Raw genomic sequence first — 144,179 nt, forward strand, 5'->3', positions numbered from 1 at the left:
GGAAAATGTGCACTGTTTGAGGGATGGATGTTGGATCATTGTTATGACTGAAACTCAAACATGAAAGCTTTGTAACTATCTCGCGGTGATTCAAAAATAAATATAAGGGGCTGGAGAGATAGTACAGCAGGTAGGGCGTTTGCCTTGCACGCAGCCGACCCGGGTTCGATTCCCAGCATCCCATATGGTCCCCCAAGCACCGCCAGGAGTAACCCCTGTGCATCGCCAGGTGTGACCCAAAAAGCAAAATAAATATAAAAGAAAAAAAAAACTTCTGCATTGGCAGGAAAAGACATGTTTAGTACCCTGATGTATTAGTCCTGCTGAGGAGCATTCCAATATTTGGGGAAGTCAGAGTACAGATACAAAACAAAATGGTGGCCATAATACTAAAGATAGATCCTAGGGATGGATAGTAAATATAGAGGTCTTGAAGTGACTGAATCTTGTTCAATCCCTGGCACCACATATGGTCTTCCAAACCTGGCTAGAAATAACCCCTGGATAGAGCCAGGTATAATTTTTAAGTACTCCGAGGTATAGCTCCCAAGCCCACACAATAAATAACCCTAAGAGCCAGAGAGAGTACAGAGGTTAAGGTGCAAACCTTGCATGCAGCCAGTTCTAGCTTGATCCTGAGTACCACATGGTTCCCTATGCTTAAGTTTCAGCACAGTAACCTTGAGGGCCTGGAGGCTTTGATCATAAAGGTGACTCAGTAACACCCAGTATTGTGGTTCCAAACAACACTACATTCTCTTGCATTGAGCCACAGGCCTGATTGGCTGAGCAGCACTGGGAAGGACACCCAGCCTCCTGAGCAGCAATTGAGAGGTTACCCAAGGACAGTAGAAACAAGGACCAGGAGGACTGGTCCAGGGTTGAAAGCCTACCTTAATTGCTGAGGGAGAAGGCAGTTGGGATATAAAAGGGACCGCCGTGACACAGAAAATTGGAAAAGATCATTCTGGATAAGTACAACATGCTGAAAGTAGGTACAGTAACAAAATCACACCCCCCCCCCCCCCCAGTGCCTGTACTGCAAACCATAAATCCCCAAAAGGGGGAGAGAGAGACAGAGACAGAAACAGAGACAGACACAGAAAGAAGGAAAGTGCCTGCCATGAAGACATGCTGCAGGGAGGGTGGCGGAAGGGAAACTGGGGATATTGGGGGTGGGAAATGCACACTGGTGGAGGAATTGGTGTTGGAACACTGTATGATCAAAACTCAACCATGATCAGCTTTGTAAATCTGTATCTCACAATGGTTAAAAAAAATAATTAAGGGGCTGGAGCGATAGCACAGCGGATAGGGCATTTGCCTTGCAAGCAGCCAACATGGCCGAAACAGGTTCGATTCCCAGCATCCCATATGGTCCCCCGAGCACCGCCAGAAGCAATTCCTGAGTGCATGAGCCAGGAGTAACCCCTGAGCATCGCCAGGTGTGACCCAAAAAGCAAAATAAAATAAAATAATTAAAATATAATCGTAATGGGAAGGACAAACCTGTAGTGCTATTATTTACTAATGTTCATTTTTATTTTCATCATCATTTTTGAATCAAAACAATTAGATTCTTGTAGTTTATTTTTGGGGGGGAGGGGTGGAAGGTGGGAGGGATTTGAGTCACACCCAGTGATGCTCAGGGATCACTCCTGGCAGTGCTCTGAGGACAATATGTAGTGCTGGGGATCAAACCCAGGTCAGCTACATGCATGATAAGTGCTTTTCCTATTGTACACTACATGCATGGTGAGGTTTTTTATTTTGTTTTGTTTTGTTTTTGTGGCAGGGAGGTGGAGGGGAGTTGGAGGGGAGGTGGGAGATAGCTCATGGATTACTCTTGGCTCTATGCTCAGGGATCACTCTTGGCAGGGTTCAGATGACCATATGAGGTGCCAGGGTTCAAACCCAGATTGTGAAGGGCAGGGGTAGGTAATCAGCTTACGTGCTGTATTATTTTTTTCCCATTTTTTATAATTTTATTTATTGAATCACCGTGAGAGCAGTTACAAAGCTTTCTGGTTTAAGTCTTGGTCATACAATGAAACATCCATACCTTCATTGCCCATTCTCCACCCCCCAAAGCCCCAGTATACCCCCATCCCACACCCTCCCCCTACCTTTGGGCAGATGATTTCCACATTGCTCTCTCTCTACTTTGATCACATTCGATATTTCGACACCAGACCCACCATTATTATTTGAGATTTTACCCCAACACTCAGATCTGCTGAAAAGGCAACAGTAGACAATTTGTTTTCTATTACTGGTTATGAATAACATATGATGTCACGTGGCTGCAGTAGGGCCACGTGATTTTGAAATTCCGAAATTTTAACACAAATCTGGAGGGATTTCTGCCCAAACCTGCTGGGTTCCGAGATTTGTTTCCGAGTCTCTGGGATCATGGCCGTTAAGCAGTTTGATCAGGAGCCAGAAAGGCAGTTCATGGGTGGCGACTCGGGGTCTCGTTGGGACGGGGAGGAAAGGGCCGCCTCCACCCACATCCCATGAAGCCCCACATGTCTCGTCACTGAGGGCCCAGACCTGACTGCCCAATGGCCCCTGGAGGATGGCGGTCTCCAAGCCACCTAGGGGGGGAAGGCGGAGGGACAACACCCTTTTCCTCTGGGGCGGCCTAGTGACAGTAACTTACTGTGGGGTCCGGACACATTTCTGCCAAAAGCCACTGGGTTCCGAGATTTATTTCTGAGTCTCTGGGTTCATGGCTGTTAAGCAGCTTGATTAGGAGCTAGAGAGGCTGTGGGTGGCTACTTGGGGTCTCGTTGAGGTGGGGAGGAAAGGGCCAGCTCCACACCCATCCTGTGAGGCCCTGCATGTCTCATCACTGCGGGACCAAACCTGACTGTCGAGTGGCCTCTGGAGGATGGTAGCCACTGGGCCGCCAGGGGGAACATGCCAAGGCACGAAACCTATTCCCACCTGGGGTGGCCCGGTGCCAGTAACCTACTGAAGGGAACAGACACATTTGTGCCAAAAGCCACTGGGTTTCAAGATTTGTTTCTGAGTCTCTGGGATCACGGCCATTAAGCAGGTCAAACAGAAACCAGAGAGGCCATGCCTCCAATTATATAGCTAAGTCAGAGGTGGTTTGTGGGTGTGTCTCCCACATACCTAACTTTTGGCCGTTTCCTTTTTGGTAAACTTTGCCCCAAGTTTTGGGGGTCTTGGCCAAAGGCACAGCAGAAATTTTGGGGTATCTGGAAGTGTGAAGGTGAAAAAAAAAGTTATGTGACTTCAAGTTGGCTAGTAAAGGATTACCTTTTTTTCTTGGATCTCTAGTACTGAGTCACAGTTTATAAAACCAATCCAAACAGATCTCTCTTTTTTTTTTTTGGAGTTGATTTATTTTTAAAATTTTAATAAATTTGTTCACAATATTATATTATATTTAATATTCAAACACTAATCCACCACCATTACACCTTCCAACCACCATATTTCCATCTCGAACCACAAACTCTGCCCCCAAAACAGAACTGAAATAATTTATTTTGCATTACTTGTAATGAATAATCTGCTAAAAATACAGATACCTTTAGACAGCAAATGAACTTCTGTATGATGTAGCTAGTGATTGAATTCACTTTAATACAAAGTTGTCTAGTTTGTCATTAAACGAATTGCTTCTGATTTTGCCAACTGCTTTACACACACACACACATACACACACAAAACTTATGTAGTGGCTGGAGCAATAGCACAGCAGGTAGGGCATTTGCCTTGCATACAACCAACCTGGGTTCAATTCCCAGCATTCCATATGACCCCCAAGCACTGCCAGGAATAATTCCTGAGTAATTACTCAGAACCAGGAGTAACCGCTGAGCATCACTGGGTGTGACCCAAAAAGAAAAAAAAAACTTATGTAGGCAATCATTCAAAATTCTGGCAACTAAGTGATGACAGAGTACAGCAAATACATCTAGAACCACATTTTAAAATATGCAATAAAACCTCTGTATCTTATGGTACTCATTGGCGTCACCTAAGTACCAACCAAAAAGACATTATTCAGAGAGCTTTCATTTATGTTTGTTTGTTTTGCTTTAGGCGATGCACAGGGGTTACTCCTGGCTCTACTCCTGGTTGTGCTCAGGGGACCATACAGGATGCTGGGAATCCAACCTGGGTCGGCCTTGTGCAAGGCAAACACCCTACCCGCTGTGCTATCGCTCCAGACCCCGAGCTTTCATTTTTCTTAACAAAAGTCTTCCAAATGCACGAAATATCAATTCTCCTTTAGTACCAGCTTGCATATTTTTAGCAAATAATAAATTCTGGCAAAAAAATCTTCTTCTATATATTACATATATGCTAATAGTAAATGCTTCATTCATTTCCTGGAAAAGCTGATTCACTGAGTTGTAGAGAACTGGGATGCTTTTAAAGGATTGCATAACGAGTCTTCAACATTTGAGTCCCTTTTTCTTTCTTTTTTGCATTTGGGTCACATCCAGCGATGCTCAGGGGTTATTCTTGGCTCTGCACTCAAGAATTACCCTGGAAGTGCTCAGGGAACCATATGGAAAGCCTGGTATCAAACCCTGGTCAGCTGTGTGCAAGGCAAACATCTTACCCATTATACAATCTTTCTGGCCCCACCATATCTTCAATTCTTTGCACAGTATTATTGCCAAAGAAATTTCCTGGTAATATCAGGTGACAATTTGCAAAGCATAGTGTGTATACTCACTTATACAGGTACAATTAATTCTTTATCAACATTATGTGGTTTTCCCAAAAGAGCAATTAGTAATAACATTTTGTAAGGAGCTAGAGAGATAGTACAGAGGGTAAGGTGGTTGTTTTGCAAGCAGCCAACCCGGTTCAGTCCCCAGCAACCCATACAATTCCCTGGGCACAACCAGAAGTAATGCCTGAGTGCAGAATCAGGAGTAACCCCTGAGCATCTCCAGGTGTGTTCAAAAAACATAAATATAAAAAATTTTGTAAGAAGATGTAACCCACTGTCATCTTGTTTGTGCACTGTTGGAAAAAGTTTTTGTCAATGTCTGCTTTATCAAATCCATTTCCTTTAGTTCCTTTAAGACAAATCCTCACCCCCAAGAGCATTAACTTCTGTGAAATATAGTCTTGAATGAATCATAGATTCATTTGATAAAACTTTTTGGCAAATCAGACACACTCCTAATGTACTATTTGTAGGAAACTAAATAAAACCATAGTTCAAACATTCAATACTATTTTGTCCTCATTTTTCTAGGTTTGATCATATTATATTAAAAAAATAAAGTGTGTCTACGACAATTGAGATATAAAATTATCTATGACTCATATAACTGAAAATGTTCATTTCTCATACTAGAACCAAAATTTTTTGCAATAATGATACTGGAATAGTCATGAAAGCAGGTATGAATAGTCCTGCATGAGTTTTGTGCAAAGCAAACTACACTACTAACAAAACTGGGATGTGTTCTTTACTCAGCATTTGATATGTATATTTGATGTTAAATTTTTAAATACAAATTTTCCAATATTTTAAAAATATGAGCCATATATGCAATTAAAAATTAGTAATTGTTATTTTTCTGGAATATACCCAGCTGGGCTCAAGGCTTACTGATGACTGTGAACTCAGGGATCATTCCTGGTCATGTTCAGGGCACCATGTGGAGCCAGGGATCAAACTTGGGTCTGCCAAGTATAAGGCAACACCTTACTCCCTGTGCTATATCTCTAACCCCTCTCGTTCTCTAATTTTAGTTTGCCTTCATTTAAATTATTCTTAATTAACATTGGCCTTATTTACCAATTAATAGAGATAATTCAACAGATATGAATGTTAAAGGTTTATTAACAAGTTGGCTAGTAAAGGATTACCAGGTTTTCTCAGAACTCTAGTACTAAGAATATTAATGGTTTATTTCATTCACATTTTTATTAAAACTAGTTAAAAATGAGAAATACAGTGAAAATATGACTGTCAACTTCTAACTCTTATATAATGAAGAAGTCCAATGCGCTATCCATTGCGCCACAGAGCCACCAGAGCGATAGCACAGCAGGTAGGGCGTTCGCCTTACAAGCGGCCAACATGGCCGACCCGAGTTCGATTCCTCTGCCCCTCTCGGAGAGCCCGGCAAGCTACTGAGAGTATTCGATATGCCAGACACAGTAACAACAAAGTCTCCAATGGAGACGTTACTGGGCCCGCTCGAGCAAATCGACGATCAACGGCAGGGCCTTTACCTTTTACCTTTTATAATGAAGAAAAAGTTTATCTTGATTTATACTTCTACTGCCCCCTAATTTTTATTCAATACTACCAATTGCTCAGGAAGCTACTATTATGCTTCTGGGTAGTTCCAGTGTTCCTCAGTGGGATGGTATTACCCACTTTAGGAGCCATAAATTCTAAGATTGCCACTGCAGTACTGTCAGCTGCTAATTTCTGTTTCCCCAACTCTTTCAATTCCCACTCCCGTCCTTGCCTTCTCCACCAGAATTTAAGCTAGAGTTTTGATCATACCACAATCACTGATTTCATCTGATTCACTGAGTTTGCTTCTATGTCAAGACCTTTGTAGTTTGAAATTCCTGCTTCCTAGCTCTTTTCTCCTGGCATTCACTACCTCCCTTGAAGTGGTTATTCTCTTTAAAAAATATTGCCCTGTCCATATGTATGATGGAAAGTGAAGTCACTTGGCATGTCTGTTTTCCAAAACTAAAATTTATTTTTTATAAGGACTTTTTTAGTTATTTCAAACAGTCAGCATAACACCTGCTACGAGAGTATTTACTGAATGAATAGAAGAAATAATTCATTATTTCATTCCCCACACCAAGTTAAAGTTCATTTTGTGTAATATGAACCTCTTAATGCTTTTATTTTTTATTGAATCACGGTGAGATAGTTACAAAGCTTTCATGTTCGAGATTCAGCTGCACAATGACCGAACACCCATCCCTCCACCAGTGCACACTTTCCACCGCCAGTGTCCCCAATACATCCCCCCTACCCCCTTACCCTGCCTCCGTGGCAGGCAATTTTCCCAATACTCTCTACTTTTGGGCATTATATTTTGCTCGAATTTTCCCACCACCACTCAAGCCTGCCTGCCAGGGGCAGATGCTAGATCATTTATTGTCCATTGCTCATTTTAAATATTATGTGTGCTGTAGCCACACGCTTCTGGAATTCTAGATTGTAAATGGTTGGGTTCCAGAGACATTTTTGTAGGGCACTAATTCATTTTGGGATTCAATTGGGCATCTCTGAACTAGGGCTATTGGTACAATAAGATGGTCCCCGGAGGCACACTGTGGCTTCGATAGCAAGGCCAAGGAGAGGGTGTCAGTCAGGTAGGGACAGCCCAGCACTTCTGCTACCATGCGGCATGAAGATTTAGTCCTGAAACCCGCATACCTGGGCCTTGCTTGTTGAAGTTCTTGGTCACTGGGATTCCATCTGGAGTAGGTAGGGAGAGTGTACCTACTCCATCTGGTGTCCGCCGATGAAATTGGCTTGGTATGGGGCCTGGAGAAATCTCCAGCTCTGTGGTGTCTTCTAGGACTTGCTGCTATTATCTATGGCTTTTGATCTCTTTCAAGATTTATTTATGGGTCTCTGAAGCAAGGCCAGTAGTGTTGGGCTAGGAACATAGCTTAGTGGAGAGTGCATCCTTCCTATGGAGGAGGCAATAAATTAAATCATGTTTAAATTTTAAAATTTAAAGTGTGGCGCTGGAGTTGTTTTGTGGGGGTGACTGCCAGTGCTTCCATGTGATGTGTATTGGGAAGTGGGGCGGGGTGGTAACCTACCCCAACTCTGTGAAAGCCTAGAGATTTCAGTCACAAAACCCGCATATCCAAACTTTCAGATTATATCTTGGTGAGGTCCGTCCTGAGACGTAGAATAAGACCGGGGGTATGGCAGCGATTTTGGATTCTGGAAGCAAGTGGCTGCTGGGGGCTCTGCCTGGGCATGCACAGGCCAACCTGCCCCCCTCTGATTTACCCTAGTCTGTTCAGCCATGCACGGATCTGAGATTAACTGTGGCTTTTGGCCTCTTCCGAGATTTATCTATGGGTCTCTGAAATAAGGCCAATAAATGAGCTTGTATAGCTGAGCCAGAGGTGGTTTGTGGGTATGGCTCCCATATACCTAATTTTTGGCCTTTTAATTTCTTGGTAAACTTAGACCCAAGTTGTTTGGTTCCAACCAAAGGCACAGTGGCAATTTTGGGGTGTCAAGAAGCCTGAAGTCACCATCAGGCTGCTGATACATTCACCCCACAGGTACAGGTTGACCTGTTGGCGGCACCATAGCCCTCTCTTAATGCTTTTAAAGTGACTCTGAGAATCCATATCCAACTTACATGTTTTATGGCAGTTAGTGATTTGGGTACATTCCACAATGCTCAATGGACTCTCCAGGTGGAAGTGAGTCAAGCAGTGCTGGGATGGAACCAGGGCCTAGGGCATTCAAGGCAGTGCCTTAACCCTGAGCTGTCTTTCTAGCCCACCAGGGTGATATTAATAGTGTCTGTGTTTGTTTTGTTTGGTTGGTTTTGTGTCATATCTTGCAGTGCTTAGCGCTCACTCCTGAGCTCTGAGCTCAGGGATCTTCCAGTGTCAGGGAACCTCTGTAGTGCTGGGGATCAAAACTGTCTGGCCTCATGCAAGGCAAGCATCCTACTCACTGTACTGTGCCTCTCTGCTGGACCCACCCATGTGTCTTCAATCCAGGAATATTTTATGATTTTTGGTCTCCTTGTCCCTTCCAACCTTGAACACCGACGAAAGCAAGCTTCCAATCAGGGATCCTTTAAGTTGATCAGGTTCAAAAGTTTTGTTGGGTTAGGAACATAGCTTAGTGGAGAGTGCATCCTTCCTATGGAGGAGGCAATAAATCACCAGAATTTAAATTTTAAAAAAAGGTTTAAGTGTGAAGTTCTTTTAGATCTAAGATTGAATTTTTTTCCCTGTGGGCTCAAATATTTTACCCACAGCAATTAATGAGTTCAATTGCTATACATAATAAAGAGTTCATGTATCCAGATTTTGAAGTTAGAACTTTTCATCAGGTGCCCTCCCTGTATGACACCGTCTCTCCGTTTTAAGTGAGACCACATTTAAAAGCTAGTCACTACATAGGCATATTCTGCTTCCAGTCTTGCAAGTCCCAGGATGCACTAAAGAGCTAAAACACAGCTTTTACCTTATGGGTTAAACGGTTATCGAGAACAGGCGATAGAACCGTCTTAACCAATAAAACAATTCTGCTAATAACAGGTATTGAAATAAACGCTGCCCACTGCATGACTCTTATGAACCTCGCAATGTTTGGTGACGACGTAAATGCAAAGTGAATTTCTCTTTCCCTTATTCAAGGCATAATACTTCCGCAAAGAGAACAGGGAACGGTAAAGGAAAAACCTAAAAAAAAAAAAAATCAAATAATGCTCTGGGATGTATTAGGAACGTAGTTTCCAGTAACTTTGTTAAATATATCTGAGTAATTGTTTCCCGAGATTATAAACATTGGGAAAGCACTGAACTTCCGTGAAGCGGAAAGTATGTGTTTCAATGACCAGCTACCAGAAACCTAGCGGTGAAATGCTTTGGCGGGAAATAGAAAATCGTCAACACACTTTTGTCAGAACTTAAAACAGTCTGAAGACCTATGAAACACAAATCTCTACGAAAAAAAAAACACTTCTTGAGGCGATGCTTAACTTGTTACAGCCTCCGTAACAGGTTTTAGTTGAGTTTCGGGTCACCTTTGAAGGGTTCAAAGCCACCCCCGTCTTCACCAAAGAAAAAGTTTAACCTTTCTAAACTTTAGCGGACAGGATTGAAAGCACAGTTCCTTCTGGGTTAAAATCGTCCAAAGATAACTACCTTCACAGTTTGGTTTGCTTTTTCCTCAGAGGTGTATCCACAAGCGCTGGGAGCAAGTCAAAAACAGTTTTTTTATTTTAGTTCTGCAGTCTACGTTCGCCGCCGCTAGCTCAGAGATCAACCTCGCGGCACCAGACGGCGACCGGGACTTGACGATCACGCTCCCAACTCCGGCGAAATCCCGCGCCAGCAGGCGGGGCCGGGAAGAGGAAGTAACACGTAGGCCCGCCCCCTTCAGTCTCGTAGCCCGCCTCGCGAGATCGCAGAGGACTGCCGACCCGGGAAGTGCGAGCTGAAGCGGAGGCGCAGCGCTTAAAAAGACTCGTCGGCCGCCGTAGCCCCTGCTAGGACAGCCCGTGTGAGCCTGCTGGAGGAGGAAGAGAAAGGCAGAGAGAATCGGGTTACAAGATGGCGGATCTGTAGTAGTTACCGTGGCGGCGAAGGCCGGAGAGCGAGCGAGCTCTGGGGAGGGGTAAAGGGAGGGCAGGGAGGGTGTGCGCGGGGGCGAAATAAGAAAGGAGCCAGGACTCCGGGCGGAGAGGTCTCGGTGGTTCGTGTCGCCCCCTTCCCGCCGCTGAACCTCGGGAGCCATGGTGAACTCGGGCCTCTCCGGAGCCGCCGCCGCCGCCGCCGCCGCTGCCGCCTCCGCCTCCGCCGCCGCCGCCGCCGCCGCCGCTGCAGCCGCTGCTACTCTCTCTCAAGAGTGACGGGTGCGGACGAGGTGAACGAGGAGCGGCGGCTGGAGTGGCGGGACGGCAGCCACCATGTCGGATACGCGGCGGCGAGTGAAAGTCTATACCCTGAATGAAGACCGGCAATGGGACGACCGAGGCACCGGGCACGTCTCTTCCACCTATGTGGAAGAGCTCAAGGGGATGTCGCTGCTGGTTCGGGCAGAGTCGGACGGTAAGGTTATTGAGACGGTAGAATCAGGGCCAGCGTCTCCGGTGTTGGGCAGAGCCCCGGAGTTTTAGGCCCCGAACCGGGTCCTCCGCCACCGCCTCTCGGGACAGCGCAGTGGGTTTGTTGTCTCCGCTTCTGTACGGTAAAAAAGAAAGAAAGAAAAAAAAAACGACTTTGTCTGGACTTCCCCTTAGTCAGACCGTGATTCAGCGCCCCCGCCTCCCGGCCCTTCGTCCCCAGCTCTTTGAAGAGGGAGGACTGTGAGAGACGAAGGAGGGAGGTAAACGAAGAGACGAGAGGGTGAGCCGCCTCGTCTAGGAAGCTGGCCCTTCTCTTAATTTTTGATTTTTCTCCTCCCCCCCTCCGGCCCCCCCCCCCTGGTCGGGTCGTCCAACAAGGTTCGGGGTTCGGTGAGCCAGCTCTCTGCTACCCACCCTACAGCCTTTTTTTCATCACGCTTGAAAAAGTTGCAGTCGCAGAACACGGAAAGGGGGGGGGGGGCGTTTTCCAAAGCTGAGAAACTGCCTCTTTTTCTTTCACGTAAACAAACAAAAAAGCCGACTTGACCATTGACCACCACCCCCCCCCCCCCAATCGACAGGTGCTAAGGAAACCCCAAAGGAAAGGCACCTCGTCCTGGGCTATCGCAGACTGTTCCCCGGGTGTTTAGGAGACCAAGCGCACCAAGCTGGGGAGCCCTAATTTAGGCTGCCTTTGTGGAGAGTGCGGTGAAAACGTGGAGAGTTTTACAGCCCAAACAAGTTAGGGCACCGAAGCAGATCGCAAGCTTGTATTCGTTGACTTCCTGTACGAGTCATATGTGAAGTATTTTTGAATGATAAAATGTAGACCTGTCTGTAATAAAACACCTTTCTCGATGTAACCTAAACGCCTTGATTGGAGCACCTGGTACGTGCAGGCAAAAGAAAAACAACGATCTTAAAATTTATTCTTGATATTGCACTTTCCCTTTTATTTTAAATAGTCAATGGGCTTTTGTTTCTAAGTGAGAAATCCCTCCACTGATTTCTTAAATATATGTCTTTGATTCCCTGTCGTGGTGTTTTGTCATTTGTTTGTTTAACTGGAAATGCAATAAAACAACTTGTTTTAAAAAGAGTTTGGCTTCATTTAGACCTTAAAATTTCATTTCAATAAAACTTTGATAGTCGTCTAGTCTCCTTATGTCCTTGGTTTGAGTATTGATCTTAGATGGATTTTTTTTTTTCCTTTAAGGGTGTATGAATTAGGACGATATGTTCAAATTTAAAGACGAAGTCCAGCTCTGGAAAGAAAAAAATGTGAATTGAATGTATGTAATTATTTCAGATGCGTGGGTGAAAAGGACATTAAGAAGTTGTGGAGATTTTTAATGTGCATTCTTTTATTCAGAATTTTATAAATTGAATTTTTTTTTTTTCAGGATCACTACTCCTGGAATCAAAGATAAATCCAAACACTGCGTATCAGAAACAACAGGCAAGTAGTTGTTTATCTTTAATTTGAAAGACTTCATCTGTGATCGAGGAAGTATTAATCTGACAAAGATGGGAAACTTTCCTGACAAGAAAAAACATGTTTTGATAAATGAAGATACAAACCATATGTGTTTTCCCTTGCAGGTTAAAAGTTTCAGACTAAAAAATGAAAGTCTTTGTACTGGCAGTGATTTATTATCTCTGAATTGAGCCTCTGATAGTTATTATTAGAATACAATGTATTCATCAGTCTTATTTACAACAGTTAGCCAGGTCTCTACTCTGTACACTAAGCCTTTTATTCTCATATAATGGAAATGGCATAAAAGAAAATGCAAAGGGGTACTCTTTAAAAGAAGCAAAGCCTTTTTGTGGTGTGAAATTAGATACTCCGATTCAAGCAATGATAGTTTTTGAAGTGTTTAAATCTTGTTTAATTGTATTTTTATATAATAATACAAAATTGTAAGTTGCTAATTTTCTAATGTTTCCTGTTAACATTTATTGTCTTTGGGGAAAAGAAAACCTGTGTTGTGTTTTAGTGTGCCTAGTATTTTATCTGAAATTGACAGCAGTGATTCAGTTTTTTTCTTTATTCTGTGAATGTTGTGGTTTTTATTACAAAGTATTTCAAAATTGAAAAGTACAGAAAATAAGAGTGTCTGTAATACCACCAAATTTGACAATGTTAACATTATGCTATATTTGTTTTGAATCTTTTTGTAATGTTGAACATTGTGGATCAGAGCTAAAGCCCCCTTGTAAACATCTCATTCTATCCTTCATCCTCCTATAGGTAACCACTATTCTGAAGTTGATGTGTATTATTTCTGTACATGCTTTTATACTTTTCTCTGCCTATGTATGTATTCATAATAATATGTAGTCTTTTGTGTGTTTTTAAACTTTACATAATTGATCTCATATACTTACATGTATTCTGCAACTTTCATTTTTCATTCAAAGTTATTTTGAAATTCATGTTAACAATGTAGATCTAGTTGGTTTCATTTTTTTAAACACTGTATTCTGTTATACGATGCACCTATTGTTAGAAATCTGCATTTTTCCAGGTGTTTTTATTTAGTTTATTTAACTGAAAATGGTAGAGATTTTTGAAAGAAAAGATAAATTAGAATTATGTTCACATTAAGATCAATAACATTTGGATTCCCAAAACAACTATCACAGTTGGAGGAATAAAGTGTTTATTGCACAGCTCATTATTTATAAAAGTCTCACTGTTAAATAACTGTTTTGAGTTAGCAATGCATTTGTAGTTTGGAAATTTTTTAAAATTTTCAGTATTCAATTAATAGTTTTTTCCTCTTTAAAAAAATGCTGTGTCTTTTGATGGCAAATCAAATGTGACTTCTGTAGCTTAGATATTTTAAGGTAGGCATTTAATTTTTATTTCTAAGTAAATCGGGCAGGTAGTCTTTGCGTTGCATTTTATCAAAGCCACTTTTTTGTTAATTTTTTGTCCATGGGGAAAGATACTTTGTCATCCTGACTCTTTGTTTTGGTTTTGGGGACACACCCAGCAGTTCTCAGGGCTTACTCCTAGTTCCGCCCTCACAGATCACTCCTGCAATGCTAGAGAAACTATACAAGTGCCTGGGATTGAACCTGGTTGATTCATGTGCAAAGAAAGCACCTTACCTGCTGTACTATCTTTCTGCCCTCTGTCACCCATGACTCTACCAACTGATTACAAAAATTTTTCTCAGGTTATGTCTCAGACCCTTCAGCTGTTTTTACTATTGGGAAAATCAGATCCTTCAGTTGTTGTTACTATTGGGAAGATTACATTATGATGGATTTTTATACACAGTCTCCTAACATTGAAAAAATGAGCAACAATTCTATGAATACAATACTTAAAGAACTTTGAGATATAATTTTATCTGTAATGTTACCATTCGTTTTATATATTGGAGGGGAAAGCATTTTTTTGATTCTGATATTTTTGAGAAGATAATTTTGTAAATGGTTACATTTGAATAACACTATTGGTTTTGGTTTTTGTTTTTTTACAGTATTCCCTTCCCATCCTTTGCCTTGGGATTAAACCCAAGGCTTCACACATACGAGGTATGCACTTTAGCATTGAGTCACATCCCTGACCCTGAAGAAGGTATTTTTACTATAAAATGATCATATATAAGAGATCTTAGTTAGAATAACAGGGGAAAACTTGTTTTTTTGTTTTTTGCTTTTTGGGTCACACCTGGCGATCCACAGGGGTTACTCCTGGCTCATGCACTCAGGAATTACTCTTGGCGGTGCTCGGGGACCATATGGGATGCTGGGAATCAAACCCGGGTTGGCCATGTACAAGGCAAATGCCCTAGCCACTGTGCTGTCACCCCAGCCCCCAACAGGGGAAAAACTTGTATATAAGAAAGCTAGTTCTATGTTAATGGTTTGTTTTTGTTTGGTTTTGAAGCCACATCCAATGGTATAGGGTGCCACCACCTAAGTGCTCCAGGGTTACTCTTGGAGGTACTATGAATCCAGGCCTCCTGCATGCAAGCTGTGCTCTCAACCCTTTGAGCTATCTCTTTATTTCCAGAAAAGTACACTTTGAAATAAAATTGGGACAAGAGAAATAGCTCAAAGAACTTTAGTAGGTACTTTATGTGCAGTAGACTTAAGATTCTATCTGCACCTGTAGGAGCAACCACAGAGCTCTAATCCTGGAGTGGCCACACATACCATCTAGCATGGTGGCCCCCTTGCCTCACCCCAAAAATTTACTTTTCAGATCATTCTTTAAGATTTACTCCTGGCTCTGAGCTCAGGGATTACTCCTAGTGGGGCCTGGAAACTAAGTTGGGTGCCAGGGATTGAACCAGGTTGGTTGTAAGACAAACAAACACTAAACATTGTGCTATCTCACCTTCCCACTCCCCAGATGTTTCAAGTGCCCTTTACTGGAGTCAGACTTGGCAACTGTTTTGCAGTGTGGCCTCTCCTTAAGTGCCCTTTTCTGTAGAACTCAGAGGCCATTTAGGTGCTGTGCTTAACTTGTTTTCTTTGTAATAGATGCTTTTTATTGGTCAGAATCCTCAGTTTTCACTTTTTACCAAATGAAAAATCAGAATGTATAGATTATTTTTTATATTCATTGGAAGTACGCGTTAGTAACTATTTGTTATTCACTAAAGTAGCATAAGAAATTATTTCCAAAATTAATGTGCATAATACTGATCAATAATGGGCTTACTTTTTAAAGATGAGTAAATAAGACATTTGTAATTTCCTGTTAAAATAACTGTGAATTCAGAGAGGGTTAATTAACATTAAAATGAGCTAAGTAATGGATTTTTACTTTCATCTTTGTTTTTGGGCCACACACAGCAGTATTGAGGGTTTACTCCTGGTGGTGATCAGTGGACCATATGTGGTACCTGCTTTAACATGCAATACTATTTCTGATCTGGCAAAAAAAAATTTTCCCCCAAAAGCAAAGTACTGAATTTGGGGCCAAAATAGGTCAGAATAGGTTGAGTTGAATCTCAGAGAACTAAATATCACCAAACTAGCATTTATTTACATCATTTTATTGCTTACTGTGGACAGTATTGAGTAACTTAATGGAAAGTAGCTTAGTGGAAGATATTTTTCTCTAAAAAGAGACAATGAATTTGGTAAGTGTTTAAAGAAATACATTGAATAGAAAAGGGAGTGGTTCTATAGTGGGTCAAGAAGTAAAGTGCCTCCTGATAAGTATATCAAAATGTTATTTAGAATGGGATCCACTGCTCATCACTAAATATAAAGCAGTGTCATAATGATATGTTTCTTTTTATATTTAGCAAAATTGTATGTTAATTGGTTTTAGTAGAGAAGCATAAGAAAGTCCCCATCAGGGTTTTTGTTTTGTTTTGAGGGTGGGGGAGCTTTTTGGGTAACACCCAGCGATGCTCAGGGGTTACTCCTAGCTCTGCATTCAGGAATTACACCTGGTGGTACTCAGGGGACCATATGGGATGCCGGGGATCAAACCCAGCCCTTGATCTGCCACGTGCAAAACAAACGCCCTACCCATTCTACTACTGCTCTGGCTTCATCATCTTCAGTTATTTATTTTTTTTTTCTGGGTCATACCTGGCATTAACACGGGTTACTCCTGGTTCATGCACTCGGGATTTACTCTTGGCGGTACTCAGGGGACCATATGGGATACTGGGAATCAAACCAGGGTCGGCCTCGTGCAAGGCAAATGCCCTACCCGCTGTGCTATCACTCCAGCTCCATCATCTGCAGTTTTTAATGAGAAATGATAATGGATGAAATGGTTGCCAAATAATAATAAAGTACCTGGTAAAGAAATCTATCCCAATTCCTATTAGGTCATGAGAACATTTCACTAATAAGGCACTAATAAAGGTTAAGTTTCTTGACCAGGATTATTAAGCAGATAAGTAGCAACACAAAATTTTGGAAGAGGTGACTTTTTTAGACTTGAGCAGTAAAAAATTAGAGAAGGAGATCAACATAAACTACAATCATTAATAAAAACTTCACTCTCCTTAGTGATGAAAAGACTATGAATGATAACGATGGAATTACTGCACTCACTGGCAAGTAGAAATTTTGTATTTTAGGGCTTGCTTTGCTAAGAGGATTGTTATAGGTTCATTAGTAAGGGCCTAACAATGCAAGTGATACTGTGTTCATGATGAGAGTGTGGCAATGTCATGAATAATGAATTTGAGGCGGGAAAGAATGAGAAAAACATTATGGAAGCAACATACTTTTCAGTAAATTCAGATAGATGAAAATGAGAGCGTGTTCTAAGACAGTACATGTAAGTAGAAGGAACAGAGCTAGTTCATTTTTAAGAAAGGACTAGAAGATTTCATGGATGATTGAGAATGAAAAAGGACAACTCAGGTTATAGGTAGTGCCCTTTGAATCTAAAACCAAGAAATGGTTCTAAAGAAATTGATAAGAAAGTAGGGTTTTTTGTTTATTTTTTTCTTTTTGGCTCACACCCAGCGATGCTCAAGGGTTACCCCTGGCTCTGCACTCAGGAATTAGTCCTGGCGGTCCTTGCAGGACCATATGGGATTCTGGGGATTGAACCCAGGTCGGCTGCTTGCAAGGCAAGACACCCTACCTGCTGTACTATTGCTTGATCCCAAGAAAGTCGGTTTTTATGCCAATTTTTTGGTTTCGGTCTCCTTTTATTTTTTTATTTTTTATTTTATTTTGCTTTTTGGGTCATACCCAGCACTGCTCAGGGGTTACTCCTGGCTCTGCACTCAGGAATTACTCCTGGCGGTGCTTGGGGGACCATATGGGATGCTGGGAATCAAACCCGAAACCGGGTCGGGAGGAGTGCAAGGCAAACGCCCTACCCACTGTGCTGTTGCTCCAGCCCCTCAGTCTCCTTTCAAAAAACAATGTAGCATTCAAATTGTTAAAAAAAAAAATTAGAAGGTGTTTGGTGAAGTCTCTTCCTCCTTTTAACCCCTTGTATACTATTACCCTTGCTACAGGTCACTACTTCTATTAGTTTCTTTTCCCTAGGGGATTTCTGCACATGTATACGCAAAGTAATTATTATTAGCATAAATAATGCTGTTTTGTACATTGCCTGTCATCCCTCCCTCCTTTTTTCCCTTTAGACATTGATCCTTTGAGTAGTAAAATAAATGAAAGGTCTTAAATACCTGGAACTAGAAGTAGAATAGGAATTTAGTGTGGATAGGGGTTGGAGAGAGAGTGCAGTGGGTAAGGTGCTTTATTTGCATGTGCCTGATCCAAGTTTGGTTATTGAAACATCCCATGTAGTCCCCCAAGCAACTCCAGCAGTAATTTCCCAAGTGCAGACTCAAGTGTGACCCCCGAGCATTTCTAGGTATGACCCAAAAACTAGAAGGAAAAACATTAGTGTTGGAGACTCAAAGTTGAACCATTACATGATACCTTAGTTGTAAGAACCTTTAAGGAGTAGATGAAATTGAGAGGCATAATTCATAAAGGGAGAAAGTTGGAAAGCAAGTTAACAAACTTTGTTTTGGGGAGGGGTTCATTAGTGGGGTTGGGCTCTGCCCAGTGATGCTCAAAGGTTATTCCTAGCCGTGCTCTCGGGGATCTCTCCTAGCAGGGCTTGAGGGACCTGATGCCAGGGATTGAACCCAGGTTGGCTCTGTGCAAAATAAGCACCTTACTCACTCTTATCTTTCCAGCCCACCAAACTTTATCCTTTTAAAATTTGACGTTTTTTTGTGCAGTATGCAGTACTTACTGTATGTAACATGTTTACAACTGGACACTATTTTTAATTCTTTTTTTTTTTTTCCTTTTTGGGTCACACCCGGTGATGCACAGGGATTACTCCTGGTTCATGCACTCAGGAATTACTCCTGGCGGTGCTCGGAGGACCATATGGGATGCCGGGAATCGAACCTAGGTCGGCTGCGTGCAAGGCAAACACCCTACCCGCTGTGCTATTGCTTCAGCCCCACTGTTTTTAATTCTTAATGGCAATAAAAGTTTTTTATTTTAGGGACCTTGATTTACAGTACTGTTAATGCTAGGGTTTCATCCATAACAATCCTGCAAGTGTCCATTTTCCTCTACCGTTGTCTCACCGCCCCCCACCCCCATTCTAGTCCTCTCACCCCCACTTCCATTTTTTTTGTAACTGTGATTTGAGCAAATTTCCTGTGAATTTCATGTAAATGAACAGACTTAACCTAGTATGATAGTTAGGAATTAATGTTTGAAAAGAACTGTACATGTAAGTAATAAGCTCAAGAACAACGTTTATAATAACTTTTTTTGGTTTGGGGACCTCTCCTGGCAGTGCTCAGGGCATATTCCTATCTCTGCATTCAGGAATTACTCCTGGTGGTGCTCAGGGAACCATATAAGGTGGTCAGATTTGAACCCAGCTCTGCCTTGTGTAAGGTGATTGCCCCATAGTTCTCTTTGAAACCCCATAAAAAAAAAAAACCATAATAAAAACCCCATAATAAAAACTGGAGCAATAACACAGCGGGTAGGGTGTTTGCCTTGCACGCAGCCAACATGGCCGACCCGAGTTTGATTCCTCCGCCCCTCTCGGAGAGCCCAGCAAGCTACCGAGAGTATTCGATATGCCAGACACAGTAACAACAAAGTCTCCAATGGAGACGTTACTGGGCCCGCTCGAGCAAATCGATGATCAACGGGAGGGCCTTTACCTTTACCTTTTTAATAACCTGATAAAGGCCGTATTTTTCTCTTTTTCATTTTTTAAATCTAGGAGTACTGACATTTATTCAGCCATTGTGATTAAGCTGACTGAAATGTGCATGAACTTCACATTACTTTTTCTTTAAAATGTTTTAATTGAATATTCGTGAGATAGCCCATTACAAAGCTGTTTGTAGTTGGATGTTAGTCACAAAATGATCCAGCACCCATCCCTGCACCAATGTTCATTTCCCACCACCAATATCCCGTTTCCCTTCCACCATCCCCCAGCCTCCCTCTATGGGAGTTACTTTCCTTCTTGCTCTCTCTCTCCTGTTTTCTTTTGCTTTATGGATTGCAATACAGGTGCTAAGAAGTCATGGTGTTTGTTCAGGGCATTTCAGTATTTTTATTGGGACAGTAAGGCTGGAGTAGCTTTTTAATTGGGTGGCAGCTGTTGGGTGTGCATTTGACTGCTGAGGCTTCTGGAAGTACAGGTGGTGGAGGGAGATAACCTATCCCAAACCCAAGAAAGCCTGGAGATTTCAGTCACAAAACCCGCAAAGCACAATTCTTCAGCAGATTATGTCTCTGTGAGATCCATCCTGAGACTGTGGAGTCAGGTTGAAGGTATGGCGGCAATTTTGGATTGTGGGAGCAAACAGCTGCCGGGGCCTCTGCTTGGGTGGGCACCAGGCTGACCCACTCCCCCTTCCCCCTTTTGATATACCTCCATCTGTTCAGCCTTGTGTGGGTCCTAGACCAAGTGCAGCTTCTGATCTCTTTCGAGATTTATTTGTGTCTCTGAAGCAAGACCGGTAGCAGAGCTTACATGGTGGTGCAGGAGTTGGTTCGTGGGGCGTGAGTGCCATGTTTCCAGGAATATTGGGAAGTGGTGGGGAGGGTGGCCATCCCAAATCGGAGAAAGTCTAGAGATTTCAGTCACAAAACCCACATAGCCAAATTTTCAGCAGATTATATCTTGGTAAGGTCCAACCCATGATGGTGGAGTCAAGCTGGCGGTATGGTGGCGATTTTGGATTGTGGAAGCAAATGGCTACCCGAGGCTCTGCATGCCATCCCCCCTCCAATTTACCCCGCTCTGTTCAGCCATGCACGGGTCCAAGATTAACTACGGCTTTTGATTTTTGGGGGGATTTATTTAATGGGTCTCAGAAGCAAGGCCAGTAGTAGAGCTTCCACGGTGGCGAGTTTGGTTAATGGAGGTGACTGCCAGTGCATCCAGGAGTATTGGGAAGTTTGGGGGAGGCAGCCCATCCCAACTTTGAGAAAGCCTAGAGATTTCAGTCACAAAACCTCCATACCCGAATTTTCAGCAAATTATATCTTGGTGAGGTCCATCCTGAGACAGAGAAGGCAAGCCAGGGATATGGTGGCAATTTTGGATTGTGGAAGCAAGCGGCTGCCAGGGGCTGTGCTTGGGCGGGCACCAGGCCAACCTGCCCCCCTCTGATTTACCCCTGTCTATTAAGCCATGTGTGGGTCTGAGATTAACTGTGGCTTTTGATCTCTTTCGAGATTTATTTATGGGCTTCTGAAATAAGGCTGATAAATGAGCTTGTATAGCTGTGCCAGAGGTGGTTTGTGGGTGTCGCCCCCACATACCTAATTTTTGGCCTTTTAATTTCTTGGTAAACTTGGTCCCAAGTGTTGGACAAAGGTTCAGCAGCACTTTTGAAGGCACCATCAGGCTGCTGATGCACGTGCCCTGCAGGTACAGATTGACCTGCTGGCTGCACCATACCTTCAATTTTTCTCTTTTCCAAGTAGTAAATAACATCAGAAGTTTCACTATTTTGCCAAAAGTCGGAAAAAGTGAACCGTGAAATAATGTTCACGTCCTATTTTCTAGCCCAGAATTATTCCCATTGTGTGCAAATATAACACATTTTCAGAAGAAACAGTATTTCTGTTGTTTTTAAGCAGTGTCATTTTATCTTGTCTTGAGTGCATGTTAGATGGTATTACTCCATACTGTTTTTTTGAGGATTCATAAAGAGTTTGAATCATATGTTAGGATCTACTAGAAAGTTTAATGTAGCATCATTTGGTTAATCTCTATCAGGCTTTTAAATTTATTGTATATGTAGTTTGGGGACCACTCCAAGTGGCCCTCGGGGCTTACTCCTAGCACTGCACTAAGGGATCATGCCTGGCAGGGCTCGGGTCCACATGGGATGCCAGGGATTGAATCCTGGTGAGTCACGTGTGCAGGATAAGTGCCTTAATTACTGTTCTATATCTACAGCTCCTTAAAATGTTTCAAATCTAAATTGAAATTCTATAAGTCATTTCTGTTTTTCTTTTAAATTTTTTAATTTTTTATAAAATACTGACTTTTGACTCAGTAATAAAGGATGAAGATAGGGTCTGGCAAGCATTAGCATCTCAGCTAGTTCATGATTTTATTCTTGTTAGTCAAATAAACGAATACTGTAGAGGAACACCGAAATGTATCATTTGTTTATTAGACTCTTTTAAAATGTCACAGGTACCTTATGACTTAAAACAGAAGACTAGGGGCTGGAGCAATAGTGGGTAGGGCGTTTGCCTTGCACTCAGCTGACTTGGGTTCGATTCCCAGCATCCCATATAGTCCCCCGAGCACTGCCAGGAGTAATTCCTGAGTGCATGAGCCAGGAGTAACCCCTGTGCATCACCGGGTGTGACCCAAACAGCAAAATCAATTGAACAGAAGACCTTTTCCCAACAAAAATGTAATGTGCCAAATTGGAGGTAGGATGATTATTTATAGTTTATTTCCTCTTTCCTTCTCTCTGTTGATGTTAAGAGGTGCCATGGGTTACACACCTACATGCATGGTTGTGGTACTTTTATAAAGGTAAAAGGTAAAGGCCCTCCCGTTGATCGTCGATTTGCTCGAGTGGGCCCAGTAACGTCTCCATTGGAGACTTTGTTGTTACTGTGTCTGGCATATCGAATACTCTCGGTAGCTTGCCAGGCTCTCCGAGAGGGGCGGAGGAATCGAACTCGGGTCGGCCATGTTGGCCGCTTGTAAGGCGAACGCCCTACCCGCTGTGCTATCGCTCCAGCCCCCAGCTCTATTTAGTTGCAGTGCTTTCACACATTCTTGGTGCTTGCCAGGAGTTGCATACTTTTAATTTGTGTTTACACACGTTTGGGTTGTGAGGGCGTCCACAGCCCTGGCCATGAAACTTGCCCATCCAGTTGCAGTGCTCATGTGTGGTCACACCCTTGAATGTGACCAGAAATTGCATTGTCTCCCTGGATCAGATTGCAGGGCTACTGGGGTTGTGCTTAGTGTATGTTGGCAACACTGGGGATTGAATTGAAGGCCTCACACTTGGAAGATCTCATCATTTGGAGTTTGGATTTGTTTGTTTTTTGTTTGGTGGGGGGAGTTTTCTTTTTTAACGGAAAGTTGGGCCACACCTAGGAAATGCTCAAGGCTTACTCCTGACTCTGCTCAGGGGTCACACCTGGCCATGCTCAGAGGTCCTTATGCCGTGATGGATCAGCAACATAAAAGGCAGTGCCTTATCTTCTATACTATATTTTATCTAATCAGACATCTCACAGTTTGGACCAGGGGTGAGTTATGAGAATCTGTTGTTAAATATATCCCATGTTTGATATTTATTTTGAAAGGCAGTTCTTAATATAAATTTTGTTTAGTTTCTGGGTTTTTTTTTAAAAGCTAGTGTAGGAAAAAGGAGAACTGGAAAGAGAGCAAAAGAAGTATGAGAACTTAATTCTTTTCAGATGTCATTGCTTATGTCATCAGAATGTGGTTTAAAACCAAGTAGAAAGGACCTTAGAGACCCCTACATAGAGGATTTGGGATTTCACTTGATATTTTTAGTGTCTTCTAAATGGAATGCAGTGGATGGAGATAGGGCTCCGTGGTAGAGTATTATGTATATGTGAGATTCTGGGTTTAATCCCCATACTGAAAGAAAAAAAAATACAGAATCAGATGCATTATATGAAACACTTGGATTTGAAAAAAGACCTGTTTATATGTTTATCAGAAGTAAACACTACTTTTGCTCTTAAACATTTGGTCAAGATTGTAAAATATGCATTGTTTTGAAAAAAGAATAACTTACATGCAAAGTATTTCGTATCTATTGTGAACAGTTGTACCCCATACATGCAGATAATTATTTACAGGTAGTTTCCAATAAAACAAATCTGTAAACCTAATAAGATGGATACATTCCTTAATAGGATTTAAAAGAGTAGTTTAAATTCAACTGATGATCAAATAAGATGATGGTCAAACTGTTTTAAAATTCAGTGAGTACAGGGACTGGAGTCATAGTGAAGCAAGTAGGTGTTTGCCGTGCACATAGATGACCCAGGTTCAAATCCTGGCTTCCCACATGTTAGGAGTAATTCCTGAGTGTAGAGCCAGAAGTAACCCCTAGTCATCACCAGGTGTGCCCCTCAAAAAAAAAATGGTAAAGGAAGAGGAGTGGGGGTTGTTTGTATTTTTTGAACACACCTGGTGATACTCAGGAATTATTCCTGACTTTGGACTCAGGAATCATTCCTGGCAGTTTTGGGATCCTAGGGATTAAACCCAGGTTGACCGAGTACAAGGAAAATGACCTGCCTGCTGTACTATCGCAGTTTTATACATGTATACACCCACCACAGAATTTCTGGCACTAAGCCAAAGAGGTGATACACAGGGGAAGACATTTGCTTTCACATGGAACTGCAGCCACAGCAGTATTTATTTATTTATTTTTGCTTTTGTTGGGTCACACCCAGCGATGCTCAGGGGTTACTCCTGGCTCTGCACTCAGGAATTAACTCCTGGCCGTGCTCAGGGGACCATATGGGATGCTGGGAATTGAACCCAGGTTGGCCACATGCAAAGCAAATGCCCTACCCACTGTACTATCGCTCCAGCCCTACACAGCAGTAGTTTAAATCCAGCACTGCATATGGTGCCCCAAGTGCCATCACGATCATGACTATCCTGTTCGTCGATTTTCTCGAGCAGGCCCCAGTAACGTCTCCTTAGTCCTAGCCCTGAGATTTTTTTAAAAGTGCCATATTCAAGGCTCTTTCAGAATTAGGAGAATGAGACCCTTCATTGTTACTGGTATTTGGGATATTGGGTACGCCACGGGGAGTTTGCCAGACTCTGCCGAGTGGGCAGGTTACGTTCGGTAGCTTGCCAGTTTGTCCAAAGTAAGAATGAGATGATAAGATGTCACGCAGCCAACACACAGAAGTGCCATCACAGAATCAAAATGACCATATTAATTTTTTTCGTCTTCTTAACCCTTCTGGTAGCCACCATATGTTTCACAGTATAGTTATTTTTATATTATTTTTATTATGTATTTCTAGTTCATTTGTATTTCACATTGGTGTAAAACCATCTGGTAGTCTCATCCATTTTGTGGGAGAAGACTCCATTTCATCTTTAGCAATCAAGTAATATTTCTTTGAGTATACCACACCATCTTTTTCCACTTGTTTGTTGATGGAGAATTAGATTGATTCTATATTTTGGCTATTATGAATAATGATACTATAAATATAGAGGTGAAAATATTTTTTCAGGTTAGTGTTTTCTAATTCTTTGGAGGTGATATTATGTGTTACTTCTATTTTTGATTTTTTAAGGACTCTTCATACTGATGTGATTTCTGATGTAATGATGATAAAATCTTTACTTTTAAACAGGATACATTGATTGTTTGGTCAGAAGCTGAAAACTATGATCTGGCTTTAAGTTTTCAGGAGAAGGCTGGCTGTGATGAGATCTGGGAAAAAATTTGTCAGGTAAGATCGAATAATTTATTTTTTCTTTTAATGTCACACCTGGTGATGCTCAGGGCTGCCTCCTGGCTCTGCACTCAGGGATCACTACTGGCGGTGCTTGAGGAACCATATGGGATGCTGGGGCTTGAGCCCTGGGTTGGCCATGTGCAAGGCAAATGCCTTACCCACTGTACTATCACTCCAGCCCCAGATTGAATAATAATTAACTGTTTACATGCTTTTTTTTTCTTTTTGCCTAGAAGTGCTTTGGAATATGAAGAGATAATATTTTGGTTTGCGACTGTTAACTTAGAAATTCTTTTACAGTCTAGCAAATTCTTTGATACCTTTGGCGGGGGCATAGGGTTAGCACAGGGTGTGCCTCTTGGCAGTTCTCTTGGCCAAGGTTGAGAGCCCAAGATAGGATGTTGCTGCTTGGACCTTGAAGTGCAGAGGCTTGCCTGGGCATGTTGGCAGTGATAGGAGCCACCAGATCCATACCAAGTGGTACCATATTTGGTGCCAGCAATAAAATCTGGGTCAGCAACATGCAAGATAAACACTTTAACTCTTGAACTCTCTCCAGCCATCTCCCCGCTCTTTTCTTAATGTTCATACATTATTATTAATATATTATTACCTAAAGTCTTCATTCAGATTTCCTCATTCCATTTTATTTTTTTTTTTTTTCTTTTTGAGTCACACCTGGCAGTGCACAGGGGTTACTCCTGGCTCTGCACTCAGGAATTACACCTGGTGGTGCTCAGGGGACCATATGGGATGGTGGGAATCAAACCTGGGTTGGCTGCGTGCAAGGCATACACCCTACCCGCTGTGATATCACTCCAGCCCCAGATTTCCTCATTTTAAAACAGTGCCTTTTTTCTCTTTTAGTAGTCCATTTAGGAGACTTTACATACATGTAGTTAGGGTTTCCTTAAGCAAATCTTTGTTAGAACAATTGATAACCAGAAATTTAAGTTAAGAATTGCTCCCCCCCCCCCCCCCCCATCACATCTGGCAGTGCTCAGGGGTTGCTTCTGGCTCTGCACTCAGGAGTTAATCCTGGTGATGCTCAGGGGACCTTATGGGATGCTGAGGATCAAGCCTGTGTAGGCTGCATGCAAGGCAAACACCTTACCCACTGTACTATTGCTCCATCCCCATAGCATTTATTTTTAACTCTTTTCTGAAACTTTCATATTACTGTTTTGCCTTTATTGCTTTTATTTTAGACATAAGAATAATTATTGGAAAATACAATTTTATATTTATATTCTCTATAAATTGTGCGTGAATTTTGTTTGTGAGGTTTTATGTCCAGTGAGCATTTAAAAAAATAAACACACACACACATATTTATGGATCTCCATGAGGTACAGTTACAGTTTTACAAACTTTTGTGGTTACATTTCAGTCCTACAATTATCGAGTACCCATCCCTCCACTAGTACCCATTCTCCACCACCAATGATCCCAGTATGCCTCTTCCCATCCCCACCCCCTCCCCCCACCCCACTCAGCTTCTGTAGTAGGGCATTCCCTTTTGTGCGCTCTCTCTCTCTCTCTCTCTCTCTCTCTCTCTCTCTCTCTCTCTCTCTCTCCTTTTGGGTGTTGTGGTTTGCAATAGAGGTATTAAGTGGCCATCATATTTGGTCTATAGTCTATTTTCAGCGTTCATCTCCCATCCCAAGTAAAGCACCCTTTACTTGGTGGTCCCTTCTTTATCTGAGCTGCCTTTTCCCCCAGTATGTGAGGCTGGCTTCCAAGCCGTGGAGCAAATCCTCCTGGTCCTTATCTCTTCTATTCTTGGGTCTTAGTCTCCCATTCTGTTACTTTATATTCACAAGTGAGTGTAGTCTTTCTTTGTGTTCCTCTCTTTCTGACTCATTTCACTTAGCATGATACTTTACATAGTGATCCACTTATATGCCAATTTCATGACTTCATCTTTTCTAACAGCTATATTGTATTGATGTACCAGAGTGTCTTTAACCAGTCATCTGTTCTCGGGCACTCAGGTTTTTTCCAGATTTGGGCTATTGTAAACAGTGCTGCAATGAACATACAAGTGCAGATGTCATTTCGACTATAATTTTTTGCCTCTCTGGGATACGTTTCCAGAAGTGGTATTGCTGGGTCAAATGGGAGCTCAATTTCTAGTTTTTTGAGAAGCATCCATACTGTTTTCCAAAAGGGCTGAAACAGTCAGTATTCCTGCCAGCAGTGAAGGAGAGTCCCTTTCTCCCCACATTCGCACCAACACTGGTTGTTTTTGTTCTTTTAGATGTGGACATGTCCAGTAAGCTTTGATACCTAAGGATGACAGGCGTTAATAAGACTTACACATATGTAGTCCACAAATATTTGTTGTTCTGGTCTTAATTCACCAAACTTAAGTCATGAAATGGATAGGGCAAAAATGGTCTTCAGATAGACAGAAATGAAGCTAAAGAAATTAAGCAAATAAAGACACTCTGGTACATCAACACAATATAGCTGTTAGAAAAGATGAAGTCATGAAATTGGCATATAAGTGGATCACTATGTAAAGTGGTCTAGATCTTGAAGACTTTTCATCTCAGATACTGAATTTTTATCTCAGATTTTAGATAGTACATCTTGAAGACTTTATCTCAGATATTAAATAAATATGTTGGGTTTTTAGACAATTTGTAGAAGTATCTCAACTCAGAAAAGAATAAATACTAAAGTAAGTAAACCTCAAAAGTAGTTGAGGAGGGCCAGAGTGATACACAGCAGGTTGGGTATGACCTGAAAACCAAAAAAAAAAAAAAAAAGCAATTGAGGAAATCTTAATTTTCTCTTTTTTTTTTTTTTTCTTTTTGGATCACACTCGGTGTTGCACAGGGGTTACTGCTGGCTCATGCACTCAGGAATTGCTCCTGGAGGTGCTCAGGGGACCGTATGGGATGCTGGGAATCAAACCCGGGTTGGACACGTGCAAGGCAAACACCCTACCTACTGTGCCCCCTCATAACTTGAATATACAAGAAATTTATTTTAATTTGATTTGAACTTAATAATGCTCTTTACAGGGCAATGTATTGGTGCTTTAAGTGTCATATGTAACTTGAGGGTACAAAGGAAGTTCTCTTCTACAGAATTAAAAATTGTTCGGTATGGTAATTAATTTGCATGTGGTTGTTATGTAAGTATCCTTAATCTGCATAATATTAGCTAAAATTTTGAGTTTATCCAGTTTTAGGGTAGAGGTGGGGAGTCGGTTGTTTTGTTTTATTTTTGATTTGGGGACCACACCCAGTGAGGATCAGGGGTTACTGATCATTCAAATATTTGGGAATCAAATTACTTTTTGGGCACCATTTGGTATGCCAAGATTTGAAAGTAGGTTGGCTTCTTGCACAGCAGGCACCCTACCTGCTATACTACCACTCTGGCCCCTCAATTTATAAGTATTAAAGTTAATCTCAAATTATAAATTGGCAGCTTTAGAGGTGAAATAATCTGACCTGTAACTTAGTCTAAAATAATAGTCTCTAAACTGGATATGTATCTGTTACTCCCTGACTTCATTTCCAATTAACAATGACTCTGTTTTTAGTATTGATAAATTTTTTTGGTTTGGGAGCCACATGTTGTTAGGCTGGGCTACTTCCAGCATAGTGCTTGGGAGTTGTTTCTGATGGTGCTCAAGGAGAAACATAATACCAGGGATTGAACCTGGGCTTCTCATACAAAGCATGTGCTCCATCCTTTCCTTTGAGCCATTTTCCCAGCCTTAGTATTCTTTGCAAGTTTATTTGAAGTCAATGATCAGTAATTTGATTGCCAAAATTTTGGATTATTTTTTACCTTAAGGTAACCAGTTATACTTGGATATACATTTTCAGGTTCAAGGTAAGGATCCATCAGTGGAAGTTACGCAGGACCTCATTGATGAGTCAGAAGAAGAACGATTTGAAGAAATGCCTGAAACCAGTCATTTGATTGACCTGCCCACGTGTGAACTCAATAAACTTGAAGAGATTGCTGACTTAGTTACCTCAGTTCTCTCCTCGCCTATCCGTAGAGAAAAGCTGGCTCTGGCCTTGGAAAATGAAGGCTATATTAAAAAACTACTGCAGCTTTTCCAAGCTTGTGAGAACCTAGAAAACACTGAAGGTTTACACCATTTGTATGAAATTATTAGAGGAATCTTATTCCTAAATAAGGCAACTCTGTTTGAGGTAATGTTTTCTGATGAGTGTATTATGGATGTCGTCGGATGCCTTGAGTATGACCCTGCTTTGGCACAGCCTAAAAGACATAGAGAATTCTTAACCAAAACTGCAAAGTTTAAGGAAGTAATTCCAATAACAGACTCTGAACTAAGGCAAAAAATACATCAGACTTACAGGGTACAATATATTCAGGACATCATACTGCCTACACCATCCGTTTTTGAGGAGAATTTTCTTTCAACTCTCACGTCTTTTATTTTCTTCAACAAAGTTGAAATAGTCAGTATGTTGCAGGTAAGTAAACTAACATGTTCTTCACAATTCTGTTTTCAGAATCTCATGGTTCAGGCTGGTTTTCATTCCTTTTTGAAAGGCTTTTTGTTTGTTTACTTTCCTGAAGGACAGTTTTTAACATTTTAAATGTATAGTTTATATCATTAAGTGTATTCATAAGTTACTAACTCATTAATATTTCCAACACTTATTTCTTATCCCAGAAAGAACTACTTTTAAAAAAATAATTTTATTTAGATGCATGATTTACAAAGTTATTGACCATGGGGTTTCAATCTTACAATTGTTTCCACCACCTTGTGATTTTATACCTCTGCCTGTGATCCTAGGTACCATACCTCCAATATGACTCTTTCTAAGTTTAATTATTACAGTTTGGATCCCAAGCTTTCAATTGTGCTGGGTCTAGTGGTATAAATTTATACAGACAACCTTGTCTCTATACCACAGGTGAACCACAGGTCTATCCTTTGCTCCTTTGTTAATTCTAGACCTTGTCTTCTTCCAGAGTCCTTGACTTTCCCATATTTGATATCTTGCATTCCCTAGACATGTTATTATATATGCTACAGATAGTGAAAACATCAGGTAATTGTCCTTGTCCTTCTTAAAACAGCTATTTTAAAAGTCTCTGCTCCATTTTACGAGACCTATGTATGATTTTGTATGTCTAAAGCTCACAAGTAACTCAGATGTGCAGCCAGAATGGAAAAACATTTTTTCAGAAATTAGTAATTAGTGAATTGTGTGATGATTTTTTTTTTTTGAGAGGTGTGGGGCAGAAATGGGGGTTTGTTTGTTTGTTTTTTGGTACATATCTGATGAGGCTTGATACTATATGAGATACCAAGGATTGAATCCAAGTCAGCTGCATGCAAGGTGTACCACTTTACTATGGCTCTAGCCCTTATTGTGTGAAGATTTTGCTCAGCCTCATTGAATTACAAAATCAGGGATTAATACAGTATTCATCTTGTTAATCCTGTATCCTCTAACAGAATAGTAAGAATGATTGTGAAGAATTTGCTTTATATTGGTAATACACTAATTTTTCTGTAGAACTTAACTTTTGTTATTTCCTTCTCTATTTGATGTTTGCTAAGCAGCTATTCTATACTATGATTTTCAGGCATAGTCACTTAAACATTTGTATGTGTATGAAGAACTTTCAGAGAGGTCTTTGAATTTTTCAGTTTTCCAAGTAATGTCACTCCGATGCTGTTTTCCTTATATGATTTCAGCCACAGCAACATAGCATAAACTGAGGGCTCAAGAAAAATCTGTATTCTGTTAAGGGAGATGTGTTGTTGTTGTTGTTGTTTCGAGAAAGTAAAAAGTTGCAGTTTATTCTATGATTACAAGGGCAGAGGAGTGTGGATGCTTCCCACTTCCCATTTATTAACCAGGATGCTGAATTTTGGTTTATGCACATGAGTTTGACTTAATTCATTGAGTTGGGTTGAAAGCTAACAATAGAAGATCTTTACAATTTAGAATTGTAATCCCAACAAATAAATTTTTGTTTCGATTTGGGGTTATGCCCACCAATGCTTAGGGGTCACTCCTGAGTCTGTACTCAGTAATTACTCTTGGCCATGCTGGGGGGTACCATATTGGTTCCACCCCCTGCATGGAACCTGGGTTAGCTGCCTGCATTCTACTGTTAGCATATGCATACTAATACATTAGCAAGCATTCTACTGCTGTACTATCACTCTATCACCAAAATAGTTAATTTTTAACTTCCTCTTTAGCTATTTCAAGAAACTTAATTCCTGAATTACACCATGAACTCTGAAATTGTGCTCACTGCAATCGTCTTGAACTTTCATGTGTTAATTTGACATCTCATACCTATTGTTTAAGGCAGTTTTGTAATACTAGTCCAAGGATTTGCCATCATTCAGTATACTGTCTATTCCCATATTTCATTTCTCTGTAAAGTACAAATGGCTGACACCATCTGCTATTTGTCCTCATTCATTAGACTTAACATGTTACCTTACAATTCATCTAAATTGTAGCAAACTTCAAGATTTTGTCTTTTTGGCATAGTATTCCACTGTATGTACCACATCTTTCAGGGGACCATATGGGATGCTGCGAATCGAACCCGGGTTGGCCGCATGCAAGGCAAATGCCCTACCCACTGTGCTATCACTCTAGTCCCTGTTCTGACTTTTTAAAAAGAAATTTTCATACTGTTTTTGTTTCAGACTAAATCAGATGACAATCCTACCCACAGAGAATAAGGGTTCCTTTTTTATTTATTTATTTTTTGAGATTTTGTTGTTTACAGTGCTTTTAGTAATGGTTTCTCATGAATGTAATTCCAACACTACACCTCCACCACTATACCCACCTCCCGCCCCCAAAGAACCCAACAGTCCTCCCTTTCAGATTGTCCCCTCTCCCTCCTTTCCCTCCATCCAATTGTGGGTTGGTTCTCCCATTATGTTATCTTTGGACCTTTGTCACTACTTTGCTCCATATCTTTTAGTCCTATACAATGAAAGAGATCATTCTTTGTCTTTTTTCTGACTAATTTCACTCTTTATGATATTCTTTAGTTCTATCCATTTTGCTACAAATTGTATGGTTTTGATCTTAGAACTGTATAGTATTCTGTGTGTGTGTGTATGTGGGGGGGGGGACTTTTTTTTTCTTTTTGGGTCACACCCAGCAATGCTCAGGGGTTATTCCTGGCTTTGCACTCAGGAATTACTCCTGGCAGTGTTTGGGGGACCATATGGGATGCTGGGATTGAACCCGGGTTGGCTGCATGCAAGGCAGACGCCCTACTCGCTGTGCTATCGGTCCAGCCTCCGAGAGACAACTTCATGAACCATTCATCCATTTTGATAAATTGGGATTGTTCCATATCTGCTTTTGTACTTAGTATGGCGATAAACATAGATGTGCATATATCTTTTCTTTTTCAAATATACTTTATTTACACACCATGGTATACAAAATTTACAAAGTTACGTGGTTTACAAAGTTCATAATACAGTTGTTACAGGCTTTTGATGTTCCAACACCTATCCTAACACCTGAGTGACCTTCCTCCATTGTCCTCATTTTCCCAACCACCCCTTAAGTTTGCTGCCTTGGCAGGCACAGAATAATTTGTTTAAAATGCTTGTCACAACAAAATGACTAAAGATATTATCAAAAATAGTTCAGTAAAAGAAAATTTGTGAAAATTGTTACATCTCTTTTATTTTGCGGGGGGTGGGGAGGGTGGTCACACCCAGTCATGAACAGGGTTTACTTCTGGCTCTGCACTGAGAAATTTTCCTGGTGCTTGAGGGACCATATGGGATGCTGAGGACTAAACCGAGGTCTGCCCTGTGCAAGGCAAATGCCCTACCTGCTGTACTGTTGCTCCAGCCCTGAAAATTGTTACATCTCATCAGGGGTTTATGTGTTTGTCTGAGCATTTACTAAATTGATTGGCAGTAGTTGAGTTGGGTGCAGCTGCCAGGGCTTTGGCAGAGCAGGGACTCAACCCACACCCCCTTCAAAGAGTATCCCAGTTTTCACACTGGATGATCTGTATTTTAGCTGCTTGATTTATATCTCTTCAGAGATTTAGTTTGTGAATATGAAGAGCAGGGCCAGTGGATATGTGGACAGGTGGCAGCTTTGGGACCATATATCCTTTCGAGTTTATATTTTTGTGTTTTGTGGTTGGTTGCCAAAAGTTTTGTCGCTGGATCTCTTGGTAGTTCAATTCCTAATTTTTGAGGAACTCTCCAGATTGTTTTCCATCACTTGATCACTTGAAATCCCTTAATCATTGATTTGCTCGAGCGGGTGCCAGTAACGTCTCTATTCGTCCCTTTCGTGTGCTAGTGTAGCCCAATGGCGTCTGCTCGTTCAAGGAATACAAACAGCCTCAAACCGATCATTCAGGGTCTTGACGAAGAAGCCTGACCATCTCATAGGTGGGAGGCCACGTGATCTTTTGACATCCCACGGAATCCAGTCAGTAATGGCTCTAGTCCAGCAGTACAGAAGTGGTGAAAGTGGGCATCCTTGTCTTGTCCCTGATCTTAGAGGGAAGGCTCTTAGTTTTTCCCCACTGTGGATAATGCTTGCCATAGGCTTGTGGTAGATGGCTTTGACTATATTAAGGAAAGCTACTTCAATACCCATTTTGGTGAGAGTTTTCATCACAAACAGATTCTGGATCTTTTCAAATGCTTTCTTTGCATCTATTGATATGATCATGTAGTTTGTATCTTTTCTTTCATTGATATGATGGATTATGTTGAATCATTTCAAATGTTAAACCATCCTTGCATCCCTGGGATGAAACCCACTTGGTCGTGGTATATGATCTTTTTGATGAGTTGTTGGATTCTGTCAGCTGATATTTTGTTGAGGATCTTCACATCCGTGTTCATCAGGGATATAGGCCTATAATTTTCTTTTTTTTGCACTGTCTCTGTTTGCTTTTGGTATTAGGGAGATATGTGCCTCATAGAAACTGACAGTTTCTGTTTCTTCAATTTTCTGGAAAAGCTGGAGAAGAACTGGCAATAGGTCCTCTTCAAATGTTTGGAAGAATTCACTAGTGAATCCATCTGGACCTGGGCTTTGTTTTTGGGAAGACTTTTGATTACAGTTTCAGTTTCCTTGATAGTAATAGGTCTATTCAGGTATTCCAGATCTTCTTGGTTCAGCCTTGGGAGATTATAGGAGTCCAGGAATTTATCCATTTCTTCTAAGTTCTCTTGTTTTGTGGCATACAGACTTTCAAAGTAGTCTCTGATGATCTTTTGAGTTTCTTTAGTTTCTGTTGTATCTCCCTTTTAATTTCTGATTCTCTCTCTTTCTTTGTGAGTCAATCTTGTTTATTTTCTCAAAGATCAGCTCTTGGTTTCATTGATCTTTTGGATTGTTTTTTGGGTTTCCATGTCATTAATTTCTACTCTTAAGTTTTCTTATTTCTTTCCTTCTCCCTGGTTTGGGCTCCTTTTGTTGGTCCTTTTCTAAGATCTTGAGCTGTGAAGTCAAGTTATTTATGTGGGCCCTTTTTTCCTGTCTGAGAAATGCTTGCAGAGCTATAAATTTTCCCCTTAACACGGTTTTAGCCGCGTCCCACAGGTTCTGGTAATCCCACAGGTTTTGGTAGCTTGTGTATTCATTCTCATTTGTTTCCAGGTATCTTTTGATTCCTTCCTTGATTTCCTCTCTGACCCACTCATTCTTCAACATTGAGTTGTTTAATTTCCAGGTGTTTGATTTGGCTCTCTGTGTCTGTGCATGATTAACTTCTATCTTCAGTGCATTTCTATCTTCCTGATTCTATTGAGGTATGTTTTGTGACCCAGCACGTGGTCTATTTTGGAAAATGTTCTGTGTGCACTGAAGAAGAAAATGTATTCTTTTGGGGGGGGATGTAAAGCCCTGTATAGCCCTCTCCTATTTCTTCCTTCAAAACCAGTGTTTCCTTTCTGCATTTTAATCTTGCTATTCTATCCAGAGGTGATAAGGTGTTGTTGAAGTCTCCAACTACTATTGTGTTGCTCTCAGTGTCCTCCTTAAAATTTTTTAGCAGTTGTTTTAAGTATTTAACTGGTTCCTCATTGGGTGCGTATATGTTTAGGAGTGTGATTTCTTCCTGCTGTACATACCCCTTGATTAGTAAAAATTGAACTTCGCTGTTCCTTCTAATCTTTTTCAACCTGAAATCTATGTTGTATACTAGTATGGCCACCCTGCCTTTTTTTGAGGGAGTTGTTTGCTTGCAGGATTGTTTTCCATCCTTTGACTTTGAGTCTGTGTTTACTCTGACTATTCAGATGTGTTTCTTGTAGGGTTGCAGAATGTTGGGTTCAGTTTCTGAATCCATTTTGCCATTCTGTTGTCTCTTAATTGGTGCATTTAGGTCATTGGCATTGAGAGAGAGAGATTTATTGTCATGGGGTTTTGTTCCACTGCACATTTTTTATTATTATAGTTTTATAGTATAATTTATAACAGGGAACCTATCATCTTTTCTTTCTCAGAATTTCTTTAATGTTTAGGTGTTATGATTCCACAAAAATTTTAGTATTTTAAGTCCTTCAAAGAGTATCATCAATTTTTTTATTTTGAATAGGATGCTCATTTTTTCTTTTCCTGGTATAGGCTTCTTGTTTCAGTAGTCATTTGTTACAATGTATTTGTTTATTCTTAAATACTTATGTTTATGGACACTATTTTAAATGGAATTGTCTTCCTCTTCTATTCTTTGCATATAATGCAACTCTTTTTGTGTGATTTTATAATCTGCTACTTTGCTATATTGGTTGATTTCTCTTTTTCCCTCACTTTATTTAGATAATGTGGTTTAAGAATGACCCCATAGCAGGCCCAAAATAATTGATTTTATATTGCTGTTACCACAAAATGATTAATGGAATTATTATTAAAAAATACTTCAATAAAAGTGCATGCAAATCATGCATTCCAGACCTTGAAGCCACCCCCTCCCCCTTCTTTTTATTCCTTCCTCCATCTCCCTTTTCTTTGTTTTGCTGTGTGTAGGGAATTGCACACAACCACACCTGGCTGTGGTGGTCACACAGTTTTGTGGATGAGAGGATGGGGCAACTATATCAAACTCGGTTGTTATACTTAGGGATCATATGATGCCAGTGATTGAACCTGGATCAGCCTTATGCAAGGCAGGAGCCTTAATCCTTATCACTCCAGCCCCAGTTGCACATCTTTTAGTTATAGTGCTTTCCAGAGGTCACACACTGCCACAGTGCTCAGTGAGGTTTGAAATTCTCTTAAGTATAATAGGCACATAAGATTTTAGTAAACTTAAATTTCTAGCTGATCCCCAGTTTGAAATGTTTTACAAATTAAATTTCTAAATACCAATATAATTAGGTTATTTCTACATTGGCAGCTATGAGTTAAAGCCCTTTTCAAACAAGAAGTTTTTTTTATTTTTTTATTAGTGAAACACCATGAGGTACAGTTATAGACTTACAAATTTTTGTGCTTGGTTTCATTTATACAATGATCAAGTACCCATCCCTCCACCAGCGCCCATCCTCCACCACCACAGGTCCCAGCATCCCTCCCACCCCCCCATCCCCCCATCCCACCCTGCCTCTGTGGCAGGGCATTCCCTTTTGTTCTCTCTCTCTCTCCTTTTGGGTCCTGTGTTTGCAAGAGAGGCATTGAGTGGCAATCATGTTTGGTCTATAGTCAGTCTACTTTCAGCATGCTTCTCCCACCCTGGGAGGATCCTCCCAACACCCTTTATTTGGTGCTCTCTTCTCTATCTGAGCTTCCTTTTCCCCTAGCACGTGTGGCTGGCCTCCAAGTCATGGAGCAAAATTCCTGGTACTAATGTCAGCCACTCCTGGGTGTTAGTCTCCCATTTTGTTGCTTTATGTTCCCCAGATGAATGCAATCTTTCTGTGTCTATCCCGCTCTTTCTGACTCATTTCGCTTAACATGATACTTTCCGTGTAGTACCACTTGTATGTAAATTTCATGACTTCAGTGAATCTTTTCTAACAGCTACATAGTACTCCATTGTGTAAATGTACCAAAGTTTCTTTAACCAGTCATCTGTTCTCGGACAGTCAGATTTTTTCCAGATTCTGACTATTGTAAAGAGTGCTGCAGTGAACAAACAATTGCAGATGCCACTTCGACTATCCTTTTTTGCCTCTCTGGGATATATTCCCAGGAGTGGTATTGCTGGGTCAGATGGGAGCTCAAATTCTAATTTTTTGAGAATCGTCCATACTGTTTTCCAAAAGGGTTGGACCAATCAACATTCCCACCAGCAGTGAAGGAGGGTCTTTCTCGCCACATCCGCGCCAGCACCGGTTGCTTTTGTTCTTGTGGATGTGGGCGAGTCTCTGTGGTGTGAAATGATATCTCATTGTTTTGATCTGCATCTCTCTGATGATTAGTGATGTAGAGCATTTTCTCATGTGCCTTTTTGCCATTCTGGTTTCTTCTTTGAGAAAGTTTCTGTTCATTTCCTCGCCCAATTTTTTGATGGGGAAAACAAGAAGTTTTAACTTCTCCCTATTCCTATACTAGAAATGCTGGATGGTGAATATCTCAAATATTGCCATTTCAATGTAATTAAATATTTCTAAGGCCAGGGAGATAACACAAAGGTCTGGAGTGCATACTTTGTGTGCTTGAACCCCAGATTTGATCCCTGGTACCACAGACCCCTCCAAACACCATGCCAAATTAATGTACCCTCTGAACATTGTGAATTGTGGCCCACAAGTTACAAAAACTATAGACATACATATATGTGTATATTAAAATATATGGTACATACTTTGTGTGTGTGTGTGTGTGTGTGTGTGTGTGTGTGTGTGTGTGTGTGTGTTTGGGGAGGGTCGTATCCATCTGTGCTCAGGATTTACTCCTGGTTCTGTACTCAGGTACTATTCCAGGCAGTGTTAGATGATATGGGATTCCAGGGATTGAACCCTGGCTGGCCATGTGCAAGGAAAACGCCCTACCTTGTGTATTATCATTCTGGCCCCATTTGTTGTTTTTATTTTTATTATTTATTTATTTTGGGCTTTTTTGGTAACACCTGGTGATGCTCAGGGGTTACTTCTGGCTCTGCACTCAAGAATCACTCCTGGTGGTGCTCGGGACCATATGGGATGCCAGGGATTGAATCTAGGTTGACTGTGTGCAAGGCAAATGCCATCTCCACTGTATTATTCTGTTCCCTATTTGTTGTTTTTAGCAATGCTTAGTACTAATAGTCGTGGACAGTAATGGTTATTGTGTTTTATCATTTATTTTTATCCTTGGCAAATATGGGAACATGTAGCACTGTACTCCAACAAGTCGTAGATTATTTGATACCATTTCTTCTTGTGTTTCTTTAGTTTTAAAAAAAATAACACTTTTTTTTGGCTTTTTGGGGCACATCTGGCAGTGCTCAGGGGTCCCAGACTCTGCATTCGAAATTATTCCTGGTGGTGCTTCGGGGACCATATGGGATGCTGGGGATTCAACCCAGGTCAGCCACATGCAAGGCACATCCCTACCTGCTATAATATCACTCCTGTTCCTTTTCTTGTGTTTTTAAGACTTTATAATACCGCTGACATTTTAATCTCCCTTACTGCTTTTTGTTCCATGCCATATTTTTAATATTTTTTTTCTTACTAGTTTTGTTTTGTTTTGGGCCATATTTAGTGGTGGTCAGGGATAACTCCTGGCCCGGCATAGAGGAATTACTACTGGCAGGCTCGGGGGATCATATGGGATGCCAGGGATTGAACCCAGTTTGGCTGCATGCAAAGCAAGTGCTCTATCCACTGTACTATCTTTCAGGTCCCCGCGCTATATTTTAAAAATCTTTTATGGACTTACAGTAAGATCTTCAAACTTATGTGTAACTCTGATTGAATTGTCTAGTCAGGTTTTGAAAATTGTAGCATGAATTTGGCATGGGGTTGGTATTTTCCCAGGTAATGCTCAGAAAATCCTAGAGTTCCCTCCCAACATTGGGTCATTGACTTGATACAGAAGTCTGAGGATATGGTACTTCTTGGGCCCTATGTGTGGAGTTTACCTGGGCCACCTTGGTGGTACTCAGTAAACTCTAGAAACACACCCATAGGTGCACAGAAACACACCCATAGGTGCACAGAGACCTCCCGTACTGCACCTTGCAATTCTTGGGGACACTATGGTGCTTGAGATTGAACATGTAAGTCATGCACTTCAATCCCTGTACTGTCTCTATAGTCCTATTCGTATTTCATGATGAAACTCGAAGTAGCAGCTACTTTTATTTTGTGTGAATTATAAGCAAATGTATATACGTTCATTAATATTTCATGAAAATTCTTATTTAGGAAGATGAGAAGTTTTTGTCTGAAGTTTTTGCACAATTAACAGATGAGGCTACAGACGATGATAAACGGCGTGAATTGGTGAGTTTCTTAAAATTCAGTCCTTTATGAGTATTTAATTTTTGGCATACACAGCTTTGTTAGCAAGAAAGTGCCTTTATAATCAGTATAAAAATAGTATTTAAATTGAACTACAAATGCTTATCCTCGAGTTCTATAATTTAGTTTTGGGGGTTGGGGGACACACTCAGCCATGCTTATAGGCTTACTCGTGGCCCTGCACTCAGGAATTATTCCTGGTGGTTCTCTGGACCATATGGGATGCAGGGGATTGAACTAAGTTCCCTACCCAATGTTTTATCTCTCCAGCCCCTATAATTTATATTTTTGATGTTTTACAGATATTTTTTAATTTAAATTTATTTTTATAAAGTTTTTCACAATAATTTATTACATTGAATTTTCCAACACTAATCCCATCACCATTACAATTTTCCCACCTCCATATTTAGAATTTTCCCACCCTGGTAAACAAAGCCTGCCCCAAAGCAGGACCTAAATAATTTATTTTGTATTGTTTGTTAAGAATAATCTGCTAAAATGACCTAAAAAAAGTTTCTTTATATGAAAGTGTGTGAAGATTGTTGAATGTCAGGTTGGAGCCAGTAAGCCCTTGTAAAAGGGATTACTAACATGTTGTTAAAGGTTGATCCTTGTGTGCTCGCTGTAGCACTGTAGCACAGTCCTCCCATTGTTCATTGATTTGCTTGAGCGGGCACCAGTAACGTCTCCATTTTGAGACTTGTTACTGTTTTTGGCATATTGAATACATCACGGGTAGCTTGCCAGACTCTGCCGTGTGGTTGGGATAGCTTGTCGGGCTGTCCGAGAGGGACAGAGAAATCGAACCCGGGTCGGCTGCGTGCAAGGCAAATGCCCACCCGCTGTGCTATCACTTCGGTCCTTGTGTGCTAACGTATAAATATTTTAAACTGAGTTTGGTTTCCTCCTTCTTTACACCCCATCAAGTGTGGTATGCTAGTGGGGGACATAGAGTATGAGATCTTGCTCCAGGAATTCTAAGATTTCAAATAGGATGATACAGCTAGAATTTAATTTTTAACTGGATGGTGACTTTGGAGTCCAGAGGCTTCTCTGCAGAGTGTTGCTCTCTTCCAAGGTTTATTTATGAGTCTCTGGATCATGCCATTAATTAGAGCTACAAACTCAGACTTTATGCAGTGGTAGATGCGCTATAAATTGTTCTTTCTATTTTTGCGGTTTTGTTTTGTGACCACACCTGGTTATGCTCAACTTACTCATGACTTTGGACTCAGGTATCACTCCTGGTGGGGCTCAGGGGACTATGTTCGGTACCAGGGATTGAACCCAGGTTGGTCACTTGGAAGTCAAATACCTGCTGTAGTGTCTAGCACCTAACCCCCTCCCCCATTTATTATAGCATGGTTTTTATGATACAGTGAGCTCTTAAAATAATGCTTTATATAGCATTTTTGTACCTTCACCATTAAATTGAGGATGAGGGACTGAAGGTGGGAGAGAGAAATCAACACTTAGACTCCAAATTATATATTTATTTTCCTTTTGGGTCTTACTCAGGTGTAACTCCTGGCTCTCTGCACTCAGGAATTACTCCTGGCTCTGCACTCAGGAATTACTCCTGTCAGTACTCAGGGGACCATTGGGATGCCAGGAATCAAACCCAGTTAAGCATGTGCAAAGCAAATACCCTACGCACTGTACTATCACTCCAGCCCCTTAACATATGTATTATAATATTCAGTGTTCGAGAAATAAAGCAGGGTTTGATTTAATGAATAGCACTCTTTAATAAACTTTTTATTACAAATCTTGAAAACCCCCAGAGTACCTTTGAAAAGGTTGGGTGAGATTCTTGAAAAGGTGAATTCGACACTGGCAGATCTCATTATACTGTGTCCCAAATTTACTTCTGTGTATCAAATTCTCACTGTACTTTCTAATATTGCAGGTTAATTTTTTCAAGGAATTTTGTGCATTTTCTCAGACACTACAACCTCAAAATAGGGATGCATTTTTCAAAACTTTGGCAAAGTTGGGGATTCTTCCTGCTCTTGAAATTGTGATGGTAATTATATACTAACTTTTCTTAGTTTTGAAGTAATGAATGTATAATAGAGATATAGATTGTATTTTTTGTGGTTTGGTTTGGTTTTGTCCCACACCCAGCACTGCTCAGTTGTTACTCCCAACACTGCACCCAGGAATCACTCCTGACAGTGCTCGGGGGACCATCTGGGGTGCCAGGGATGTAACCTAGATCATCTGTGTGCAAAACAATACCGTGGGTAAGTTGGTAAGTGTCTGCTATACTTTTTTTGGTCCCTTATAATAGAGTTATGAATGGGAAAGTAATAAGAGTAGTACACATTGAATTTTATAGTTTAGATTATAATTCATTTGATAGTAAATTATTACAAGAATATGTTCAGTCTTCAGATTTTTGTTAAATTTGTTAATAGTAATATAATTATTTTCAGATAATGATTTCAAGTTAAAATTTTATTCTTTTTATTACTATTGCCACTCCTATTGGTGCTGGGGATCCAGAGCCATGTCCAGATTTGCAGGGCTGGGAGGCAGTGAGGGCATGCAAAACTCCATATGCAAAACTTGTGCCACATCCCTAGGCCACACAGGTTTTTTTGTGTGTGTGTGTTTGGGGGGATGGAGGGGGGTGGGTCAGGAGTTGGGGTTCTTGCTTGGCAGTAGTCAGGTTCAGTCCTGGTGTGCTGCTTAGGCCTCCCATATAGAAAGTACGAGCAAAGCATGAATTGAACATATTTGGCTATCCCATATAATTTCTTGAGAGTATTATTGTATGGGGCCAGAGAGTCAGTACAGTGGGTAAAGGCCAACCCAGATTTGATTCCCAGCACTTCATATGGTTCCCAAGTTCCCACCATGAGTGATCCCTGAACATTGAGCCAGTAGTAAGCTGCTGGATTTGACTTAAAACAAAAGTATTATCTCTTCTTGTAACAATACTAAATAAACTTTATAGAAATGAATAAAATAGCTTTCTTTTTTTAGATCATGAGTGAGTGAGGGCAGACTGGATCAAGGAAGAAGCTAATTCTCTCCTAAATAAATAGAACAGAAGTTCTCAGACTTTCGTTAGATGAATTTTATCCATTTTTTTTTGTTTTATCTTAAATTCAAAGCAAAATTTTAATAAATTGCATCAAAAACACACAAAAAGATTGATGACTGTAACATAAGGTTGTTTTAATGCTAGAAGAGCACTGTAGCACTGTCCTCCTGTTGTTCATCGATTTGCTCGAGTGGGCACCAGTAATGTCTTCATTGTAAGACTTGTTGTTACTGTTTTTGGCTGCACGAATATGTCATGGGTAGCTTGCCAGGCTTTACCATGCAGGCAGGATACTCTTGGTAGCTTGCCAGGCTCTCCGAGAGGAACAGAGGAATCGAACCTGGGTCGGCCACATGCAAGGCAAATGCCCTACCTGCTATGCTATCGCTCCAGTTAGAAGAGCAATGAATTTAATTCACCATATAAATAAGCACAAAAGAAAAGTTATGGTCACAATACATCCAGAAAAGGTCTTTGAAAAAATTCGACCATCGTGCCTGTTCATGGCAGTTAAAAAGTATTAGGAAACTAGAAATAGAAGGTAACTTCCTGAAGTAGACAAAATGCTTCTTAAACTTTCAGCCTTATTGGGTATTTATAAAATCCAAAACTTGAGAAGAATTCTTTTCAAATATGTTTATGTTAACGCGTATAACTTTTGTGAGAAAAATACTTTCCCAAATCAAAAAAAGAATTTAGCACAGAATGACTTTTTTTTTTGCTAGTCCCTTTAATGTCTATTTTGTTATTTTGTTAAAAGATTCTTCTTTTTTTGTGGCCACACCTGCTTGTGCTCAGAGCTTACTCCTGGCTGATACTGGGTTGACCACATGTAATGTATACTCTGTACTATCTCTTTGGCCCTTGATTATTCTTGCTGTTTTTGTTTTTATTTTCTTAGGGCTTTGGGGGCCATATCCAGTGGTGTAAGAGGCTATTTCTTGCTCCGCTCAGGAGTGATCACAGGTAGTTCTTAAGGGACCCTATACATATCTTTGGATTCAACTGGGGTTGGCAGGGTGCAAGGCAGCTGTCCTAATCCTTGTATTATCTCCCCAGTCCCATGATTTTTATATTTAATTTACGATTATTTCTCTTTGTGGTCATGAAAACTGGTAAAAATTGAGCTACATACGTTTTCAATATTTGTGAAAGGAAAGGAAATACGGGACAAGGTTATAAATTTTGCTTCTAGTACAATCTCTAAATTCGGAGGTTTAGAATTAACTCTTAGACTTGGGGACAAAGGGGGATTGTGAGGATAACTTTTGTAACTCTAAGTAACTTATTTTTCCTTTTACCAGGGCATGGATGATTTGCAAGTCAGATCAGCTGCTACAGATATATTTTCTTATCTAGTAGAATTTAGTCCATCCATGGTTCGAGAATTTGTAATGCAAGAAGCTCAGCAGAGTGATGATGTAAGTGATAATGTTCTGGTTCTTTGTTAATTACCATAGGATATTGTTTGCATATTATGGAAGTAAAGACATAGCTGTTATCTTAATCTTTTATGAAACAAAATAATAGAATTCTGATTAATTGTGTATTTGACATACCCAAAATACATACCAGTTAACTTGCTCATTAAGATTATAATAGAGACAGGAGTGGGTAGTACAACAGGTAAGGTGCTTGTTTTGCACATGGCAGACCTAAGTTTGATGCACAACACCCACTATGGTCTCCTGAGTCCTGCCAGGAATAAGCCTTGGGTACAACTGGTGTAGTCCCCCACAAAAAATGATTACAATAGAAACAAATTATTTTCTTTAATAATTTTACCGAAGTAACATTGCATTACATTACATATTAGGTTTATGTATGCATGATTATAAATCAACATTTGTAAGCATGTATGCATGATTATAAATCAGCATGCTTACAAAAAAGGATAAGTACATTTTTTAGCTTTAGATATAAATTTTAGCAGTACAAATATTGTTCCCTTATTTTTATTGCAGTAACAGATGCCAATATATATCTGTAACTCTCCACCACTGTTCCATTGTCTCCTCTCAGATGAACTTTCCTTAAGATAGGAAAGAATTGAATCTTTTTTGCTCAAAGTGAAAAGGAAACATGACATAATACGGTGAAGACACAATTGGTAATTCAGAGTTCCCGGGCAGTGTAGGGAAAACTAGATACTAGATAATTTGACATCGAATTAACTTCCTGAAAAATGTTTTTCTTAATAAAAATCTGAAAGAAGTGACTTTAACTGCATGGGGACACACAGACCTCAGCATTGGAAACAGATTCTGATCATTTTTTCTTTCTGTTTCATCTTTGTCCACACAAATAGGAATTTCTTGGGGGTTTTTTTTTGGCTTTTGGGCCACACCTGGCAATGCTTAGGGGTTACTCCTAACTCTACACTCAGTAATACTCCTGGCAGTGCTCAGGGAACCATATGGGATGTCAGGGATCCAATCTGGGTTCGCCGTGTGCAAGGCAAGTGCTCTGACCTTGGTACTATCTCTCCAGCCCCCATTGATCTTAAAGTTTTAAGTGCTAATATAATTCCATGCTCGTAGGTCAGGTACCTATGTAGTTTTTAATATCATAATGTCTACTTAGATTTGTGGGGGGTTTTTTTGTTTTGTTTTTTGGGGTTTTTTTGTTGGTTTTTTTTTTGCTTTTTGGGTCACACCTGGCATTGATTGCATAGGGGTTACTGCTGGCTCATGCACTCAGGAATTACTCCTCGCGGTGCTTGGTGTGGACAGTATGGGATGCTGGAAATTGAACCCGGGTTGGCCGCATGCAAGGCAAATGCCCTACCCGCTGTGCTATCACTCCAGCCCCTACTTTGATTTTTTATATTCCATCTTTGTAAAGTTTTTCCACTAGTTTTGTTTTAAAGCAGTTTTGTGTCTAATCAATTCTTTAGGAATCAGAAGAGAAAGAAGTATTTTCTGTTGAGTATTAAAATTTTATTTTAGGGGCAAGAGTGATAGTACAGTGAATTGGGTGCTTATATTCAGCCAACCAGGGTTCAATACCTAGCACACCTATATAGTCAGTCCTCTGAACCCTGGCAATAGTGAGTGCAGAGCTAGAAGCAAGTCTTGAGCACTGCTGGGTGGAGCTCTCCTCCTTGCCCTCTCCCCGAATAGATAAATTAATGTTCTAACGACTCAATAGCTTCTGTGCAATTATTCCTGATAAAGGAATTTGAGTGCATATGACCCAGAACACAAAAAATTAAAAAAAATTATTTTAAACCCCAGTGATATTATGACTTTAAAGAAATGTTCAGTTTATTAGTTTATAATTTCATTGTTGATATTTTTATCTTATTCTGAACCTTTACTATATATGACATTTTTAATATATATAGTCTATATTATCTATATTCTAATTTTAATATATACATTCTATATATATTTATATATTCTATATATATTAAAATGATATATATTTACTGTATATATTAAAATGAATACTTTTATTGCCCCATCCTTACTAATGTGTATAATTTAGGAATATGTGACATTCCTAAAATTCTTAAACTATGAAAAGAGTAAGCTATTTAACTTCTAAAACTCTTAATTGTTTTCATTGGGAAGATTTTCTTCTTCACATTTGATGTCTGAGACTTACACAACAGTTAATGATTTTTAAATATGGAAAGTCACTATCTTCTTTTTCTTACCATAGTTTTACAATTTAAGAAATTTATCAGGGACTGGAGTGATAGCACAGCTGGTAGAGTGTTTGCCCTGCACGCGGCCAACCTGTTCGAATACCACCATCCCTTATGGTCCCCCAAGCACGGCCTGGAGCAATTCCTGAGTGCATGAGCCAGGAGTAATCCCTGTGTATCGACGGTGTGACCCAAAAAGCAAAAAAAAAAAAAAAGAAAAAAAAATTTATCAAGGCCCAGAGATGTAGTGCAGTGGGTAAAGCACTGGTGTTGCATATGACTGAGCCAAGTTTGATCCCCTATTTTGGTCCCCAGAGCCCTGCCTCTGGTCTTTGAGCACAGAGCCAGGAATATGCTATGAGCACAGGCAGCTATGGCTTGGGGAAAAAAAAAAACCACAAATTTAGAAATTTGTTGAACTGTCCTCAGAGTACTCAGAGTAGAGTTATCTCACTAAAGAATCAATTAGATTTAGTCCATTTTTTAAGATTACACTAAAAATTCATTTTATAATTAAGAATTTTACATGCTACATTCTCTATTGGGTTGATGGTAACTTTTTTTAAAGAAAAAGAGGTGATTCTAATATATTCAGTGGCCCACTGATGCTTTCATAACTTTTTTTTTTTTTTTTTTTTTTGCTTTTTGGGTCACACCCGGTGATGCTTAGTGGTTACTCCTGGCTCATGAACTCAGGAATTGCTCCTGGTGGTGCTCAGGGGACCATATGGGGTGCTGGGAATCGAACCTGTGTTGGCCATGTTGGCTGCATGCAAGGCAGACGCCCTACCCGCTGTGCTATCGCTCCAGCCCCTTTCATAACTTTTTAAAATAAATGTTCAGGGGCTGGAGAGATAACACAGTGCTATCTAAATAGCAAATAAATAATAATAAATATACATAATTATTTATAATAATAATTATGTATATTTATTATTATTTAATAAATTGTAAAGGCCCTCCCGTTGATCGTCGATTTGCTCGAGCGGGCCCAGTAACGTCTCCATTGGAGACTTTGTTGTTACTGTGTCTGGCATATCGAATACTCTCGGTAGCTTGCCGGGCTCTCCGAGAGGGGCGGAGGAATCGAACTCGGGTCGACCATGTTGGCTGCGTGTAAGGCGAACGCCCTACCCGCTGTGCTATCGCTCCAGCCCCCGGCAAGCTACCGAGAGTATTCAATATGCCAGACACAGTAACAAAAAAGTCTCCAATGGAGACGTTACTGGGCCCGCTCGAGCAAATCGACGATCAACGGGAGGGTCTTTACCTTTACCTTTACCTAATAAATTGTTATTAATAAGGATGGATGGATGGATCAGGCACACATAATTCTTTCATCTCCAAGGTTATGCGCTAGTAGCACTGCACTGTAGAGCACTGTCCTCCCGTTCATCGATTTGCTTGAGCGGGCACCAGTAAAGTCTCACAACAAATTGTGAGAACTTGTTGTTACTGTTTTTGACATGTCAAATACGTCATGGGGAGCTTGCCAGGCTTTGCCGTGCAGGGTAGATACTCTCAGTAGCTTGCTGAGCTCTCCGAGAGGGGCGAGGAATTAAACTCGAATTGCCACGTGCAGGGCTGGAGCGATAGCACAGTGGGTAGGGCGTTTGCCTTGCACACGGCCAACACAGCTGACCCAAGTTCGATTCCTTCACCCTTCTGGGAAAGCCCGGCAAGCTACCGAGAGTATCTCACCTGCACGGCAATGCCTAGCAAGCTACCCATGAGGTAGTCCATATGCCAAACACAGTAACAAGTCTCACAGTGTTACCGGGCCCATTCAAGCAAATTGATTAACAATGGAGGACAATGACAGTGAGTGGAGATACCATCATAAAACTTGAATCCTTACATATTATTAATAAATAATAAGTAGCAAATGCTAAAAGGGCATTTGCTTAGCCTGCAGCTGACCAAGGTTTATAACCCTTCAGGTCCCCTGAATCCTGCCAGGAGTGATCCCTGAGCACATAGTCAGGAGTAAGCCCTGAGCACCTCTCAGTGTGTCCCAAAGCGGGCGGGGGAGGGGGGTGAGGTATAGGAGGTACCAGAAACATGCTAGTGAGTAAAGGACCCATCTTGCAGGAGGCTGATCCAGGTTCGATCCCTAGCATCCATATGTGATCCATATGCGCACCCCAGCAGCACCAGGTCTGGTCCCTGATCATCGCTGGATATGGCCCCAAAACCAAACAAACATGAAATGGGACAAGAATAACATTTCATTCAGTGTATATCCGAAGGTTTCTCAAACTTCATAAAAAAGTGAAGTTTTCTTTTTTCAGACTATCATACTATTTCACAGAATTAAGAAGCTAGATCATTATGTTCTTTAGCATTTGAGGAGCTATAGCTGCTCTCCTCTAATGTGTCAGAATGGATTGAAAGGTTCTGTAGTACAGCCTTACTCAACTAGTTACAGAGCAGATTTAATATGCACATTTTTTTTTAGCAGTTAACAGCTTTAATTTTCTTTTTATATTGAGGAACAGACATACTAGGTGATACAAATTCAGAGCTTCTTGTCTATGGCATTTTCTTTTTTTTGTCCTTACATTTTTATTAGTGAAACACCATGAGGTACAGTTGTAGACTTACAAATTTTTGTGCTTGGGTTTCAGTTATACAATGATCGAATATCCATCCCTCCACCAGTGCCCATTCACCACCACCACCAGTCCCAGTATCCCTCACACCCCCCAGCCCCCAGCCCCCCATCCCACCCTACCTCTGTGGCAGGGCATTCCCCTTTGTTCTCTCTCTCCTTTTGGGTGTTGTGGTTTGCAAGAGGCATTGAGTGGCAATCATGTTCGGTCTATAGTCTACTCTCATCACGCATTTCCCATCCTGAGAGGAACCTCCCAACACCCATTATTTGGTGCTCCTTTCTCTATGTGAGCTACCTTTTCCCCTAGCGTGTGCAGCTGTCCTCAAAGCCATGGAGTAATCCTCCTGGTATTTATCTCAGCTATTCTTGGGTGTTCGTCTCCTATTTTGTTACTTTATGTTCCCCAGATGAATACAATCTTTCTCTGTCTGTCCCTTTCTTTCTGACTCATTTCGCTTAGCATGATACTTTCCATGTAGTACCACTTGTATATGAATTTCATGACTATCTTTTCTAATAGCTGCATAGTACTCCATTGTGTAGATGTACGAAAGTTTCTTTAACCAGTCATCTGTTCTCGGGTACTCAGGTTTTTTCCAGATTCTAGCTATTTATTGTAAAGAGTTAATATGCACATTTTTTAAGGAATATAAATGCCATTGTCACTGTCCTCCCGTTGTTCATCGATTTGCTCGAGTGGGCCCAGTAACGTCTCCATTGGAGACTTTTGTTGTTACTGTGTTTGGCATATTGAATACATCACGGGTAGCTTGCCAGGCTCTGCCGTGCAGGCGAGATATTCTCGGTAGCTTGCCGGGCTCTCCAAGAGTGGCTGAGGAATCGAATTCGGGTTGGCATGTTGTCTGCGTGCAAGGCAAACGCCGTACTGCTTTGCTATTGCTCCAGTCCATGAATACCATTAACAAATAGGTTTTTTTTTTTTTATCACTTTTCCAAATAAAGTGTTTGGGGCTTGCCAGACTTTGCCATGCAGGCGAGGTATTCTGGTAGCTTGCCGGGCTCTCTGAGAGGGGCGGAGGAATCGAACTCGGGTCGGCCATGTTGGCCACTTGCAAGGCAAATGCCCTACCCACTGTGCTATCTCTTCAACCTAGCAAGCTATCTGCAACATATTCGATATGCCAAACACAGTAACAATTGTCACAATGGAGACATTACTGGGCCCGCACGAGCAAATCGATGAACAACAGGAGGACAGTGACAAGGGCTAGGGATTTGACCCAGAATTACAGAACATACTCCTTGCATGTGTGTGGCCCTACAGCAACTAATAGAAAAGTAAATATATGAGGGGTGGGAGAAGGTAGGGAAGGGGAAAACTGAAAAGAGGAAGAAGGTAAAAAGTAATAAATATTCCTTAAAAATTCCTTAAAATATTTACCACCATTCGACCCCCTCTATCCTTGCCCCTTCTAATTGCAGTTTCATTGTAAATGTCCACTAATTTACTTTTATCAAGGGACCTGCTTTATTTCCTTACTTGCATACATAGCTGTCACTTAATCACTTCCCGTTAGTCGTCGATTTCCTCGAGCGGGCGCCAGTAACGTCTCCATTTGTCCCTGTCGCATGCTAGTGTAGCCCAATGGCATCTGTTCGCTCCGGGAACATGAAGGGCCTCAAACCGATCATTCATGATCTTGACGAAGAAGTCTGACCATCTGGAAGGTGGGCGGCCACGCGGTCTTTTGACATCCCGTGGAATCCAGTCGGTAACAGCTCTAGTCCAGCGGTCGTCTTTAAATCTCATTACGTGACCAGCCCATCTGATTTTCGACACCTTGGCAAATGAGACAGCATCTCTGATTCTTGATCGTCGATGGATGTCAGAACTCCGGATTCTTTCTCTCATTTGAGTGAAACGTGATATTCCAAGCATAGCTCTTTCTATTCTTCTTAGCGTTCTCATCTTGTTTGCGTAGGGCCCAGGTCTCTGAGGCATATGTTAATGCAGGAAGAACAGTGGAATCAGAGATGTGCCCGGAGCCGGAAGTTCTTCATCCTCTTAGCTATTTCTTCGACGTTCTTGAAGGCATTCCAAGCCACTCTCTTCCTCCTGCGCAGCTCGGGTGCCAGGTCATTTGTCATGTTGACCTCTTGACCTAGGTACACATACCTGTTGCATTCGGAGATGGTCGTTCCATTGAGAGCGAATGGGGCGTCAGGAACATGGGAAGATGCCATTGTTGACAACATTGACGAGGAATATGATCGACTAGTTCAGCACCTCCATGAATGTGCAAGGAATGCCAAGAGAGATATACACAAAAAATCACCTATCTTCGAAAACTCTTGAGCTAATTCGTCAGCATGGTTTGGCGCATGCCTCAGGCAACCGCAAGCTAACGTCCGAGCTCGCAAAGCAGTGCAGAGATGCGATCAAGGAAGACCTCAAAGTGAGAAGAGCAGAAGTACTGGTAGATGCGGCAGAAGCCGGGAAAAGTATTCGTAACGTCCGCCTGTCCTTCGCTAACTATAAGACCAAGATGACTGCCCTCCGACGTCCTGATGGATCCATCACATCCTCCAGAACGGCAATGGAGAAGATTATCCATGACTTCTCAAATCTCTTCGATAGCCATGTCCACTTGCCGACATACCAAATTCCACAGGATGGATATGTCGTTCCCAACGTTCTCCCTTCCGAAATCCGACACGCCATTTCGTCGGTAAAGAAACAAACAGCACCCGGCCCAGACAAGGTCAGACCTGAACACCTGAAGAACCTGCCGTCAGTACTCATCAATACACTGGCTCGGCTCTTCACACGCTACCTGTCTGAATGCAAGGTTCTGTCCCAATGGAAAACCAGCAGGACCGTACTACTGTTCAAGAAGGGAGACATCAATGACATTGGCAACTATCGCCCGATCTGCCTATTGTCTGTCATCTACAAGTTGTTCACTCGAGTTATCCTAAATAGGATTGGCAGAACTCTAGATGAAGGACAACCATGCGAGCAAGCCGGGTTCCGCAAAGGATTCAGCACCATCGACCATATCCACACAATAACCAAGCTCATTGAGGTTTCTCGGGAGTTCAAGATGCCGCTCTGTTTAACGTTCATTGATTTAAAGAAAGCCTTTGATTCTGTTGAGACGGAAGCGGTCATTGAAGCCCTAGCCAATCAGGGCATTCAAGCCCAATACATCAGGATCCTCCGTGAGCTGTATTGCAGATTCACTACCAGGATCTCACCATTCTACAAAGAAGTGATCGTTGATATCAAGAGAGGGGTGCGGCAGGGTGATACCATTTCACCAAAACTCTTCAGTGCTACCCTCGAGAACATCATGCGACGACTGGAATGGGAAGGAATGGGAGTGAAGATAGATGGTCGGCAACTACACCACCTCCTCTTTGCTGATGACATTGTTTTAATAACACCAAACATCAGCCAAGCGGCACAAATGCTGGCCGATTTTGACCGTGAGTGTGGAAAGGTAGGACTACAGCTGAATCTTACGAAGACAATGTTTATGAGAAACAGCCTTGTTCCTGACGCCCCATTCGCTCTCAATAGAACGACCATCTCCGAATGCAACATAGCTGTAAATCATCCAGTATATTTCTGACTTCCGTCAAATAACCCCTTCCATATGCTTCTGCTTTGCTGCCAATGTCATAAAAAAAATTATACCTGTATAGTGTTCCATTGTCTATGTAAAACATCTCTTAGTATCCAGTCACCCAATGGTGAGGCATTTTAGGTTCTTTTCCACATCTTAGCTATTATAAATAATGATGTATTAAACATTGGGATGCATATAACTCTTAAAGTTAATCATTTCAGGCCAGAGAGATACTACAGTGGGTTAGGCATTTACATTCCATATAGCCATTTCCAGTTTGATTGCTGCACATGGTCCCCCAAGCACTGCCAGACTTCTCTTCTGAGCACTGCTGGATGTGGGCCCCCAAACCAAAATAATGGGAATAATAAATAACAAGATGACAGCGTACACAGTGGGAAATTATATCTTTATATCATATATCAGTGAAGGTTTTTTTTTTGTTGTTGTTGTTTTTTGGGTCACACCTGGCGATGCACAGGGCTCACTCCTGGCTCTGCACTCAGGAACCACTCCTGGCGGTGCTCAGTGGACCATATGGGTTGTTAGGAATTGAACCCGGGTCGGCCATGTGCAAGACAAACGCCCTACCTGCTGTGCTGTTGCTCTAGCCCCCTGAGTGAAGGTTTAATGTATAAAGGATATAAAAAAAAAAAAACAGGCTATTCAACAACTAAAACAAGCCAGTAAACAAATAAATAGAAATTAGTACTGTATAATCCACTTAAAATCCATATCAGGCTACAAGTGTTTTAGATACCTATATAAAGGCAAATTATTTGTTCACAGCATCTCTTAATTTTTTGGAAAGGGTCAGTATAATCATATGTGCATATCTATAATGCACTGGTCTATGTCATGCTTCTTCATTAGCAGTAGTATAAACTCCTTGTTCTTAGAATTCTTAAGTTAACTAGATGAGGTGGTTCTGATTCTTTCCTCTGGTAAACTCTTTTGGCCGTTTTCTTCCAAAACTCTGGTTCTTAGGAAATCTTTTGTGGCTGTGTCTAAAAATAGGCAAAGATGCCAGTATCCTTTTTTACCCTTTGCTTTTTGGATCACGCCCACCATTGTTTAGGGGTTACTCCTGTTACTCAAAAATTACTCCAGGCAGTATCATATGGGATGCAGGATGGGCATCAAACCCTGATTGGCCATACGCAAATCAGACACCCTACCCCTACCCCACTGTACTATCACTCTGAGTCCTCGATTACCGGTGTTTGTAGTCTGCATTCTTTTGATGCAAATTCTCTGACACAGGTATTTGTAGAGATTGTACAACCAAGTTGTTGCTTTTTATAAATCTTTGCTGGTAGTGAGGTGTCCTCAGTTATGTAATGGACATTAAACTGACTCATTTTGGTTTGGGGGCCACACCTAGTGGTGCTCAGGGCTTATTCCCAGCTCTGGGCTCAGGGATCAAACCTGGTCAGAAATATACAAGGCAGATACCCTATCTGCCGTACTATCCTTCTGGCCCGAAGACTATGTTCTCAGGAGAGAACATGGACAAATAAACATACGAGACAAGCAAGCCACATGTATGTTCAAGACAACACAGACTTACAGGCTTGAAGACCAAGCCAATCTGTCTCCTATTTCTAAAGATCTTATTTGAGTTTGTTCTTCAAATATCAATGTTCTCTCTTGTAGTCTCTGTGGCCTTCATGTCTTAAGCTTGGGCACCTTAAGTCTTAAAATAACTTCTTATGGGCCATATGCCTTTATTTGGTAAGAAAATATTAGCAGAAATATTAACAGAAAATAACTGGCTTTGAGTTTATTTTTCTCCTTTTGGGCAATACTAAGTGGTGCTCAGGGCTGTTCCTGGCTATAGCAGAGATGAAAGGAGAAATTCAGGGAACCACTTAGTTCTGGGGATGGGACTTGGACCTCCAAAAATCTAGTTTGTGCATCTGTCTTTTAAGCTATCCCTTTCAACCTAGTAGTATTTTTCTCTTTTGGTGGTGAGAGGTAAGGAGTTTGGGGGGTTGGTTTTTGCGCCAAAGCCAGTAGTGATCAGAGCTTATGCTCTCTGTACTCGGGTTATTCCTGGTAGGGGTTGGGAAACCATATGGGAGATCAGATACCAAGCCCGAGTCAGCTGCATGCACAGGAAGCCCCTTACCTGCTCTACTACCTCTCCAGTCCCAATATTTTCTTAATTTCCAGTCAAAGTTCTCTGTAGCAGCCCTTTTTAGCTAGAAGATGATATAACTTGGTCCTTTTTTTTTTTTTTTTTTTTGCTTTCACAAGTTAACCAAATTATGGTAGTCAGTACAGGTCAATTTTATTATCCTTTTTTGGTGCTGGGGATCAAACCTAAGACTTCATACATGCACAAGCATGCACATACTCTCCATCTGAGTTACACCCCCAATCTCATTTCTCCTTTCATCTCTGCTATAGATGGTGTTTAGCATTGTATCTTTGAAAAGAAAAATTGTATTTGAGGGAGAAGACAAGAAAATGAAAGGGTTTAAAGAGTGTGTACTGAAATGTTTCATTGTATAAGCTATAATTTGCAAGTGCTTCCTTGCATTTAGATACAATCAAAACTCATTTTTGGGTATTGTTTTGCTTAGATTTAAGTAAATAAACTTATTTAAGAGTATTATTTATAAAGGGGCAGATTACCTTTAGTTTTTTTCCTGTAATGATCAATTTTCTTTGTTGGGCAGTATTTGTTATGTTTTTATACTTTGACATCATTTAAAGTGATTAAATGCAATAGTGTTATTCTGATGCTAGTTCACTAGCTGACACTTTTTTCTAATATTTTAACATTTATATGAGTCTGCTTTGCTTAACATGTAACATAAAGTCTGGTCCTTTCCTTCCACCCCACCCCAAATTGAAATAAGGACTGGATCTAGATTTACTGATAAAGTTCTGTGAGTGTACGTCATATATCTTTAAAGACAGTCCATTCTGTTTCTTAATTATTATTTATGGGTGCTTAAATTTCAAAATATTGAAGGGTAAGGCTTTGGTATTAAGCAGTTAAATTGCTATGACATGGTTTTGTTGATCTTTATTGACATATTTACAAACAACTTCACAGGGAGCTTGTTTTGGATATTATTTTGAATAAGAAATGAAGCAGATCTAATTGAATATCTTTTCTTTCAGGATATCCTTCTTATTAATGTAGTAATTGAGCAAATGATCTGTGATACTGATCCTGAGCTAGGAGGTGCTGTTCAGTTAATGGGACTTCTTCGTACCCTGATCGATCCAGAGAATATGCTTGCTACAACTAATGTAAGAAATTACTCTGAGATAAAGAAATGTTTTCCTCTAATCAGCTATAAATGATTTTTTCTTTTTGTGATTGAATCACCATGAATTACAAAATTAAAAAGATAATTGATGATTGAGTTTTAGGCTTACAATGTCACAACACCAGTCCCTTTACCAATGTCCCCTACCTTTCACGAGTCACCAATATCCCCAGTTTCCCACCTGCCCACCACCCTCCCTCTTGCGCAGGCACTTTTCTCCTCTACCACTGTCCTAGTGCTCCTTTCTCTAACATCCCATCCCACACCCAATGCAGTGACAAGCTTTCTACTAAGACCAGTGCTCCTGTTCATCCATTCGTCATTCCGTGCATTCGTCCATCCTCCCATCCTCCCCTTTCTTTCTGGTTTTGGATCCACACCTGGCAGTGCTTGTGCTTTTACTCCTGGGTGTGCTCTCAGAGATCACTCCTGACAGGCAGTGCGAGAGATAAAACCCATGTCAACTACATAAAAGGCATATGCCTTAACTGCTTTATTACTGTATTACTGCCTTTGGGAATTTGCTATTCCCCTACAAAGTTACACATATGAGTGAGATCATTCTGAGTCTGTTCTTCCTCTGAAGGATTTCACTCAATACGATATACTCCAGATTTATCCATGTAGCAGCAAATTGCGTGACTATCTTTTCCTACTGCTTTTACTTGCTTGATTGGTGACATTCCATAAAAATGCCTGTAGCTTAAGTGTCAAGGAGAGTTCTGCCTATATTTTTCTCTGTGTACTTTATGAAATTCAGGTCTGATATCAAAGTCTTTAAGTCATTTTGGTTGGACTTTTGTGCATGGTATTTGATAAAAGGTCTAAGTTCAGTTCTTAGCATGTGGCTGACCAGTTTTCCCAGCTCCACTTCTTGTAGAGTCTTACTTGCTCCACTTGAAATTTTTTCTTCATAATCAAAGATTGGGTTTGTTTTTTTTTTAATGAGGGAGTACTGCTATTTGTTCAGCCACTGATTAGCTGATTGAATTGTGCATGAACTCCGCCTTACTTTTTTTTGTTGTTTTTTATAATTTTATTTATTGAATCACCGTGAGAGCAGTTACAAAGCTTTCGGGTCTAAGTCTCGGTCATACAATGAAACAACCGTACCTTCACCAGTGCCCATTCTCCACCACCAAAAATCCCAGTATACCCCCATACCACACCCTTCCCCTGCCTGTGGGGCAGATGATTTCCACATTACTCTCTCTGTACTTTGATCACATTCACTATTTTGACACCAGACCCACCATTATTATTTGAGATTTTACCCCAACACTCAGATCTGCTGAAAAGGCAACAGTAGACAATTTGTGTTCTAATGCTGGTTATGAATAACATATGATGTCGCGTGTCTGCAGTAGGGCCATGTGATTTTGAAATTCCAAAATTTTAACAAATCTGGAGGGATTTCTGCCAAAAGCCACTGGGTTTCAAGGTTTGCTCCTGAGTCTCTGGGATCATGGCCGTTGAGCATCTTGATCAGGAGCCAGAGAGGCCATTCGTGGGCAATGACTTGGGGTCTCATTGGGGTGGGGAGGACAGGCCTGGCTCCACCCCCATCCGTGAGGCCCAACAAGTTTTGTCACTGCTGGCCCAAGCCTGACTGTCCAATGGCCTCTGGAGGATGACGGCCACCGAGCCACCAGGGGGAACAGGCCAAGGCATGAAACCTATTCCCACCTGGATGACCCAGTACCAGTAACCTACTGCAGGGACCGGATGCATTTCTGCCAAAAGCCGATGGGTTTCAAGATTTGTTTCTGAGTCTGTGGGATCATGGCCTTTAAGCAGTTCAATCAGGAACCAGAGAGGCCATGCCTCCAGTTATATAGCTGAGCCGGAGGTGGTTTGTGGGTGTGTTTCCCACATACCTAACTTTACTTTTTTTTACTTTCTTGGTAAACTTTGCCCCAAGTTTTTGGGGTCTGGCCAGCAGCATTTTTGGGGTATCTGGAAGTTTGAAGACGCCATCAGGCTGCTGATGTACTCGCCTCACAGGTATAGATTGACCTGGCGGCACCATACCCCCATTGTTTTTAATTATATATTTTTTCTTCTAATCTTTTTCTTTTTTGTGTGTGTCACATCTGTTGATGCTCAGGGGTTATTCCTAGCTTTGCACTCAGGACTCACCCTGGCGGTGCTCAGGGGATCTTAAGGGATGCTGGGAATCGATCCCAGGTTGGCCACGTGCAAGGCAAACACCCTACTGGAGCGATAGCTCAGTGGGTAGGATGTTTGCCTTGCACATGTTCGACCCGGGTTCGATTTCCTCAGTCCCTTTCAGAGAGCCCGGCAAGCTACCGAGAGTATCTAGCTTGCACGGCAAAGCCTGGCAAGCTACCTGCAACGTATTCATTATGCCAAAAACAGTAACAGCAAGTCTCACAATGAGACATTACTTGTGCCCGCTCGCGCAAATCGATGAACAATGGGAGGACAGTGCTACAGTGCAGTGCTAATCAAAGATTAAGTGAGCATTTACCTGAGGGGAGAGTCTGTCTCTGAATTTTCTATTTTCCTGAGGATTGCTTTGGCTGGGGTCCCAGAAGGGGTGGCAGCGCAGGAAGGTGTTTTTCCATCTGAATTTCAGGAGTGTTTGATCTCTTTCTTTGAAGAGTGTCATCCTTATAGAGACTACATTGAATCTGTATATTGCTTTGGGGTAAAAGTAAAGTAAAGGCCCTCCCGTTGATCATCGATTTACTCGAGCGGGCCCAGTAACGTCTCCATTGGAGACTTTGTTGTTACTGTGTCTGGCATATCGAATACTCTCAGTAGCTTGCCAGGCTCTCTGAGAGGGGCGGAGGAATCGAACTCGGGTCGGCCATGTTGGCCACTTGTAAGGCGAACGCCCTACCCGCTGTGCTATCGCTCCAGACCCTTTGGGGTTCTATTCCATATTGGAGATGTTAACCCTCTTAATTCATGAGCAGGGAGTGTGTTTCCATTTCCTTGTGCCCTCCTTTATTTCCTAGTTTTTCCTAATTTTCTTTGTGTAAGTCTTGCACCTCTTTGGATAAGCTGATTTTTACATATTTGATATTTTTGAGGCACTATTGTAGATGGGATTATATTTTTAATCTCTCTTCTGTTTCATTATGTGCATATAGGAAGGACAACTATGAACTTTTGCGTGTTAATTTTGTAGCCTGCTACTTTACTATACAAATCTATTACTTTTTCTTTTTGTAGTGTCTTTGGGGTTTTCTAGATACAGCATCATGTCATCTGCAAATAGTGAAAGTTTAGCTTCTTCCTTTCCTATCTGGATTCCCCTAGTATCCTTTTCTTGCCTAATTGTTATGGCAAGTACTTAAAATACTATTTTGAACAGACATGATTAGAATGGGCAACCTTGTCTTATGCCTGATCTTAGTGGAGAGACTTTTTGTTTTTCCCTGTTGACTATAATGTTTGCTGTGAGCTTGTGGTAAATATTGAGGAAAATTCCTTCAGTCCCCTTTTTTGCTCTGATCCCTGGAGCATCAAAATTTAAGCAGTTATATTGCTGTTCCATAGTTTGGTTAATCACTTGCATTTCATGTTATAAGCATATTCAAAACACATTCTTTTTCTTGCTTTTAATAGATTATATGAAATAAATTTGATTTTTGTAGTTCTACAGAAAAAAAAATGACAAAAGTATGAGCATAACTAGTTGGGGTTTGCTTTGTTTTGTTTTTGGTTTTGGGGCGACACCCAGTGGTGATCAAGGGTTACTCCTGCCTCTGCACTTGAGATTCACCCCTGGCAGGCTTAGGGGATACCAGGGATATGGATGCCAGGGATCAAACCTGGGTCAGTTTGATGATCCAGGTTTGGGTTGCCTGCAAAGCAAATGCCTTACCCATTATACTCTCACTCTGGCCCTAGTATAACTAGTTTTATTTCCTAGTATCTTTTTTTGCTTTTTGGGTCATACCCGGCGATGCACAGGTGTTATTCCTGGGTCTGCACTCAGAAATTACCCCTGCGGTGCTCAGGGGACCATATGGGATGCTGGGAATCGAACTCAGGTCAGCCGCGTGCAAGGCAAACACCCTACTCACTGTGCTATTGCTCCAGCCCCTATTTGCTAGTACCTTAAGTTTATGTTGTATAATGATTCACATTGCTAATTCTTACCCGTGTTTATTATGAAGGTGATGTATTTTTAATTTTTGTGTTTCAGAAAACTGAAAAGAGTGAATTTCTCAATTTCTTCTACAATCATTGTATGCATGTCCTCACAGCACCACTTTTGACCAATACATCTGAAGACAAATGTGAAAAAGGTAAGGTCTCTTAACTTTATGATTTGTGTATAAATAGTGAAATCAAATTTATCTGTAGGTTGTTTGCTTCTTACTCTACAAATGGGAACTTACTACTGAACTTTTTCTGTTTGTTTTGTTTTGAGGCCAGAATCAGAGGTGCTTAGGGCTTACTCCTGCCCTATACTCAGGGATTATTCTTGGAGGGCTCTACGGACCATATGAGGTCCTGGGGATTGAACCTGGATTGGCTGCATGTAAAGCAAACCACTTGACCCATTGTACTATTGCTCCAGCCCCACTATTGAAGATTTTAAGTTGCAGTATAAAATAATGATTTACCTAGGTTCCATGTGTCTTTATTAATATTAATGAGTAGTACAGAAAATATGACAAAAGTATTACTTGCTATGGGAGAGAAATATTTAGTGAAAGATTGTCCCTGGAATGTTAGCATTAACATCTGGATTAAATAAAGAACTGACAATAGATTGTCTATATTAGAAAATCCGAAGAAACATAGTTTGGCAGTGTTCAGGATCAGAACTTGGCTAAAGAAGATATTAATTTTAGAAATTAAACTCTAAGCATTTCTCCCTAAATACACATTTTTCCCTGTATAGGGGAAAAAAGGGCAGATACAGTTGAAGTTTTTCTTTATATCCCTTTTACATTCTCATTACTACTACCTTGGTAAAATCACCATTCCTAAGAATTGTTGAATTTTATTTATAAACCTTGTATTTATATTGTTATGATGTAACTGTTTTCAACTTTTCAGAGTTTATAAGTTTTATTGTATACATAAAACTAAAACAGTTCTCTTACCCAGTACTAATTTGAGCATTTAAGTTTTTTGGTTTTTGATTTTTGTAGTAGTCCTTTTTCTTTAATGTAAGAGTACTGCTGTTTATTCAGTCATGGATTAAGCTGATTAGTCTATTTTTTTTAAGTGAAGGTAAGGTAAAGGTAAAGGCCCTCCCGTTGATCGTCGATTTGCTTGAGTGGGCCCAGTAACGTCTCCATTGGAGACTTTGTTGTTACTGTGTCTGGCATATCGAATACTCTCGGTAGCTTGCCGGGCTCTCCGAGAGGGGCGGAGGAATCGAACTCGGGTCGGCCATGTTGGCCGTTTGTAAGGCGAACGCCCTACCCACTGTGCTATCGCTCCAGCCTTTTGTTTTTAAGTAAAACTTTTGTTTTTAAGTGAAACTTAAAAAAGTTTCCAAACTTTTGTTTTTAAGTGAAACAAAATTATTTTTATTGAAATAAATTTACTTGGAGTAGTGTGAGAGAAAGAATATGTATTCAAGAGAGTGTATGGACTTCGGGAGAATAGAAAAGTTTGCTATAATTTAGCCATTTCTAATTTCTATATCTAATATACCTTTGTTTTCAACTTTTTAATGTTTCAATGTTCCAATATACATTATTATGTTTCCCTATATAAATGTACATAGATGTGTTTCTTAAAATCAAAATATACTTAAAATACTTTTATTTTAAATTTCAAAACATAAATAGCAGTAACATGCTATTTTAGCATTTAAGAAATTCCTAAATATTCTGTTAATTAAAAGTGAGATGCAGATACATACCCATCTTGTTAAAGAATTCCTGAGAGAAGCTAAAAGAATATACTTTTTAGTGGATGTAATAACTTTAAAATCATACTTATGATGGATGTCTTCTATTAATTATTCAACTGCTCCAATTTTATCAAATTTGAAGTAACCATGTTTTTTTTCCTATGGTTTTTTGTTTTGGTCTTTAGATAGTATTGTTGGATCTAACAGAAACAACGCAATTTGTCCTGGTAAGACTTGTTTTATAAGCTCCTGCAATATTCTTTTTCTTGTTCACAGTATAGTACATTTATACAAGACTAGGAAAAGCATTTTTTTCAATATGGAAGATCAGTGGAAATATATATATATATATAGTTTTATTTGTAAATGTAGACTCTTTGCTGACTTTTTTTGAAAAAACATCTGAAAGTGAAGGATATTTACTTATTTTTTGAATTCTTGTTTTGTGTTGGGATTATACCTGGCCGTACATTAGGGATACTCCTGGTGGTGCATGGGGGACCATAAGGGAATGCCAGTTATTAAACCCCAGTCAGCCATGCGCAAGGCAAGGGCCATACCTGCTGTGCTATCTCTCCAGTCCCATATTTTTAGATCTTTTAAACAAAGATCTATTTTTATCTAGTCTTCACAATAGCCTTATGCTAAAGTTTTTTTTGTGGGGGGCCATACATACCTAGCATTACTCAGGAGTTACTCCTGGCTCTACACACCTGCTCAGGGAACCATATGGATGCTGAGACTAGAACCACCACATGTAAGGCAAGCACCTTACTTGCTGTACTGTGCTCAGGCCCCTACTTAAGTATTTTTTATGAACCCAAATATAAATGCTATTGCTTCTGTTTGAAACAGACCAGTTATGGGCTTAGTAGTGCAGTATATATACTTTGTATATCTTGCATCTTGTCTTTTTACCATTCTCAAAGTTCTAAGAACCAGTTTTAATAAGAAAACTGTTCAGAGATTGAATTAGTTACAAATATGGGTAATTTTATGTCCAAATTTGATGAAACTATGTTACAAATGTTACAAGACATATAATATTTCAATCTTTGTAAGTAAATTTTGAGAATCAAGAAATTAAGAGAATCTGGGACCAGAGCAATAGTACAGCAGGTAAGGCATTTGCCTTGCATGTGGCTGACCCAGGTTTGATGCCCAGCATCATATGGTACCCTGATTAGAGCCAGGAGAAACCCCTGAGCACCACCAGTATGACCCAAAATGCCCAAAAAGGTGGGGGTTGTTAAGAGAATGTGTTTTTAATTGTGAAGCAAATATTTGAATTATTCAAAAAATTCTCTAGGGGCTGGAGTGATAGATAGCACAGCGGGTAGGGCATTTGTCTTGCATGCGACCAACCCAGGTTTGATTGCGAGCATCCCATATGGTCCCCCAAACACTGCCAGGAGTAATTCCTGAGTGCATGAGTCAGGAATAATTCCTGTGCAACGCCAGGTGTGACCCAAAAAGCAAAAAAAAAAAAAAAAATCTCTCGTTTATAGTTTAAATATTTCCTGTGGAGTTGAGTGTGATAAAGATTAGTCTGAAGCAAGTAAAATTGTTACTTGTACTTTAGTAGAAAAGTTAATTCCTGAATTTTTCTTTGTATTTGAAAATACACGGCCAGTTGTTATTAGAACTAAGGATTTTTGGTTTTGGTTTTGGTTGTTGGACCATATCTAGTGATACATAGTGCTTAACTCCTAGGTCCGTGCTTAGATATCACTCCTGGCAGGTCAGGGGTGTATAGATCAAAGGATCCCATCTGGTTAGCCACATACAAGGCAAGTTACTCAGTGCACTGTACTATCACTCTGGCCTAAAGCAGGACTGATTTATTCCTTTTACCTTGATAGTTGTACAGAATATTTTTCTTTTTAATCCTCTTGAAAAAAATCATTCTGCTAGACGATGGCTGTCTCTTTCTCTGACCCCATGATAGCAGTTTTTATGGAAATACTACTAAGAAAATCTCACTGCAATGAAGGACTTTTTCATTATGTTTGATTTTTACTGGGATATTTTTCCTCTCAATATTACTTTATGCCAGAGCCTGAAGAAAAGATATCTATTAAACTAGGTAAAGTTGATAATGCTTTGGAAGAGTTTACCTAATGAAAATGTTAAAATTATAGCTTCCTTAAGTGATCAAAAAATAAATTGAATTTTGTTTTTGCTGAAACTATAAAGTATAAGTCCTTATTTCTAATTGTGTATTGTAATATTTACTGTATGATTACTTTCTTTGTAGATAATTATCAGACAGCACAGCTTCTTGCCTTAATTTTAGAGTTACTCACATTTTGTGTGGAGCATCACACATACCACATTAAAAACTATATTATGAACAAGGACTTACTAAGAAGAGTCTTGGTTTTGATGAATTCAAAGCATACTTTCCTGGCCCTGTGTAAGTAACATTTTAACTAAATATTTTATTTATTTATTTATTTATTTATTTATTTATTGAATCACTGTGGGAACGGTTACAAAGCTTTCAGGTTTAGGTCTCAGTCATGCAAATATCAAACACATTTCCCTTTACCAATACTTACTTTTTACCATGAAGAACCCCAATAAAACCCCACCCCCCACCCCTCCCCTTCCCTGTGAGGCAGATGAATTCTAGTTAACTCTCTATCTGCTTTGATTAGATTCATTGTTTCAATAAAAGATTCACCACTATTATTTAGAGTTTACCCCCCTCCCCCCCCAAATCAGATATGCTGAAAAAGCATTGTGAAGTGATTTGCTTTCTACAGCTGGGTTCAAGAATTAAATGTTGGTTTTGGATTTCTGCTATTTTACCTATTGACCCTGGAAGTACTTCTACTGAAAGTCAGATAGTTAAGAAATTGGTTTCTGTGTTCTGGAGTCGTGGCCGTGCTGGAGAGCCGCTCATGGGGGCAACTGGTGGCCTCGGTAGGGCGTGAAGGGCGGAGCGAAACGCCCCCCTTCCCATGAGGTTTTAGTCGCCCCCACACTCCCGGCTCATACCTGCTGTCCACAAGGCTCCCATGTGGCCGCCATCTTTCTTTCCAGAGAGGAGAGGGCGAATGGGGCAACACCCTTTCCCCTCCGGCAGACTTGATGGGCTGGATCAACGCATAGTCCGTTCACTTTTCTGCTCCAAGCTGCCGGGTTCTGCATTAAGTCCTTGTGCTTCTGGGGCTGTGGCTGTGCTGGAGAGCCGCTTGCGGGGGGCGACTGGTGACCTCGGTAGGGCGTGAAGGACGGACCGGAGCGCCCCCTGACCCATGAGGTTTTTTAACTAAATATTTTTATAAAATGCTTTAAGGAGTTATTAAAAGATAAAAGCCAAAGTTGCCCATGTAAATTTATATGTCAGTATATACACTATGCAAAAGATGGTTGTGAGAAGAAGTAATCTTTGACTTTATTTACTTACTTTTAGTTGTAGAGGCCAGACCTGGCTCTGTTTAGGTTTTATTCTTGGCTCTGCTCAGAGGTCACTCCTAGAGGGGCCCAGAGGGTGATGCTGGATTGAACCTGTATCAGCTTATGCAAAGCATGCATACTGCTTTCTCTCCAGCCATCTCTTCAGCCCCCATTTTATTCTTTATTTCAAGAGTAAAAGAAACATCCAATTTGCCCTGATTGGCTTTGCATAAAAATTTTATATTAAATTTTTGAAAGATTAAAGTGTTTTGATTTTCCTAGCTAATTTCTATTAATAATTGTCCTTTATGTTGACAACAGTTCTGTTTATCAGATCGGTTGTTTTCTACCTTACAACCCCTCAAATCTGGTATGTATAGGCAAATTTCTGACTTGATTTTTCTTAGCAGCTGCAAAGTATTCCATTGTGTAGAGGTGCCATAGTTTTTTTTTATCCATTTGTCTATTCTCGGGTACTCATTTCCAGATTCTGACTATGGTGAATAGTGCTGCAATGAACATGGGTGTGCAGATGGTGTTTCTGCTATGTGTTTTTGGGCGCCCAAGGTGTATTTCCAGAAATGGTATTGCTGGGTCAAATCGGAGCTCAGTTTCAGGTTTTTGTTTTTGTTTTGTTTTTTTCCCTTTTGGGTCACACCTGGCAGTGCACAGGGGTTACTCCTGGCTCTGCACTCAAGAATTACTCTTGGCGGTGCTCAGGGGACCATATGGGACGCTGGGAATTGTACCCAGGTCAGCCACGTGCAAGGCAAACACCCTACCCACTGTGCTATCATTCCAGCCTCTCAATTTCTAGTTTTTTTGAGGAATGTTCATAGTTTTCCCAAAAGACTGAACCAGTTGGCATTTTTTTTAATATAGCTTTGTGTATATTAGTTCAATAACCCATATTAAATACAGCCCATTTGCTCACATCTTTCCTAATTTTTTGGTGTTTATCATCTTTTTGTTGGGTGTTAGCACTCGGCAGTAGTGCCCAGGAATCACTCCTTGCAGGACTTAAGGAACCATACGGGGTGCCAGAGATCCAACCCAGGTCAGATGGGTGCAAACCAAATACCCTACCTATTCTACTATTTCTCCAGCCCCAATGTGTTCATCATCGTATGTAATTTCTATTCTTCATCTCCCCCACCCCCAAAAAGAGGTAATGTTAGAAGTCTAGCACTTCTCTCCCCCTCTTCCCATTTTCACTTCTGACAGCCTCAGAGAACCATATATGGTACCATTGATTTAAACCCTGGTCAACCCAAGTGCAAGACATTTCACCTTATGGTTACACTCCCTTATACTCACCTTATACTCTTTCCAACCCCTATCTCCCCACTTTTTGATATTATAATTAACAAACATTTATCTTACATGATATATTTTGGTTTTATCCTCAGATAATATAGAGCACCTCTTTCAACAGACAAAATTTGTTTTATTTGTTTGCTTATTTATTGAGGAGAGGCTTTTTGGGTCATGGCTGGTGATGCTCAGGGGTTACTCCTGCTCTGCACTCAGAAATTACTCCTGGTGGTGCTTGGGAGACCACATAGGATGCCAGGGGTAGAACCCAGGTTGACTGCATGCATGGCAAACACGCTACCTGCTGTACTACCTTTCTCGCCTGGCCCAGCATAATTTATTTTAATGGCTTCTGTCTGTGAACAGGATTAAACTTAGAGACTGATTTTTAAAATTGAATATCTTGAAATTCAAAGATTTTTCCAGTGCTAGTTGTAGAATAAATTAAATTACTTAGGGGAGAGCTTAAAAGCTAAGATGAATAGTAATAAAGGATTGAAATTATACTTATGTTCCATAGTGATTTTAGCAATAAGACTACCAAGTAAAGTCTCAAAGTCTGATTATGTTTATTGCAGATTTGCTTTTTATTATAGAAAAATGCATTGCCTTAATGAAAAATACCTATATGTTATTAATAAGATCATCAGCTTATCTCCTGTATTATTTTTAATTAGGTGCTCTTCGTTTTATGAGGCTGAAAAAAGACTGATCTGGTTAAAAGGAAGTTTTTTAATATTCTGAAATGTTTTAAAACCTGCTTATGACTGTTGCTCTTTTGCAAAATAGTCTCGTCTGCCAATTACATGTTTGCCTAAGTAAAAGTAATTCAAAAGCAAATGATAAAGGAACGATGTTTTTATAATGCTGAGGGTAGTATTGGTTTATAGGTGATTTTTCTAAGGCAAAGGAAGCTTGAATTGTGAGAATGAAACTATTGTCATCATCAGAGATAGGAAGTTTTAGTTCTGTTAGTTATATACTAGCAGCAGAACCCCTTTTGTCTGTATTTTCAGAAAATTTAAAAATAGTACCCACCACTGAACCTCTTTTCATCAGAGAGGTAAGGCAATCTTGACTCTTTGAAGACACCTCCATGACAGCTCTCTGTTGTCTACATATCTAAGCATTCCCAGCATTTTCTTTTTGTGGATTTTGTATATATATTTTTTCTTTGCCATGGACTGTCTGCCTGGGCAGTTTATCTCACAGGTACCAATAATTTTTTTCTCTTAGTTCTGTTTTAGAAGTTGTATAGCTTTTCAGTGGTCTCTCCCTAATTCTCTTTCCTCAAAGTCTGATTATGTTTATTGCAGATTTGCTTTTTATTATAGAAAAATGCATTGCCTTAATGAAAAATACCTATATGTTATTAATAAGATCATCAGCTTATCTCCTGTATTATTTTTAATTAGGTGCTCTTCGTTTTATGAGGCGAATTATTGGCCTTAAAGATGAATTTTATAATCGCTATATCACCAAGGGAAATCTTTTCGAGCCAGTTATAAATGCTCTTCTGGATAATGGAACTCGGTACAATCTATTGAATTCTGCTGTTATTGAATTATTTGAATTTATAAGAGTGGTAAGTTTATATTCAAGTATTCGTGCTATAGTAAAATAAAGTTTTGTGATGCTGCTTTATTTCATTATGAAATTTAAAAGTGAAAATGCAGCAGAGACTTTGACCTATATTTACTCTGCTCAGTTGTTATATATTTATATGTAATATAATTTCAGTCAAGCATGCCATTTATGTGATCTCTGAGCTATTATAGAATAGTGAATAAAATACAAAAGTTTAAAAAAAGTCTGTAATAGCTATAAAGACAAGATGCATACATGGTAGAATGTTATTATGGATTTTTTTTAGGCAGACTGCTGCTCCAGTTGCCTTCTTTTATAAATAGGACACATACACACAGTGATTACGTTACCATTTAGGTAAAAGCAGTCAGGCTTGACGGATACCACACCTCTGTTTTGATCAACAAAAATTTGTCATGAAATGTTAGATTACTACCTAGCAACAGCAAAAAAAGAAATGAAAATAATGTAGATTGCCCTAATAATAGGAATAAAACAAATAACTATAGAACTAGTAATGTGTTTTTGCCCTTTTCCACCCAGTGAAATCATTCTACTAGAAAAAATAACCACATATTTTCAAGTCTTGAAAAAAGCAAGTCAAAGCTATAAACTTTCAAGCAGCATGTCTTACAAATCAGATTGTACTAATGGCATGCTATTCTATTAGGATTATTTGACACAGTGATTTTTCTTACAGTTGTCAAGTAACAAGATTTTTTTTTCTTTTTGGGTCACACCCGGCAATGCTCAGGGGTTACTCCTGGCTTTGCACTCAGGAATCCTCCTGGTGGTGCTCGGGGGACCATATGGGATGCTGGGAATTGAACCCACGTTGGCCACGTGCAAGGCAAACGCCCTACCTGCTGTGCTGTTGCTCCAGCCCCCAGTAACAAGAATTTTTAAAACGATAAGATGATTTTTTTTTTTTTTTTTTTTTGCTTTTTGGGTCACACCCAGCAATGCTCAGGGGTTACTCCTGGTTCATGCACTCAGGAACTACTCCTGGCCGTGCGCAGGGGACCATATGGGATGCTGGGGATCAAATCAGGGTCGGGCCGCGTGCAAGGCAAAAATGCCTTACCTGCTGTGCTATCATTCCAGCCCCGAGATGATTTTTAAGATGATAGAAATAGTCTCTAGCATGTGAGAGAAAACTAGCTCACTAAGTATCTGAACCCAGATTCACAGTACAGTTATCCTAATAAATCAAAGACTTTTATTTTTTCCCTTTTGTTTATATTTGGGGGCTACACCTGGCTATGCTCAAGGGGTTACCCTTGGCTCTGCGCTCAGTGATCATTCCTGGTGGCTTGGGGGACCAAACGGGTTGCCAGGGATCAAACCTGGGTCTGTCACATGCAAGCCAAGTGCTCTACCTGCTATACTATCACTCTGGCCCTATTTTTTCCTATAAAAAGGTAGCCTATATATTTCTTAGTATTTATAAAAGTTTGAATCACACCTTTAGTTATTTTTAATACTGAGTCTCCTTTGTACCTATATACTTGCAGTGATCACTTAAGATAATTCATTTGTAAAATTTTAGAAGTATCACTATTGGCTTATTTCACAAAGTTTAATTAGAAGTTTGCAGGAACAGATAAGAGTTAAAATTAATAGTTCATCAGGCGAGAGAGAGAGAGAGTGTGTGTGTGTGTGTGTGTGTGTGTGTGTGTGGTGTTGTGTTATATGTTACCTAAACTCTACATTTAGGTAAGGGTAGCAGCATTCTGCCTTTCTGATAGCATTTAAATAGGTGTCATTAAGTAGCACCTTATATTAAAAATATTTCTGCATCACCTATCCAAAAAGCTGTATGTACTCAACCTCTCTCTCAGTCCCTCTTTTAGTACCTTTTTTTTTTAATTAAAAAAATATTGTTTTAAGTGGGACTAAAATCCTGTTTCACTGAATTATGAGGGTCAAATAGAATTATACATGGAAGAGTTCTTTAAGTTGTAGCGTTATGTAAATATAATAACAGAAAAGTAAATCTGTTTACTCTTCAGATGTTCTTTATATTTCCTTGATAAAACTCCAGTGAATTGCTGCTGCTTTTTCACAAATTTTCTGTGGATTCCTGGCACAGATTTAAGAAACTAGGACATTTGTTTCTAACCCTTTTTGGTCAACTTTGAACCTATTAAAATTTTTGTTTTTCTCCTAGTATATTATATTTGAAATGTAAATTTTGTGCTTACACAGGAAGATATCAAGTCTCTTACTACACATATAGTTGAAAACTTTTATAAAGCACTTGAATCGATTGAATATGTTCAGACATTCAAAGGATTGAAGACTAAGTATGAGCAAGAAAAAGACAGACAAAATCAGAAACTGAACAGGTACTTTGAATATATCGTATTTATAGCCTCTGTTTACTTAGGTCTTGTATATGAAATTTACCCAGGAATTTTCTGTCATTAGCCTGGCAAGCTACTGAGAGTATCCCGCCCACACGGCAGAGCCTGGCAAGCTCCCCATGGTGTATTCAATATGCCAAAAAAGAACAGTAACAACAAGTCTTACAATGGAGACGTTACTGGTGCCTGCTCAAGCAAATCTATGAACAACTGGAGGACAGTGATACAGTGCAGCTTTACAGAGTTGTATAAAAAAATAAATAGGATATTCTCCTGTCTCATACCCTAATACCCTTACAGGAAAAATTACTGCTCCATATTTTTTAGTTTGCAGCATCCTTAGATACTGGTTATATCTTACATTTCTAGTGAGGTGATTGATAGATATTATGTTGTTATTACTCCCCCTTAGTCATACATATTCTCAAAATCTGGTCATCAACTAAAATCATTCTCAATATTTGTGGTATTTTTCTTACAGTGTACCATCTATATTGCGTAGTAACAGATATAGAAGAGATGCAAAAGCCTTGGAAGAGGATGAAGAAATGTGGTTTAATGAAGAGGAAGAGGAGGAAGGAAAAGCAGTTGTTTCATCTGTGGAAAAATCTAAGTCAGAAGATGATTTCCCAGATAGTTATGAAAAATTTATGGAGACTAAAAAAGGTATTTTAATTTTTGAACTAGCATATTCTGTCACTTATTACAGAAATTATTTAGTTGCTTGTGTAGGTTTTTTCATAGTTTATGTCAAGAAAGATAAATTTTATACTAAACCGTGCTTAAAATTATGTATTTTTTTTTCCTAGTTTGGTGTTCTTCATGTATTTATTGAAAATTGCTTCTTTTTCCACTTATGAATTTCATTGTCTGCTTTTTTGGGTCACACCTGGTGATGCTCGGGGGTTATTCCTGGCTCTGAACTCAGGAATCACTCCTGGCCTTGCTTGGGGGACCATATGGGATGCTGGGAATAGAACTCGGATCGGCCGCATGCAAGGCAAACGCCCTACCCACTGTGCTATCACTCCAGCCCCTATACTTTGTTTTCTGTGAACAATCTTGGCTTTATATCTGTACTAAAATCTCCAATAATAATAGAGCCATAGAAATGCATAGAAACTTTCCATGGCACTCTTACCTTTTACAGCTAATGGAAAACTAAGCACAAAGAAGTAATTTTGCTCATCATATAAATGTTTCATAAAGATACAGTACCTAGAAAAACATTTGTTACATTTTCAAATATGTTTTTGTTTATGAAATTGGTATGACTAGTATCCTTTAACAAGTCTCATTAATTCTATGGCCTGAGGAATTATTATTCAATTACTATCATGCATATATTACATAAATGCTGAATAAAGACCTAATTTTTCAACCAGAGAGATAGTATATGAGTAAGGCACTTGCCTTGCATATGTCCAAACTTGGTTTGAAAACCAGCACCAAGTATCATCTCCAGATCACCACCAGGAATAATCCCTGGGTAGAGCCAGTACAGGTAAGCCCCAAGCATAGCTGAGTATGGCTCAGAAAATAAAAATTTAATTTTTAAAAGAAACATCCCTGAATTTTATGCAAGTTTATTGTTTTGAATATAAACATTTTCTAAGGGCTTTTTTTTAGTGGTATTTACTAGTATGCTTTTCCTGAAGCTTTTGTACCTTGCCTTAGCTCTTTTTCCATTCATGAATAAGTTCTGTTGACTTCAGTCAACTTGAGGAAACAAGTGTCCTTATGCTTTTTAATAGTCAGATTCTTATAACTGTATTTATTAGACACTTCCCAGACTTCCTCCAAAGAGGAAATAAAGTCATACATGATATACTGCATCCAGTTAAGAAGCACACAAATAGAGTGGCAGTCAGGTATTATAGGAGCTGGGAAGATGTCTCAGAAGGCTAGAGCCGATACCTTGCATATGCAGGAGGCCCAGGTTCTACCATATTAATTCATGGACAATAAAAGAGTAAAATGACTAGTGAATCCTTGAATTAGTGTATCCTAAATGTAGCAAAGTAGAATTCTAGGAAGAGAATGGGAGAAGGGAGACTGTGTGTGCGCACACTTGCATAAATGTATGCATTTATCTATCTATCCCCAGGGATGAACTTAACTTTGATGCATATATCACTTTATCACTTAGCCACATCTTAAACCACTTTGAAGAGCTTGGAGGTACTTGCTTGGTTTGGGGCCACACCCAGCAGTTTTCAGGGCTTATTCCTGGCTCTGTGCTCAGGAATTACCCCTGGCATGGTTATGAGGAAAATTGAGATTTTTTTAAATTAACGTATCAATAAATAAAGATATCACCGTATGCATCATAATCTGTGCTTTAACTTTTCATTAAGCAAAGACTTTTCTTTTTCGGGTCACACCCGGCAATGCTCAGGGGTTACTCCTGGCTCCGCACTCAGGAATTACTCCTGGTGGTACTCAGGGTACCATATGGTATGCTGGGAATCGAACCCGGGTCGGCCACGTGCAAGGCAAACACCCCACGCACCGTGCTATTGCTCCAGCCCCACAAAGGCAGTGTTTTTAATAAAAAAATACAATTCGTTGGATCAGATCACGGGAATATTTATTAATAAAGATTCAAATTTTACTTTGGCTTTAGCGAAAGAAAGTGAAGACAAAGAGAACCTTCCCAAAAGGACATCTTCTGGTGGCTTTAAATTTACTTTTTCCCACTCCACCAGTGCTGCAAATGGAACAAATAGCACAAACAGTAAATCTATAGTGACTCAAACCCCACCAGCAAGTTCTAATGGATCTTCTTCCAAAACAAACTTGGCTACATCAGTAACAACCACCAAGGTATGAACCTCTCTCTGCCCTGTACAGTGCCTTAAGTCTGAGAAACAGAGCCTTTCTTGTTTAATTTTCTGTGTGTATAGATAATAGAAATGAAATTCAAAACTAGATTAGCTGTGATTGTTAAATTTGTTCTTTGTGTGTGCTGCCGCTCAGACGCAGGACCTCACACATACAAGACATACTGGCCCAAATTGAATAATCTTAAACCAAAGAATAATTTTAACTTACATTAGAAACCAGTATATTTGACATTATATGATCCTAAGAATAATTAAAATGCCTCAGTATCTTAATTGTCTTCAAATCAGACTGTTGCGCTTTTATGCTGTACTATACTCTGGGCTTACTCCTGGCTTTGTGCTCAGGGTACCATATGGTGTACCTGGGATCAAACTTAGTTCAGCCACATTCAAGGCAGGTATCCTACAAACTGTACTAAAGCTCCAACTCCACAAAATCAATATTCTTAACAAGTTAGCCATATTTGTCTCCTCTTGCTTGTGTGCTGTAAGGATGCGGGGGGTGGGGGGGGGAAGCAGCAGAATTCTTTAAGTGTGTAAGTTTTATTTATTTCACAGAATCTGAATAACTTGGTTTCTCCTAAGCTTGGTATTGGTGTTAGAGATTAGATTCATTTATATTCTGGTAAGGTATTGATGCCCGGTGCCTGTATTTTTCTTTTTTAATTGGCGGGGGGTGGGGGGGGTGGGGCACACCCAGAGGTCCCAGGGCTTATTTTGCCTCTGCACTCAGGGATTTTTTTTTTTCCTGGTAGGGCTCAAGTATATAGTAGAGTAATAGGGATTGAACCTGAGTTAGCTGATTATAAAGAAAAATCCCTACCTACTGTGCTCTCTCCAGCTCCACCTTGATTCTGTAGATACAAAACTACTTAGTTACGAAATGAGTTATTTATATATGCTTATCTAAAGCATTTGAACTAAGTGTATACAGTAACCCTTTTATCCCTTGTACAGTCATATAAATTTCATGGGACTGATTCAAATGAATATGAACCTGAAGAGTTATTTTTTTGGGTAGAGCTTTAATAAGATTTTCACAGATTTTCATTATATATAAAAGGCAAAATACCTGAATTATCACATCCTTTTGGGTTTTCTAAAGTACATTTTTAGGACCTATTTCATGTTTATCATCTCAGGTATTTTAAACTACTCTTTGAAAGCAGCACAGAAATGCTGATAACTTAGTAATGAAATATGTACATGAGGAACAGATTGAAAGAAAATATCTTACCACTGGTTGACCATTCTCTTCATCACGATCATGATCATCCTGTTGTTCGTCGATTGCCTTGAGCAGGCACCAGTAACATCTCCTTAGTCCTAGTCCTGAGATTTTAAAGTGCCATATTCAAGGCCCTTTCAGGGCTAGGAGAAAGAGACCCATCATTGTTACTGGTATTTCGCATATTGGGTATGCCATGGGGAGTTTGCCAGACTCTGCCGTGTGGACAGGTTACATTTGGTAGCCTGCCAGGTTGTCCAAAAGTAAGAATGAGATAATAAGATGTCGTGCGTCCACAAATGGTGCCGCACTCTTCCGGGAGCTGGGTTTTGTAGTCCCTGGGTCTTGGCCATTGATGAGATTACACGGCGCCAGGGGGCCAGTTGGTGGGTGTGACCCCTCCTACTGGAAGATGGAGGATCTGGGTGGAGGATGCTCAGCCCCGATCCCAGCAGGCTTGGAGATCTCAGCCCCGGGACCCGCATGCCTTTGTTCCTCTGCCAGTACCTTCATGCGTGTGGAGAGTGGTCTCAGCATGGTTGTGGCTGTTTCTGGTGGTCTTCGGCTGCTGGAGCTCTGCTCGGGGCGGGGAGGGAAACTCAACCCACCCCCCTCCAAGGGGCCCCGGCAAGGACAGCCAGGCGCAGGGGCAGGAGACTGCACTGTTCTCTTCCGGGAACTGGAAAAAATTCTCTTCATATTATTAGAGAAATGAAATAGTTCATTTCTAAGACCGTTTCCAACTCCAAATGTGTTGATTCTTTGGGAGTCCTGCTATTTGAAAATAATTTTTTCCACTGTGAAATTTTCCTGAATTTAAGGTTGATGTAATTAAAAATCCAAGAGCCCAATAGAAAAGTTAAAGGTTATGTTATCGAAGACTGATATGAAATTGCACTGTTACTCAAAATTTGAAGCATATGATTTGCATCATAATTGGAAGTGCTAGTTTCAGATATTTGTGATTTATAAAAAGGATCTCTAATATATTTTTTGTGGTTTGAGGGATATCAAACCCAGTAAGACATGCACTATACTGCTGTTATACCCCCTGCCAAATTCAGGTATGAATTTTGGCTTATTTGGGTTTTTTGTTTTGGGGTCACACCTAGCTGTGCTCAGGAGCTACTCCCAGTTTGGTGCTCCTCAAAAGTTGTCTCTGCCAGTGCTCTCTATGCAGTATGGTGCCAGGGATTGACCCCAGCCTCTCACATGCAAACTCTTTGTTTCACAAATTGAGCTATCTCTCTGGACCCAATTTCTAGCATCTTTTGAACAAAGTGCTTTTAAATTAGGATGGAGAGTAGGCTCGAATACATTGAATGCAAGAGGCCCAGCTTTGATCCCTGTTACTAACTGGTCTCCTGTGTAATCTAGCTAGTATCCCTGAGCACCTCTCAGATATAGTCCAAAAACAAAATTATAAGAAGAAACTCTTTGAAGTTACTTGCATTAATCAGCTTTTTCTGTTCCCCCCCCCCTTTTATTTTTCAATAGGGAAGTTTGGTTGGTTTAGTGGATTATCCAGATGATGAAGAGGAAGATGAAGAAGAAGAAACATCCCCCAGGAAAAGACCTCGTCTTGGCTCATAAAAATCCTACTGGGACCCTTAATTTGTGGTCTTACTGATATGCTGCAACTGTTCAAGAGCTGAAAAATCTGAATCAGAAAGCTTTCTCACTTGAACTTATAACTATACAAGGAGTAGCAAAAGACAACTAGGAGTGTTTAGTTCTGTAAAAAACCAGGCTTCCCAGGAACTTGATTGCTTACTAGTAATTAAGGTGTTTGCCATTCAGGCTGTCATTTAAAAAAAAAAGAAAAAAGAAAAAAAGGTTAATACCCAAAGTCTGGGAGATAGCTTCTCAGCCAAGAAGCTCTCAGGTTTGCGGGGAGGGACAAGGTTGATAAAATATTAATGCAGGGTTGCTCCAGGGGTTATCTACAATAGAAGCAAGTACAACACTTCAGTTGCAAACCCAAGAACATTACCTAGATAATGGTGCTGGCCATATTGTTCTTTTATTCCGTTGCCTCTTATTAAAAGGAATTTTTATGGAAAACCAATTCAGCTATCATAAAAATTGAAGTTAAGCTGTTGGGACCATTTCCTTGAAGATTTAACAAAAATTCAACTGTAATAAGTAGTTGAAGGAAAAGTACACCCTGTATTACAGCACACGTTTACACGTTTATTTACTACACCAGGAATATTTAAAGTATTCTTGATGAAAACGAATTGGATTCACAATGGACTGTTACTATAACTTTAAAATCAGTGCTTTAAAAGATAACGTGTCAAGAATCAATACAGTAGTATTCCAAAATAATTTTCTCTAAAAACTTGGGGAGTGGATTGAACAGAATATTTTCAACTGCCTACTAGTACAATCTTTTGTGAAGGATACTTTAAAGTCATTTTCTTATTTGTTACTGAAGTTCTTTCCAAAGCTGCAGGCAAGTTTTAAAGTATAATTTATAAAGACCATACAAAGAATAGAGCTAAGTTAAGTGGCATTTAATATTTAGAGGCCATATTGATCCAAGAAGAATTTGCTATGGTGTCAAAGTCAGTGTGCAGCACATAAAGTTTTTCCATAAACAAGGGTGTAATATGAAAGCTGCTTTTTTTTTTTAAAGGAGTAAAAAGCACATTCCATGTACGTAAATGAATTTAAAATAATTGAGGCAAACAGTTAAGAAGTTTTATTTTTAGAACAGGTTAACTGTAAATATTTTAATGTTAGTTTGTTCATTTATGATCTGAGATCATGCTAAAGTGAGAACAACATCCCCAAAACTGTAATGCATTGGGAAAAGCAAAAGCTACAAATAGTATTCCAGCTACAATCTTCAGATCACTCTTGTAATGTGTTATGGGTCCATTTTTCCTGGAATAGCTTAAACTGAAGCAGTTTCCCCTGTTTTGGAGATTTTGTAGTTAATTTTAATTTTGGCTATTGTTTGGAAAAGATGGGCTGTCTGTGTAGATATGAAGTATAGTTTTTCCATAAAACAGATGTTTATTTTGTATTAAAAATACCACTGTACTTGTTTTACACCATTTGTATACATGTGGTGATATTAATGCTGAACTGTAAAATTCAGGAATTAAAATGTGACCCTGTAATTCTATGAATGTTGCTTTTGTTTGGTTTGTTGTAAATATAGGTTAAACCCCATTTTGAAATATGTCCAGTTTACAGTACCTTTTTAAAGACAATGAGTTTTCCATAGATATTTATCGCAAACCACTCAATCATACATCAATATGAATCAAACTGCACAATATGAATCGAACTGCACTTTAAATTGCACTGACTCTGCTTGGATGTGCCTTGGGCAAAGTAAGTTTCAGAACCAAAGCATTATAGCATGGAATTACTCTTATGTCTTTATTAAAATACATATAATGACAAAGACCTTTCACCTCAAAGCAAATTACTCAGGACATTTTAAACCAAGGCTCAATTGAGTAACCATATGAATACATCTTCTTTTAAGCAAGTTTTATCAAGCCCCTCTTTATTCTTATCTCTTATTAATTTCCTCTTGTAATCTAAATAGCACACACTTGAAATCTTGTATTATTTTTGATTAATTCTCCGTTCCAGTAAGAAGCATTATCCTTGTATCTTAACTGGGTTTATTTCATTTCCCATAGGAATTTCAAATGTCACAAGTCAAACTTTTAAATTGTCACAGGATATTTTTCTTATGGCAGAAGTGTGAATGCTTATAACTTTGTAAGGATAAGTTTTCATGTCACATCCACTCACCACAGTGATATGACGCCATGATTTAAAATATTACCCTTTGAAAGAATAACAAGATTCCGCATGCTAGCTGCTGTCTTAACTAAATGACTACCCTCAGGCAGATCCTATTTTTTTTTAATAAATTTTTATCTTAAGCAATTCAGAGCCCACAGTGTATGCCTGAGGTTCTCTTAAAAGTATATTTGTAAAATATGTATCCAATATAAAAAGTATTTTTAATAAAAAGTTACATGAAACATTTCTGTGTTTTAATACAAGTTTTTCCTCTTGTTCATCTAACTGATGAAAATATAACAGTAATACTGGTTTTTCTCTGCAGGTTAAAGTCAAGTCAAACTAAGTTTTGGTTAGTTTTTAGTTTATAATAATAGATGTAAGAGTGGCCCATGAATAAAGGGCATGGATAAGTTTCAGAAAGGTCATTTTGGGTATCTTTAAGCAAAATGTCTACAGAAGTTTCAGACATTTTGGGTATCTTTAAGCAAAATGTCTACAGAAAACTATCTAGGACACTTTGGCCAGCCTCAGTGATACCAAATCTTTCCCTTTTTTCCTTTTTGTTTTTGGGCCACATCTGGTGGTGCTTAAGAGTTAATCCTAACAGGTCTCAGAAGACCATATGTTATGACGGGGCTTTACAGAAAACAAATCTTTCCCTTTTTTCCTTTATGTTTTTGGGCCACATCTGGTGGTGCTTAAGAGTTAATCCTGACAGGCCTCAGGAGACCATATGTTATGATGGGGCTTTACACATCAGCTGCCTGCAAAGTAAGCACCTTACACTTTGTACCTTCAAGCCACCTTTCCAGAGTTTGTTTTTTTGGTTCTTCATCGGCTCCATGAAGGCTAGGCCCAAGGATCTAGTAGACAAGTGAATTTTTGGACGCATTCTAACGATGATTAGCATAAATAAATGTAACATTAAAAATAGGTAAACTTATATAAGTCTGAAATAATGTATATAACATAATTTTCAATATCCTCTCCAAGATACCAACGAATAGTAAATTGGTCAGCATAAGCTATCTTCCCCACTGCTCTTCACCTCAAAGCATAAAGAAGAAAATTATTTTTATAATTTGCATTATAGACACAACTGTTTGAAACTTAACAGATTGATAATTTATTTTTATGAAAATTTCAACTCATTTAGCTAATTGATTTTAAAGTATCACTTATTAATAACTTCTTCTTTAAGTTTCTCTGCAAGCAATCTCCTCTTTAATAATGTTTGCTTCTCCTCTGCTGTCATTTCTGGTTTCTCTGTCATTTCCTTTAAAAAGAAAAAAATTTGGCTATAATAAAATCTGTTTGTCTCAACATTTCCAACATACTACCTTGTCAAAGATTAGGGCATTTTTGGTAAGTAACAAAAAGCACAAACACATGGAGTGGGTTCCTAAATATCTGAAGAAGCCTCTTAGAAGCGATAACTAAGTTACCACCGATGCTGCTTTATATGAAAATCATTCAAAACGCTGAGATTGAATAGACTGCTGACCCTTGCATACTCAGAATCGGGTAAGTTAAAAGCAACTTTAAAATGAGTATAATGAAACTTACTGCGATGATACTTAAAAAAAATCACTGCTTATTAAAAAAAGCTTCTAATAGGTTTTTATATGGCTAAATCTGTAACATTCAGTTTGAAGGTTTTCTTGCATATACCTTGACTATTCTGCTTCTAGATTTGCAAATCTTGACATGGTTAGATATACCTCTACATCCTCAGAAGGTTGTTCTTTCTGCTCTGAGTTTTGTATCTGCTTAGTTCTCAATTCCTTTCTCATGGACATTAGCTTATCTCTCTTCTGCTTGAGATAGTGTTCTCGTTGTCTGAGCTCTTCAGTTCCAAGTGCAGATAAATTCTATGGGGGGGGGGGAGGGATGATTTAAGTTCAAGTCAGTATATTAAGTGGCATAGATACTCACTGATAATTATGATAATTAGAAGTATGAGTTCAGATCAGAATAAAAGCCAAGTATATTACTGATTGCATTGTTCATTCTAATTTATCATTTTGTTTATAGTTCTTAAAAAGTAATGTCATTTTTGTTGATTTTGAGCCACACTTAGCAGGACTCAGGACTTATGTTTCTGCACTAAGGGATCACGTCAGCCATTGTGAGGAACCATATATGGTGCCAGCATTAGAACCCGGGTCAGTGGCATGCAAGACAAGCCCATACCCACTGTACTACTCCAGCCCCCAAAAGTAATGTCCTTTACTTACTGCTATTGATCCTTCAATGCTTGCATGTTCTGAGCCAGGAGTTTTCAGGCCTTTTTGTGGCAAGGAGGAAGTTTCAGGCAGTAATTCCAACTTTCTTGTCAAAGGTTGTACTGACTGATTCCCAAGTTGAATTTGACTTTCTATCATTAAGATAAAGACTAATCAGAATACTGTAAAAATGAGCAAGCTTCAGGCTCGATTTACCAAAATGAGCTAGTGTTAATATTTGTCTTTTTTTCTTCACAATTCTCTCTTCTTTATCAATGTGAGATTAACATAAGGTTTCTTATACCCACCAACACCTACTAAATCTGTGCCAGATGAAAGATTATCTATGGTACCTGTCCCTCAGGGCTTTACATTCTCTTGAAAATTGGCTTTTCAACAAATACCAAGCTCCTGTAAATAAGGTACCATTATCAAAAAATTAAAAAAATTCTTAAGCAGATGTAACATGTAACTCAGTACTAGATCCCTTGCCTTGCATGCATGAGGCCCTGGGTTAAGCTCTAACCTCCCCCCAATAAATTATATATCACTTCACTTAATCACTTAATCCCCGTTATTCATCGATTTATTCGAGCGGGTGCCAGTAACGTCTCCATTCATCCCGGTTGCGTGCTAGCGTAGCCCAATGGTATCTGTTCGTTTTAGGAACATGTAGAGCCTCAAACCGATCATTTAGGGTCTTGACGAAGAAGTCTGACCATCTTATAGGTGGGCGTCCACGTGATCTTTTGATGTCTCGTGGAATCCAATCAGTAATGGCTCTAGTCCAGCGGTTGTCTGTAAACCTCATTACATGTCCAGCCCATCTGATTTTTGATTTTTTATATTTATTTATACATATATAAATAAAGATTAGAAGTACACTATGATGTAAAATAAGGTTGACACAAAAAACAGTACAACTATTGTTTAGTAAACCAATATGATTTGTAAACTTTTATCTGCAGGTGACTTCAGAACAAGATACAGCTACATTTTTTACTATTAGAAAAGCAAGTGCCAATAATACCAGTAAACTATTCCTTGAACTAGTAAAGTCTAAATATACAAAAACATTAAGAAAATTAGTATTTCCAAGTATCAACTTTGGAAGCAGATTTAAGTATGAAGTGCTTTACAAAATTTGTTAACTGTGCCAAGAGATAGAATTAACATGTAGCTAAATGCTATATCTATATATAGCTAAATGCTGTATCTATACCATTTTTCAATGTAAGCACATGGACTATTAAAGACAGTGGCAGAGTCACAAAAAAAATGACATCAAGAGCTAAAAACATGAAGAGAATATGATATACATGCCTCCAAATTCTAAATTCTTGCATAATAAAACCCCAAGTCAAACTTTTTAGCAAAAAGTCTGATAAGAGCAATACATTAGCACCTTGCTTGTTAAAATATATAGAGACATAGGGCTGGAAAGATAAGAGCTGTGCTTGTCTCTTGTCTTCCATGCAGCCAACTTGGGTTCCATCCCCAGCACCCCATAAGATTTCAGGAGCCCCTCCAGGAGTGATCCCTGAGTACAGAACCAAGAGCACTGAGCATAGCCAGATGCAGCCCAACAATAAAAGTGTGTGTGTGTATGTGTGTGCATAACAATGTGGGGGTGGTAAAACCTCTTAATTTTTTTCATGATTATCAGTAAATACTCGGTTTATTTCATATACCTATAAAGTCGAGGTCACATAAAAATTTCACTGGCATTACTCGCGGGATACAAAAAGGGGACACAAGTGGAAATATTTTCTGCTTTAGCATAAGATAAATGGACTGATCATAGTGCCAGGGAACTGGACAAAGTTCTTAAGACCCTGGGAAGTCTCCATAGAAGAAAAGGCTGCAGCTAACACTTCAATATATCTAAGAAGCTACAGAACAAACAGAAAATTGGACAACATTAAAAGTTAAACATGAAGCTATAGCTCAAAGGACTAAGTGCATGCTTTTGTATTCAGGAGACCCAAGTTTAATACCCCAAACTGCATGGTGTCCTAAGTACGTCCAGGAGCAACTTTCATGCACAGAGCTGGGAATAAGTCCCAATGAGGGAGACTCTCCCTCTACTCAAAAAAAAAGTTAAAACAGTAAATGTTACTGATAAAATTTTGAAGGTTTGAGTGCCCAAATATGGAAGCGCAAAGTTAAAGTGATTTCTGAGAAAGAGGGAACCTTAGCACAAACAAATTTATATTTAATTCACAGACTTGCACTGGACAGTTCATGTCTTGAGTTTGTTATGAACATCTTGTATATTGATCAGACCTAGTTAGGAAAATCACTTGATCACTTGATATCCCGTTATTCGTTGATTTGCTCAAGCGGGCGCCAGTAATGTTTCCATTTGTCCCTGTTGTGTGCTAGTGTAGCCCAATGGCATCTGCTCGTTCTAAGAGCACAAAGAGCCTCAAACCGATCGTACAGGGTCTTAACGAAGAAGTCTGACCATCTCATGGATGGGCGCCCACACGGTCTTTTGACATCCTATGGAATCCAGTCTGTAACGGCTCTAATCCAGTGTCGTCTCCAAATCTCATTATGGGTCCAGCCCATCTGATTTTCGACACCTTAGTAAATGAGACAGCGTCCCTGATTCTTTTTTTGTGTGTGTGCATAGATTACTTTTCTTTTAATTTTTATTAGTGAGACATCATGAGGTACAGTTGAGGCTTACAAATTTTTGTGCCTGGGTTTCAGTTATACAATGATCAAATACCCATCCCTCCACCAGTGCCCATTTCTCACCACCACGGATCCCAGTATCCCTCCCACCCCCCATTTCCCCATCCCACCCTGCCTCTGTGGCAGGGCATTCCCTGATTCTTGGCCTTTGATGGAAGTCGGAACTAAGGATTCTTTCTCTCATTTGAGTGAAACGTGATACTCCAAGCATACTTTGGGAGACCCGAATAGCGTTCTCATCCAATAGCATTCTCATCTATTCTCATCCTGCTTTCGTAGGGCCCAGGTCTCTGAGGCATATGTTAATGCAGGAAGAACAGTGGAATCAAAGAGATGTGCCCTGAGCTGGAGGTTCTTCGTCCTCTTAGCTATTTCTTCAATTCTCTTGAAGGCGTTCCAAGCTGCTCTCTTCCTCCTGCGCAACTCAGGTGCCAGGTCATTCATCATGTTGACTTCTCAACCTACATACACATAACTGTTGCAATAGGAGATGGTCGTTCTGTTGAGAGCTAATGGAACGTCAGGAACGAGACTGTTCTCATAAACATTGTCTTCGTGAGATTCAGCTGGAGTCCGACCATTACACACTCATGGTCGAAGTCAGCCAGTATTTGTGCTGCTTGGCTAAAGTCTGGTGTTATTAGAACGATGTCGTCAGCAAAGCGGAGGTGGTGTAGTTGCCGACTGTCTATCTTCACTCCCATTCCTTCCCATTCCAGTCGTCACATGACATTCTCGAGGGTGGCACTGAAGAATTTGGTGAAATGGTATCACCCTGCCAAACCCCTCTCTTGACATGGTGATCACTTCTTTGTAGAATGGTGAGATCCTGGTAGTGAATCCATAATACAGCTCACAGAGGATCCTGATGTATTGAGTTTGAATGCCCCAATTGACTAGGGCTTCAATGATCGCTTCTGTCTTAACAGAATCAAAGGCATTCTTTAAATCAATGAACATTAGACAGAGAGGCATCTTGAACTCCCGAGAAACCTCAATGAGCTTAATTATCGTGTGGATATGGTCGATCATGCTGAATCCTTTGCAGAACCCAGCTTTCTCGCATGGTTGTCCTTCATCTAGTGTTCTGCCAATCCTATTCAGGATGACTCAAGTGTACAACTTGTAGATGACAGACAATAGGCAGATTGGGTGATAGTTGCCAATGTCATGGATGTCTCCCTTCTTGTACAGTAGTACAGACCTGCTGGTTTTCCATTGGGACAGAACCTTGCATTCAGATAGGTAGCATGTGAAGAGCCAAGCTAGTGTATTGATGAGTACTGATGGCAGGTTCTTCAGGTGTTTGGATCTGACCTTGTCTGGGCCAGGTGCTGTTCGTTTCTTTACTGACAAAATGGCTTGTCAGGTTTCGGAAGGGAGAACGTTGGGAACGACATGTCCATCCTGCAGAATTTGGTATGTAGGCAGGTGGACGTGGCTATCAAAGAGATCTGAGTAAAAGTCCTAGATAATCTTCTCCTTTGCCCTTCTGGAAGATGTGAAAGATTCATCAGGACGTTGGAGGGCAGTCATCTTGGTCTTGTAGTAGGCGAAGAACAGGCGGGCATTGCGAATGCTTTTCCCAGTTTCTGCTGCATCTACCAGCACTGCTGCTCTTCTCTCTTTGAGGTCTTCCTTTATCACTTCTCTGCACTGCTTTGCAAGCCCGGACATTTGCTTGTGGTTGCCTGAGGCATACGCAAAGCCACATTGGCGAATAAGCTCAAGAGTTTTCGAGGAGAGGCGGTTTTTTGTGGCTATCTCTTTTGGCTTTCCTCGCACAATCATGGAGGTGATGAACCAGTCAATCATATTCCTCATCAATGGTGTCAATGATGACATCTTCCCATATTACATCAATAGTACCAAAGAGCTCCCAGTTGGTGGTCGTTCTGGGAGTTCTCTTCTTAAACTTTGTGTCCCTTTTTCTCTGCTCTGTGAAGTAAAATTTTGCACAAAGGAGTCGGTGGTCCGATCCCGTTTGGAATTTTGGGACAACAGCGACATCAGCCAGGCAAAACCATCAATTGAATATGATGTGTTCAATTTCGTTGTGGAACCGTTCACCGGGAGAATCCATGTCCAACGTTTAGCATTTGGCCTTCTGGATCTGTGAGTTACCATGGATGGTCTTGGTCGACATGATGAACTCAGACAGTCTCTCACCCTGTTTGTTCCATTCTAGGCCATGGGTCACGATGTGGAGTTCTTAGGCTAATCTTCTCGGTCCTAACATGGCATTAAAATCACCAATAGTGATCTTGTAGAAGGTGTGGTCTTCTTTATACAACTTATCCAGCTCCATGTAGAACTTCTCAATTTCTCCTTTATCATAATTGGATGTTCGTGCATAGACAAAGAAGACAGAAACTGCCGGCACTGAGCCACATCTATTCAAGTGTAATCATCCGATTCAGGTTGTTAGGCATTAGAATGAATCAATGCTCATGGCCAAGTTCGTGTTGACAAGGACACCAACACCACCGACACCTCTTTTGTTGCATGTTCCGAGGAACAGTTCTTCTCCAGTGTCGAAAACAGCATGATGTGATTGATGCCTTCTTGTCTCGGTCAGACCAATGATGTCATACTTAATCTTTCGCGCTTGTACCGTCAGGTCTTTGATGGATGCATCTGATGCCAGCGTACGTGCAGTGAAAGTAGAGACAATCATTTTTTTCTTTCTTCGTTGACAAGAAACTAGTTTGGACTTGAGATTTTATCAGATTCTCCTTCTATATCCTTCTCAACGTTGCCATATTGGTGGCTCCTTCAGGCTCAGGGTAATGATACCCATTGTATTTACTGGTTTTGGCATTTTGAATACGCCACAGATAGCTTGCCAGCTCTGTCGTGCAGGCAGGATGCTCTCGGTAGCATGCCAGACTCTCCGAGAGGGATAGAGGCTTTTGGGGCGGCCTCTAATCGCCCTTGTAGGTGTTCCCATGGTTCAAACCATATTTGAACCCTATCAAATATGGTGCGGCAATCCTGGAAGATGGGTATTAATTGTCTTATGATGTGTAGCGCGGCTGCAAAGTGGCTGCGCAGTCCAGAAAGTGTCCTGTAGTGTGGTGGCAGCTGGATATTGGAGGTAGAGAGGGGTTCAAGAGAGGGGTTCGGCATGGTGATACCATTTCACCAAAACTCTTCAGTGCCACCCTCGAGAATGTAATGCGATGACTGGAAATGGAAGGAAGGGAGTGAAGATAGACAGTCGGCAACTACACCACCTCCGCTTTGCTGATGACATCGTTCTAATAACATCAAACATTAGCCAAGCAGCATAAATGCTGGCCGACTTCGACCATGAGTGTGTAAAGTTCGGACTCCAGCTGAATCTCACAAAGACAATGTTTATGAGACAGTCTCGTTCCTGACATTTCATTAGCTCTCAATAGAACGACCAACTCCGAATGCAACAGTTATGTGTACGTACATCAAGAAGTCAACATGATGAATGACCTGGCACCTGAGTTGCGCAGGAGGAAGAGAGCAGCTTGGAACGCCTTCAAGAGAATTGAAGAAATAGCTAAGAGGACGAAGGACCTCCAGCTCCGGGCACATCTCTTTGATTCCACTGTTCTTCCTGCATTAACATATGCCTCAGAGACCTGGGCCCTACGAAAGCAGGATGAGAACAGATGACAACGCTATTCAGGTCTCCCAAAGAGGAATCAAAAGAGCTATGCTTGGAATATCAAGTTTCACTCAAATGAGAGAAAGAATCCGGAGTTCCGACCTCCTTCGACGATCAAGAATCAGGGACGCTGTCTCGTTTGCCAAGGTATCAAAAATCAGATGGGCTGGACACATAATGAGATTTGGAGATGACCACTGGACTAGAGCCATTGCTGACTGGATTCCATGGGATGTCAAAAGATTGCTTGGCTGCCCACCTATGAGATGGTCAGACTTCTTCGTCAAGACCCTGATTGATCGGTTTGAGGCTGTTTGTATTCCTAGAATGAGCAGACGCCATTGGGCTATACTAGTACACGAAAGGGACGAATGGAAAGGTTACTGGCACCTGCTCGAGCAAATTGATGAGTAACGGGAAGTGATCAAGTGATCTCTGATTTCTTGGAAAGAATCATAAAATCAACAAAACTTAAAGATCATCTTATTTCTGGAAATTCTTTTCACCAAATGCTACCAAATGTTAGAAATGCTACCCATTTCTAACAGGAACCAGACAAAGACTTGAACAAAGGGACAAACAGGAGGCAAAACTCTTTTCTTCCTAGATGGCTTCTATCACTTTGCATAAAATGACTTCCTGGAATAGCATATACACATTTTTAAAATAAAATGCTTCTAAAAATTAGTATCAATACTTTTGAAATTATCTACCACTTAGTTTATGCCATAAAAGCCCATAACTGTGGTATTTATGGCTTGAGATAAAGTTTTCATTTGAGGGGCTTAAGTTATAACACAGCAGGTAGCACATGCAAGTTAAGATGCTTGCTTGCCTTGCATGCAGCTGACCTGGGTTAGATCTCTCAGGCACCCTACAAGGTTCACTGAGCAATGCCAGGAGTAATTTCTCAGTGTGGAGCCAGCAGTAATTTCTGAGATTGCTGGATGTGGCCCAAAACCAAAAATACATATATAAATTTTTCACTTAACAAGGAGCTAGGAAAGGCAAATTTATTCTAATTATACCAGACTCAACATTTACTTTTCCCTTCTTTAATGGAAGCAAACATAACACGACATACACCATAACCATGCCACTGGACCTGCAACAGGATGTATCATTTGGGGTGCCACAGAAAGAGGCGGGTGAGACCCCTCCCTGCCCCAAGGGACCCAGCCCTGGTAGCTGAAAACCTCCAGAACTCCACCAGAAAACCGCCACCATGCTCATAGCCACTCTCCACATGCTTGGGCTGAGCCTCACCCAGAAGGATATGTATTTCTGGACCATATGGCCGCAAATCCAACAAGTCATACCTCACACCACCCATACTCCAAGAGTACCGCACCACATTTGATGGGGCTTAAAGTAGGAGGCAACCACTCTTAGTGGGAAATATTTTTTATAGATACACATATATATTATATACATATTATAGATATATATATATCTATAAAAGTACACAAGGTTCAACCTTAAAAAACATGCTAGTGATCTCTTATAGAAGAGCTTAATGGCGCCTGGGTGATATACAATAACCTTCACACTCTTTCCTCTAAGGAAACTTTTTTAGAGAATTTTTAGCAGTTTTTCATAACAAACAATACAAAATAATTTTTTTTGGTTTTGCTTTGGGGCAGGGGTTGAGGTTTGGGATGGAAACATGCAAAATATAGTGTGTTAAGGTGTAATGGTGGTGGGATTGGTGTTCGAATATTAAATGTAATCAAATATTATGAACTACATTAAAATTTAAGGAAATTTTTATGAAAAGACAAACTTTTGTTTACTTGGTTATGCATAAAATCCAAAGCTACTTTTGGTCTAGAAAATTTTAAAAGAACTTAGAGCAATCAACAGCAGGTGCTTTCAAAAAGACAATTCAAAACAGGCTACTCACAATTATAAAAAGAAGAAATAATTAAACTTGCTAGCAATGCACTGTAGCACTGTCCACCTGTTGTTCATTGATTTGCTTGAGTGGGCCCAGTAACATTTCCATTGTGAGACTTGTTATTACTGTGTTTGGCATATCTAATATGTCACGGGTAGCTTGCCAGGCTTTGCCATGCAGGCGAGATACTCTGGTAGCTTGCTGGGCTCTCCGAGAGGGACAGAGGAATCGAACTCGGGTCGGCCGGGTAGGCCATGTGCAAGGCAAACACCCTACCTGCTGTGCAACCACTCCAGTCCAAAGGGCTTAGTAATTAAAAAAAAATTTTAAATGACTCAATTTTCTTAAATGTATTACTTAAAAAAAATAGGAACTGGAGAAATACTACAGGAAGTAAGATGCTTATCTTGTTTATGGCAGACTCCATCTCAGTCCTAGTACCACATGATCCCCCAAGCATGCATGAACGCAGCCTTAGAGGCCCATGGAAAACTACCGTGGTTTTCCTGGGTATCCCAGCACTTCAGAATCCTCACACTGAAACTGTTCTCAGGTTGGCCCCCAGGCTTCCTGTGCACTACTCAGAAGACCCAAAGGAAATAAATAAAAAAAAAAAATCAAGGTAAAATAAAAATCAGGGTCATAATGCTACATCATAGTTATCCTTTTTTTTAACTGGTAAGGAGAGATTTTTTAATGATCATGAATTCATGATGATCATTCAATTTGTTTCTGAATTTTCTTGTGGAGAAAACTAGAGTGTAGAGTAAGTGAATTTATAACATATTGAATAAGTTCATGCAATAACATTTCCCCATAAAGATTCTTGTGGATTTGGGTTTAAGGATAGTTCTACCTAAGAATCTGGTTGAGAGTGCTACATCTTATTTTCCAATCTGTTTTAATTCACTATCAAAGTAAACATGTTTTGAAGTTTAGTGTCTAACTCACAATCTTCACATAATTATGGTCAAGAATGAAAATACCAAATATGGGATTTTGTAGGCTGCAACCTTGCACACAGACTGACGGTGACTTTCTCAAGGAATCTAACACACTCTGGGTTCCAGTCTTTGCTTAGAAATTTCAAGACTATACCTTGTCAGCTGGGTATTTCCTACCAGCTACCCCTTTAACTAAATACACAAAAAACTTTAATAACAGTGACTATTCAACACTCTCTTCTTTATAACAAATTCTTTATAACAAATTGTTTCAAAAACTACCTGGTTTTTGACAGTACAGATATATGAGAAAGTATCCTCTCAATACAACGTTCCTATATCCTATTAAAGAAAGTTCAGTACAAGGCAACCTTACCTGAGGGTGGGTGTGCACACTGTCCATCTCTTTGAGAACTATTCATTATTGTAGCTTCACTAGCATGCACTGGGGGCTCTTCTGTTGGAGCCTCTGACAACTTCAGAAATTCAGAATAAAATTTTTAAGAAATTTGTTAATTTTGAAAATTGACTACTTAAACGGGCCAAACACATTAGTTTTTAAGTTTTATTTTCTACTTTTAAAAAGATAATGAACAAGAGATTCTCTTTTAATGAAGTTCTTAAAATGTTTCAAGCATTTAAAATATGCATTTAAGATTCTCCCTATTTCAAAGCATGCAATGAATACTAACAGTAACTAGCATGGTTATGACTTTAACCTTATCATGTGAGTGATTTCCCTGTGACACTGAGCAAAGTAACAAACATTGTAACAGAAACAGAATTATAAAGTGCCTTTCCTCTTGAAATAATCTATTTACCACTATCAGGATATGCCTTAGGTAACCACAAACAGACTTATTTTCATTTCTTAAGAGGATTCATATACTGAAGCCAAAAACACCACTAAAATTTTGAGTGAAAAAAAAACTCTAATAAGCATATTAATTTATTAATTACTAAAGAACAAAAATCCAATTGCCTGTAACTTTTAGGTAATTAATGAATATTTGTATTCATACATTATTTCATATCATACTCTTCCATAAACTGGGTTATACATGAGAATTTGTTTTTATCAACTTGATTTTCTTGTGTTTAAAATTTCCTTAATAGCTTTAAAATGAAAAATATAGGGGCCGGAGCGATAGCATAGCAAGTAGTGCGTTTGCCTTGCATGTGGCTGACATGGGTTCGATCTCCGGCATCCCATATGGTCCCCCAAGCACCGCCAGGAGTAATTCCTGAATGCAGAGCCAGGAATAACCCCTGAGCATTGCTGGGTGTGACCCAAAAAGCAAAATAAATAAATAAATAAAATGAAAAATATATTCCCCTAAATTCTAATAACATCATTATTTCAGAAGCCTAACATAGTGACTTAGAAGGTAGTGTTAATGTCTTCTGGTAATAATTCTGAACTGGTTTCTTTTCTGTATACCTTACATTAGTGATATTTATTATTAACAAAAATTTTCATACAAAGATATAGAAATAATTTCATCCTAAAATATTTCTTAAAACTTGTATTCTCTTTGGGGGAACCTAACCCATGGCTTCACATATACACAGCATGTACCCTACCATTAGCACATGCCCAACCAAAACATCTCTTTCTATTCTTCATTGGTTACCCTCCAGTAAAAAAGGTTTTCTCAAAGACTGTTAATGACACAAGCATGTAACACAATGATTAGAGAAGAAAAAAAGGAAATTGTACAGTGACAGAGAGCTAGATTATAGCAGGGTTTCCCTTTTCCTTCAGGAGATTTGGGGAAATATGCAAATAGGCAACTAGGAAAGGGAAAAAAATAATATTGGGTTCTCTCAACTCAACAACGTACGTGTTGAATTTATCCTGAGGAAAGAATAGACACTTTATGGAAGTAATTCCTAAAGAAAGAATATGCCAGGAAATGTGATGTGGAATAATTCTGCTACAGACTGATAAAGCCTGAAGGGGCCCTTTACTAGTAATTGCAGTTGCTGTTTCAAAACAATAAAGGAGTCAGGGGACTGGGAAAGCAAAACTTTCTCTTTTTATTTGATTGTTTGGGGACCACATTCAGCAGTGCCCAGGGATTACTCCTGACTATGAAACTCGGGAATTACTCTGGTAAGTGGATGGGGGAACCACAGAGGATGCAGAAATCTAATGTGGGTAGCTGTGTGCAAGGCAAACGCCCTACTAGCTATACTATCGTTCAGCCCCTGAAACTTTCTTTTATGTATAAAATTCCTCATTTTTATGAGAAATTATCTATAGTAGGAATGGTGTCTTAATTTTTTTTAATTACCCTGTTTTTATCAAAAAATTAAAAGGTAGGTTGCAGGATGAATTATAAAATGCACAAAGTCAAGTATAAATGCTAGAACTATTAAAAAAATATGAATACCCTAAAGAACCATGTACTTCCACATAAGCTTAAACTTCTAATAGAAAAAACTAGGTGTAAACTTGAGATAACAATGAAATACTCCTACATTACTATCCTGTATATATACCTGCTTTTTTCTCTTCCTTTCTTCTTCCTGGTCGTACTCCTCTTTTGATTTTCTGAAATATACAAAAATAAGATAGAAAGTAATCAGGTTATTTTATTTTGTTTTTTGTCGAAGAACTAATATTCTTGGGGGAGAGAAGTAAACACCGGTGAAGTCATTGGTGGTGGAACACTGTGTGTCTGAAACTTTATAAAACTTTGTGACTCTGTAGTTCATACGGATTTGATTTAGAAAAAAAACTAATATTCGTACAATTAACATGCTAATATAAACTTATCACATACGAGGAAATTTGTAAACATAGATGGAAAATATAAGCCTTACTTAGAAATTTATAATCAATTGAAAATGACATATATATAAGCATACATAAAATAATTAAGATCACTTGATCACTTGATCTCCCATTATTCATTGATTTACTCGAGCGGGTGCCAGTAACATCTCCATTCATCCCTGTTGCATGCTAGTGTAGCCCAATGGCATCTGTTCGTTCTAGGAACGTGCAGAGCCTCAAACCGATCATTCAGAGTCTTGACGAAGAAGACCATCTTGGTGTGACCATCTTGTACGTGGGCGTCCACACGATCTTCTGGCGTCCCGTGGAATCCAGTCAGTAATGGCTCTAGTCCAGCGGTTTTCTGTAAACCTCATTACGTGTCCAGCCCATCTGATTTTTGATGCCTTGGCAAATGAGACAGCGTCCCTGATTCTTGAGCATTGACGGAGATCAGAACTCCGGATTCTATCCCTCATTTGAGTGAAGCGTGATATTCCAAGCATAGCTCTTTTGATTCCTCTTTGAGAGACCCGAATAGCGTTCTCATCCTGTTTTCGTAGGGCCCAGTTCTCTGAGGCATATGTTAATGCAGGAAGAAGAGTGGAATCAAAGAGATGTGCTCGTAGCTGGAGGTTCGTTGTCCTCTTAGTTATTTCTTCAACGCTCGTGAAGGCATTCCAAGCTGCTTTCTTCCTCCTGCGCAACTCAGGTGCCAGGTCATTCATCATGTTGATTTCTCGACCGAGGTATATATAACTGTTGCATTCGGAGATGGTGGTTCCATTGAGAGCAAATGGAGCGTCAGGAATGAGGCTGGTTCTCATAAACATTGTCTTTGTAAGATTCAGCTGTAGTCCGACCTTTCCACACTCACGGTCGAAGTCGTTCAGCATTTGTGCCGCTTGGCTGATGTTTGGTGTTATTAGAATGATGTCATCAGCAAAGCGGAGTAGGTGTAGTTGCCAACCATCTATCTTCACTCCCATTCCTTCCCATTCCAGTCGTCGCATGATGTTCTAAAGGGTGGCACTTAAGAGTTTTGGTGAAATGGTATCACCCTGCCGAACCCCTCTCTTGACATGGTGATTACTTCTTTGTAGAATGGTGAGATCCTGGTAGTGAATCCATAATACAGCTCACGGAGGATCCTGATGTATTGAGTTTGTACGCCCTGATTGGCTAGGGCTTCAATGACTGCTTCCGTCTCAACAGAATCAAAGGCCTTCTTTAAATCAATGAACGTTAGACAGAGCGGCATCTTGAACTCTTGAGAAACCTCAATGAGCTTAGTTATCGTGTGGATATGGTTGATGGTACTGAATCCTTTTCGGAAACCGGCGTGTTCACATGGTTTTCCTTCATCTAGTGTTCTGCCAATCCTATTCAGGATGACATCTCACCCTGCCTCTGTGGCAGGGCATTCCCTTTTGCTCTCTCTCTCCTTTTGGGTGGTGTGGTCTGTAAAAGAGGCACTGAGTGGCAATCATGTTCGGTCCATAGTCTACTTTCAAAATGCATCTCCCATCCTGGGAGGATCCACCAAATACCCTTTATTTGATGCTCCCTTCTCTATCTGAGCTGCCCTTTCCCCTAGAATGCCCAGCTGGCCTCTAAGCCATGGAGTAACCCTACTGGTACTGATCTCTGCTTGAATACAATTCTTAACTGGGCGTGCCCTTAACTGGGCGTGTCCTTTCAAGATTATATTACCAAATATCCTTATTATCAATATCCTTACCGCTTCAACCCTTTAATATAAGCTATTCTTTTTTTGTCTCGAGCAAATTTGTCTCCTTCTCACAAACACTCAAATTCCCTGAAATTAGCATTAAGTCCTGGAGATCCTTCCACAGTTATTTTCTTAACCCATCTTGAGAAAGTTACACTCTGTCACGCCTCTCTTTTGCTTTGGAGTTGGGATCAAAGTAGATCAATTAGAGCAGGGAGGTTCAGGGTGCTAGAAGACAGTCCTTTATGTTTACAGCTGGGAGTATGCCCAAGGGTCAAGGTCCAATCTGCAGATGACACAGCGGGTATAGGTCTTGTACCCTATTACCCTATTCTATATTCTCACAGGAGAGCTAAAAAGTAGGTTTTTTTTTTCTTTTTAGGTCACACTTGGCAATGCACAGAGGTTACTCCTGGCTCTCCACTCAGGAATTACCACTGGCGATGCTCAGGAGAACCCAAGGGATGCTGGGAATCGAACCCAGTTTGGCCGAGTGCAAGGCAAATGCCCTATCCACTGTGCTATTGCTCCAGGCCCCAAAAAGGTGTTTTAATTGCCCATCCTTTCTAAAACTCCCATAGGGATTCAGAGAACAATAGGTTCAAGGTACAAAAGATATGCCTCAGGCCAATGTAATAATACTGGGGTAAGGTGCTTTCCTTGTACAAGGCTGACCCAAGTTCGATTCCCAGCACCCCATATTGTCCTCTGGAACCACCAGGAATGATTCCGGAGTGCAGAACCAGGAGTAACTCCTAAGCATCTTAGGAACATTTCAAGCCTTGCCTAGCATCTGGCTGACACTCAAGCAACTGGGGTAAGGAAAATACTGACAAATCATCTCAAATCAAAGTTTTCAACTTGCCTCTCTCTCTTTCAGGCTACACGTCACCATTTAGCCATTTGGTTTGCATGGTCTATATGTAAAGCCTCCTAAACCCTCAGTTCAGCTACCTCTAATACAGGGATCCAGAAGTCACAAAGTATCCTTCCTAGCTCAGCTAAAGCCAGTACAACCCTTTCCAGGACCAGCCAGGTCTACAGCAAATTATCATTGGTGGCTAGTTTCCCATTCTCATTATGGCAGTGATAAGACATTCCCATTTGGGCTGACTGTCTACAGGTGACATGAAGTATTTTTTTCTGCCCATTAAGAAATATGCATAGTTACAAAACAAACATACATAGTTACAAAACAAGTCATTTTGACCTTCATGAGAGAATTTAGATTTACTAGTTCACAGTACTTGGAGAGGTCTGAAAAACATAGATATAGATCACATTAAAATAGTATCATTTATTCAAAATATAATTAGAGAAGAATACCTAAGAACTTCCCTCAGGATTTTCATTTCTTCCTGTTCAAGGTCACTGACTACATCTGAACCATCCGTTAAGCAGTCAGGTAGCACACCTGTTCAAAGCCAAAGAGCACATGGAAGAATGTCAAGTCAACATTTCTTTCTTTCCACTACAATTCATCAAGAATTACAGACATATTTATGAAGATCCATAACTTTAAAACTTTGCTCTAAGGAGTGGAGAGATAGTACAGGGGATAAGGTGCCTGCCTTGCACATGGTCAGTCTGGGTTCGATCCCAGGTACCAGGTACATGGTCCAACTCTGTATATGCTGCCCCAAGAACTGTCAGGAGTGATCCCTGAGGACACAGTCAGAGTAAGCCCTAAGCATAACTGGGTGTGACCCCAAAACATAAATAGGTTTGCATATATACATATTTATGTATGTGTGTATGAATATATGGAGATATACATATACTTCACTATCTTCTTATGTATGGTATTTTAAACTTTTTCTTATTTTAGGGAAACAGTCCCATCAAAAAACACAAAAATTTATGGAGTAATGACTCAGTAAATACGTGTACTGCCTATTAAAGTAACAATAAAATTTCAATAAACTTAATATAACTATTATCATCCATAATCATATGCTTTCTGAATGTAGACCACTGAAACCATTAAGTTCCTAATAATGAAATTATGATCTCAAACAAAATAAGACATAAAATTATTTCAATAAAACATCAGGTTAATAGCGCCATTCAGACAATAACAAATACTACTTTTAAAAAAGGACTATGCTTACTACATGTAAAAAAGCAAATTGCCAAGTATTTAATTTTTTTGGTTTTGGGTTTACACCGGCTGTTGCTCAGGACTTATTCCTGACTGCACTCAGGAATCACTCTTGGTGGTGCTCAGGGACTATATGGGATGCTGGGGATCGAACCCAAGTCAGCAGCATGCAAGGTAACCACCCTACCCAGTGTACATCTCTCCAGCCCTAGCACCGAGATCTATATTTCAGATGAATGTAAAGATCAATAAATCAGTCTATGGAATCAGAGTTCCTATTTATATATAGTTCTAATAAACATAAACCAAACCAACACTAACTTCTGCCCAAAGCAAATAACTTTAAGTATTAAAAACAGTATAGAAGAGAATTTACTTTATTGTCTCGTTATCTCCTTGTTAAGAAGGCAGAGTGGTAATATGCTCAGTGTATATCTATAATTATATAACCTCAATATTAGGAGCATGTTTCTTAAATTTTATCTTCCATTTGAGCTCCAGCCCACTGAGCTACTGTTCCAGCCCACTTTTCTATTTCTTTCTAGTTCTTTTCCATTTGTTAGCATGTCGTGTACTTGAACTGCATGTGATATCTTGATACAGAACATCCAAGTTTCTAACCTCCTTGTTAATGTACTATCACTTCTGCAACCCATTTTTTTAAATCTGTTTCAGATGTCTGGCTCTGAGCAAAGGACCACACAGGTGTAAAGTTATAGAGCCAGACATCTCTCACTAGTAGAGATAACACTACTCTATCCTTGAATGACTCATGACACTGTTCTGTTGCTTTGGTGTGAATAAATTCAAAAAAGAATCTCTTTAACTCTTTAGCCAGTATGCTTTATAAAAATTCATGTCCTCTGAATTTTCCTGAAACTCTACTTTCTTCTGGTTTATGGAATACAGATTTCGAATACTTATTTAAAGGTAAAGGTAAAGGTAAAGGCCCTCCCGTTGATCGTCGATTTGCTCAAGCGGGCCCAGTAACGTCTCCATTGGAGACTTTGTTGTTACTGTGTCTGGCATATCGAATACTTTCGGTAGCTTGCCGGGCTCTCCGAGAGGGGAGGAGGAATCGAACTCGGGTCGGCCATGTTGGCCGCTTGTAAGGCGAACGCCCTACCCGCTGTGCTATCGCTCCAGCCCTTATACTTATTTAAGTTAATCAAAAAAACTTATAGGATCAATTTTGCTAAATAGGTACTTGATCTTGGTCCCTGGGCAGAAAGGGTGAGAAGAGATGGAGAGGGATGGGCAGAGAAAGGTAGGAGAGGGGAGTGGAGGGGAAAGAAAAGAGAAAGAACAGAGGAAAAGAGTAGCTAAGAAGGTTACCAAGGCTTTAAGTTTCTTTCATCACCTAATGGTACTACAGTCATATCTGTCCACTGTCTTAGAATAGTTATTCTCAGTACAGTGCCAGGACTAGCAATTCTTCACTTTAGAAGAACTTGCTAAAAAAATGTAAAGTAGTAGGGTCAGGGAATACCTCTGAAGAATGAAATGCGTACAGAAGCCTCGAGATCAAAGATCAGTACCACTAGATGTAGCCTGATAGGTCAAGTATCAAGCACCATTGGGCCCAGGTGGCATCCATGGATTGGGAACTGAAACCTCACAGCTGGGCCAAGTATTACTGGGAATGGCCTGCAGAACCACAGAGTAACAGTTGGGAGGCCCACAAAAACATTTCAAACAATCAGTTCCCATACTACAAACCTACTGAGTCAATTACATGTGTTTCAGCAAGCCTGTACCTACTTTTGACGTTGGATAAAGTTTAAGAACTGCTGTCTCCTAGAAAGGACCTAACAAATATAAAGAAAAATAGTTAACTTTTCTCAACATTAACTCCAACTATGATCTTTCAAAGATAATGAGGGAACAAGGTGTTGTCAAGATAGCTGAGTATTTTCAAGGCACTCTCCTGGCACCATGAAAAAATGGCATCAAAAACTGAATTAAATCCAGAATCCCATAAGGGGCCCTACTGAAGTTTACTGGAAAATCCAGCCATTGCCTCCAGGGACAGAAGCCCATTGTGGTAGAAGGAGGAAAAGGAAGGAAAAGCTACAATGTAGCTTTTGGGATAGAGTGAAGGAGAGACTGCTTAGAAAACTATTTAGGAAAAGGGAGGAGAAAACCAAAAATTAATACCCCAATCTTCAAATTCTTCTCTTACAAAAAATGATCAGAGGCAAGATATTCAGGGTCTGAACTTGCCTGGGGATGCACCTCAATGGCCTCTGGCATCCTTCAGGGAGGGAGTCTCCCACTACCTCTGATTTCTTAATAAATCGGGTTCTGGAAAATTCCACCATTCCTAGGGATGTGACTTAGGAGCACTGGTGTATGGGGTGAGAACTGCTTACCCCAAGCTAAACAAAGCCAGCTTCTCAAAATCTGCATTTAAGAGCATTCAACCTAAATAAATGTCTATAGAGTCAAAAGGATTCCAGAGACAGACAAAAACAAAACCACTGAAACAAAGCAGACCTCCAACTGCGGGCTGTGACTGTGTTCAAAACTGTTTTGAACAGAGAATCTGATTGGAGCCCAGGTCAGGTCAAAGTTGGGACACCAGACCTCAGGAACACCTTGCTGTTGGACCACAGGGTGCTTCTGAGGGCTGCTTGAACTTGACAACACAGTTGCTGCCAGACACTTGCAAACACAAATATCATGTTTACTATACATATCTGCTGGCCTGTGCCAGGCAGAAGCAACTGCAAACCAGAGATGCCATATTTAGGGATACAGCTGCTGTAGTAAGCTTATGATTATAAATTCCTACTCCCAGTTTCAAAGCCACATAAAATCATAGCCACAGTATCTGGCTGGAATTAACAAGCATCAATCCCAGAAGAAAAGTTGTAACAGATACCATATATACCAAAAGAGAACATAAGGGACAACTGTGAATAAATATATGGCACTAAATGGATAATTTATCAGAAATGGATGTTTTCAGAATCCTACAATTCCAAAGACTAAATCCACAGAGAGCAGAAAACACAAACTCACTAATTATTTGTACAGAAAATGAAATAACAAACAAAAACCTCCACTAAAAACAAAAGCCTAAGGTCATACAGGTTTACAAATGAGTTCTTCCAAACCTTCAAACAGGACCTATTATCTCTCTGAAGATCTTTCTGAGAATTGACAAAACAGCAATTCTTAAGTTTCTATGAGATCAACATCAGGGTAATTTCAAAAACAAAGACATAACTAAAAAGAAAGTTACAGATGTGAATCTTCTTAACAAAATTTTAGCAAATTGAATTCAAAAATACATTAAAAAAATCATATACTATGATCAAGTAGGATTTATTTCAGGCATGTAAGAATGATACAATGTAAACAAGCTGATTAATGTGATATGACACATTAACAAATGGAAAAGATAAAAATCACATGATGACATCAAAGACACAGAAAAAGCTTCTGACAAGCTTTAATACCCGCCCATTCTACTTATAGCATTATACAGTTACGGTGAAATTCCTATCAAAATTCCAATGTTATTTTTCAAGGAGACAAAACAACAGTTAAAATTCATATGTAACCACAAAACTCCCCCAATAATCAGAGCAGCTCTGAGAAAAAAGTAAGGAGGAAGGAAATCATTCACTGATTTTAAACTATATAATAATGCGATGAATTATATAGTCATTGTCACTATCACTGTTCTTCCCGTTGTTCATCAATTTGCTCCAGCGGGCCCAGTAATGTCTCCATTGTGAGACTTGTTGTTACTGTGTTTGGCATATCGAATACGTCACAGGTAGCTTGCCAAGCTTTGCCATGCAGGCAAGATACTCTCGGTAGAATTGTATAGTAATAAAATTATATGGTGTTGAAATAAAAAGAGTCTCTGAAAAATAAAATAGAACTGAAAGCATAAAGTGTCGGAAAGAAAGCCTCTTTAACAACTAGTGATAGGAAAACTGGTTAGTTACGAAAAAAATGAAATTGAACCAATATTCACATCACAGCAAAAGTCCATTAAAAATGAATTAAAGATTTTGATGTCAGGCTTGATTCATAAAATAAATCTAAGAAAATACATGCAAGACTATTGAGGTCTCCATGAGTGAATCCACAGAAAAACCAGGTATGCAGGACTTGTGACTGAAAACTCCAGGCTCAAGGGAACCGGGCAACTGGTGACCTTCCTTTATCTCCCCCTAATTCTAGCAGCTTGGCAGTCACACTCACAAGCTGCCACTGGCACCATATAATCTCATTAACATCCATGATTCAGAGACTCAATATAAATCTCTCAGAAGAGAGCACATAACGATATGTCATAGTCATGCCACCAGACCCCACACTGGGCTGTTTTATTTAGGCAACTAGGAGTGGGGAAAGGAATATGCCACGAGTAGCACACCACATTTGATTAGGAAGGCAACCAATCTTAGGGGGAAATATATTTACACAGACATATAGATATAAGCACAGAAGGCTCAACTTTAAAATCATGTTACTAATCTCTTAGATAAGAGCCTAATGGCTCCTGGGTGAAATACAACAATCTTCACAAATTTTCCTTTAAGAGACCTTTTTTTTTTATCTCATTTTTAGCAGATTATTCATAACAACCAAGACAAAATTATTTCAGTTCTGCTTGGGGTTCGGGATGGAAATATGGTGGTAGGAAGATGTAATGGTAGTGCGATTGATATTTGAGTATTAAATGTAATCAAATATTAAGAACAATTTTATAAAAAAAATACTATCAAGATCAACTCAATAATTCAACTCCGTTGTCCAAGAAAACAAAAATAATAAATAGGATACACCAAATGAAAAAAAATACAAAAAAAGTACTTGGAAATAAACTATTTAAAATAAAAAAATAAAATAAAAATATGTCCTACTAAATGGGAGAAAACATTAACGTATCATAGAGCTGACATTTTTTCAAAGAAGACATACAGATGACAACAAAATGGGAGAAAAATATTCATCATCACTGATTATCAGAGAATTACAAATAAAAATGACAACAAGGCATTTCTATCTCATCAGTGAGAATGGCCTATTTCAAAAATTTCAGAAACAATCAGTGTTGGCTGAGATGTTGTGCAAAAGGAACCTACATTCATTGTCGGTAAGGAATGCAAACTAGTTTGGCCTCTATGAAAATCTGTATGAAAACTTCTGGAAAAAAACTGAAAATAGAAGTATCAAATGATGCAGAAATTTTACTTCTAGGTATTTATCCCCCAAATACAAAGTTTTTTTAAAAAAATGATTTTTTTCTACTAATTCAAAAAGGCTTATGTACATCTATGTTCGTTACAGTATGAGTTTACAATAACCAAGATCTAGAAAAAACCAAAGTCCCCAACAACAGATGAGTGGAAAAGAAATTGTAGTATTAAGACTACAATTGGCCAGAGCACAAGCTTTGCATTGTCAAGAGCCAGATTAATTCATTCCCAGCACCACATGGTCCCCTGAGTACTGCATGGTATGGCCCCCTAAGCACCAAACCATACCAAATCAGGAGAATCTCCTGAGGGCCACAGGTGGTCCTCTCACAAAAGGAAAGAGAGGAAAATTGTAGGTTATATACACAATACAACAGCTTAAGAAAAAATAAAATCTCACATTGTGCTACAATTTAGATGAAACAAGAGGGCAGCATGCTAAGCAAAATAGATCAGAAAGATAGAGGGTGGTAGGAGGGAGAAAGGAAGAAGGTAGGAGGGAGAAAGGGAGGGAGTGAGGGAAAAAGAGAGAAAGGAAGGGAAGGAGAGAAGGAAGGAAGAAAGGAAGGACTGAATTTATCAAAGGAGGGGTGCAGAGAGATGGTAAATGAGAAAGGACCTAGAACTGGAGTGGAAGGATACTGTAGGTATGGTACAGTAAAGTAAGAATGTATGCCCAAAGCATAAATATAAGTATTACTGTAAACCATGTTACCTCAATTTTTTAAAAATATCAAGTTTCATAAACAATGGTTAGACCATTGTTTATGAAATGAAACTCTCTGAAACTTAACACATCATTAAATCAAATTTGTTCATTTCCCTCTGAGATGGCAAGCACACACTATTTATGGTTACTGTACTCCTATCTGCCACAAACTTTCACATTTCTAATAAAAGTATACAATGTAAAAAAAAGCTTACAAAGTAGCTACATTTAAGACCATTTTAAAATCAGAATCAGCAAAATTGAAAAAAATATTTAGCACTTAGATTTCTAAATTGAACATTTCACCGTTTCGCTCTTGAATTATTCGAATGGCTTGCAACTGCATTTCAATGTTTTTTTGAACCATCATTGCCTTAAAGATGGTGAAATCTTCAGCAGCCAGAACAGGTTGTAAAATTGCCTATGGAAAGAAATACAAAGGTTAATTATAGGTTCAATTAACAGCTTTTCCCAACATATTCAAATCATTTCCACTGTAAAAGAAATACTGATTAAAGAATTATTTAGGATTAAATAACTCAAAAAGACAATTCTTAGGTTTTATTGTAAAAGTATTTAAAATGCGCCCTCAAGAGGCTGAATTTCCCAAGCCCCATCACTCCTGAAGGCTAAGGCTGACAAATGAGAAGTGCCAAGCACCCCAGGAATAGTACTTTTTTTTTTTTTTGCTTTTTGGCTCACACCTGGTGATGCACAGGGGTTACTCCTGGCTCTGCACTCAGGAGTTACTCCTGGCGGTGCTCAGGAGACTATATGGGATGCTGGGAATCGAACCCAGGTCGTTCATATGCAAGGCAAACACCCTACCCATTGTGCTATCTCTCCAGCCCCAGAACTTACTTTTTTTAAAGCTACCACACTTCAACATTTGAATTAGTCTTTCAGGGAAAAAAAATCTATTTCATACAGAGCTTGTCCTTTGAAATGTACTATTTAATGGTAATTTAGAAACTATAAAATTATCTCTTGACTATAAGAACCTACTAAATAAAGGTAATTGCCAAAAAGGCAAAATCTGGAAAATAAGTCTAATGAGGTGTTAGTAATATGTGAGTGTAATTCTAGTTGTCCTATATAATGTTTTATGGAAGAAGTATAGAGTTAGAAGTTTTGTAAAAATTTTATCTAGATGAAACAAATATAAATTAAGAAGCAAAAGAAAACAAAACAAACAAAAAAAACCACTATAGGTGTTGGGGCTAGGGAGCTAGCTGGCATGTTCAAAATCCTGAGTTCAATCTCCAGCAGCGGTAGGTTTATCCCTGGTGACCCCAAGCACTGCTGGGTGTGACCCGAGACGACACCAGCACCATTAGGCCCTAGCTGCACCACATTCCTGGGTCTTAGCACTGAACCTTCAAGCTCACATTGCCAAAAGCTAATCACACAAAACCAAGCAGAGGCAACCAAAGGTGTGCCACTATCTCCAAATAGGCAGCAGCAGCAGCGTCAACAAAAGCTCCACCACAAATTTCTAAGCAAGAGGAAGGAGTGTTTCCCAAGGCAACCAGCTCACATTTTAAGACAAACACGATATAGCCAATTATAGGTAAAGTACAAAAGCATCTCATTGTAACACATATAAGGACAGGGTGTTTTTTTTTTTTAAATCACACATACAGTTCAAAAGGTCCCATGGTAAGGAAAGTGAATAGGCCACATATGTGTTCAAGTGAAAGTTGCAATAATACTAACAAATATGCACAGTATCAATGATAAATTAGTGATATGAGTGTCTTCAGGGGTTTCTTTACAGGATTATGCTATCACATAACTTTGTTTTAAGGTTTCCAATATAGCTTAGTAAGATAAAGTAATTTAGTCTCTCAACACTAAGAAACACCTACTGAAAGAAATGTGTCAAGGACAAGAAACTGCCAGGAATTTAGGTCAAAAACAGAAAGGATAAACATATGGAGCAAAGAATTTTAAGGTAGTAAAGTTTTTTTTATATGATACTGTAACAGTAGATCTGATGGATTTTTTTAGTTCATTTTTAAACACCTCATATTTACACATTCTACTGGAAAAGCATTCTGATTTTTATACAAAGAGATCATATTTGCTGCAAAGCAGTAAATAATGTTCTCTGAACTCTTTTTTCCTGTAATGCTACAGTCTACTAATTCAATAATGTTCGTATTCAGTATTTGGTGCCAAGAATTTGCTCCAAAAGAGAATAAAACTACCTAAACTACATAATTGAATCCATGGCCCTGGTGTAATTTGTACACTACTAATAGACCACTAAATGTCTATAATGTTTCACAGTAATAGACACATCCATCTTTCTTCATTGTTAGGATAATCTTAACTTGTGAATAAAAATATTAAGAAATTTTAAGGGGCCAGAAAGATAGCAAAGCAGCTAAGGTCTTGCATGCAGTCTATCTGGGTTTGATCTCTGGAAACACATATGGTTCCCTGAGCACTATAAGGATTTATGCACTGACCATAAAGTCAGGAGTAAATCCTGAGCACTAATAGGTGTGGCCCCCCCGAGCTGGAAAACTATAAATATCAAGTTTTTAAAGGATAATTTATCTCAGCCAGGGGCAAAATGATTCTTCTATAGGCCCCCAGGATATTCCAAGGGAGGCACAAATGACAATCACATATATGGGATGTGGTGGGGCTAGGATTTAGCATAAGACTAAGGGTCATATTGGTAGGATGGAAGGAGCAGGGGAGGCACATGAAGCAAACAAGGTTAGAAGGGGGCCTCAATTAAAAAAAAAAGGCTCAGAAACACTGTGTTAGACCACTGACCAAAAATTAAGTGGGGAAAAAAACGTGGTTTGGGGCTGCAAAGAGAGTACAGTGGGTAGGGTGCTTGCCTTGCACGCAGCTGACTTGGGTTCAATCCCTGGCACCACATACAGTCTCCCAAGCACCACCAGGAGTGATCTCTAAGCACAGAGTCAGGAGTAAGCCCTGAGCACAGCTGGATGTGGGCCAAACCACCCTCCCATCAAAAAAACTTTTTAAAAAAAGAAGTAACATTTCAGAGCCAGAGAAATACTACAAAGATTAAGGTGATTGCCTAACATGGGACTATGCACTGTACTCCAAACAATACTAGGTGTAAACCAAATACTGTAGCACTGTAGCACTGTCCTCCCCGTTGTTCCTCGATTTGCTCCAGCGGGCACAGTAATACTGTGAGACTTGTTTTTACTGTGTTTGGCATATAGAATAAACCAAATACAAAAAAGAAAAGAAGTAACATTTAAGCCAGGCCCTGATGAGTAATGAAGTGTTAGTTGGATAAAAGTGTAGGCCAAACATTTCCTATTAAAGACTAGAATGAGCAAAATCAAGAGCATAGATACTTACAAGATCAAGTGACCCAGAATGACAGTAGTATATAATGTTTTAGAGGGCTGTATCAAGAGAAGTAAATGATCTGGAATCATATTAAGATGATTCTAATGGGGCCAGAGTTAGAGTACAATGGGTAGGGTGTTTGCCTTGCATGGGCTGACCCGGGTTCGATCCCTAGCATCCCATATGGTCTTCCAGGCACCTCCAGGAGTGATTCCTGAGTGTAGAACGAGGAGGAACCCCTTGGCATCACCAGGTGTGGCCCAAAAACTAAAACTTAAAAAAAAAAAGACAATTCTATAATTTTTGCTACGAAATGATAGTTTATTGGGTAGAAAATGAAAAGCTAAAGAAATTGTTGTAAATGCTTTTGGTAACAGCAATATACTCTTAATCACAACCTCTGAGCAAGGACTCTCAGTGGGGTGCCAAGATTAATAAGCTGGTTCTAACACTTAATTAGCTGGGCACTAATTACTTAATATATAAGGGTTTTAGTTTCCTCATAAAGGTAAAGGTAAAGGCCCTCCCGTTGATCATCGATTTGCTCGAGCGGGCCCAGTAACGTCTCCATTGGAGACTTTGTTGTTACTGTGTCTGGCATATCGAATACTCTCGGTAGCTTGCCGGGCTCTCCGAGAGGGGCAGAGGAATCGAACTCGGGTCGGCCATGTTGGCCGCTTGTAAGGCGAACGCCCTACCCGCTGTGCTATCGCTCCAGCCCAGTTTCCTCATATCTAAGTAAAAGTCATAACCTTTTCTTAAAAGTGAGATTAAATGAGCAAGACATATGAACTGCTGTAACAACAACCAGCAGAATCCTTAGACAATATTAGTTATAAATACTCAGAACACCTACTTCAATCCAACATTGACACAATAAAAGCAGTTTCCAGAGAAGAATGCACCAGAAGCATTGGACTATAGATCTGCTAAGATTTAAAAAGGGACATCAGCTTAACTGTCAGAGATCTATAAAAATAAATCAGTTGTTTTGATAAACCCTGTAATCTATTACAGTTCTGAGCTCAGAAAATTCCTAATTGTACAAGCTCACTGTTGCCTCAAATTTTCACTTCTCATGGTAATACAAAAAGAATCTAGTACATGGTTATCTTTTAACTCTCTCAATGTATAGAATATTACACATGGATAATCAAACACAGCAAGTTTAGGTGTCACTGTCACTGTCCTCCCATTGTTCATCGATTTGCTTGAGCGGGCCCAGTAACGTTTCCATTTTTCTTTTGAGACTTATTGTTACTGTGTTTGGCATATTGAATATGTCACGGGTAGCTTGCCAGGCTTTGCCATGCGGCGAGATACTCTCGGTAGCTTGCCGGGCTCTCTGAGAGGGGCGGAAGAATCGACGCCGGCTCAGCTGGGCTGGGTGCACGCAAGGCAAACGCCCTACCACTGTGCTATTGCTCCAGCCCAAGTTTAGGTGAAAACCTGGATATTTCTGTTACAACCTTACATCAGCAAAATAAGACAAAAATAAAAACCTGTGATGTGCGTGTCTTAGCAAGAGGAGAAGTGCATGCTTCTTGAAATTGATCTTCATTAATTCCGATTTCTTTGAGGTAACTTTCTAATAGCTTTTCAACCTAAAAAAGAGAAAGTTAAATTCTTTGAATTTATATGAAAAAGTCTAAATTACAGTTTCCATGCTAAGTAATGAGTTTTTTAAAGTATAACTAAATGCCTATGCATTTGTTAATCTATATATATTAGAGGCCAGATAGATAGTTTAGTGGACCAAGCACAATGCTTTGCATGTAAGAGGCCTAGGTTTGGATCCTTGCACCTACTACCACCAAGTCCTGCCAAGTACAGAGCCAGAAATAGCAACCAAGCATTACAGGATATGGTCCTCAAACAAACAAAAATTGTATTATAGTTAAAAGGCATTATTTCACTAAATATATATATATGTATATATATATATATATATATATATATATATATATATATATATATATAGATTGGCTTTTTGGGTCACACCTGGCAATGCACAGGGGTTACTCCAGGCTCTGCACTCAGGAATTACCCCTGGTGGTGCTCAGGGGACTATATGGGATGCTGGGAATCGAAGCCGGATCGGCTGTGTGCAAGGCAAATGCCCTACCCGCTGTGCTATCACTCCAGCCCTTCACTAAATATTTTAGAATCAAATAAAACCATATTTTCTCTACTGGATAAAATTAGAGTGAGATTTATTGAGTTTAATCTGTTAGAACATTTCTAACAGATTAAGGTAGTAGAATGTTTCTACTACCTTGAGGCACTTTTAAAATTATATAACTGGAGCCAGAACGATAGTACTGCAGTACAAATTGCCTTGCACGTGGCCAATCCAGATTTGATCCCAGCACCTGATATGGTCCCCTGAGCAGCCTCCCCCATCAAAAAAAAAATCATAAAACAACCATGGCTAAATTAATGATTAATATGACCCCCAGATGCATCAGTAGAAGAATAAAAGTAAAATTTTAAAAGTATATATAAGATCCTTTAAAACAGGTGTTATAAAGCCATTTCTTAGATTCTAGAGTAGAAGAGAAACAAGTCTTAAAAATGAGATGCTCAGAGACTCCTAGGAGACCAAAACAACTGGTATTATTATTAGAGAAAATGGAATATTTAGTAAAATTAAAATAATTTTTAATTTAAAACTCAGTTTTAGAAAATCTAAAATTAATATTTTAATTATCTTTAATAATTAGTGAATAAATACTCACTAGTTCTTTGTATTCCTGATGAATCTCTGTATAGGTCAATTTGCTTTCTTCTTCATCATCAAAAACTAAATTCATAAGAAAAATATTGCAGAGTAAAACACATTTTATTAATACAATATAAAAGTCTACTTCTTACAAACAGAACTCATTACTAAAATTTAGCTCTTCAACTTTTAATTCTTGTATTTTTCATTATTTAAAAGAAAACAGATAATGTATTCATTGCAAACAAATTTTTCAATTTAAAATCTACCTTTTAAGACAAGTATTAATTTATAATTTTCAATAAATAACATAAGGTAATAATTTAGTTTTAGTAGAATATTATTAATAGCTTTTAATAGTAATTGCTTTACCACAGGTACCATGTTAGTTTATTGTAGTGAAATTTTCTGATGCAAATTTTACTCAAAGTGACCATTTCAGTAAAATTTCATTTTTTCTTACATATAATGAGGTTAACATATATAAAATGAAAATAAGATTTACTCAATGGTTCACGGTCACGGTCACGGTCCTCCCGTTGTTCATGGATTTGTTCGAGCGGGCCCAGTAATGTCTCCATCATGAGACTTGTTGTTACTGTGTCTGGCATATCGAATACGTCACGGGTAGCTTGCCAGGCTCTGCCATGCAGGCGAGATACTCTTGGTAGCTTGCCGGGCTCTCAGAGAGGGGCGGAGGAATCGAACTCGAGTTGGCCATGTTGGCCGCTTGTAAGGCAAACGCCCTACCGCTGTGCTATTGCTCCAACTCAATGGTTATATGTGACAAATATGTAGGTTTGAAATATATAGACTGGCTTAAGAAATTTAATGTCAAGGAGCTGAAAAGAAAGTACAGCAGGTAGGGTACTGGCCCTCCACGCAGCAGTCAGGGGTTCGATCCCTGGCAGCCCATACAGTCCCATGAGCACTGCCAGGAGTAATCCCTGGGTCAGAAGTAAACCTTGAGTATTTCTGGGTGTTGTCCATAACAGTCCCCGCAAAAGAAAAAATTAAATATCAACAAAACAAGACCAATGAATGAATTATAATTTTAATATTCCCCCAAAAATGTTTGCTCTAAAATATAAAGCAAGAGGCAAGATAGTACAGGTCATAAAGAGCTTGCCTTGCATGCTGTCAACCTGGGTTCCAATCCCCTATACCATATATGGTCCCCTGAGCACTCAAGAGTACCTGAGCAGAGAGTGAAGAGTATGTCCTGATTACTGCGATTATGGGTCCTAAGTCCCAAAAATAAGTTAACAGGAAAACAAATACATGTGGTTTTCTAGTTACAACACTTCATGACTCCTCAATGCTATAGAATAAGTACAAAATCTTGTACTTCAGACAAAACTCTCCAAGACTGGGTTCCAAGTCTCATCTCCCACCATGCTAAACTTTGTGTTGTTTATACACAATTATTTAGAATACCAAGAAACAACACACAGTAATTTAAATCACATACCACCCCATCCCCACCCCCACACAACCTGCTTAAGCCACCACTCCATCTTTTTGCCTATACCCAAATGCCACTTCTCAAGATACTGAGACAGGCACATACACCATGACCTGCTATGCATTCCCAATTTCTGCCAGTGAACTCATAATAAACAGCATTTTGTGCCTATCATTATTACAGAATCTTCTGCTTTACACTTAATTCTATTTACCAGTTTGTTTATAATGACTAAATTATAAACTTCAAGCACACAAATTTTATTTTATTCAAGCTTTCTATCCCCAACTTCTGACCCAAGAATATTCAATGTTTATTGAAATGATTACAAGTATCACAAAGGTGTACAAAACTAATCTCTAGATCATCTGAGGTAAAGAATAGCAGCATGCTGGCAACCAGAGTCAGTGGAATATAAACAGATATGACAAATGTTACTAGCATGCTACTTTCATTTTCCCTGACAACTGCTCTGATAACTTCTTAGCACTGCCCCCCCACACACACACAACAAAATACAGCAACCATCTCACCTTTTTTCAGCTAATTCTAAAACCAAATTAATATATTACACACTTACAAAGCTGAGGATTGATGTGACCCTATAAAATTATAAATCAAAATCAGGTCTATTATTAATAGATGTAGACATTTTTGATGTTTTACTTGGGGATGGGGGAGGAAGAACAGTTTCATGCTTTCCTTTTCCATTCAGTATTTTAGTCTCAGCAGGATAAATGAAATCAGAAGGTAATATAATTTCTTCTTTTATTCTAAAGAAAGGCAAAGATTCCATTAGCCTTTTCGATCTCATCATGGCACTGATGTTTCTAAAAAAAAAGCCTAAAGATTGTACAGCAGGTAAAAAGAGGATGCCTTGTACACAACTGAGGTAGGCTTGATCCCTAGTACATGGGAAGGCCAAAAAAAAAAATACAAAAAGGCTAAATAAGAGATATTGGAGGCCCAGGGCGCGGAAGAGAGAGAGTCAGAAAGATAGCTAAATGGGCTGACCTCATACTTTGCAAGTAGGAGGTCTAGGTTGATTTCCTGCACAGTTCCCAAAACATCCAGATGGGAGTAGCCCCTGAATAAGGCAGGGTATGGCCCAAACATCAAAATGGAAAGTTTATTGGGGCTTCAAGGTATGTGGCTAAGTGGCAGAGTGCCTGTCCTGCAGGCATGAGGTTGCAAATTCTATCTCCAGCAAGTGCAGAGCTGTCCAAGAAGCACTGACATTGGGATCCCCATGGCCACATCCAAGTATGCCACCACAACAAGCACTGCAGCTAAATCCTGTGACCACCACAAGCAAATCTGCAAGCCTCCAGCACCACAGCAACAGCAGCAACAATCAAGAAAAGGGGAGTTGTTGATTTAATTTTTTAATTAAAAAATAGCTTTTAAAAACTTTTTTAAAAAGCTTTAAAACAATACTTAATACTACTCGAATTTTTATTCTGCAAATGAGAATGTAATGAGATTTCATGCACAGATTAAATCACCTTCTTACAAGATTCATAGAATCTCTTCTTGGGGGGAGTGGGGGTGGTTTGAGGGGTCATACCCAAAGGTTCATGGCTTACTCTCGCCTCTGTGCTCAGGATACTCTCCTGGTGAGGTTTGATAGGCCAAATGGGATGCCAAGGATTGAACCCAGATTGGCAATCGCCTTACTTGTCATACTCTCTCTCTCTAGTCCAGATTCATGGAATCTTAAGAGTTTAAATCAATTTATCATTAAATTTTCCTTCATAACATCGCCACCAAATTGCTATCAAGTCCATTCAAACTCTGCTGCTAGGGAAACTCATCTTGGATAAAAGCGCTTCTGCCATGGAAATGTGTTTCCCTGGGGTTTGTATTCACTGACCCTTTGGCTCTACAGCCCAGTCTTAAAAAGCAATTTCTAATGCCTCCAGTATAAAAGATTGTTCAAATGATTAATAGATATTACCACCCTCAAAATCTTGCTAAATTAAATAAGCACAAAGACAGCTAGTCACTCATTCACATGACAATTTACTTATAATTTTTATAGTTTCTGATTCCTTTTCCATAAATAGGCTCCAATTTTGTCTTCAAAAATTGAAGACAGAATCCAGCCATGAACTTATCAGAAGTTGAAATATTGTATCATGTTTATGTAAGTTTCATCTGTGAAAAGCAACTCTCCCTTTGTTTCTACAGCCAAGAATAAAATCACTGAACAAAGGGCTCCGAGTCTACTGGAGACATCATACAACACCCCTAGCAGTAACTGTTAGGATTAGAAGGAAAATTGATGCATCTCATCCCAAATCACTAGGGAAACTGCCTGGTTAAGTCAAATTGTGCACCTGCCCAGAACAAAAGCCCGCTTGGAACAGGCTGAGAAACTCAACATAGGTTTAAACTTGAAGGTTCTTTGGGCGTGTGCTTGGATCCAAGGGTTTGGGGAGCGGGGAGTCTTGGCTCCCATTTTCTGTAGCGTGAAGGAAAACAGCAATTCCTCCCACAAACCCACTTCAATCCAGGCCCACTGGGGTGAAAATCGGAGTAAAGAGATCTGGTCTGCGGTGCCCACCTCCCTGCCAACAGCTGGAGAGAAGCGAAAGGGTAACGTTGTTTGGGGGGAAGGGGGTCTCGGTCTTTTACCTTCACATTTCTGCTCCACAAAGTCCAAGATGGGAATGGACCAGTCCGGGCCCCGCAGGAACCCCGCGATGCTCTCCACCACCCATTCCACCTCATCCTCTTCTTCCGCAGCCATCCTGCCCACGCGGGGCGCAGCGGAACCCTAGGCCAGAACCCCGGAGCCTGCTGAGGCCTTGGGGCCTCCCTGGGCCCACAGGGAACGGCGGGAGAGCGGCCCCCCGCAGTTGCCAGGCCACCTGGATGAAAGTACAAACCAGTTAACGTAAAACGGTCGCTATGACAACAGGGGCAGCGGCCCCGGCTGCGGTCCGGAAGTGAAGCCTCCCAGGAGCCTGCGCATCTCTGAGAAGGGCTTTTGTAAAACGTTTCTGATTGGCTAGGAAAGAACAGTAGCAGAGCAGAAGATAGCCCTCCTCCCATTGGCCCGGAGTTGCTATGGCTGTGGACGGGCGTGTGGTAATGGGTGGAGGTGCTGGATGGGCTCTCGACGTTCCCTTTTCTGAGAAGTTAACGTAGAAACCAAGAAATGGCGCGGTGAGACCACCTATGGTCCTGGCTCCGGCTCAAGAGGCTTCACGAAAAATCCAAGACAAGGGCCCTACCTGCTATATTATGTTCTCTGATCCCCCTTACATGTACTTTTAAAATACCCCCTGAGTGTGCCAGTCTCTATGGCTTCTATGACAGAATACCGTTACCTAGGTTATGAACACCAGAAAATTATTTTTCATAGTAATGTGAATGGGAAAACCAAGATCAAGCTGTCAGCAAATTGGTGCATCCCTGAAGGCCTGCTTCCTAGATCTCAGACTGCTCCCTTAGTGTTTGTTTGTTTGTTTGTTTAGCTACACTCAGCTGCACTCAAGCTTACTCCTGATTCTGCGCTCTAGGTTCACTCCTGGGACTCAGGGGGACCATATATGCTGACAGGTATTGAACCACGGTCAGCCAGTTGCCAGAAAAGGTCCTTCACCCTTGTGCTACCTTCCCAACAGTATTAGGCTGTTACCTTTTCTCTTCAAATCTGCGTGGGTTAAGAGAGCTCTCCAGAGACTCTCCCCATCTACCAGGACTCCGTCTTCATGACCTAATCGCCTATTGATGACCCCATTTTCTAATACCTTTATAATAAGGTTTCAGCATATAAATTTTAGGGGCACATAAACATTTACTCTTGAGCGCCTATTTTTTTTCATTATGTGAACCTAACATTTATTTACAAGTCATTAATCATCTAGTCTGATTTTTAATATGATTTATTTGGTTTTGGCCACACTAGTCACATTCTGTGGTGCTTGGGGCTTACTCCTGGCTCTCTGCACTCAGGAATCGCTCCAGGAGGGGCTTAGGGGACCATGTGGTGTCCTGAGGAGATCAAACCAGGTTCACCTAGGGCAAGTCAAGTACCCTACCTATTGTACTGTCTCTCCAGCCTGTTTTTTTTTTTAAATACAACCTAAAAGATAATTCTACAATGAGATTTCTTGTAACAGCCTTATTACCTGGGGGGGGGGGGGGAGGGAATAGAGACATAGTATAGAAAGTAAGGGATTTGTCTGCATGTGGCCACCACACTGCAACTCTGGCACTGCAACTCTGATTAGAATACCAGGCTCTACATTTGGTACCTGGTCTACACTATGGATGACTCCTGAGCACAGAGTGGGGAATAATCCCTGAGCACCAAAATAGGGCCCCAAAACAAACAAACAAAAAAACTAAAAAACCACCCAAATATTTATTTTTTTATTATTTTGTATTTTGGGTTCTCACCAGGCAATGCTCAGAAGTTTCTCCTGTCTCTTTACTCAGTAGTTACTTCTGGCAGTTCTGGATATACTCCCGATTCTTGATTCAGGAATTACTCCTGACCTTGCTAGGGGGACCATTTCGAATGCTGAGGATTGAAACCAGGACGGCTGTGTGCAGAGCAAACGTCCTACTGCTGTATTCCATTCCATCCCTATTTATCTTTCACAGAAAAATATTTTCATTGAAATTTTGTGATTTACAGTATTAATAGAACTCGGGAGCCCACTTTGGAGGTTTCTCATGTACTTAATTTCAACATGACACCTATCACCAGTGTACCTGCTTCTTCTCCCAAGGACCTCAATATCCCTCCTTTCCCAACTCCCACTCCCAACTCAATTGTGTGGATCAGTTGCCTTTGGACCTTTGTTGCTACCTTGATGTGTATTTTTAAGTCTTATATATGAGAGAGATCACTTAATCACTTAACTTCCCGTTAGTCGTCGATTTGCTCGAGCGGGCGCCAGTAACGTCTCCATTTGTCCCTGTCGCGTGCTAGTGTAGCCCAATGGCATCTCTTCGCTCCGGGAACATGGAGGGCCTCAAACCGATCGTTCATGACCTTGACAAAGAAGTCTGACCATCTGGTAGGTGGGCGGCCACGCGGTCTCTTGACATCCCGTGGAATCCAATCAGTAACAGCTCTAGTCCAACGGTCGTCTTTAAATCTCATTACGTGACCAGCCCATCTGATTTTCGACACCTTGGCAAATGAGACAGCGTCCCTGATCCTTGATCGTCGACGGATGTCAGAACTCCGGATTCGTTCTCTCATTTGAGTGAAACGTGATATTCCAAGCATAGCTCTTTCTATTCTTCTTTGGGAGACCTGAATGGCGTTCTCATCTTGTTTGCGTAGGGCCCAGGTCTCTGAGGCATATGTTAATGCAGGAAGAACAGTGGAATCAAAGAGATGTGCCCGGAGCCGGAGGTTCTTCGTCCTCTTTCCTATTTCTTCGACGTTCTTGAAGGCGTTCCAAGCCGCTCTCTTCCTCCTGCGCAGCTTGGGTGCCAGGTCATTTGTCATGTTGACCTCTCGACCTAGGTACACATAGCTGTTGCATTCGGAGATGGTCGTTCCATTGAGAGCGAATGGGGCGTCAGGAACAAGGCTGTTTCTCATAAATATCCCACTGGCAGACTTCCACTCTCGACACTACTTCCACTACCCAGCCGTCGCCACACTCCAGGACGCTTTCTGGACCCGCGCGGCCGCTTGCGGCCGCGCGACACATCATAAGACACTAAATACCCGTCTTCTGGAATTGTCGTACCATATTTGATAGGGTTCAAATATGGTAACACCTACAAGGGTGATTAGAGGTCACCCCAAAAGCCTCTATACCTCTCGGAAAGACTGGCAAGCTACCGAGAGTATTCCGCCCGCACGGAAGAGCCTGGCAAGCTATCCGCTGTGTATTCGATATGCCAAAACCAGTAACTACAACTGGTCTCATGAGAGAGATAACCCTGTTAATTTGCTTCTGACTCACTTCATGCAGCAGGGTATCTTTTAGTTCCAGCCATGTTGCTGCAAATTGCATGATTTTTGTTCTTTATTGGAGCTTCATAGTATTCTTTAGTATATACCAAAGTGATCTATTCATCTGTAGTTGAGCATTTGCTTGTTACCTTATCTTGTCTATGTACTAAGTGTGGTGATAAACATAGGTGTGCGTATATCCTTTTGAATTAATGTTTTGTGTTTTGATGTTAGATACTAAGAAATGGTATCTGAGTCATATGGTAGTTCTTTTCCTATTTTTTTGATAGATCTTTACTTTTACTTTCCCTAAAGGCTGAATCATATGACATCCTAACTAACAGTGGGTGGGGGCTGGGACATAAAAACTCAAGCTCCAAGAAAAAGACATCCAACGGAATGGGAGAATGTATTTTCATGCAATACATCAGATAAAGGGATGGTATTCGAGATCTATAAAGCGCTCTCAAAACCCAACAACAACAAAAAGAAATCCAACAACCCCATCCATGAATGAGGCAAGGAGATGACCAACACTTCCCCCTCCCCCAAATGACATACAGATGACAAACAGGCATATGAGAAAATGCTTATCTTCATTCATGATTAGGCAAATGCAAATCAAAGCAACAATAAAATATCTCATTCCAGAGAGAATGACACATATCCAAAAGTCTGGAAACTGCCAGTGTTGGCAGAATATCATTTATCATTTTTTAACAAAATAGTTTCTAAAAATGAAATTACTAAATCACATAGTATATCATTTGTTTTTTTTTTCTTCTGTCCCTTTTTTTGTTGCCGTTATTGCAATAACCAGTAGACAGAAGTGCTTGGTTGTGATGATTTCTGGGATCATCCTGGTCACAGTAATTATGTATCCTTTCCAGTTGTGCTGCTTGCTGGGAGTTGCACACAGTAACTGTACTGCTCACATATACCTATCTATACTCTAGAGATGACATATTCTACTGCAGCAACAGCCAGCAGAGTTACTGAACTATGCTTGGTTCATGTGGGTGCCCCAGGGGATCAAACTCATAACCTCATACCTGAAAGTGCTTTTAAAAGCTTTAAATGTGGCACTGTTAAGGCATATTTTATCTCTGAGATATCCCCCTGGCTTGTATCAGGCAGTTTTACAGGCAGTTGTCTGGGTCAGTTTACTTGTTTATTTTTTTTTAAAGAGGAAGTACTGTGCATCCTACAATAATCATGGTTAAGTGCTAAGTAATTCTGATTATTTTAAATGCAATTTTACATTTATGATTCTGTAGATCTCATATAGTTTGAAAATTATTTAATCAGGAAGTTCAAAAGTTATTAAATTCCAGATGAAGCAGACTCCTTAATAGACTACTACTCCAAATGTAGCTCCATTTCTCCATCTCCAATACATTATTTGACACCAGTAGACCCACAACGAATATTTGATAGTTAAACTAATGATAATCTGAATGGTGTTTCACATATTTCTAAAAATAAACCATTTCTCTTTTTGGCATCTGAGGAAGATAATAAAGGTGTGATTACTGGCAGAACATGATTCTTTTTTAAAAACCCTAACAAAACACACTTTAAATCAGATGGTTTAAAGTTATTTTTAGCAATATAAAAATATCAGTGTGCTGATAGTATCATTCTCATTTAAAATTTATAAAACTTTGATATCTAACTACCTAATTACTATTCCAAATAGTAAGAACTCAGCTTTCAAGTAAAGTGAGAGGAATAAAAGGTCATTGCTTTAATACTGCAAATTGCTTTTATTCTAGCTATATAAAGACTTTGAAGAAGTTCTAAAATTATATGTTCTTTGCAAATATTCTGACTTGATTGGTTTATTTAATAGCAAAGAGATAACAGAGGTTTTCTTGGGTTGGCAAAAAAAAATTACCTGCTCTATCTTCAAAATTTTCCAATAAATCCTTAGACTTTTACTGAAGTTTCAGAATATCCATAACCTTTCCATTTCTTTTGTTTTCTTTTTCTCATATCTATAAAAATATTCAGCATCTCATTAAAATTGAGACAAAGAAATAACTAAGATTACTTTTCAAATCTTACTGAACACTCTTATTTGGTGTCAGATACTATAGGTTAGACTTAGTTTAATGAACCTATGATATAGATACTATAGATTAGATCCTATTATTATTATTTTTTGATTATTATTATTTTCTTTTGTTTGGGGGCCACACGTGGTGGTACTCAAAGCTTACTGTATTCAGGAATTACCATACTGGCTCTGTACTCAGGGATCACTCGTGGAGGGTTCAGGGGACCATATGGGATGTCAGGGATCAAGCCCTACCCACTGTACTATCACTCCTGCCCTTTACTTCCTTTTTCTACATTCAGTTATTTCATGTTTAATTTGTGTATGTGTAGATTATTTTCTCATGTGTTTCTTCCTTTGTGTTTTCCTCCTTTTATTTCCTACCAAATTGATTTTTGCATTTGTCTTTCATTGTTTTCTCATTTAATTTTTCAGATTTTTCTATTATAAGTCTTTACTAGTGACTTTGAAGATGACAATTAATTTATGAAACATGTTTGTATATGATTTAGCTTTACTTTTAGTCCTCTTGAAAACAACTTTTATCCAGATTAATGACATCTACTTTTACCAAATAGTTCATCAGTAATTTTTTTTTAAATGTAGGAGTACTGCTATTTATTCAGCCACTGATTAGCTGATTGAATTGTGCACAAACTCCACCTTACTTTTTTTTTCATTTTTTATAATTTTATTTATTGAATCACTGTGAGAGCAGTTACAAAGCTTTCAGGTCTAAGTCTTGGCTATACAATGAAACACCCGTACCTTCACCAGTGCCCATTCTCCACCACCAAAAACCCCAGTATACCCCCATTCCCCGCCCTCCCCCTACCTGTGGGGCAGATGATTTCCACATTACTCTCGCTCTACTTTGATCACATTCAATATTTCGACACCAGACCCACCATTATTATTTGAGATTTTACCCCAATACTCAGATCTGCTGAAAAGGCAACAGTAGATAATTTGTGTTCTATTGCTGGTTATGAATAACATATGATGTCCGTGGCTGCAGTAGGGTCATGTGATTTTGAACTTCCAAAATTTTAACACTTAAATCTGGAGGGATTTCTGCCAAAAGCCACTGGGTTTCGAGATTTGCTCCTGAGTCTCTGGGATCATGGCCGTTGAGCAGCTTGATCAGGAGCCAGAGAGGCCGTTTGTGGGCGATGACTTGAGGTCTCGTTGGGTTGGGGAGTACAGGCCCGGCTCCACCCCCATCCCGTGAAGCCCAACAAGTTTTGTTACTGCAGGCCCAAACCTGACTGTCCAATGGCCTCTGGAGGATGACAGCCACCGAACCGCCAGGCGGAAGCAGTCAGAGGGCTAGCACCCTTTCTCCCCTGGGGTGGCCCAGCAATAGTAATCTACTGCGGGGTCCAGTCGCATTTCTGCCAAAAGCTGCTGGGTTTAGAGATTTGTTTCTGAGTCTCTAGGATCATAGCCGTTAAGCAGTTTGATCAGGAGCCAGAGAGGCTGTTCATGGGCAATGACTTGGGGTCTCGTTGGGGTGGGGAGGACAGGCCCGGCTTCCCCGCCCCCCCCCCCACACCGCCAATCCCATGAGACCCAACAAGTTTTGTCACTGCTGGCCCAAGCCTGACTGCCCAATAGCCTCTGGAGGATGACAGCCACTGAGCTAAGGGGGAGCAGGCGGAGTGACAACAACCTTTCCTCCCTGGGGTGGCCTGGCGACAGTAACATACTGTGGGGTCCGGATGCATTTCTGCCAAAAGCCACTGGGTTTCGAGATTTGTTTCTGAGTCTCTGGAATCATGGCCATTAAGCAGCTTGATCAGGAGCCAGAGAGTCTGTTCGTGGGCGATGACTTGGGGTCTCGTTGGGGTGGGGAGGACAGACCCGGCTCCCCCCCACATCCCATGAGACCCTGTGTGTCTCGTCACTGGGGGCCCAAACCTCACTGTCCAGTAGCTTCTGAAGGATGGCGCTCACTGGGCTACCCAGGGAAACAGGCCAAGGCACAAAACTTATTCCCACCTGGGTTGGCCCAGCACCGGTAACCTACTGCAGGGACTGGACGCATTTCTGCCAAAAGCCACTGGGTTTCGAGATTTGTTTCTGAGTCTCTGGGATCATGGCCATTAAGCAGTTCAATCAGGAACAAGAGAGGCCATGCCTCTAATTATATAGCTGAGCCAGAGGTGGTTTGTGGGTGTGTTTCCCACATACCTAACTTTTGGCCGTTTACTTTCTTGGTAAACTTTGCCCCAAGTTTTTGGGGTCTGGCCAAAGGCACAGCAGCAACTTTGGGGTATCTGGAAGCCTGAAGGCGCCATGAGGTTGCTGATGCACTCACCTCACAGGTACAGACTGACCTGCTGGCGGCACCATACTCCCGAGTAAATTTTTTTATAAGTAGTAATATATGACTATAAAATTATTTAAACGTAAAGTAAAGGCCCTCCCGTTGATCATCGATTTGCTCGAGCGGGCCCAGTAACGTCTCCATTGGAGACTTTGTTGTTACTGTGTCTGGCATATCGAATACTCTTGGTAGCTTGCCAGGCTCTCCGAGAGGGGCGGAGGAATCGAACTCGGGTCAGCCATGTTGGCTGCGTGCAAGGCAAACGCCCTACCGCTGTGCTATTTTATTGCAAATCGAGCAATAAAATTATTTATGAGCTTAAAAATGTTCAAATATACATAGGGACCACTATTGTACAATAATAATTAAGGGCCAGAGCAATTGTACGGTGAGTAGAGCATTTGTCTTGCACACATCCAATCAGGTTTGATCTCTGGCATCCCTAGAGCCAGCTGGGAGTAATCCTTAAGTGCAGAGCCACAAGTAAACCCTGAGCACTATTGACTGTACCGCCCCTGCCCCCATTGAAAACTAAAATGATGAAAGAATTAGATATAAATGTACAGGTTGAAGTTTTAATGCTTTCTTCTGTCAATTAATTCATCTTGTGAACCTACTTTGGAATCTTTCAGCTTGAAAGATTAATAGTTTGGGCTTCTAGTAGAGTAACAAATCACGGATTGTCCTAGATCATGATGCTCTAAATCCTGTTATAATATTTTAGGAGAAATAGTCAAAATAATTTCAAAATACACAGTTGGGGCTCAGAACATTGTGATAAGGACTCTCAAACAAAAACAGAAAAAAATTAAGTGGAGGAACCATTCTGACTGAGTACTAGTAAAGTGGTTCTGTGTAGTTTTTTTCTTTGGAATACTTTTCAATGATGATAGGTAAAAAAACAAAAAAACTTCATTTAAAATTTTTACCTTTATTATTGGAAAAGTTATATAATGTTCATTGAAAAAACTCAAAAAGTATAGAACTATACAGTGAAGAAAGGGAAACTGGTACTTCTTTCAAACCTAAAGAAGTAGAAATGCATCAGATTGTTAATTATTTCTGGGATTTGGGAGATGTGTCATACTAGGTGGAACTCAGGGATGTTCCTGACTCAGATTAACCCTTGGTGGTGCTGTGGGGACTACATGTGGTACTGGGGGTTGCCTTCTGCTTTTTTAAATACACGCTTTAATGTTACAGTGGATACTGACTAAGTCTATGGTCGTTGGGATCAACATGTAGGAATACAGATGTCTTTGATGTTATAGGTCTTTTATTTTGCAAATGTTTATTTAACAGCTCATGCTGGTATTTCTCTTCGGGCTGTGGCTGCAGCAACTGCAGAAACAGGAACCTCCACATCTGTGACAACAAACCAAAGGCACCTCTCTTTTTCCTGTTTCTGATTTTGTTTTTGTGCCAAATGATGAAGCTCAGGGCTCTTTTCTGGCTCTATGCACAGAGATCACTCCTGATCGGCTCAGGGACCCGGGGATCAAACCTGGGTGGAGGTCATGCAATGCAAATGCCCAGCCCACTGTACTAGCTCTCCCGGCCCCATCTTCTCTTCTCTGACATGCTTCTCTTTGTGGCATGCTTCTCTGCCTCTTCTGCTCAGGCCTCTTGCTTCTACCTTCATTTGGTGACCTCTCCTAGATCACCAGTGCCATTAATTGGACCTTTATCGGTCTGCAATCTGCCTTGTTATTTGCACACTTTGCCTGCTTACCTTGATCAGTCTTCCAATGCCTACCTATGCAGTGGTATGTATAAAACCTAACCCTACCCTTCGCTGTTTCTGTTGACTGACTGTAAGGGAGGTTAAAAGGATCAATTAGAAATGTCTTAATTATATTCACCCACCTCCTTTCAGTTCCCCCATGTATTATGTATTATGTACACTTAATACCCATCTTCCAGGATTGCCAAACCATATTCAATAGGGTTCAAATATGGTTTGAACCAAGGGAACACTTACAAGGGCGATTAAAGGCCGCCCCAAAAGTCTCTATTCCTCTTGGAGAGCCTGGCAAGCTACTGAGAGTATTCCACCCGCAAGGCAGAGCCTGGCAAGCTATCCATTGTGTATTCGATATGCCAAAACCAATAATTACGATGGGTCTCATTCTCCTGACCCTGAAGGAGTCACCAATATGGCAACGTTGAGGAGGATGAGGAAGGAGAGGCTGATAAAATCTCAAGGCTGAACTAGGCTGCCAAAACAAAGAAAGACAAAAATGATCGTCTGTGCTTTCAATGCACATATGCTGGCATAGGATGCATCCATCGAGGACCTAATGGTACAAGCGCGAAAGATCAAGTATGATATCATTGGTCTGACTGAGACAAGAAGGCATCAATCACATCACGCCATTTTTGACACTGGAGAAGAACTGTTCCTCAGAACATGCGATAAAAGAGGCGTCGGAGGCGTTGGTGTCCTTGTCAACATGAACTTGGCCATGAGCATTGATTCATTTGAATGCCTAACAATAATCGCCTGAATGGGACGATTGCACTTGAATAGATGTGGCTCACTGCTGGCAGTTTCTATCTTCCTTGTCTATGAATCAACATCCAATTAAAGACCAGCCAAAGAACTCCACATTGGGACCCATGGCCTAGAATGGAACGATCTGGGTGAGAGACTGTCTGAGTTCTTCATGTCAACCAAGACCATCCATGGTAACTCACAGTTCCAGAAGGCCGAATCTAAACGTTGGACTTGGGAGTCTCCCGGTGGACAGTTCCACAACAAAATAGACCACATCATATTCAATCAATGGTTTTGCCTGACCGATGTCGCTGTTGTCCCAAAATTCAGACCACCGTCTCCCTCATGCAAAATTCTACTTCACAGAGCAGAGAGAAAGGACTGCAAAGTTTAAGAAGAGAACTCCCAGAACGACCACCAACTGGGAGCTCTTTGGCACCATTGCTGCAACATGGGAAGATGCCATCATTGAAAACATTGATGAGGAATACGATCAACTGGTTCAGCACCTCAATGATTGTGCGAGGAATGCCAAGAGAGAGATAGCCACAAAAGAACACCTGTCTTCAAATACTCTTGAGCTTATTTGCCAATGTGGTCTGGCATGCCTCAGGCAACCGCAAGTGAATGTCCGAGTTTGCAAAGCAGTGCCAAGATGCCATCAAGGAAGACCTCAAAAAGAGAAGAGCAGAAGTGCTGGTAGATGTGGCAGAAGCCAGGAAAAGCATTCGTAACGCCCACCTGTCCTTCGCCAACTACAAGACCAAGATGACTGCCCTCCAACGTCCTGATGGATCTATCACATCTTCCAGAAGGGCAATGGAGAAGGTTATCCATGACTTCTACTCAGATATACTCAATATCCACATCCACCTGCCCACATACCAAATTACACAGGATGGATATGTCGTTCCCAATGTTCTCCCTTCTGAAATCTGACACGCCATTTTGTCGGTAAAGAAATGAACAGCACCTGGCCCAGACAAGGTCAGACCTGAACACCTAAAGAACCTGCAATCAGTACTTATCAATACACTGGCTCAGTTCTTCACACGCTACCTGTCTGAATGTAAGGTTCCATCCCAGTGGAAAACCAGCAGGACTATACTACTGTACAAGAAGGGAGACATCCACAACATTGGCAACTATCACCCAATCTGCCTATTGTCTGTCATCTACAAGCTGTTCACTTGAGTTATCCTGAATAGGATTGGCAGAACACTAGATGAAGGACAACCATGCGAGCAAGCCAGTTTCTGAAAAGGATTCAGTACAATCGACCATATCCACATGATAACCAAGCTCATTGAGGTTTCTCGGGAGTTCAAGATGCCGCTCTGTCTAACATTCACTGATTTAAAGAAGGCCTTTGATTCTGTTGAGACGGAAGCGGTCATTGAAGCCCTAGCCAATAAGGGCATTCAAACTCAATACATCAGGATCCTCCGTGAGCTGTATTGCGGATTCACTACCAGGATTTCACCATTCTACAAAGAAGTGATCATCCATGTCAAGAGAGAGGTTCGGCAGGGTGATACCATTTCACCAAAACTCTTCAATGCCACCCTCGAGAATGTCATGCGACGAAGGCGTTGAAAATCAGGTGGGCTAGACACATAATGAGATTTGGAGACGACACTGGACTAGATCCGTTACAGACTGGATTCCATGGGATGTCAAAAGACCGCGTGGCTGTCCATCTATGAGATGGTCAGATTCTTCATTTTGACCTTGAACGATCGGTTTGAGGCTCTTCATACTCCTAGAACGAGCAGACGCCATTGGGTTGCACTAGCACATAACAGGGATGAATGGAGACATTACTGGTGTCCGCCGGTGCAAATCAGTGAGTAACTGGATATCAAGTGATCAAGTAATTTTCCTCTCTAGGTCTGATTAATATACAAGATATTCATAACAAACTCAAGACATGAACTGTCCAGTGCAAGTCTGTGAGTTAAACATAAATTTGTTTGTGCTAAGGTTCCCTCTTTCTCAAAAATCACTTCTTTAGCTTTGCACTTCCATATTTGGGCACTCAAACCTTCAAAATTATATCAGTAACATTTTCTGTTTTAACTTTTTTTTGAGGAGTAGAGGGAGAGTCACCCTCATTGGGACTTATTCCCAGTTCTGTGCATGAAAGTTGCTCCTGGACGTGCTTAGGGGACCATGCAGTTTGAGGTATTAAACTTGGGTCTCCTGAATACAAAAGCATGCACTTAGTCCTTTGAGCTATAGCTTCATGTTTAACTTTTAATGTTGTCCAATTTTCTGTTTGTTCTGTAGCTTCTTAGATATATTGAAGTGTTAGCTGCAGCCTTATTTCTTCTATGGAGACTTCCCAGGGTCTTAAGAACTTTGTCCAGTTCCCTGGCACTATGATCAGTCCATTTATCTTATGCTAAAGCAGAAAATATTTCCACTTGTGTCCCCTTTTTGTATCCCGGGAGTAATGCCAGTGAAATTTTTATGTGACCTTGACTTTATAGGTATATAATCACAATCACAATCACAAATCATCCTGTTATTCGTCGATTGCCTCGAGCCAGCGCCAGTAATGTCTCCTTCATCCTAGCCCTGAGATTATATTCAAGGCTCTTTAGGAGAATGAGACCCATCATTGTTACTGGTATTTGGCATATTGGGTACGCCACGGGGAGTTTGCCAGACTCTGCCGTGTGGGCAGGCGACATTCGGTAACCTGCCAGTTTGTCCAAAGTAGGAATGAGATAATAAGATGTCATAATAAGATGTCCTGCGGTTCTGGGAGCTGGTTTTTATAGTCTCTGAGTCTTGGCCGTTGATGGGATTACACGGCGCCAGGGGGCCAGTTGGTGGGTGTGACCCCCGCCTACTGGAATTTGGAGGATCTGGGTGGAGGATGCTCGGCCCAAATCCGAGTAGGCTTGGAGATCTCGGCCCCGGAACCCGCGTGGCTTTGTCCCTCTGCCAGTACCTTCATGTGTGCGGAGAGTGGTCTCAGCATGGTGGTGGCTGGTCCTGGAGGTCTTTGGCTGCCGGAGCCCTGGTCGGGGCGGGGAGGAAAGCTCAACCCGCTCCCCTCCAAGGTGTCCTGGCGAGCGAGGACAGTCAGGCGTGGGGGCAGGAGACTGCACTGTTCTCTTCCGGGAGCTGGTTTTTATAGTCTCTGAGTCTTGGCCGTTGATGGGATTACATGGTGCCAGGGGACCAGTTGGTGGGTGTGACCCCCGCCTACTGGAATTTGGAGGATCTGGGTGGAGGATGCTCGGCCCAAATCTGAGTAGTCTTGGAGATAGGTATATGAAATAAACCGAGTATTTACTGATAATCATGAAAAAAATTAAGAGGTTTTACCACCCCCACATTGTTATGCACACACATACACACACATTTTTATTGTTGGGCTGCATCTGGCTATGCTCAGGGCTCTTGGTTCTGTACTCAGGGATCACTCCTGGAGGGGCTCCTGAAATCTTATGGGGTGCTGGGGATGGAACCCAAGTTGGCTGCAAGGAAGACAAGAGACTATTAAGCACTGCTCTTATCTTTCCAGCCTTATGTCTCTATATATTTTAACAAGCAAGATGCTAATGTATTGCTCTTATCAGACTTTTTGCTAGAAAGTTTGATTTGGGGTTTTATTATGCAAGAATTTAGAATTTGGAGGCATGTATATCATATTCTCTTCATGTTTTTAGTTCTTGATGTCATTTTTTTTGTGACTCTGCTACTGTCTTTTATAGTCCATGTGCTTACATTGAAAAATGATACAGATACAGCATGTAGCTATATATAGATATAGCATTTAGCTACATGTTAATTCTATCTCTTGGCACAGTTAACAAATTTTGTAAAGCACTTCATACTTAACTCTGCTTCCAAAGTTGATACTTGGAAATACTAATTTTTTTAATGTTTTTGTATATTTAGACTTTACTAGTTCAAGGAATAGTTTACTGGTATTATTGGCACTTGCTTTTCTAATAGTAAAAAATGTAGCTGTATCTTGTTCTGAAGTCACCTGCAGATAAAAGTTTACAAATCATATTGGTTTACTAAACAATAGTTGTACAGTTTTTTGTGTCAACCTTATTTTACATCATAGTGTACTTCTAATCTTTAAATTATTTATATATGTATATATATAATTTATTGGGGGGTTGTTAGAGCTTAACCCAGGGCCTCATGCATGCAAGGCAAGGGATCTAGTACTGAGTTACATGTTACACCTGCTTAAGAATTTTTTTATTTTTTGATAGGTAAGGTAAAAAGGTAAAGGCCCTCCCGTTGATCGTCGATTTGCTCGAGCGGGCCCAGTAACGTCTCCATTGGAGACTTTGTTGTTACTGTGTCTGGCATATCTAATACTCTCGGTAGCTTGCCGGGCTCTCCGAGAGGGGCGGAGGAATCGAACTCGGGTCGGCCATGTTGGCCGCGTGTAAGGCAAACGCCCTACCCGCTGTGCTATCGCTCCAGCCCTTTTTTTTAATTTTTTTGATTTTTTTGATTTTTTTTATTTTTGATTTTTTGATAATGGTTCCTTATTTACAGGAGCTGGTATTTGTTGAAAAGCCAATTTTCAAGAGAATGTAAAGCCCTGAGGGACAGGTACCATATATAGTCTTTCATCTGGCACAGATTTAGTAGGTGTTGGTGGGTATAAGAAATCTTATGTTAATCTCACATTGATAAAGAAGAGAGAATTGTGAAGGAAAAAAGACAAATATTAACACTAGCTCATTTTGGTAAATCGAGCCTGAAGCTTGCTCATTTTTACAGTATTCTGATTAGCCTTTATCTTAATGATAGAAAGTCAAATTCAACTTGGGAATCAGTCAGTACAACCTTTGACAACCTTGGAATTACTGCCTGAAACTTCCTCCTTGCCACAAAACACCTCCGGCTCTGGGAGAGACCTGGGCCCTAGGAAAACAGGATGAGAACGCTATTCGGGTCTCCCAAAGAGAAATCGAAAGAGCTATACTTGGAGTATCACGTTTCACTCAAATGAGAGAAAGAATCCGGAGTTCCTTTTTATATCCCCCAGATGAATGCTATCTTTCTATGTCTATCCCTCTCTTTCTGACTCATTTCGCTTAGCATGATACTTTCCATATTGTACCACTTGTATATAAAGTTCATGACTTCATCTTTTCTAAGAGCCACATAGTACTCCATTGTGTAGATGTACCAAAGTTTCTTTAACCAGTCATCTGTTCTTGGGCACTCAGGTCTCTTCCAGTTTCTGGCTACTGTAAAGAGTGCTGCAATGAACAAACAAGTGCAGATGTCACTTCGGCTACACATTTTTGCCTCTCCGGGATATATTCCCAGGAGTGGTATCGCTGGGTCAAATGGGAGCTCAATTTCTAATTTTTTGAGGAACGTCCATACTGTTTTCCAAAAGGGCTGAACCAGTCGGCATTCCCACCAACAGTGAAGGAGTGTCCCTTTCTCGCCACATCCGCGTCAGCAACGGTTGCTTTTGTTCTTTTGAATGTGGGCCAGTCTCTGAGGTGTGAGATGGTATCTCATTGTGGTTTTGATCTGCATCTCCCTGATGATTAATGATGTAGAGCATTTTCTCATGTGCTTTTTTGCCATTCGGATTTCTTCTTTGAGAAAGTTTCTGTTCATTTCATTGCCCCATTTTTGATGGGGTTGGATGTTTTCTTCTTGTGGAGTTCAACCAGTATTTTGTATATCCTTGATATCAACCCCTTGTCAGATGTGTATTCGGTGAATATTCTTTCCCATTCTGTAGACTGTCTTTGTATTTTGGTCACTGTTTCTTTGGAGGTACAGAATACCCAAGAATAGCTGAGAGCAACACCAGGAGAATTACTCCATAACTTAGAGGCCAGCTGGGTATTCTAGGGGAAAGGACAATTCAGATAGAAACGGAAACACCAAGTGGAGGGTGTTTGGAGGATCCTCCCAGGAGGGGAGATGCAGGTTGAAAGTAGACTGGACTGAACATGTTCGCCACTCAATGCCTCTTTGGCTGATCACAACACCCAGGAGGAGAGAGAAAACAAAAGGGAATGCCCTGCCACAGTGGCAGGGGGGATGGGGGGATGGGAGGATGGGGGGGGGAGGGATATTATCCTGGTGGTGAAAAATGGGCACTGGTGGAGGGATGGGTATTTGATCGTGGTATGACCGAGATCCAAGCACAAAAATTTGTAAATCTACAACTGTACCCCATGGTGTTTCACTAATAAAAAAAAAAATTAAAGCAGAAAAAAAAAAAAAGAATCCGGAGTTCCAACCTCCGTTGACGGTCAAGAATCAGGGACGCTGTCTCCTTTGCCAAGTCGCCAAAAATCAGATGGCTGGACACATAAGGAGATTTGGGGATGACCGCTGGACTAGAGCTGTTACAGACTGGATTCCTCAGGACGTCAAAAGATCACGTGGTCGCCCACCTACCAGATGGTCAGACTTTTTTGTCAAGACCCTGAAGGATCAGTTTGAGGCTCTTCCTGTTCCTAGAACGAACAAATGCCACTGGGCTACATTAGCACGCGACAGGGACAAATGGAGACGTTCCTGGCGCCTGCTCAAGCAAATCATGATTAACAGGAAGTCAAGTGATCAAATGAAGTGATCATGTATTATTATCTTTAACATAAAGGAGGCCATTCCCATTTATCTAGCATTGTAGCACTGTCCTCCCATTGTTCATTGATTTGCTCCGGCGGCACCAGTAATGTCTCACAACAAATTGTGAGACTTGTTGTTATTGTTTTTGGCATATAGAATACGTCACGGGTAGCTGTCATTTTATGTCAGGCTTTGCCGGGCGGGTGAGATACTCTGGGTAGCTTGACAGGCTCTCCGAGAGGGGTGGAGGAATCGAACCTGGGTCAGCTGCAAGGCAAACGCCCTACCCGCCGTGCTATCGCTCCTGTCCCCCATTTATATAATATATAAATTGTACCTTTATTTAACAAATATCTAAATAATGTTAATTTCCAATATTTTGCTCTTCTAACAGTCCTATAAACATCAGTGTGCATGCATTTTTACTTTTTTTCTGAGTAGTTTCATAAAACGGAAGTAGAACTCTGAGTGTTTGGATATGAAGTTAGGGGAGCAATAAAATTTCTCTTTTGTGTCATCAAATTGCCTTCCAAAAAGTATACTAATTTATAATCTAGCCCAAAAAATCATGTGTTTATTTTCCACAGTTTTTCAGCATTAAAAACTAGTTTCTTAATGATGCTTTTTAATCCAGAGTAAAATATTTTTTAGATATTTCAATTTGCTTATAAACATAGGCAAATTGTTAATAAGAGGGACCATTTGTTATATATTTGTTGATCATTTGTATTTGTGGGAACAATCTTCTTGCTCTGTTTCTGTTTTTAACTTATTATACAAATTTACAAACACACAAAAGCCCTGTTCTTAAACAATATATTTGCCAAAGCATACATCCTGTCATTTTATGTCAGAGTGCTTTTAAGTAAAATTGGAATTTTGTGTCTTTTGACCCAGACACTCACCTTCAATTTCTTAACCGGAAGAGCAATTAAAGAACTGCCAACAGTCAACCCTAGGCGTCCCAAAGCAGTGGAACTGTCCTTGCTGATGCTGACCACCAGATGGCAGATGATGGATAAAAGAAAGGAGGAGGAGACTAAGTGTGTACCAGAGGACCCAGCTTCCGAATGGCCTCATGGTCTTAGAGAACTTGGTTTCCTATTAGAATTGGGAGATAGGAAACTAGTAAAAGACTTGAAATCTTAGAAATATATTTAATTACATGATGGTATGTTATCTGATATACTTTTATCAGATAAAATAATGTTTCCTTTTATCTATAACTTTCATTGTCCATATAAAGGCCTTTAAAATCAATGTTTTGTGCTTTTTTTGTCTCTAAGTGATATGTATTTTATTCAAGAGTGCTTTGTGTTTTTAGATCTTTATATTAATTTTTTTCCTTTAGGAGCTTACTGTTTTCTTCATTTTAAGTCTCCGTTTTGGGAGGGGGGTCACACCTGGCAATGCTCAGGGGTTACTAAGGCTCTGCACTCAGGAATCACTCCTGGCAGAGCTCAGGGGACCATATGGGATGCTGGGAATCGAACCTGTGTTGGCCGCGTGCAAGGCAAATGCCCTACCTGCTGTGCTATTGCTCCAGCCCCTGAAGTCTCCCTTTTTTATCTCTTAGTTAGGATTGTACATAAATATGTACAGGGTTGGAAAGATAGTTCAAAGAACTGGAGCACAAGCTTGGCATAGAGTTCCATCTCTGGCACCACATGGTCTCTCGTAGTTTCCCAGGTGTATCCCTGGTGGAGTCTGTGTACCTCCAGGTTTTGAGATAGCAGCCCACGGCACTGGGTACCAGCACTGAATTATCAGGCTTGCACAGCTAGGCAAAGGATCAGGTCTGTGGGTTCTGGATCACTGTTGGGAAGCCCACAAAAATAGAAAGGTAAAATCATACACATCATTTATTAGAATGTTTACTTGGGAACCCAGAATATGGCTCAAGTACTAGAGCATGTATCTAGCTTGTACAATATGAGTTCACCCGGCGGCACTGCCCAGTACACCATGCCTCCCATCTTTGTTTTTCTTAGAACTGTTCTGGCTCTCTGGGGAGCTTTATTGTTCCATGAAACTTTTAGTACAGTTTGTTCTAAGTCCTTAAGGAATGTCATCAGTATTTTGATGCAGATGGAATTAAATCTATAATGTTTTGAGTAGGATGGACATTTAACAATATTAATTTTTCTGTTCTATGAACGGCCTGGAGAGATAGCACAGCTGGTAGGGCATTTGCCTTGCACACAGCCAACATGGCCAACCAGAGTTCGATTCCTCTGCCCCTCTCGGAGAGCCCGGCAAACTACCATGAGTATCTCGCCTGCACGGCAAAGCTTGTATTCGATATGCCAAACACAGTAACGAGAAGTCTCAAAATGAAGACGTTAGTGAGCCCGCTCGAGCAAATCGATGAACAATGGGAGGACAGTGACAGTGACAGTTCTATGAATATGGATTAATTTCCCCATTTCTGGTGTCTTCTATTTCTTTTGTTCTGATTTGGGGCCACACCCAGTGGTGTGTGGGCTTCTTAGTTCTGCACTCATGATCATTCCTGACTGGCTTAGGGGAACATATGGGATGTCTGGGATTGAACCTGAGTCAGCCATGTGCAAGGTTCTTCCTACCTGCTGTGGTATCGCTATGGCTTCTTCTATTTCTCTCAATAGTGACTTACACAGTTTTCAGTGTTCACAACCTTTGTTAAATTGATTCCCAAGTACCTGATGTTTTGAGATGCTATTTGGTTTTGTTTTGTCAGGAGGGCATATCTGGTTATATTTAGGAGACCAGTGATAAGGATCAAACCACGGTCTCCCATGTGTAAGTATGTACTGAGTTTATTGAATGATTTCTCTAGTTCCTGAACACTATTTTATTTATTTATTTTTGCTTTTTGGGTCACTCCCCGCGATGCACAGGGGTTATTCCTGGTTCTGCACTCTAGCAGTGCTCAGGGGACCATATGGGATGCTGGGAATCGAACCCGGGTTGGCTGCGTGCAAGGCAAACACCCTACCTGCTGTGCTATTGCTCCAGCCCCCTGAACACTATTTTAAATGGAGCTATTTGATTATAGAGAAAAGTCCTTGCCTTGCCTTGCACTAGGCTGAATCAAGGTCTATATCCAGCATTACAGGATATGGTCCCATAATGCTGGACCAGAAATGCTAAACAAAACGCTAACAAATGCTAAACAAAACGCTAGGGAAGCACCTTAACTATTGTACTATCTCTCCTGCTCCACTGGGCTCCATTTCTTGGTGGTACTTCTTTTTTAGTGAGTGCGTTTTTCTGCCTCCAATTCGTTTGGGTACTGACCTTTGTCCTTGACCATAGGGTTTTAGAGTTATTTTTTTTGAGGGAGGAAGGATTGTGGGAATTCAGGTTATTTTCTATGTAGAGTAATCCTAGTTTTGGTGTTGGCTTGTTGTGATCTTGTGAGCAGGCAAACACAAATTCTCCTTGTACTGCTATCTTGCTAAATATTCATATGTGACTATATCATATTGGATAATATTGAACAATGTAGACTCAAAGTATGGAATTTAAGCCATCTGGATTTCTTGAAAGTCCAGAGTGTGGCCAGGGGGAATCTGAGAGGGTTGAAGCATATGCTTTATACACTGGAGTACCATACACCCCTGCCACAGCATGGTTCTCCCAAGCACCAAACTGAGAATATCATTAAGCCATGTCAGCTTTGTCCAACAAATTCTTAAGAACAATATTTTCATCAGAGTGATGAAATACAATAAAATAAATATTTTGCTATATGTAAACAAAATGCACTTGTTAGCATTTTGACACCTGAGAATTAATATTAGTCTCTGTTCACTTCTCTAAAAATTTTATGCATGCACTTTAAAAGTATGCTTTAAAACTTTCTGAAGTTTTGAGAAATCTTCATTTGCCAGGCTAAGAAGTGTTTGTTTTTCTGTTGCTTCTTTTTGTTCTTATTGTTCCACTTCATTGACCTCTTTTTAGCTCTATCAGTAAGTGTCTTTGTAACTTTGTAGCCAAACATACTGCATTGTGGTTAGTTTCTTTTAAAAATGTTGATTTGATTTAAATAATGAACAAGAACAGTTTGCCATGTATAATTACAAAAAATTATATCAAGAAGAGTTTTCAGCGTATTTATCTAGGTCCTGAGAGAGCTCAACAGACAAAGCACATGCTTTGCATACAGGAAGTCCAGGTTCATCTCTGGCACCACATAGTTCACACAAAACCAAGCAAGCATATTTATTTATTCTCCTTTCTATCCATTTATTCTCCAATATCCATTATTACTATTGCTGTGATGACCAGAGCTCTTACACTTGTTTGCAGTGTGCCAGAGATTGTTCTCTGGTATGCTGGGTGCTGCTGGGAATCAAACTCTTGTCTTCACAGGCCTTAGGTTTGTAGTTCAAGACACTGAGTTATCTTCTGCCTATTGCAAATTTTTTGTTTGTTTGTTGTGAGGAACCATATCTGGTGGTGCTCAGGGATTACTCCTGACAGTGTTTCAGGGACCATATGGGGTGCCAGGAATTGAACCACTCGATATCTTCCTAACCCTGCAAAAAAGGTTTTTAAGGAGGGCTTCTGAAAGAATAAATGTGACACTTTATTATGGAAATAGCTGTTGTATTTCTCAACTGATTTTTAAGGGTGAAGCCATTTTACTGAATCCATTACTATAATTATACTGTATAATTACTGAAAATATGCACTTCACTATTATGTGTAGTACTAGTTTTACATGTAGTCTTCATACTCAGTTCCAATTTACTACCCAAATGTTAAGCTTTAGGGATCATACAACAAAGCACTGGGGCCAGAGAGATAGTACAGTGAGTAGGGTGCTTCTCTTGCTCATGGCTGACCCAAGTTTGATCCCTGGTACCCCATATGGCTCTCCGCACCCCTCCAGGAGTGATCCCAGAGCACAGAGCCAGGAGTAATCCCTGAGTACTGCTGAGTGTGACCCCAAACAGAAACAGAAATATACATTGCATGTGTTATTTCTTGTATTTCTTTAGAAGAAATTAGAATGCATATTTTAAGTTTCATGATTTCAAATGATCTAATGGGATCAAGAAATTATTTGATTAAATTGTCTTTTGATTAATAAGTTGCAAAGTACTCATTTTAGAGAGGTTGATGCAAACATTTGAATGCAAAGTCTCATCAGTTTTATTCATTCAACATTCAAGTCATAATCTTCAGCAATAGGAAATAATGGTGGCTTTCTAATGTAAAAAGTTAAAAAACAATTTAAATAAATTATCTGTGACTGAAATATTCTAGATACTGAAAACACTGGAATATTGAGCTTCTTAAAGATCTCATGCTTTGAAATGTGTATTTTTCTATCTAGGCATAACTTGTCTATAGAGATTCTGAGTCTAGAGGTAAAAGCATACTAAGTGAGGAGAGAGAGCCAACCCTTCAGCAGAGTGGACACAAGAAGCCATACAGCAGGACTGAGAGATCATTAAACCTCCTACTTCACAAATGTGAAGCTGCCACTTTGATTTCTTTTGCTTACCACATGCACCAAGCACATCTTGGCAGTTCTACATTGTGTACCTCGCACCCGGGCTTTTTCTGATGACCGTGCTGTAAATAGTTGCAACCAGGTACACGTTAGCATTCCATTTGAAGAGTGTGACTTCTGGTAAGCTCTGTAACTGGATAAAAAGTGTGATCACGGGGACAAGAAGTTGGGGCTGGAGCGAAAGCACAGCGGGTAGGGCGTTTGCCTTGCACCCTGCTGACCTGGGTTCAATTCCCAGCATCCCATATGGTCCACCGAGCACTGCCAGTGGTAACTCCTGAGCGCATGAGCCAGGAGTAACCCCTGTGCATCGCCAGGTGTCACCCAAAAAGAAAAAAAAAAGTTGAAGCTACAAACAGGAAGGGGAACCCTTTTGTCACAGGAAAGCGGATTTTTCCTGCGCTGGTGGGTTCTTGAGAATTGCATGGAAAATTTGCATATGAAGATTCAAAGTTTATTGTACAGAAAAGAAGGTTCCAGGTTCCTCCCCAAAAGTCCAGATCTCTCCTTTACCAATGAATGATGACCAGGTCCTGTCTCTGACGCTGCCCAGTCCCGAATGACTCCCCTCTCCTGTCCCACACTGTCTGCTGGTCCCCCATGAAGATGGTGGGGTCCTGTCCCTGCTCTCTGTCCCGTGCGCGCTTTCCTGCTTCTCCTGCCACAGCTGCTGCCGCTGCAAGAGTCCTAGTTCCTAACGTCGCTGGATCTCCCACCTGTACCCCAGAAGTTCCTGTCATCTAGTCCTGGTTTTCCTGGTCTCTGGCCACGTGCACATGGGTGCGAGTCCTGTGCTCAGTACCTTCTCAGTACCCAGGTGTCTGAACCCTGCCTGTACCTGCCCCTGCCTGGTCCTGAGTGGTACTGGGCCCAGTGTCTGGTTGGCCACCCTACCTGATCCACAGGGAGAGAGAAGAGCATCCAGAGAGAGTGTGTGGAGAGGAAGGGGGCGGGGAGGGGAGGTGGAGAGGAAAGAGAACAGAGAGAGAGAGAGAGAGAGAGAGAGAGAGAGAGAGAGAGAGAGAGAGAGAGAGAGGAGGAAGAGAGAGAGAGAGGAGGAAGAGAGAAAGAGAGGAGGAAGAGAGGAGAGAGAAAAGATGTGAGGGAGAGGGAGGGGGGAGAGAGAAAGGGGTGAGAGAAGAGAGAGAAGAGGATGAGAGGGAGAGAGACGAGGAGAGGGGAGGAAGAGAAGAGAAGAGAAAGAAGAGAGAAGAGAGGGAGAGGGGAGGGAGAGAGAAGAGAGGAGGAAGTGAGGAAAGAGGGAGAAGGGAGGGAGAGAGAGAAGAGGAGAGAGGAGAAAGATGAGAAAGAGGCCTGGTAGTGTGAGAAGGGGAGAGGGAGAGGGAGAGCTAAGGCCAGATATGGGGCTGGGGGCTCCCTTTTACATGCTGCCAAATCCCGCCCCCCCCCAATCCTTTTCTACATCCTGATTGGCTCCCTGTTCCATGGGTGGAGATTTAAAGTGACCTGGCGCTTCAGAATATCACTTTAAAAATAAGTTTTAGGTGCATTTTTAAAAGTCTGAACCAAAAAAAAAAAAAAGTCTGAACCTGCTCAAAGGAGGAGCCATCAAGCAAGGATTTAGCACTTCTTTTTTGACAGTGGCCTAGTGGACTTCAAGGTAGACAGCTTGGAAACACCCTTTAAGACCTGCTTTGAAGAAGCAAGGCACGTATGTGTCATCTTGTCTGTGAGCTCCCTACACCTATCTTCTATGGTACATAACTATTTCTCTATACTTTCTGGATGTCCTTTCATCTTGGAAGTTCCCACAACCATGACTCTGGTGTGCCTCCTTTTCCCTTTAATTTTATGGGGGGGGGGCATATACTCTACTCCTGGAAGTCACCTGTGTCTCCATTTGGAGCTATTCCTTTGCTTCCACTTATTCCTTTGCTTCCACTTATTTCTTTGCTTCCTGTTACTACACTCTCCCTCTCTTGGAGAAACCCATGTTCACTCTGGAACGTGTTACTTCTTCACTCTTTCTCCTCATATTTCCTAAATAAAATTTCTTTGCTTTACTATGTGTCCTCTCCTAATGTTTTCTGTGGGAACAGACTGTGGGCTCTGGAAACCTGGGCGGAGATCGTCTTTCTCCTCCAGGCAATGCAGGTGTTCCTGTGGGCTTCTGAGTGCTGACCTTCTCGTCACCGGAGCTTGGGAGGCCACCGGAACTGAGTGGACCTTAGCAGGAGCCCTGCAGCACATACTCTCTGGTACCTTTGACCTCTGTGGCTCCCCATATACCCATCATCAACAGAGACACCCCTCCAACCCAGCAAGCACTTGTCTAAGCACCTCAACTAAATAAGTGCGACTTCCCCAGAAAACACCACAACCAAAATTGTGAACATCATAACCATGGTCATTGTGTCAACCCAGAGAAGGGAAGAGAAAGATATAATAAAAAATGAACTTATGAATTAAGGAAAAAAAAGTCAGATCTGTGGCTAAGATTAGCTTTTTTTATGTAGGATTACTGCTATTTATTCAGCCATTGATTAAGCTTATTGAGTTGGGTATAAATTCCACATTGCTTTTTAAAAAAATTTTTTTTTAATTGCATATCTGAGATAGACCATTACAAAGCTGTTCATAATTGAGTTTCAGTCATACAATGATCCAGCACCCATCCCTCCACCAGGGCACACCTTCCACCATCAATGTCCCCCATTTTCCCACAACCATCCTCCAACCCCTCACCCCCTACCCCCAGCCTTCCTCTATGGTAGGCGCTTTCCTTCTTGCTCTCTCTCTCTCCTTTTCTTTTTTATGCATAATGGTTTGCAATACAGGTGCTAAGAGGTCATGGTTCAGGACATTTGGTATTTTTATTGGAATGGTAAGGCTGAATTAGCTTTTCAATTAGGTGGCAGCTTTGAGGTGTGGATGTGACTGCCTAGGCTCCTGAAAGTACAGGGAGGTGGGAGGAAGTAGCACATCCCAAGCTTAAGAAAGCCTGGAGATTTCAGTCACAAAATCCACAAACCAAAATTTTCAGCAGATTATATCTTGGTGAGGTCCATCCTGAGATGGTGGAGTCAGGCTGGGGGTTTGGTAGCAATTTTGGATTGTGGAAGCAAGTGGCTACTAAGGGCTCTGCTTGGGCAGGCACAGGCCAACCTGCCCCACTCCAATTTACCCCAGTCTTTTTAGCCATGCATGGGTCCGAGATTAACTGCAGTTTTGGATCTGTTTTGATATTTATTTAGGGGTCTCTGAGGCAAGGCCAGTAGCAGAGTTTACAGGATGGTGCATGAGTTGGTTTGTGGGGGTGACTGCCAGTGCTTCCGTGAATATTGGGAAGTGGGGGGAGATAGCCCACCCCAACTCTGAGAAAGCCTGGAGAATTAAGTCACAAAACTCACATACCACAATTTTCAGCAGATTATGTCTTAGGTTCGTCCTGAGATGCTGGAGTCAGGCCAGGGGGTATAGCAGCGATTTTTGATTGTGGAAGATAGTGGCTGCTGGCGACTCTGCTTGGGCGGGCACCAGGCCAACCTGCTCCCTCTGAGTTACCCCAGTCGGTTCAGCCATACACGGGTCAGAGATTAATTGTGGCTTTTGATCTCATTCAAGATTTATCTATGGGTCTCTGAAATAAGTCCAATAAATGAGCTGTATAGCTGAGCCAGAGGTGGTTTGTGGGCATTGCTCCCACTTACCTAACTTTTGGCCATTTAATTTCTTGGTAATCTTGGCCCAAAGTTGCTGGGGTTTGACCAAAGGCACAATGGCAATTTTGGGGTGTCAGGAAGCCTGAAGGCAACATCAGGATGCTGATGTACTCGCCCCACATGTACAGGTTGACCTGTTGGTAGCACCATGCCCCCAGATTAGCTTACTTTTGAAGATACAATATATTATTCTTTTTTTTTCTTTTTGAGTCACACCTGGCGATGCTCAGGGGTTACTCCTGGCTCTGCACTCAGGAATTACTCCTGGCGGTGCTCAGGGGACCATATGGGATGCTGGGAATCCAACCTGGGTCTGCCGCGTGCCAGGCAAACACCCTACCTCCTGTGCTATCACTCCAGCTCCAAGATACGATATATTATTGTTGAAGAGCTAATAGAAAAAGGTTCAGAAGAAAAACAATATTACCCAAAACAAGAAAGCTGCTTCTAATATTTTTTGTTAAAGTCCTCTATTGGCAATTGTCGCTAGAATTTTCTGTGTGACCAGTATAGAAACTCTACCTTCACAGAAAGGGAATGATGTGATCTGTATAAAATCTATACAATGGAGACTCCTCTATCACTGGTACCAGATAAAAGGCCTTCTTTTCTCCACTACTGACTGAAAACCAGTTGGTAAAGGAATCTGGGAATTGGAGTTACAGGCTTCCAGATCTTGAAATTAGAGGTTACAGAAGGCAAAGTATGGCATTTTACCAACAGAAAATAATTGACACAATAATATCAGCTTATTAGCAGATGCTAATAATTTTAGTCACATTTACTAGAGAATTACTTATTAACAGGTTGGATTTATGTGTAGTATTAATCATTATTTCTGATAATTTTTGGATAACCTTGCTGTTGAGAAAGTTGCACAAACCCAAAACATGGAGCAAAGGATTTTTGACAAAGGGAAGAATGTATAGTGCAGATCAAGTCCAGGGCAGATATAAGGATAATTAACCTGGTTTAAAGGCCAGGAGGATTTTGAAACATTCTATCTTTATAATTTTGGAAACAACTTGTCTAGAAAATTGCAGGTGTAGATAGAGGAGCAATAATATAAACATTTCCTTTTGTCTGAGTCGCAAAAGCCTATGAGATTCATAAGTAAAAAAATCTAGCTTATTATGTGTAAAGTCTCCTTTATAATGAAAGAATAATGAGTCACCAAAAATACAAAAGCTACATCAATTAGCATCCTTCAATGTCTTTAGACTACTAAGTGAAAGAGCATAAAGAGTTATGTCCCTGAATTAACTCCTTTCATATTCCACCCAGGCATTTCCAGGCATTTGTAAAAGACTCACATTACCATCAATGGATACCCAAATATGGGTTTTTAAAAACTCCTTTATATTTCTTCCCTTCTCTGATTCACAAAAATGTTTTGTTAGAACTCACTGGGATTTTAAGACCTAAATGGCTAAAATTTAAGTCAATTTCAAAATTATTTTGTCATTTGACATAGGACACATTAAATGAATAAAGCTGAGCAGGATGATTAAATATGCAAGATAATTTGAAAGATCTTTTTGAAAATTCCTACAATAAAGTATACTTAGTGAAAAAATCTTATTAATGCTAAACAGTAGGTTTGAGGGTTTGGGTTGTTTTTTGTTGTTTAATTTTAAAGGCCACACTTGGCAGTGCTCAGGACTGACTCTTGTTTTTGTGCTAAAATCATTCCCAAATTTATAAAATAACTTTATGTAGCTACATTACACATTCTTTTTTTTTCCACTGGAATAGATAAAGAGATATCTTAAAGGACTGGGACATGTTTTACATGCCAGAATCCCAGTTCTATCTCTGGCACCACATAATCCCTGAATTCTGGTGAAAATGACCCCCAGCCCTGAGCAAGCGTAGCTTCCCCACCCCAGAACTGATGAGTGTGGGCCCTGCAAATGAACAAAAATTCAAAGGGGTGTGGGGTGTATAGTTCAGCAACAGAGCACACAGTTCACATGTGTAAGCCACAGGTTTGATTCCTGACACTAAACAATCGGTAATTTTTTTTTCACATGTGATAAAAGAACAAATATTTCTGGCCAATATTTTTCTTAATTTGCATACTGATCTTTTCTGGTTCTCCTGTATCTGAAGTAGTCCATCTCATACTTAATGAATTCCCTCTTTCCTCTTGAAACTAACAGGGTGAACATACAAGACAATACAGTGTACTGCACAGAGAATGCATTGAGTTACATTCAAGCAGTAAGCTCAGATGTGTTGCTTTGTATGTGCAGATAATGAAAGATTCCCATACCCATCAGCAGAAGTGTGACCCCACCCCAGAAAAGTTTAATACCTGCTCCTCTAGAAACTGTGTATGTTAGGAAGTTTTCAGTTGTAATTAAGGATCTTGAAATGGGAGATTATTTTGTACTAACTAATGGGTTATTCTAATCACATGGAGCTTTGTTTTTTTTTTTCCTCTTGGGGTCAAACCCAGCAATGGTCTCAGGTTACTACTGGCTCTGCACTAAGGAATTACTCTTGGCTGTGCTCAGGACATATGGGATGCCAGGAATCAAACCCTGGTGAGCCGTGTGCAAGGCAAATGCTCTACCAGCTGTGTTATCACTTCGGCCCCTCACACTGTCTGTCACTGTCCTCCCATTGTTCATCGATTTGCTCGAGCGGGCCCAGTAACATCTCCATTGTGAGACTTCTTGTTACTGTGTTTGGCACATTAAATACATCACGGGTAGCTTGCCAGGCTCTCCGAGAGGGTTGGAGGAATTGAACCCAGCACGGCCGGGCTGGCTGCGCACAAGGCAAACGCCCTACCACTGTGCTAATGCTCCAGCCCCTCGGCCATACCACCCTGAACGCACCCGATCTCGTCGGCCCCTCACATGGGTTTTTAATACCAGATATACACACCCTTATGATGTGTCGCGCGGCCGCTTGCGCGGATCCGGAAAGCGTCCTGGAGTGTGGCGACGGCTGGGTAGTGGAAGTAGTGTCGAGAGTGGAAGTCTGCCAGTGGGGTATTTATCTGGGTAGGGTGGGTCTCCTGTGCACAATTCGATCCCTGGGTGGTTGATGGAAGCAGACAGGGCAGGGTAGGGTGGAGCTCCTGATTAGAATCCCTTTGTCACCTGTGGTGGTGGGAGCAAGCAGAGAAGCTCTGTCCCTGGGTCCGCCGAGCCTGGAGTCCAAGGTCTCAGAGAGTTCCGCTTATCTTGTTCTGTGGGTCTTCAATCGTGCGTGGGTCTCGGCCGGAGCGGCCGCACGGGTCCGGAAAGCGTCCTGGAGTGTGGCGATGGCTGGGTAGTGGAAGTAGTGTCGAGAGTGGAAGTCTGCCAGTGGGGTATTTATCTGGGTAGGGTGCTTTCCGGACCCTACCCAGCCGCGCGACACATCATAAGACACTAAATACCCATCTTCTGGAATTGTCGTACCATATTTGATAGGGTTCAAATATGGTAACACCTACAAGGGTGATTAGAGGTCACCCCAAAAACCTCTATCCCTCTCGGAAAGACTGGCAAGCTACCGAGAGTATTCCGCCCGCACGAAAGAGCCTGGCAAGCTATCCACTGTGTATTCGATATGCCAAAACCAGTAACTACAACTGGTCTCATTCACCTGACCCTGAAGGCTTCACCGACATGGCAGCACTGAGAAGGATGAGAAAGGAGAGGCCGACAAAATCTCAAGGCCGACCTAGGCTGCCACAACGAAGGAAGACAAAAATGATCGTCTGTACTTTCAATGCACGTACACTAGCATCAGATGCATCCATCGAGGACCTGATGGTACAAGCGCGAGTGATCAAGTACGACATCATTGGTCTGACCGAGACAAGAAGGCACGAATCTCACCACGCTGTTTTCGACACTGGAGAAGAATTGTTCCTCGGAACATGCGATAAAAGAGGTGTTGGAGGCGTCGGTGTCCTTGTCAACACAAACTTGGCCAAGAGCATTGATTCATTCAAATGCCTAACAACCCGAATCGGACGTTTACATTTGAATAGATGTGGCTCACGCCTGCAGTTTCTATCTTCATTGTCTACGCACCAACATCTCATTATGATGAAAGAGAAATCGAGAAGTTCTACATGGAGCTAGAGAAGTTCTATAAAGAAGACCACACCTTCTACAAGATCATTGTGGGTGATTTTAATGCCAAGATAGGACCGAGAAGATCAGCTGAAGAACTTCACATCGGGACCCATGGCCTAGAATGGAACAAACAGGGTGAGAGACTGTCTGAGTTCATCATGTCGACCAAGACCATTCATGGTAACTCACAGTTCCAGAAGGCAGAATCTAAACGATGGACATGGGAGTCTCCCGGTGGACGATTCCACAACGAAATAGACCACATCATATTCAATCGACGGTTTTGCCTGACTGATGTCGCTGTTGTCCCAAAATTTCGAACGGGATCGGACCACCGTCTCCTTCGTGCAAAATTCTACTTCACAGAGCAGGGAGAAAGGGCTGCAAAGTTCAAAAAGAGAACTCCCAGAATGACCACCAACTGAGAACTCTTTGGTACTATTGCGGCAACATGGGAAGATGCCATTGTTGACAACATCGACGAGGAATACGATCGACTGGTTCAGCACCTCCATGAATGTGCGAGGAACGCCAAGAGAGAGATAGCCACAAAAAATCGCCTATCTTCGAAAACTCTTGAGCTAATTCGCCAGCGTGGTTTGGCGCATGCCTCAGGCAACCGCAAGCTAACGTCCGAGCTCGCAAAGCAGTGCAGAGATGCGATCAAGGAAGACCTCAAAGAGAGAAGAGCAGAAGTACTGGTAGATGCGGCAGAAGCTGGGAAAAGTATTCGTAACGCCCGCCTGTCCTTCGCCAACTATAAGACCAAGATGACTGCCCTCCGACGTCCTGATGGATCCATCACATCCTCCAGAACGGCAATGGAGAAGATTATCCATGACTTCTACTCAAATCTCTTCGATAGCCATGTCCACTTGCCGACATACCAAATTCCACAGGATGGATATGTCGTTCCCAACGTTCTCCCTTCCAAAATCCGACACGCCATTTCTTCGGTAAAGAAACAAGCAGCACCCGGCCCAGACAAGGTCAGACCTGAACACCTGAAGAACCTGCCGTCAGTACTCATCAATACACTGGCTCGGCTCTTCACTCACTACCTGTCTGAATGCAAGGTTCTGTCCCAATGGAAAACCAGCAGGACCGTACTACTGTTCAAGAAGGGAGACATCCATGACATTGACAACTATCGCCCGATCTGCCTATTGTCTGTCATCTACAAGTTGTTCACTCGAGTCATCCTAAATAGGATTGGCAGAACTCTAGATGAAGGACAACCATGCGAGCAAGCCGGGTTCCGCAAAGGATTCAGCACCATCGACCATATCCACATGATAACCAAGCTCATTGAGGTTTCTCGGGAGTTCAAGATGCCGCTCTGTTTAACGTTCATTGATTTAAAGAAGGCCTTTGATTCTGTTGAGACAGAAGCGGTCATTGAAGCCCTAGCCAATCAGGGCATTCAAGCCCAATACATCAGGATCCTCCGTGAGCTGTATTGCGGATTCACTACCAGGATCTCACCATTCTACAAAGAAGTGATCGTTGATGTCAAGAGAGGGGTGCGGCAGGGTGATACCATTTCACCGAAACTCTTCAGTCCCACCCTCGAGAACATCATGCGACGACTGGAATGGGAAGGAATGGGAGTGAAGATAGATGGTCGGCAACTACACCACCTCCGCTTTGCTGATGACATTGTTTTAATAACACCAAACATCAGCCAAGCGGCACAAATGCTGGCCGACTTT

The 144,179-nt window shown here is 40.6% G+C and overlaps 2 protein-coding genes across 3 annotated transcripts; one reads left to right on the forward strand and one right to left on the reverse strand.

Moving 5' to 3' along the window:
• The first annotated feature begins 10,574 nt into the window (after positions 1-10,574).
• On the forward strand, positions 10,575-77,654 carry PPP4R3B (protein phosphatase 4 regulatory subunit 3B). 2 transcript variants are annotated; one of them, XM_056129741.1, is made up of 16 exons: positions 10,575-10,803; positions 12,224-12,279; positions 25,182-25,280; positions 29,135-29,758; positions 39,625-39,702; positions 41,633-41,749; positions 44,080-44,196; positions 55,770-55,901; positions 60,102-60,204; positions 61,958-61,999; positions 64,030-64,188; positions 67,907-68,076; positions 70,287-70,426; positions 70,926-71,110; positions 73,071-73,270; positions 76,016-77,654. In XM_056129741.1, exons 1-16 carry the CDS (start codon positions 10,662-10,664, stop codon positions 76,109-76,111), a joined length of 2,460 nt encoding a protein of 819 aa, XP_055985716.1. In that variant the 5' UTR covers positions 10,575-10,661; the 3' UTR covers positions 76,112-77,654. The 2 variants fall into 2 exon arrangements, with proteins under 2 accessions (XP_055985716.1, XP_055985726.1); XM_056129751.1 differs by having other exon boundaries at positions 70,947-71,110.
• Positions 77,655-77,887: 233 nt separating this feature from the next.
• CFAP36 (cilia and flagella associated protein 36) lies at positions 77,888-112,757 on the reverse strand. The gene is made up of 10 exons (XM_056129765.1): positions 112,426-112,757; positions 108,340-108,404; positions 107,104-107,205; positions 102,560-102,674; positions 95,548-95,635; positions 92,213-92,264; positions 90,084-90,183; positions 80,533-80,672; positions 80,017-80,166; positions 77,888-79,571 (listed from the first exon to the last, which is right to left on the reverse strand). The coding sequence occupies exons 1-10, from the start codon at positions 112,538-112,540 to the stop codon at positions 79,470-79,472; spliced, it is 1,029 nt and encodes a 342-aa protein (XP_055985740.1). The 5' UTR covers positions 112,541-112,757; the 3' UTR covers positions 77,888-79,469.
• Between the last annotated feature and the right edge of the window lie 31,422 nt (positions 112,758-144,179).

This window comes from Sorex fumeus, unplaced genomic scaffold (genome assembly GCF_029834395.1).
Source record: "Sorex fumeus unplaced genomic scaffold, SorFum_2.1 ptg000006l, whole genome shotgun sequence".
NCBI lineage: Eukaryota > Metazoa > Chordata > Mammalia > Eulipotyphla > Soricidae > Sorex > Sorex fumeus.

What these genes read in the sequence shown, in the direction of transcription:
- PPP4R3B (XM_056129741.1), top strand. Translation starts at nt 10,662, where the DNA reads ATGTCGGATACGCGGCGGCGAGTGAAAGTCTATACCCTGAATGAAGAC. An exon ending in AAACAACGCAATTTGTCCTG is followed by an intron (nt 62,000 to 64,029) that starts GTAAGACTTGTT and finishes CTTTCTTTGTAG; the next exon opens with ATAATTATCAGACAGCACAG. An exon ending in CATCAGTAACAACCACCAAG is followed by an intron (nt 73,271 to 76,015) that starts GTATGAACCTCT and finishes ATTTTTCAATAG; the next exon opens with GGAAGTTTGGTTGGTTTAGT.
- CFAP36 (XM_056129765.1), bottom strand. Translation starts at nt 112,540, where the DNA reads ATGGCTGCGGAAGAAGAGGATGAGGTGGAATGGGTGGTGGAGAGCATC. An exon ending in ATCAGGAATACAAAGAACTA is followed by an intron (nt 107,206 to 108,339) that starts GTGAGTATTTAT and finishes TCTCTTTTTTAG; the next exon opens with GTTGAAAAGCTATTAGAAAG. An exon ending in GCATTGAAGGATCAATAGCA is followed by an intron (nt 80,167 to 80,532) that starts GTAAGTAAAGGA and finishes CCCCCCCCATAG; the next exon opens with AATTTATCTGCACTTGGAAC.